Raw genomic sequence first — 137,710 nt, forward strand, 5'->3', positions numbered from 1 at the left:
GTTAGGGCCCACTTCTATTTATCTTCCTTCTAGATGGACCAGTTGTACGTCCAATCTGGTAACGATTTATTGCTGAAATATAATTTAAATATTGACACATGTATAGCTGTCGCTAATACTCAATAGAGCGGCTTGTAGTTTGTCAACGCAATATGAAATTTAATAATCAAAAATGTATTTTGTCAACAGCATATGTGATATGTATTTCGGAACAATGCTATAGCTAGACAAAAATATTGTTACCGACATATAAGTCTGTATTCAGTCACTTAAATATGTAGATTTTATGTAATCATCATCATATATATTTTAGCCTGGGCATTAAGATAAGTGATATATATTCAATTACCAAGATATCCCGCAATGTCAACAGGATAATAAGTATATTTAGTCAACCTGCCATGTGATCCATATAATTAAATGTGTGCGTATGGTAATGCAATCACCACTAAATGAGATCGGATATAATAAGCATTCTTTAATACAGGTAGTTGGTCTATAGTTTATTTTGAAGACAATACACATGATTTGCATTAGGTTACGGGATGTATTGTCGAAAACGGGGAAGAGTAAGGTTAAAATCCTGTCATGGAGAATAAATACAGTCCACTTATCATGGAGACTAAATACAGACCACATATCATGAAGATTAAATAAAGACAACATATCATTGTAACTAAATACAGACCACATATCATTAAGACTAAATACAAACCACATATCATGGAGACAAGATACAGACTACACATCATGGAGACTAAATACAGACAACACATCATGGGGATTAAATGCAAACCACATATCATTGAGACTAAATATAGAACACATATCACTGAGACTAGATACAAACTACATATCATGGAGACTAAATACAGACCATATATCTTGGAGACTGAGTACAGATCACATATCATGGAGACTAAATACAGACCACATATTATTGAGACTAAATACAAACCACATATCATTGAGACTGAATACAAACCACATATCATTGAGACTAAATACAAACCACATATCATGGAGACTAGATACAAACCACATATCATGGAGACTAAATACAGACCACATATCATTGAGACTAAATACAAACCACATATCATGGAGACTAAATACAAACCACATATCATGGAGACTAAATACAAACCACATATCATGAAGACTAAATACAAACCACATATCATGGAGACTAAATACAAACCACATATCATGGAGACTAAATACAAACCACATATCATGGAGACTAAATACAGACAACATATCATGGAGACTAAATACAAACCACATATCATGGAGACTAAATACAGACCACATATCATGGAGACAAGATACAGACCACATATCATGGAGACTAAATACAGACCACATGTCTTGGAGACTAAGTACAGACCACATATTATTGAGACTAAATACAAACCACATATCATTGAGACTGAATACAAACCACATGTCATTGAGACTAAATACAAACCACATATCATTGAGACTAGATACAAACCACATATCATGGAGACTAAATACAGACCACATATCATTGAGACTAAATACAAACCACATATCATGGAGACTAAATACAAACCACATATCATGGAGACTAAATACAGACAACATATCATTGAGACTAAATACAAACCACATATCATGGAGCCTTAATACAGACCACATATCATTGAGACTAAATACAGACCACATATCATTGAGACTAAATACAGACCACATATCATTGAGACTAAATACAAACCACATATCATTGAGACTAAATACAAACAACATATCATTGAGACTAAATACAAACCACATATTATGGAGACTAAATACAGACCACATATCATTGAGACTAAATACAGACCACATATCATTGAGACTAAATACAGACCACATATCATTGAGACTAAATACAAACCACATATCATTGAGACTAAATACAGACCACATATCATTGAGACTAAATACAAACCACATATCATTGAGACTAAATACAAACCACATATCATTGAGACTAAATACAAACCACATATCATTGAGACTAAATACAAACCACATATCATTGAGACTAAATACAAACCACATATCATGGAGACTAAATACAAACCACATATCATTGAGACTGAATACAAACCACATATCATTGAGACTAAATACAAACCACATATCATGGAGACTAGATACAAACCACATATCATGGAGACTAAATGCAGACCACATATCATTGAGACTAGATACAAACCACATATCATGGAGACTAAATACAGACCACATATCATTGAGACTAAATACATTGTACAAACCACATATCATGGAGACTAAATACAAACCACATACATTTATGTATCATGGAGACTAAATACAAACCAGATATCATGAAGACTAAATACAAACCACATATCATGGAGACTAAATACAAACCACATATCATTGAGACTAAAAACAAACCACATATCATTGAGACTAAATACAAACCACATATCATGGAGCCTTAATACAGACCACATATCATTGAGACTAAATACAGACCACATATCATTGAGACTAAATACAAACCACATATCATTGAGACTAAATACAGACCACATATCATTGAGACTAAATACAAACCACATATCATGGAGACTAAATACAGACCACATATCATTGAGACTAAATACAAACCACATATCATTGAGACTAAATACAGATTACATTTCATTGAGACTAAATACAAACCACATATCATGGAGACTAAATACAGACTACATCATGGAGACTAAATACAGACCACATATCATTGAGACTAAATACAAACCACATATTATTGAAACTAAATACAAACCACATATCATGGAGACTAAATACAGACCACACATCATGGGGATTAAATGCATACCACATGTCATTGAGACTAAATGTAGAACACATATCACTGAGACTAAATACAAACTACATATCATGGAGACTAAATACAGACCACATATCATGAAGACTAAATACAGACCACATATCATGGAGATTAAATACAAACCACATATCTTGGAGACTGAGTACAGACCACATATCATGGAGAATAAATACTGACCAAATATCATGGAGACTAAATACAAACCACATATTATGGAGACTAAATACAGACCTCATATCGTAGTGAATTCTTAAAATAAACAGAATACTACATACAGACATCATGTTGATAACGACGAAAAATGACACATCTTGTTAATTGGACTAACTTTCGTACCACGTTATACCCTATAGGTTTGTGCGAGACTAGTATCTTAAATGGCATGAAACGTAGCTCTTTTTAAGTTTTCCGCTAAAATGACGTTCGTGCGATATAATGATAACGTTATGAAACCAGACTGGTGTTATTATAAAGGGGGCAAACAGTTCAATTTATGTTAAACAGATGTGCTTGGAGCATTAATTTTCAATCGCAGTTTTCTCGTGTTGAGACATCTCTTTCCATTGACAGACTAATGAAGGATTATATCATTCTCTTGCACCAGACAGGGATATCCAAAGTTTTACAAGTGTGAGATTTTTCTATCCCTCCCTAGGCAAACTACATGATCTTTGCACGTGCCCAACAATATTTTGACGTCATGGTAACAGTATCATGACGTCGCAGTAATGGTATTGAAATGTCACGACAACCACGAAATGACGTCATAACGACGGCGACGACGACAATTCATTCTCGCTTGAATTAGTGAAAAGTTCATTAGAGACACAAATTGGTGTATGGTGTAAGAGAAAAATAATCATTCATCCTCTAAGGGTGAGACAGGATATCTCAATCATCGGGATAAGATTCTTATGCTGTCAAACATGATGCATTGTCTTTAGAATGTTACCCCTCGGACCGATATTCTCCTATCTCACTCAAGAGAGAGTGAAAGACTATCAATTCTAACATCGGGATCACGAAATGTTGAGACTCGGCTATTGGTACATTTAGTGACACTCAGTCTCTGGTAGAATATCCATATCCTATACATATGGAGGGGGCTTATTATCATGTTAAACTCTTGGCGCCACGTTTGAGCCTCCATGTACCTTTCAATTATGTCTTTGTAAGATGCAGTGGCCATCCTGTGTCTATATATACATACGATATGTGTTTTTCTTGATAATAAGTTTCGTAATAAAAAAACCTCTTTGATTCTCTATATTACTGCGCACATCTCAATGATGGATACATAAAACTATGAACTCCATGTTCAGCACATGACAACCGAACAATACACAATATATTAAATAGACGGGAATTTTTTTTTTGAAAAGAAAAGAAAAACATGTTTGTAAGTGATGACTGTCGAATGAAGACGACAAATGTCTATAAATGTTAATCGATTTTTGTTTTGAAAAATACAAATAGACGCAGCTTTTTAAAAGCACACATCATTATCTTAACCTCCAGTTAAACACAAGCAAAACAAATGTCACATCATATATGTTTTATTTAGACATTTCAAAGCTGGACAAACTTGACAAAATACGATCATTGCATATCAACAATGTGAAGAAATATGGCGTTAATGATGCGGGTCAATGCATTTGTCACATCTACGACAGGTACAGCACTGTGGGAAGGTGTCATAGCGGACAGCGTAATACCCGTTAAAGGGACTGGAGTAGTGAGCACAGTATACCCAGTAGCGGTGCCGTGCGTAACCATCTTCATAGCATATAGTTGGACTTTTACAGCATGATTCACTACAGATTAAATAAAAATAAATAAATGCAAAACATATTTCACTAGGAAACAATTGTTACATATGAGTCGGTTCAAGTTTAGTATTCGAAAAGTAGTTCATGAAAGACATTTTTTAAATATTTTAACCCTTGTTCCCTTTAATCCCATTTTCCCACATTCCCACCTATCTCTAAATCGCAAAACTTAAATCCAAAACAACCCCTAACTGTATCACTAACACTAGCCATTTGATTATCCGTTTTCTCGGCCTGCCCCGATAAGTCCACATCCAATTTTCATTCTCTGTACGTTTTTAGTTTTTTTCTGGGTATAAGCGACATGTATATGCTTTGCGGTGATATCAAATATATCAGATAAGGAAGTATAAGCTAGTTATTATATAGCCATATAATCAAGTATCAATGATGTAAAAAGTTATTTCCTTATACTGAAAGTTACTTGGGCTCGAGCTAGGAAAAATGAAGAAAAAGAATCTGAAGTATAAAAAGCCATATTTAGAAGGCTTAATTATATCTACTTTGTTATATTCACCTTAGTAGAAAAATTTTAACGTACATGTCTGTTTCATATCGATACAATAATATCAAAGAATGTCGTGAGCTGATATTTGTGTGTTTTTTCTTCTTTTTTTTTCTTTCTAATGCTCATAACAAAAGAGTGACAAAGAAAAAGTAAGTTAAATGTTAAGTGACTGACGTTCTAAATCAATCAAAATACATAAGTTAAATTCAGATTTTAGATTGTGTGTAACGGAGAACTCACTGATCACATCTTGCCCTTCGGACATTCTGAAGACCTGGCAGAATGATGTAGCAGTAGGACGCCGAAGTTTCCCAGAATCCAGTTATGAGTTCCGTATGAGTTTTGCACGTCTTTCTAAGGCTTTAAAATTATAAAAGAAACAATAGTAATTTATTTCCTAAAACAAATTAAGCCTGGCTATTAACATGACGTAACATAACAACAACAAAAGCAGTAGACAGAAGCAAAGATAGCCTTACACTATAGGATCCTCCTCTGGCGTTGGAATGAAATCGAGAGCCCACATCTGGTCACGAATAAATTTATGCTTGAACGCTCCCATTTCGGCTATCATTCTGGAAAAAAATACACGAGTGACAAAGATTTTTTGTGGAATTGCTTATTTTTTTGTGATTTTTTTTTTGTGTGTAAAAAGCGTTACAAAAGAAGAGAAAATATGTTACTTTTATATCCTAAATATCTTTTTATTTTTATATTTCTCAAACTGAAAACAATTCTATTAAACTTATGAAAATAATACAATATATATTTTAAAATCAATGCATCTTTGCTGCAAACAATTTCTTTCGATTATTCTATATTTGTGTATTATAAAGACGTACAAAAATGTATCTGCCTTTGGGAGTAAGTATAGACTGTGACGTCATATAGTTGCGAGTGTAACGTCATAGTTTTCACAAAAGAATTACGCTATTATAAATACCTAACGGCCAGGGTAAAATACAAAATAAAATTAAAAAAATGGTTAAAGTAGGAATACGTACTTGATTCTCACATAGTCGCTGTTCATGGGTTCAGTGGTTACGTAGTGATTATCTCCGACGTATCCTCTGTGGACATGAATGTACCAACCGTAGGGACACGTTTCATCCTCATCGGCTGAGACCGCCAACAGACTTGTAAGGGCAAGAATTGCTACCCACGCCACCTGAAAATAAAAGATATTACCAATATCGAGTTTTTTCTTGAACTATCACATTTTCAAAATGGCCGCTAGATAACTAAAGTTAGCTTTATGAAAATATCTACAAAGAATAGAAGTTTTTTTACTAAATTTGTAACAGGCAATTTGCTACAAATATTGATACATTTTATTTGAAAATCTGCAATGATCTAAGTTAAAACGAGACTTTAAGGAGCGAGACACTATAACCGTGGAGGTGCGGATCCTTACACATAAGTCATATTACAAAGAAATAATGTTAAATTACTCTCGATAATTTGTTGGACTATTCTGGTACATTATATCTAAAATATCTTTTAATTAAAGATTTCAACAATGGACATGAACATACTGTTTGGCCTTTATGATTCAGCAGCTTGCCAAACGATGGTAAAATCTGCTTCATATGCTACATAATTTGAGAAGTATTTAGAGGTTTGTTAATTTAATTCCATACCTCTCCTTTTAAAACTCATATACCGGATCATATTATAGCTAATAAATGCATTTTGTAATTGTTTGTATTGCAATACCTAAACTTGAAATCCCTTGTCGATTAAAATTCATCTTTAAAAATAGTGGACTTTTAGCTTTCTAAATTAAAATTTAAGGATTTTGTATGGAGGAAAGACTACTACTGAGGACATTTTAAATCATAGACTGAGGAATGCTGAAATATATTATTGATGAAAAAGCTTTAATTGCTAAGATGTTTACATATTTACAACGTTGATTCAAGATCATCGCATCGGTTTCCCGAAACAAACTTAAGTCCCAAACTGATTTACGTCAACATTTCTTCATTTTTTTCACTTTAAATAAGGAGTGAAAACTGTGATTTTGTTTCTTGAGTTCGGAGCCTGATATATTCCACAGCATTCGATGCACATTTGTAAAATTATTTTAATACAATACACAATTTGCAATCAAAATTCTATATGAAATCAAACTCTTACCTTCATGATAGGTTTCCGCACAGCTTAATCTGCTGTAAGATATAAATGAAACCTAACTGTACTGCGGACAGTCCCCGTCAAATTAGGCGACGTAAGTGTTACGGGAATAGAATATACCTCCATTTATGTCATCTATCAAATCAACCCGGCGGGCCAGAATTATTCCGTTGATGGAATTACCTCGAAATAGCGACAAAAACGAGTTTAAAATACCATTTAGTTTATAAATAGGTATATGCTTCAAAGTATATAAACGTAAAAACAATGATGAACGAAAAGCAAAATATTGATAACTCAAAGGCATGAGCATAACGCGTTAAAAAGATGCTAATGAACGAAGCGCTTGTATCTTAAGGGCGGCAGTTGAGCATTAAGTATTAACTAATGCTAATGAGAAGAAAAATGTGTAAAAGAAAAGTCTTAACAGCCTACATCATAGGGAATATCAATGATCAGAGTTAGAAGCTATGCCACGTGTACGCTGTTGTGAGGCATTGTTACATGGGCAAGTGCTGCGTCACTGTCTTAGGAACTTATTTCAATATTAAAATGTTACAAACAGAACAATACAGTGGATTAATATGGTATATGTATTTATTGCATGATTGCCGCATAAACATATGTTCTCAACAGGCGTGATTCTTCAATAACTTGGGGAGTCAACGGAAATAATTCGCTTAGACTTATCTTCATGATAGCATTACACAAATCATAGATAAATATATTTCAAATGATTTAAGGAAGTTCGATACTCCTTTTATATATTTTATTTTTATTTTCAAGCATTTAGCACAGTATACATAATGTAAAAGGACACCAATAGGCCATATGCTAACCTTTATGACCCAATGATCACAAATCAAAATGTTAACATTGCATAATTATGCACTCGGTGATGTTTTGTAAACCTAATGAGGGTATAACAATAATTCTCTTTTGTATTTTATATATTTTTTGTTTTTGTTATTGTTTTTGCTGATTGATAAGAGATCAAATAAATGATTACGATTAATAATTTGTTGTTGGGAAACAGTTTTGCTGTGTCAAGCCAATTATGAAAAAAATGCTGAAAAATTACCATTTTCCGGCGTACAAACCACTACTTATATACTATTATAATGGCGCAGGCACGAAGGGCACGAAGTGCGAAGCACTTTTAAGGTAACAGTTACATGAAAATATAAGAAAAAACACAATCTTCAAAATTTAATCCTACACACTGACAGCTTCAGTTTGCGGCAGCCATTTTTCATACATATCGGGAGGTTGTGCATTGCACCGGTACTGCTCTCCCCAGTAAATACATATCTAACTAATGTAAATGCATACCAGAGGTAACTAAACATTTTTTTAAAAATGATAATAATAACACTTTAAAAATTAGAAGCTATAGAATGCAGTCAAAATATCCACCAAGGCGAAGATGAGCACAAGGAATCATGACGTCACATAACGTCAACAAATGGCACTAAATCATAAGATTCGCATACGCGGCACTCCAGGACTTGAATGGACACAGAGAAATCCGCATTTTTTAGTTCATTTCTTTGAGTTTATGCTAGACAATTATTACATCAAATACTTCTATAGTTTAAAGTGTGTCCTTTTATTTCTAAATTATGTCTTCTACATGAAATGGAAAATAAAATAAACAAGTAGAGCTTCGCTCTTCCTATGCCGTGCATGATGCATATCGAAACATCTGGCTGCGCCCTTTAAGGCCTTGCCTTCAGTCATATCATAATAGCAACGCATATATAAAAACACGATATATGTTAAATAAAATTTATGCATCCTCCATCTTGTCACATAAACAGCAAAAAACAGTTTTGTGTGAAATGGCCACCGGATAGTGACATTTAATATTACACAAAATATAGACAAACAAATAAAAAGTCATACTGACTAAGGCATAGCATTATACATATCAAACAAAGGAGATACTTTGTAAAATAAAGAAAAGCATGAGTGGGGTTTACCAAAAATCTGCCAAACATAAGACTTAAAACAAAACAAAAATAAATAAATAACTAACTGGAGTAAAATAAAAGATCATGGCTTGGAAATATAGATTTATATAAGAGAAATTGTTTTCCAAAACGATAAATTTAGGATGAAAATAACAGAGAAATTGTGTTCCACAAACGTTAAATTTAGGGTGTAAGAGGGTGGGTCATTGCTAAAATTCAAAATTGCAGCTCGCACTTTCTCATCAAAATGGCGCCTTGAATTTATTTTCTACCACTGATCCTTTACTCCTATCAGTAAAAGGAAGTAATACTTACAATAAATTTGGGTACTAGATCAAAGGGAGAAAACTCCTACAAAATATATGTGAAAGTATTGGTATGCATAAAATAAGCTTATTACTTAACTGCCTTTTATGCATCCTCCATTTTGTCACATAAACAACAAAAATAGTTTTGTGTGAAATGACCACCGGATATTGAAACAAAGTAGTCACTTTGTAAAATAAAGAAAAACATGAGTAGGGTTCACCAAAACTCTGCCACAAAACCAAGATGTCGAAAACATCTAGATTTCCTCACTTGTACATACAAGTACTGGTACATATATAAAATGACATAGCACACTGTACTGTTAACATATGCACGTATACATAGCAAGGTTCAAAATACACACATATGCATATATACCTCCATGCACGCTTCCACGCACGCATGCATGCACACATGCATACATACCATAGCAAAGTTCGATACTCTTCATATGGTCACTTTGTCAAAGATTGGACATTTCTATATTAAAAAAGTCATTTTTAGCATTTTCTGTGAATGAAAAACCAAAATATGTCTGAAGTAAATCCAGCCCATCGGTAGACTTCTTTATCAATGTATTGTTTAACAGATGTGATATACGTCTATGCTTTTTTAAATCCTTGGTCTTATAATTATTCTGTTTTAAGGAAATGAGGTAAATGAATTATCTTAAATACCATAAAATCCTTATAAAATCAAAACAGATCAAAATTGTTTGTCATTATTTAGTCAAATTGTAAAATCACGTATCACGATAGATCAAAGATTAAACATTTCAAACCTCTTATTTACTATTCAGTTACAAATGTATCCTCTTTTTGTGAACGCAATGTTACATGTATAGGTATGTGTAAGAAAATATTAATTTATCATACTTTGTACGAATGTTATTCCATTTCTGAATGTAACCTAGCTGATTAGATTCATCGTCAGCATAATCTTCATTTTTTTCCAGAACGATTGCTTTGGGAATATTCATTCTTGACAATTTGAGTTTGAATACCAAGTAAAGAGATTCAAAGAATGGTGCCTTAGATACGGAACGAAATTCTAATGAATGAAAGAATAAAATGATGCTATGCTTTGGCCTCAACATACTATTATAATACAATTGAATAGTAAATCTAGAAATAAAACTACTTCTCTAGAACATTAATTAAAAACAGTTTAACTACAACAATCACAATTATATCTCCAATGTTTTATTCCTAAACTTAAATAATATTTCTCACATATCGATCGAAATTTCTATAATTTATAGATTGTTGTTTCAAATTTGAAACGTTTTTGATATTGAATTTGATACTGTGTAGGTTGATGTTTCCATTATTATTGACTCAACATGTCCGTGGGGAAGTCTACACTGCCATTTCTATGACAGGGAGAAAGTACAATATTTCGATGATATTTGTCATTATTCAATTAAGCATTGATGTCACTATCTTTTGATTTCATCGCGTTATGAAATATTTTTTGTTAGTAAATTGAATCAACGTAGCAGGTTCTTACAAAAGTTTGCCCACATGATTTATTTCACAACTCGATGAAATTTAAAATAGTGACATCAATGCTTATAATTAAATTTCCAGACTACTTAATAAAATTTAATACATTTACATGTACGATTTCATTGACTTTCCAAGGGATTATTTTTCCAAATCAATACGCAATGCAATGTTTTTATTGTGACCTCGCGATAACGTTTGTTTTGCGTGATATTTTCGGATTTTCTTTTTTTCGTACTGGCATGAAAAACGAGTCGGCCAATCAGAAAGTCAGATATATTAAGAAAACAAAGAAAACATCATAATATTGTTATGAACCAAAATTTGATTAAGCTTACCATGTTAATGCATATATTGGTGAAGATAAGATTTTAATGTTGCGCTAACGGAAAAAAATGAATTATGATCAGTACTAGGAAACTCCTTAACATTGTTTTAGAACTGGGAACCTCGAGACTGGGTTGGTGGTTATTTCGATACAGATTAACTACCACTCGGTTACATCGCGTTACAAGTTATTTCAATGCGTGCAATTTCGAGTAAATCTACAATAGGAACACCTATTCAAACTTGAAAATGTTGTTATTGACTAGACACGCCTGTGCATCTGTTTAAGCTTATTCGACTATTTTTTTTTCAAATACACTTGTATGTTCATCTGCTTTTTTATTTATTTGCAGTAATATTTGTATGTATAATGGTATAAAAGCATCATTTAAAGTCGCCTGTACTGTCTCTATCACAGAAATAAGAGTCCGGGTATTGGTGTCAAATGCAGTGTATTATTGTGAATATCTCTGAGACGTCAGAAATAATTAATCGTGAAAATAAAAACCCGCATACACTAGCGATTTGTCTATTACACGCCTTACTTCGCTGGTGGGATTATCCTCAAGCCTAATATAACTCGATGTGTACAATACTGTTGGCAATGAGAGAATGCTTCATGTAATTTGTTCTATTTCTAAAGGTTCAAGAAGGTTCAAGAACATTTTAATTCAAAATATTGTTTTAATACAGTTTTTTGCAACGATTGATTCCATATATGTAGGTATAATCAACGCTTTGCTTGTTATTTTATGAACCGGTATACCACTTATACTTAAAATGTGGTTTATGACACTTAAAATATAGATGATATATGTACAACTGTTTTCAATGACAGAGTTTTTTTTTAACTGCAGAGCGTCTTTAATTTGAAATTCAAAGGCGTATAAGTTTCGCTATGTTTAGCTTGTAGATACATGTATACTAGCAAGATAAAGCATACATTTCGTTTAATCTGAATATAGACTCTTCGAGATTAGATACGGAAAACAATACACAGCTGTAGTAATGGACCAATCCTTAATATGAAATTATTCTTATCTATTGAACCTTTTGTGTTACTTCACTCCTTGCGGGCTGCTATAGTTACTCATCTAACAAAGAAAAATGTATGCATAATTCATGTGCATTTAACATATGTAGCTGATGACATTTACCTATATCAGCAGAAGGTTATTTTTGACCATTTAGTGTATCTGACCTAACCACATCGCATAACATGGCATTCAAACGTGCCACTACGTGTAAAATGTCATCTTATATTACTTAAAATGTTTATCACATTGTTAGGGATAACCTTCAATCATTTTATAAAATGTATTCCATGAAATTATTGATACTAACGAAGTTGGTGTTTTAACGTTTTCGTTGCTACAACATTAAATAAAAAAAAATGTGTGTGACCTATATTTTATCATTACGAATCCCATTAGGTTACGGCAATATAGAAACAAGCTTCAGGCAAACAGATATGTAAATGTTATAATCAGAAAATAAACATCAACCGTCATTAAAAGTTTCTAAATAGAGAAAAGTCGTTATAAGGAAAACTTACATTATATTTAAGACTTCTTATTTGATAACGGCGAAGATACTCAGTTCACCCGCTTTGCGGAAGAGTGGTTTGATAGTGATGTCAAACAAAAGTTGGTTTACTACTCAAGGAAGATCTATACAGTTAATGCCCATCATTTACTGACATCGAAGGAGATTAACATGTATATTAAGGTAAGTTGTTTTCTTCATTTTATTTTTTACTTTAATTTATGTTTTTCATCTCAACTTTTATCATTACAAGTGATAAGGATTTGGTAGTACCTGAATCAAGTTGAAACAAATCATACAAGATAGTAAAACAATAACATCATGACAAAAACAAGACAATCTTAAACTCTTAATTTAGAAATTTAAATCGTCAAATTAAAATGTTGCATCTCCAAAACTCTCTCTTTATCTGTAATAATAAAGATAATTTTATATTATAATTATTTTTAGTAACAATATAAATGACAATTTTCTGGAGAACTTTTTTGTGTTATATTTATATTATTTGTCTGACGTTGGTGTGATAGACGTTGCAAACAATATTTACTAAAATTATCTTCGACCTGTGTGAACAAAATTAATTGTGATGCCATATCATCTTGTTTGTAATGTTTAATCTAGAATTTGTAATGTTTAATAGTCAGTTGCCCAAAACAAACTATTTATCAATGTCATTTTGTTTACATATCTTTATGAAAACAATCAATAGGCAAAAACATAAATAGGACACAAACACAAAGGATTAAACTCATGACGTCAAATTATAAAAACTGATTTTGATAACATAATATAGTCTTTACCGTTGAAAATCGTTCAAGTAAAAATTTTAAAATACTTATCAGAGGAAATAAAACACTGAATTTCGATAAAGAAAATTTACCTCCTTGAAATTAAACACACTATAATACCTATTTTGCAGCAATTATTAAAAAAATTCGTGCTATATACAGTATTAGTAGATTAGTTATCCGTTAGTGATGATGATAATAATAATAATAATTACTACTTTACATGTTTGTTGAGAGTCAATGTTCACAGCTTTAAGGCGATAGTTCATTAAACCTTTATGAATTTATAAACATAGGATATACTATGTCATGTGAATTACTAAACAAAAACTAACCAGATTGTTAAATATAAAGATTAATTAAGAAGACCATTTTAATAGGTACATTGTATATCGCCTTGGTCATAAAAATGCTCAGGATATCACATAAATAGTATCTGTGTGATTAATTGAATACTTCATGGTGCAAACGAGTCGAAATTATATTTTTATGATTTCGACCCTTAATAATTACAGAAACAACCATTAATGGCCTAATTAATATTTTTTAACACTTCATCAATTTCCAGTTCTACATCTACTGGCACTTGTGTTGAGCAGAGTGATTTCCTTTAGATTTTGACAAAACGCAACTTAAATGTTGACTGAAATATACATACATGTCCATTATTGCTATTGTAAAGGCATTAGTTTCAATATAAAAGAAAATAGATTGTTATCCTTTATTTTGGTTTTCCATTTGGTTATTTTTGTGGGATTTTTATTGCACGCATGCTCTCGTCTTGTAGAGCTTCGGTCGTATCTAAATGAAATCAGTAAAACTTGTTGTTTTTAACTCGAAATTTATTATGTAATAGTGATTCATATATCGAACCTTAAATACATTATATTCCATAATAAATACACTTACTTTCCAGTCTTTATATATTTTTAAAGCCAATATAGAATTTTTTCATTGTGAGGAAAGTAGCAATAGTGTCTCGCATGTTCTGCCAAAGCTGAAATTTAACTACTACTTCAACTGATTCTCGTACACATATTTCTAATTACATTTAACATCAATAATGGCGTTAAGTAAGTTTCTATTTTTACCCGAATTCTCGTATTTATGTCACTAAGTTGCTTTTGTTCTTTATATAAATGAAAGAATACTTAATAATTATTTAGGTATAATGTTTTTGATTATTGTATAAGATTCTTTTATTAAAAAACATTTGAGTAAGTTATTTCGGTGAAAAACATGACGAAAAAAATAATAATAAAAAGGTAAAAAAAGAAAAGCAATCACTTATTAGTCTTCTGGAGACAAATTTGATAATATATAATATATGGGGAAGTGTTATGTTACATTATATAATTATGATATAACAATGTGTTCCTTTGAGTATTATTTTTATCATCCAAGACTTTTAGCAGGTTAGGTCCAAAAGGATTTACTTACGCATTAGTTAATATATATTTGACATGCATTGGTGTGTACATGTAACATACACGCGCCATTGGCCATGCTAGAACTCCCAATGTATGTTACACGTACATCAATGCATGACAAAACATATGACAACTAATGCTTATATTTACATTTATATTGCCATTCCCGTATTAAAAAGAAAAAAAGGTAAAATAAATAAGCATGAAGATAAAAGTTATAAGTTTGTATAGTGCAAAACATCATTTGATGGAACAGTCAATAATTTGACGGGAAAGAGTTGATTTCTTGTAACTTTCGTTGTTGTATAATGGACAACGAACTAAATAATAACAGTAGATAAAAGTCCCATCGATAAAACGGGATATACGACGATAAGTAAAACATTTCAACCTATTTGATATATTTTCATAAGAAAATATATCTATATTGATCCATTGTCAGAATATGTTATATATTTTTGAGTGAATCATCATACGGGCGTAAATCCCAGTCATCTCTTAACCTTTTGAACTCCGATTGTGGTATTATTACGCCAGAGCCTAACTGCCAATGTTAATACTAGAAAATATCATACATTGGGCTTAGTAGCAACATATCGGTACACTGCAGCGGTAATATAAATATAACAAATCAGACTGGCATTTAAATACATTCATTTAAGCAAAAAAATAGGGATTGAAAATATAAAGGAAAATAATAAATCCACACACTCTTGGAGGAAAATATTTCATTTGTTCTAATTTATTCGATGTTGTAAAATGTTCATGCTCACAATTCAGGCTTTACATTTCAAAATAAAGACGTACAATTTCATAAGAATTATGTATTTGGTTTACACGAAACAAAATTATAATAGAGCGAAGTATAAGAAAGTAGATAAATACGCATATATATTGTAACATAGTGTGTATATTGTAATTCGCGTATAAAAATATACAAAAATGACTTCACTTAGCGATACAAGTTGATAACGTGTGAAAGACCTGAAGGTTCTGAGTGGTTTAATGATATCTTTGCAAAACATCAAATTACAAAACATACATGCGATGGTGTCCCCAACTACATCTGTACTGACACAAATATCTTAGTTCAAATTTCCATTGTATTTCCGCGCCCCATATTGAACATATTCTGAGAGGAATTGCTCTATACAAGCATGGTAAACTTGAAATTGAAATCCATTCACTATATTTACACGTAACCAACCTTTTGGCATTAAAAAAATCAGAATGGCACGAAATCCCGACGTTATCGTTACGTTACAATAGAAACATTAACGTTTCGGTTTATTTGGAAAAATAATCACTTGGAAAATCAATGGAATCGTACGTGTAAATATATTTTACTTTATAGTCTGGACAATTAAATATAGTGTCACTAGTTTTTAATTTCATCTGATAATGAAATACATTTTGTTCGCAAACTTCTCTGAGAATCCGCAACGCCACCCCGATGAAATAGTAATATATTGACATCAATGCTTAAATATCGGCATTGGGTTATAAAACTAATACCAATAGACAATAATTGGATTTTTTTTTAATTCAAAATATTACAAAAACATAATGAGACTTAAAGAACGTTGCGTTTTATTATTTATGCCGTACGTGGATACTGATATCCTAAATCAGTTGGTTAAAAGCATATTAATCGCGCCTATAACAAAATTATATGCTTGAGAATTCCAAAGTTATCAACGCCGTATCGCCGCATGTATTAATGGTGGCACGCAATTGTTGGCGCATAGGAGTTCCACCATCCTGGGTTGTGAACGCTTCATGTAGGTACATGTATACATTTCGTTCACGCATGGGATATATGATGTAATGAGTATAACATTATCAGTACATTCATCCTCGCAATAAGAATTTGGTTATATTGTGCATCACTCTCATTTGTTCTTAAATTGATTATTCCCAGATTAATGTGTTAATTCATTTTTTCATTTCAGGTTGTGATCTGGTTAACAGTTTGTTACACTTTGATTGGAAATTCTGAGGGATCTTGGTCACCAGGACCAATTGTAACAGACCCAGATCCATTTCGCTTTAACACTGATGATCCCAAAATCGACCTTGAACCAACAACACGATCTACAACTACATCAACTTCAACGTCTACAACTACAACTACTCCAACAACTACAACCACCACTCCAACAACAACTACCACTACTACTCCGACAACAACTACAACAACAACCTCAACTACAACCACCACCCCAACAACCACTACCACCACCACTCCAACCACTACTACCACTACCACTCCAACCACTACTACCACTACCACTCCAACCACTACAACTACCACGACGACGACCACTACAACACCTCCTGTTGTCAAAGACTGCGTGATTGAGTTAGACAACGAGTGCTTGGAACCAAAACAACTTTTGTCGGTGCTACCAGAAACAAGGGAATTTATGATATTTCGGCAAGTTACCTTTGATATACATGAAATTACATTTATTGAGTTTTTAATTATTCGATGTACGTTACATACCACTTAAACTTACATATTTGACAAAGTTACTATTTAACTATACGAAACACATTAAAACTAAAATAATAATATACAACTTTGTAAGAGAACGTAAAAGGAACCAAATGTAGATTACGTTCAACGTCTTTTTCAGAATACGCCTCCGCAATGCGCTCATTTTAGACAAACAAGCTAAATTATTTCTTCTACAAATACCGCATGAAGATGAAAAGGAAGAGGAAGAAACAGCGTGTGTATTGGACACGTCAAATGGCAGGTATGCTGGATACAAGTTAACGTAGGTCAGCATATGTACGTCCCTGTAATGATGACATTGTTTATACACCGTACCTTTGATATTAGAAGACTCTCTAATATATGTAGATATGAAAAACGGAATATTCTACCCGAGGGTTACAAAAAGTTGTAAAAGCAGTGATCCCAAGGGAAGAAAAATCCCTATCCTTCATATCCACACATGAAACAGTATTTTAACTCAAATTTCGACGTCTTGTAATTTTACAACTATGATATACTGCCATTTTGAAATAAATTCGAAGAAAACCGCAACTGCAAGTCAGTTTCCCATATATTGAAAATTGCGTGAAATTTTCAACGCAAGCACCATTAATTGCATCTATTATAGTCAACCCAGCCTATTTTCTGACAAAAAATGTTAAAATTGTACCGAGAAAATAGTAATTTGAACACGCTGTGACGTCACTAGGCTTTATTGCATGCTATACAGCCTCTGACGACATGAGTGTATTGTCCGAGATCAGCCAGTATTACGCATGTACATTTGTATGTATGGAGAAATAGCAGATTTTACATTAGTTGATATGTAATATGATTTTTATTAAACGAGTTCAATGATTTGATAAACGAGTTTATGGAGTCAAACCATGGATTTCTAGCTTTTCTATCAAGTGCAATTATCGCTTCCCTACTTTGATTGTTTATTTATATATGTTGCTACTTGTTAAATTCCCTTTGATTAGCGAAACAAAATTTCTTTTAACAATATAGTTGCTGATATCGCCACTTCTGCTAAACATGACGTCGCTACCACTCATGACGACATTTTCTGACGCTGCGCACAGAATCATAAGAATATGTGGCATTTAATGTCCAAATTTTTCCAAATAAAGTATTAAAGTTTCCCCTTGTAGTTTACGTAAAATGCAGGTAATATAATACTACCACATTTCTGAGTTAGTATACATCCATTATACCTCTTCCAGCGAAGGACATAACTGCCCTTTTGAGCTGAAGACACTTTTGGGATTCTGGAGGAATTGGAATGAACTCTGTGTAGTTGTTTTCCCAAAACTACAGAATGTGACATATGCAAATTGTGAAAGGAGGTACGTTTGAATTAAAATAACCACTTAAAATAGCAAAAGTAATATCAATATCTCAGAATATTTCTGAAAAGTTTAATACATTAGATGTCATAGTAGATTTTTTGGAAGGAAAAAAGGAGTAACAAACCATTGGCTTCATAATGAAGTAAAATTGCTATAAAGCTAAGATATCAATAATCCGAAATAAAAGACAAAAATATATTCAAATTAAAATCAAATATTATTTCTATGGAATATATATTCAGTCACTATAGGGCGCACTAACACAACGTGGTCGTCTACATATTTGTTTACATCCATTGTGCGCAGGTACGAAATCAAATTCTGATAAAAATCAGATATTTACTTAATGATTAATAACTATATTCTGTTTACTGTACTATGACGTAACGATACGTTTTCATAATGATATTCAGACATTTATTCTTGATACGAATGGGCTTATTTCAGAGTGTAAATAATGATAAATTTGATGTTTAGCTTTTGTTTTAAACATAATAGTTATATCTACTGTGAAAATGCAATCATGTCGAAACAAAAACAAAAACCATGCAAATACTAGTGAAAACGTAGATACTGTACTTCCGTACATTGTATGAAAGAATTTTGTGATGAAGCATAATGATACATATTTACAGAAAACCATGTCTATCATTCTATCAGAGTTTGTATTTGGAAATTTTATGATAAGACTTAATCTGTTAATAGTTATTATGTAAATACTCGAGAAAAATATCGTTACAACCACAGACACTGATACCTATTCTATATAACTTTATCTAGAGTCGACTGTTGCGGATACGGGACGAAATGCGCCGCTGCCGGATTTGTCAGAAATGCCTATCTTGTTTATTGTGATCATTATTACCCTTACGAACACTCATTCATTGACGGCAGGACCCCGGATGTAATAAAATCAGACCTATTGCTTCATGGAGACCACAGCATTACTGATATTCCAACTTTTGAACTCGATCATGTTTCCAATCATGCACTAGGAGAATTTTACATCAGGCATGACTACTTTCCCCAAGGTTGTAACTGCCTGGAGAAAAGTTGCAAGAAATACAGATATGGTGTTGAATAAATCACATTTCAATTGTGTTTTTGTTTTTTGATGCCACGGTTTCGCTTTTAATTACAATATAAAAGTTTATGTAGTAGATATTCAGTAAAATATTGACAGCTGTTTTAACCAGTCTAAAGTGAATGGCATTTTTTATCACCTCGGTCAAAAGCTTATGATGCTTTAGTCAATATTGGCGTCGATTGAACAGCCACCACAAAAAAGTATAAATTGTCCCGTTGAAGGTCCAGTATAGCAAGTAAAGTTTATCCATGGAGCATGTCAATTCAGTAAAGTACATGTCTTAAAATATACGATTTTGATTGATTTTTCTTTCCATATGAGATTGTATGTAGTGAGTCACAGAATTTATTTTTCAAACCTTGGAGAACTTAAATTAAAACTTTACAACGATTCTATTGGTTGTATTTTGAATTAACATTATTCATTGAACAAATAATGTCGGCTTGGCCTTATATCACAATAATGCGAATTTACAGTTATCTTTCGATATTTCAATTTAATTAGAAAAAAATCATTTTTTATCCCGGATAAGAATAAGTCTTCGAACGAAGATGAATTATCTTTCCACATTTGACTTTTCAGCTTTTTGCCGTTGACCTATGTGTACGTGACCTATGTGTACAACAATGGTTTAAAGCTAAACTGAATGCTTGCTTTTATCACTAAACTACCGTGCATGTGACGCAATGTAACAGGTATTTTATGGCGATCCGATTGGTCGCCATAGATAGTGGGTTGGGGACCCGAATTGGCCAGGAGTCACAAAATTGTCCTTCGTCTCTTGTGAGACAGTATTATGCATTTTTGTTGAGAGTTCAATGTCTTTTAGGGTAAAGTCCATCACAAGTCATAGACTGATGAGCTGCAACAGCTTAACGACGAAACGACGATGTATGGTTTGTGCAATTTTTAACCCCGAAATTTATCAAATTTTCAAAACTGTTATTTAGTGATTCTCAAAGACATTTCATTGCAATGCTATATATCAACTAAACATCTAAACATATACAAAATAAATATGGTGTCGCAAACATTCATTCACTTATTCACATACAAAATTGTTTTTTTTACAGATAGCATTGCCTATTTTTTGTAAAAGAGAGAAAATGCAGATTAGAGAGGAAATATAGAAGAAGATGTGCAGGGAAGAGAAGCAAATCGTGGAGGAGATTGGGGAAGAAAGAGATATAAAGTCAGGGCTGAAGAAAAAATAGGGGGGGGGGGTAGAAGGACAGAATGCACTTTTTAATTCCATACCTGATTTCATATAGTAACTCGCTTAATTGCAGGAGATAAGTTATGATCTTAAATGCCATGTATGAAAATAGGAAAAAATAACATAGTTGGACATATACACATAAAATAGCACATATGGACAGTTAAAAAGTCAAGGTTTAGACAAGATTTAACAAGTTTTATCCGTTTTTTTCCAATCAGTATTAAATTTCTCTAAGTAAAATTGACCTTTTCCATAGGCTATATATTTCTGCAAAGTATGGTAATGTTTAATGGAATTTACTAATCTCATAATATTAAGTGAATTTTGTAAGCATCTACTTTTATAAATGTATTGCTATATATATTATCAATTCTGTAATATATTCCAATATCATGGTTGAATATACCGAACATCATTGTTTCTTTATTAATAGCAAAAGGTATAAAAAAAATGTCAATTAGTTTTTCAAAATCAGTTACAAAATTCTGTACTTCAGTACACTCCCACAAGAGATGGGTAATGTTGTCTCCCTTTCTGCAAAGCAAAGCATACATTACGGATTATTAGATAGCCCTATTTTAAAAAGATAAGAATTTGTTGTTAGAATATGGTGTGAAATTCTAAATTGTAACCATTGCATTTTAATACTGTTTGTGACCCGAAGAGGTACATTATATAATTTCTTTCATATATCCTGGTTTTAATCAAACATTTCCCCCCACTTGATTTGGCCAGTAATGGTAGTTTCATTTTGAATAAAAATTTTATAAAAATCTTGAGATACACACGTCTTTTTCAGTATGATTTCAAGATTTAAAGGTATTGTTGGAAAAACAACTCCTTAAACTGGTAAAAGAGATGTATTGAGATAACTTTTAATACCTAATATTAATCCATGGTATTCGACAAAATTACAAATATTGCTATGAGTGTCACACAATTCAAAAAAAAATAATAATAATAAAAATTCCACTAGTGATATCTTTCGTTAAGTCCTGTATACATATTATTCCTTTCTTTAAAAAAAGGGGTAAAAAACAGATTTATTTCCAATTTTGATATTTTCATTATACCATTTTGGAAATTTTTACAAAGCGGTTTTATAATTAATATTTTTGAAAGATTTCAACCTTTAATTGTACCATGATTTAAACTCATCTATCCAGAAAGCATTTTTTATCCTTTTCGTTACTATATTCAAGTGGTCACTACCGCAATTGGCCAAAAAAGAAAATTTACCTTTGTTTTTAGAATCACACTCCATACACTTTCTGTACTATAAAGTCTCCTTATCCAAGTAATTTTCAAAGCATTGATATATGCTAAGTTAACCATTTTTAGGCTATCATCCAAATATCCCCTGGTAATTATATCTCTCTTAATCTTATCCTTGTTACTATTCCAGAAAAAAATTGAAAAGAATTGAGTTCAACTGTTTGATAAAACTATCACAGGATTGGGTAAAGAAATAAAAAGGTGACTCAACTGAGAAATTAAAAGAGAATTAATGTGATTCTACCAAGAGGTGTGAGATATTTCTTTTATCCCATACCTTTATTAAACTTTTAATCTTTACTAATTTTTTATCATACATGTAGTTCAATTTCGGAATTCTGTGTAGGTCAACATGAGTCAACTCAGCTGAGTTTTTCCAATATTAACTTTTAATCCCGAAATGTTTTCATAGATATTTAGTTCATCATCTGCAGCTTTCAAAGAACCTTCAGAAACATCTAGTACCAACGACGTATCATCAGCATATTGTGAATTCAAAATTTGACAATTCTCTATGTTTATTATATGAATAGCTAAACTCTCAGCACAAATAATGAATAAATAGGGTGCAGTCGGATCGCCTTAGCGTCAGCCACGCATTAACCTAAAAATGATGATAAGTTTCCCCTTGATTGACAGCAGAAATAGCATTGCCATATAAAGTTTTGATCCATTTTCTCATACCAAAGTTGAAATATAAATTGATTCATCAATAAATTTCCATGAAACAGAATCAAAAGCTTTTTCAAAGTCTAGAGTAAGTAACATTCCAGGTATGACATTTTATTCTGCATAATGCATAATATCATATACAAGCCTGGTGTTTTCTCCCAAGTATCGCCCTGATATAAAACCTGTTGAATCAGAATTAATTATTTTACTCAGAACTTCCTTTATCCTACTTGCAATTGACCCAGAAGCAATTTTATATACCGTATTTAAAAGAGAAATAGGCCGCCAGTTTTTAATGAACTATCTATTTGCTTTTGTGATACAAGTGATGATTCCCTGACTCTGAGTAACTGAAAGTTGTCTATGTCAAAAGCCATAATTGATTAACCTTACTACAAAAATACCTAACTGCTTCCAAAAACATTTTTATAAAAATTCAGGTGTGTAACCATCAGAGCCAGGGTTTTTGTCTTTTTTTCATTTTTTAAGTGTAGCAATTGCTTCATTTAAAGTTATTAATCCTTCTAGACTTGAAAATTCTATATTATTTAATTTGGGGACACTAAAATCTTTCAAAAACACATTTAAATCAACCTCTTCAATATATTTTCCCACAGCGTATAATTGTTTAAAAAATGATTCAACTTCATGCAAAATTTCAGATTGATTTGTAATAAATTCCCCATTCAAAAAATTGTTGGTTTTTTCCCTTCCTCTAATCATAAGGCTTTTGCTCTAATCATACTTCCTTTTGTTTTCTCTAATCTGATATTTTGCAGCTCATTTTTTTTTCTAATACATTCTTCACAGTCAACCATATTGTTATTTTCCAATTCTTGAATTTCAATTTTTGAATTGTTTTTCCTAAGTTAATTTGTTTTTTCTTGTAAGATGAGTAGGACATAAACCTGCCCTTAATTTCCATTAATACTGTTTTCAAAAATAGTTGGTCACTTATAATAAACTGCAAGTCTTCATTTGGAATATTTGACATATTATTTATGTTTTAAATTGGTAGACAATATTGAGATATAACAGAAAGAATAATATCATTTACTAAATTTAGATATTCCTGGTAGTGTAACAAAGAACTATACAAAGTACTCTACCTTTTTTTGAATCGTTAAATTTTAACGTAATTTTAGGTAAAGAATGGTCAGATCTATAACCAGGTTCAATTGAAGTATCTAAAACACTTGATAATAAATTCTGTGACACAAGAAAAAAATCTGATCTCGATTGTTTTAGAGGGTTGTGTTTTCGCCAAGTGTAACGCCTTCCATGAGTATGTTGTTGTCTAAACACATGAACCAAATCTAAAGTTTCTATTAAATCTAGAATCTTTTCCCTAGCTTTTGAATTGTCAATATTTTTATAACTTTAATCGTACTCTACTTCTGGGTTAAAAACGAGGTTAAAATCACCACAGATTACATACTTGTCATTTCCTAACTCAATAAAAGTTTCCTCAATTATATTAAAATAAGATGAATTATCATAATTTGAACCATAAATTGTTATCAATGTAATTTTCTCACCTTCAATCTCTTAATCTAATGCTAAAAAGTTACCTGAATTGTCTTTCGTTTCTTTGAAAACTTTGAATTCGAAATTATTATTAATCAATATGGCAGTGCCTCTCGAGTTTGATTCAAACGAATTAAAATAACACTTGGAACCCCATTTACAACGTATAAATTTTTCGATATCAGTAGTAAAGTGTGTGTCATGTAAACAATACATGTACATACAATAGGGTTTTTTTTTCTTTTAGATATGACAAAACATCTTTACGCTTAAGTTTATCTGCTAAACTCTGACAATTTGCCGATAGTACGCTAATACCTTCCATTAACATAATTGTAATAAAACCCAATCGCATTCCAAAAGTATTCCCATAGTATAAAAATGGCATCCATCGTACGTACTGTACCACATGCAGACAACACCGGATGTCAAAATACAATATCATTCTCAGTTAAACGTTTGATTATGTAAAGCTAAATGTGACCCCGGTGAAGCTTTCAGGAGACAAAGATTACGTTATGGTAATAGATTACGGCAATGAGCTAAAAAGAAATAGCACAACATTAGTTACCAAATGTTTTCAAAAAACTGCATTTTTTAAGCTGAACATATGCTGTATAGTAACGTTTGTATTTCACAAAGTGTAATACATGTACTGTGTTGTACTAACATTACTGTACTGTAACGTTATACTGCAGTGTATGGAAAACGAAAAAAAAAACAAAGGGAAAAAACATCAAGTTTTTTCACTTATAAATAATGTATGTAACCGAGTATTCAAATTAGTATTTGATATAGTATTCCATTTGTTATATCTATGATCATTCGAGCCGCTTTGAAGTGAAAATTTATGAATTGTATTTTGGTCGATCGCTAATTTTACTAGCTGGTCCTTAGGCGGTTAGAGTTATCTGCCCTTGGCACTGCTTTCTATCTAACATGGCTGGCTAGCAAGTTCTCGGCGAGGACTTTTTTAAATGTTAGAAAATCGACAAACATCGGCGAATCATGTCTACGGCAGGCGACTACAACGTGAGAGAACGATTCAAACGTGTGATAGAGACGATTCAGAAGGCGAAAAGGATGATGAAGTTACTTTGAATCGAGTGACACCAATCGTTGAAACATCCTGTGAACAGCAGTGTTCGGGGAATTCTCAAGACGACAAAGCGGAAGCAGAATTAGAAAATGAACTATCTACACTTCAAGCACAACTTCGTAAAATGACATTGCGACGAAAAATCGAGTCGTGTAGAAAAGAAACACACAGGGAATAATTACGTAATGAAACGGAAGTGGGGACAGCGTCAGTCAGACCACGTGGTGATGGCGTGTTTGTGAATGGAGCCGGGGGACCACCTACATGATGTCATTAGTCAACAACGACAGGAACCCCGTGCAGCTACGGATCTCAATAACTTTTTACTACAAACGCTCAATCCCCCCCCCCCCCAAAAAAAAAAACACCGGTTAGCAAACGAGGAGGACATTGTTACTTTCACAAATACAGGTGTCAAAGTCAGTTAGAGATCAGATTAGCGTTGAACAGTGGGGCTATGGCAACTGCAAGATACTACAGGAAATGATTGAACATAGAGATATAGACATCCAAGGTATTAATGACTTCCTCGAGTACACAAAAACTGTAAACCGTCTTTTCTCCAAATATGTGCGAGGGAGTGTACTGCTTTTTAATCGTGAGTATCGAGAGGCCCAACATAAGGAGCAGTTTCGATGGGGTACACCACAGACGGGGATCCAAGACTTCCAGCTCATACTCAAGCCTAACAACATGACGACCCAGGTCCTACAGGGAACAACGACAAAACGCGAGAACTCGTCACGTGTAACAAGAAACGTGGTCCATATACTCCAGACACTCGTCAGGTATATTGTAAATTTGATGCCGCCACATGTGACTACAAAATGTGTAAACTGGCTCATGTGTGCTCAGTTTGTTACGCTACACACAGTACCGTATAATCTCATGAGAAATCAAAAAAGTGACGTGTACCCCCACCCGGGGGTATGGTACTGTTCCTGATAGTGGTGATGACAAAAGTACCAGTGTACAAAGTGTTAATAAAGACAATTGTTTAAACATTGAGTCCTGGCAAGCCCTCCTCCCTAAAGATGATGTTGAATATAGAGACTTCATATTGGAAGGTGTGGCCAACGGTTTCCACATAATAGATTCTAATATGGTGGATCAGGTTCGACCAGCAGAAGAAGAAAATTATAATTCGTGTAAACAACACTCAAAATTAGTTCAAAAACATATCAAATGTAAAATATCAAATAATGATTTTGTAATTACTGAGAAAAAACCGGTCATTATTAGTGTTCTACGGGCTATACCAAAATCCAAGACTAAAGTTAGACTAATTCACAATGCTAGTCGCCCTATAGACAAATGTGTAAAATGTTGTTACCAGTGACTGTTCGTGCTCTTATATGGACTTGCGCGAAGCAGCCAAGCACAAAACACCTGGATGCTATCTTGCAAAAATTTATTTGAGCTCAGCTTATAGACCAGTTAAAATCCATCCGTCTAATTAAAAAGCCACTGGTTTGAAATATATTTCTGATGGCGATACATCCCCCACTTTTATGTATGATACTAAGCTCCCTTTTGGAGCATCAAAATGTCCTAATATTTTTCAAACCCTGACTAGTGCCGTTTGTAGAATGCTGAAATGTAAATATGTTTTTTAGCAAAAGCATATTAAGAAGATTTTTAAAGATGATAAATCACAGTCATGAGTAACTGTTGGGTTAAATAGCTTTCGTTGATGTCTAGACAACATGTTACGCGACACGACGACAGGTCCCGGCTAGGCCACATGTAGACATGGGCTACATGTATTTCAAGGGTACAACTAATTATTTAAATTTAACTATTCCATTATTATATCACAGTATGGGATTTGCAAATTATTCAGTCTAGATAAAATAAATGATTATTCTAATTACTGGTTTATGTAAATAATGAATGTACTTGCAATATTTCCAACATAGGACATTTTTATTTTGCTATAATTAATATCGAGGTGCTATCGTATGTACGATAAGATGAGATGAGGAGGTTTTGCCGAGTCATCTCGTCTTTCCGTGTCGATACCAAAATAAAACTGGTATTGTAAGATAGTGACCGTGTATTCTGCTTATCCTGCAACTTTTTCATTAAACATACAGAAGATGGTATTCAAAACGACAGCAAATTGCCTGTTATTTACACGATTTTGCTCAAAGCGAAACGCTTCTTTGATGGTTAATAAAAGACCCAATAAGTGTGCACTCCTTTTTACTACCGTAGGAAATATGTAAGCGACGTCATTCCGGTGATTGTGACGTCACTGTTTGGCGGGACTGACTGCCGTTTCATTCAGTCATACTAAAAGTGACGTAACTGGAATGTTCGGGATCAAGTCATCAAATTAAGAAATTGAATCAAACGAAAGACATTAAACATCTATTTACTGACATCGCAATATTTTCCTATTGCAACCATTACAGGGAATTCTTATTATCTGGTATCTGTTCTGTGCCCGACTAATGTCGATATTAAAGCTGAAAATGCATTGTTCCTTGACATTGTTCCGCTTCTTTTGTTGACTTTAAATTAGTAAAATGAACTTAACCCGCGAAGGTCGTCAGAACGCTTGTTTTCAACGGGAATAAACACCGTGGTGATAAAGACCTTCCAGGTATGGCAACAGTTGTCGTCTGATTGATGGTTGTGTCGGTCGAAAATGATGACAAGGAGTAGGGCTGGAGTTTGTTGACGGCTTATTTATTCAAGCTGAAGTGGTATACAAGAGTTCTCTCCCCCTCTCTAACATATGGCCTTAGAGGAGGCGTTGACGTAGGCAGATGTTAAGTGTGACATAGGCAGATATTAAGTGTGTGTGTGTGATGCGGAAGTACCCATTCAAGTCTCAAACCTCAGTCTCAGTCTAATTTCAGTCTCGTCTGATTTCCGTCTGACTGGGGCCTTTTGCGGCCCTATATTTATAATGATTGGGTACGTGACTGGTGCACGTGCCGTTGGGACAATGCTTGCCCCAAAGGTTACCCAGCTCATCATAAACTGTCAAAATTTATTAATTTTAATTCAGAATACAGCCTTACCGGCGCCTGATGCAGGCTTAACATAATAGACATGTTTTGATTTTCTGACTGGACTTGGTTGAGACTGGACAGAACCGTCTGTAATATGCATATTTTGCACAAACTATACTGCGCAGTTAAACAGGTGTGTGGACTACGTGATGTCCTGTCATTCCTTCCAGAACATTCCACGCAGTCCCTACCATACCCATACCTATTCGGTAACAATTAACTAATAAGTTGGTCACCTAGTTTAACAAGTGCATAGACCGTTCGATGTCCTGTCATGCTTTCCAGAACATCCAACGTAGTCGCTACTGAGTAGCTAGGTGCCGTAACAAAATACTGATATTTCGGTCACCTAGTTTGGCCATGCCTTAAAACAACAACCTAACTCTTGCTACAAGCATGGGTAAACAATTCCTTGTTACTGACCTTTAAATATACTACACATCGGTACTAGGTGTAAGCAACATTATATACACCACAATAATGCACTATGAAATTAAACACAGCCTATTAAATATATACATGGTTGTTATTAAACAACTAATACTTGTACTCTAATAAAAAAACACTTCAGTTTAACTCAGCACCGCGGTCCACAATTATACATGATTTACATGACAACTTCTGTCAAGGTTCAACAGGTACCCCACTTCCTGTTTACCTAGCGGGAATATTCAAATATCTATCATTAATTATATTCATGGGGACTTAAGCAAGACTACAAGCCTGCCTAACGCTATACTCTACCTCTATTACAATCGCCCATTTCTTCAAACCAGACAATATGTAAGGCATTTCTCAAAATGGCTTACATATTTCTTAACGCAAAGTATCAAGCATTATTAACATTTCAATTTACCACCGCCTCTTTTAAATTAATTTTCCGAAATCGCAATTAAAGGCCATTTCATTCGTTTCTCCTTTCAACCTTCTTTCATTCGCATCCGTCATGCAGTATATCTTTAACTATAGCGAAGTAATTCTATTAAACGTTACAACTCTTCACCTTAATGTACAATATGCACATACACATCTTGTAATTATCTTGGAGTTATACTTTAAACCTCTCTTTAATATATTCATGCAATATACATGTATTTCCAATCATGCACTAGGAGAATTTTACATCAGGCATGACTACTTTCTCCAAGGTAGTACTGCCTGGAGAAAAATTGCAAAAAATACAGGTGTTGAATAAAACACATTTCAATTGTTGGTTTTTTATGTCACGGTTTCGCTTTTAATTACATTTTTAAAAGTTTGCGTAATAGTATACCCAGTACAACATTCACTGCTGGTTTCACCAGCGTAAAGTGAATTACATGTCTGATCACCTCGGTCAAAAGCTTCTTATGCTTTGGTCAATATTAGCGTGGAATAATTGAACAGACACCACGAAAAGTATAAATTGTCTCGTTGAAGGTCCCATATTGCAAGCAAAAGTTTATCCATGGAGCAATCAAGCAAAGTACACGTCTTAAAATACAGGATCTTGAATAATAAGATAGTCTAGAATTTTGTAAAACCTTGGAGAGCAAAAATTAAAACTTCATGACGAGTCTATTGGTTGTATTTTGGATCAACATTGCTCCTTGCATAAACGAACTTGGCTTGATGAAGTTGAATCATCTTTCCACATTAGCCTATTCAGCTCTTTGCCTTTGCCTACGTATACGTGCCCTAAGTCTACACCAATGGTGTAATAGCTTAACTGAATTCTTGCTTCTATCATTAATTTACCGTGCATGTGGCGCAATAGTGTCAGTCACAGGCATTTTTGGCTTTCCGATTGGGCGCCATAGATTGTGGATTGGGAACCCGAATAGGTCAGGGGTCATAAAATTGTCATTCGTCTCTTGTAAGATAGTATTATGCTTTTTTTAAAAAGATTTAAATGCCATTAAGGGTAAAGTCCATCACAAGTCATAAACTGTTTAGCTGTAACAGCTAAACGACGATGTATGGTTTGTGCAATTTTCAACCCCAAAATCTGTCAAATTTTCAAAACTGTTATTTAGTGATTAAAATATTGAATTGCAAATACCGAGTTAATCCATGATACAACATAGATAATGGTTGTGTAGCATTGCTACTGCAAATCCTAAGGTTACCATCCTAAATATGCATAAGTTATGAAAATATGAAAAGGACCTCTTTCACGAACAATGGAAATTTGCCCACGAACCAATTTTAATGAAATTAAATGTTACATGTAGCAACATAAATGTAAACCCTTGAAATACGTTTAAAAATTCAAAAGGTCCCAGGGGCCTGTGCTATGGCCAAATTAATGTTGCCCAGTAGAGGTGTATGACAGGGTTCCCTTTTTGATCCAAAATGGTATCAAAATAACGTTTTATGTCATAAAACTGTATTATTTTCTGAAGAGTATAAATAATTACATATAATGATCACAAATATGTGGGCAAAATGTGACAAATAAAATTTTGGCTACATTTTAAAGACAGAAAATATGGGAATTTTGGGTGTTATTTTCGGCCATGTCAATTATTAACAAGGGTGGTTCACCCACTTCCAGTTTGAGTGCACCAAAGATATTTTCTAAAAAGTTGGCCAGTTACATGAAGTAAATATTGTGAAAATTTCAGAAAAATTGTGGACCGGTAAATTTGTCGTTTAAAAGTTATAATATAGCAAGGTCTATTTTAGTAACGTTACATAATGCTATGAATATGCTTATTTTGGATCATTAATCACGAATCTAACGGTGTCAACATTAATGTATAATCCAATACTCATCTGTAACGCTTGATATGATTTCAAATTGATTTATTTAGTGATACTTTGTAGAAAAATTAAGTTTTACATAACCAAAATTACAAAACATTTGGGTGTTTTATGACCACAATAAGCTGTTTAGCATTTGAAGTAGCTTCACTAATACGTCCTGTTCTAATGATTTATTTTGTAATTATAGAGCATATTTACAGTGAAGAGAGTGATTAAAATGGGATTCTGTAGCTGTGTTGTTTGAGAGGGAAGAGTTACCAGGTTACATGGGTCATGTTACAAACCTACAGTAGTTCAATTATTTGCAGGGCTAACACTTCTGATTAACATTTATGTTGATTCATGCTAACAAATGTAAATCTCATCACTTTTACATATTATATTGTTTTAGATTTTAAGTTTAATTTGGTCGGGAAACTCATTTATGTATCATTTCAGATTTAGATACATTAATGGCAAATACTTCTTTAATCTTGCAAAATAACTAACTGAATGTAGCAGTTTTAATAATGAAAATAGACGTTATCTATAAGTTCATCAAAACTTGATTTATCTTTATTGTCAATAATCATATTTGAATTCCATGTTAGTATTATTATATAATTAGAAAATTAAACAGCTTTACTGAGTATTAGACACAAAAGAAAGGCTTCGATCACAGTACATGTACATGGTGTATATCCCCGTGGTAAAGAGTGTGTGGCGATGAAACCGTTTTATTCCATACTATATAAACTGACTTTGAGTTTAGAATTATATGAGTTTTATAAGTAATTCTGAAGTAATCCTTATGGACAAAAAGATCTCTAAAAATGTTAGTTGGTGGATATGGTATTAATCGTACAGAGATAATGGAGAAACAGTCAAACAGGAAATGAGAGTGTCTGATCAAACTGGAAATCATTTAAATGCAGTTTATTACATTATACTGTATGTTACTTAGCTTTGTGTCACGTATAAATTTATTTATTTGGATCCCCCTGACATGTTTAATTCATGTTGTGATAACCAAATTTCTTATAAAATCAAAATTCATTACCTGAAATGATAAACCTTATGCCATTTTGATTGATAGTATGATGTGTTTATGATACACAAAGCTAATTATGAAAAATAAAACTGTGGACCTCAAAAACTTTTGACTGTTTCATTAACCATAAAAGATGCTGTTATTTTTTTAACTGAAATAAAATCTTAGTTAACCTTTATGGAATTCATGAAAATTCTGAAGAAAATTCAAAAACTCAAAATCAAACTTCAGTTGATTGATCACAAAATATTCTGACCAATCTAAATATTAAACTGATAAGAAATACTTAATATAGTAAAATTAATACAATTTTGAACGAAAAAAAATCATATCTCAATTTGTCTATGTTTTTTTTTTAAACAACAACTTGTAATGGTGTGATTTGATGCCATTGCCAACACTTTGAAAGCACAATATTTTGAAAAACAACAACATTATACATAAATGTACTAATATACTGGATGTATGAAAATTGGTAAAAACTTGATTCTCTTACATAATAATCTACTCCCAACCATTTGATTTCTAGATTTTGTTATTATTTTACTTTATATGCCTTTAAGCTGTAAATAAAAAGAAAATTTCTGAGAATGCAGTTGTAATCATCGTCTAGCTTGAAAAGTGAACGATAATGCCCTAAAAATTCCGAAATACTTTGTTATTGTGATTCAATATTTTGATTATTCTACAATATATAGGTTATAAAATCATATATTACTTTACATTTAATGTAACTAATATGTATTAAATAAGATTAAGAAATCAGTTTCTTTGTTTACTCAATTTTATGAATGAAAAGGGCCTGGTGCGACCACGGTGTAATACTGCTAAAAATAGACCTTGTCTCACTAAGACCTTTAAACGACAAATTTACCGGTCCACAAGTTTTCTGAAATTTTCAAAATATTAACTTCAGGTAATGAGCCAACTTTTTAGAAAACATTTTTGGTGCACTCAAACTGGAAGTGGGTAAATCACCATTGTTAATAATTGACATGGCCGAAAATAACACCCAAAATTTTGATATTTTCTGTCTTTAAAATGTAGCCAAAATTTTATTTGTCACATTTTGCCTACATATTTGTGATCATAATATGTAATTATTTATACTCTTCAGAAAATAATACAGTTTTATGACATAAAACATTATTTTGATACCATTTTGGATCAAAAATGGAACCCTGTCATATACCTCTACTGGGCAACATTGATTTGGCCATCGCACAGGCCCCTGGGACCTTTTGAATTTTTTACACGTATTTCAAGGGTTTGCATTTATGTTGCTACATATAACATTTAATTTCAATGAAATTGGTTCGTGGGCAAATTTCCATTGTTCGTGAAAGAGGTCCTTTCGACAGTTTTTGTTTTTATCTAAAAACCATAGAGCAAGTCATTAAACAAATTTTATATTAATCCAAAAGATGTATCGGAAGTGCATATATATCCTCAGTAAATATTACGTTTGTTCAGTATTTCTTTGACAAAACTATCAAAATAAAAACGAAATATTCCAGTTAATCAAAATTTTATTGTTATTGATAATACAATTGAATTTCGTCTCAATAGAATGCATTCTGTTTTCAATGAATGACATATTTTTGTATTTGGAAATTATGCCAAGCACTGCATTTTCCATTTCGTCCTTAAATAGGGTCAAGTTGACGAATCTAGTATGTTTGTAATGTTTTAACGTTTTAAATAAACCGTAACCAAACACTTTCGTTGATTTATTACATCATAAGGTTTTTTTATGATATAAGGTTTTTTTCTGTAGTATTTCTTTTCAGTTTGTTTTGCTGGTTTTCCGTAAGCGACCGTAAATTTTTAATGAAACCAGATTATGAACTAACATCACATCAACCCTTTTACCCCGCCAGGCAAGACTATTTGTACCATTACTTGTTTAAAGGACGCCCCGTCATATCCAAAATTTAGTCGTATAATGTTAGCACAATACCTTGTAAGGTCTGAACCATAATGTCATCATTCTTGCCTCTAACGCCATCATCAATCAACGATAGCTGTCGGGAAGAGTTGATAAGTCGCAATCTTGTTGCTGATAACATTGAGGGCAACGAACGACAACTCTAAATATTGGATATCACGTGACCTCTTTTTAATATTTTTTCTATGTTTGAGGCTAGTGTATTGAATAACTTTAAGTATATTTTGCATAAGCATAAATATTTTAAGACCAAAAACTTACGAGGTAGTGTCATTTCGATCATGATAAAAGAACTTTGAAATTTCCAACAAAAAAAAACAAACAATTATACTACCATTTTCGTTTGAGGCTGCGTGGTAATTGCAATAATACATTGACATTTATTTGTCTTAAGGACGTTAAGAACAGTGATCGAATGCGCCGTTCTTTCGGACCTCCTCGGGTCAATGAGTGCATTCGGAACTGCACATGAAAACTCTTTTGTGACTAAGATTATGAAGAATAGCGATCTATATGTTATCCGTCTAACGATATCTTACCTTTTAACGTTAAAATCAGGATAGTATAGTCGATAAACGGCGTATTTGTCGATATTGTACTTAGTTCGGTTTGCCGAAAGCTTGATACCGGGTGAAAATCAAAGTTTGTACGGTAGGTGTAGGACCTAGTTTCGACAAACTACATGTAGAAAAAATAATGTTGTCAGATCTTTGAATTTGGCTAGGCTTATATAACATGAAGCTACATGTATCTTTTGAGAAGCAAATTACATAACTCATAAAAACAGACTGATATGTGCCGATACGGTCTCGATCTTGTACTGAATAAAATGAGATTTCATAACAAATGATTAAAACATTTTCTGTTAAACTCAGTTAAACTATGAACATTTGACACTTAATATACATGTGTTTTAAGGGAGATACATAATTAAATCAAGATATTCCAATTTTGCCGAGTAATCCAGATAGTATAAAACTACAGATACAGAAATATTTTCATGTCTCCATCGCCCCACCCCTGCTTTTCGTTCAATTTGTGCAAGCTAGTATATTTCATGAATATTGCGTATGTAGATGTCTACATGTATCATGTTTAGCTAATATGATCCTCAATAAGCACTAACACGTTCGGGAAACAAGACTTTATTTACTGTATACATGTACGATAGGCATAGGCCTAACTACTCTAATTAGATGGCATGTATTTCCCGTTTTGAGAAAATGCATGGAAGTACTCCGATTCATTTGATTAAATACTACATGTATCTTACGAAAAAGCACATGTAAGCTAGTGTCAACAACAGTATTATATCTGTGATATAGAAACTAAACATGTACATGTAGTCATAGACTGATTTATTTCCCTGTCTACAGTAATCAGCTGAACGTAGATCGAGGATTCAGAATAAGAGATTTTTTTTCTTAGGCGTACACTTGCCGTACAGGTTATATTGAGGATCCAAAAATCTGTTTTAGTTTACTTCGGATAATAAATATATATCTACATGTATTAGATATGCAGATATCTCATCAAAAAACTTACAAAGACATACAGTTGTGTATAATGACATCGATCGTTGTCACGTAGACGCTTTTCATCGTTACAAATTTGGCGCCAAATTCAAATTTATGCTTGAATATCTGCCTCAAACGACTATTGAATCTAAGATAACTTGACGATGGAAAGATAGAATTTGATAAAATACTTTTCCGCTAAAACAATATAAAATCATGGATTGTCTAACGGGTAAATGAAGTGGAGTCTTTACACGGAATTTTCCATATTCATTTTTCAGATATTATGTCCAGGCAAAATAATGACTTAATTGTGCCATTTCTTAGCTTTGTATAGCATCAAATCGGTGGCATCGTGACACAAAATTAACAGGTATAACAGTTTATATTATCAGACTATTATACTTTATAATGTTGAATATTTAAGAAGTACTTTATACAAATATTCCCGCTCGATTTCGGTCTAATAATATAATTGTGAAAAAAGTCTTTTTTAGGGGGTAGGGGTATAGAAAGGCTAATTACTAAAAAAAATCCGCGGTCAATTTTTTTTATATTCTTTCATCATAATCCAAACAACTGTCTAATTATGTGGACAAAAAATAAAGAAAATTAAACGACACAATTTTTTGAAATTAGGTATTTAAGTTGAAATTCAAATGCAAAAATTGGCCCTTTTTAGGCCTCATTTACACGTATTCGCGTGAAAAATTCACAATTAATGTATTTTTAAGAGTGGAAACGACATTGAGGTCATTGATAGCTATATAAACTACATATTAAAGATAAAAAAAACGCTGTTGTTTGTAATATTTCAGTCAATTACCAAGCTTTGAAAATATGTGTGTAAAATTGTATTTTGAGAAAAACAGACAGTAAAGTAGTGTTATTGAGAGTACAATATTTCCAAAACCGCACGGTCAAATTTCAAATAAAAGCCTTAATAAACAGTTTATTAACCAATCTTTCAGTGAGCAAATTTTAAAGAAAATTAAACGAGGAGAAATTTTTAGGCCTAACTGTATCGAACCACCTTAATGTCTTTTGAACCGACTGTTAAAGCCCTATTGGTTGAAACTTGAAACAAAATCTCTCAACAACAAATCTACGTACCGGTAGATATCAGCAACCACCTATTAGCATGCCTTCTTCAGCCCTAGCTGTGGTCAGTTAGGAGCTAAAAAGCCCCAGAGATTCACTCTAAATGGTTTAGATAATTTTATCGACAAAAAGGTCCCTAGGAACTTAAATAAATTGTAGTAAATGTTCATGTTCATTGAAGTCTGTAAAATGGAAAATAGAATATTTGATATCCCATAAAACTCTTTTTGTGTGCTTTTTGTTTGTGTCAGTTTCATATTATCGAGTGTTTCTTATAACATGCTAGGAATCATAAATATCCTAATTTACACAATGACAACAATTTGGTTCTTTTAATGCACCACTCTTTGATTTTGATAAGTACTGAAATCGCTATCCGTGCTATTTTCGTTGTTAGATTGTTCGAATTTTGTGGTCTACCTTGATTTAGCATTTTATTGCAAAAAAAAAGCATAATTTATCAAATGTTCATCTATTCTTCCTTCGTTTGGCTTTCTCCTGTTCTGTGGAGGCTTCATATGAATATAGGTTAATATCCGATGGTCTAGTTTGATTCTATTTAGATAAGAGCTATTACATTGCACTGTGGTTAAACTTCTGCAAATAACGCAATCACTCACAAATTCTCACAAATAGGGATCACATACGATATCCCTTTTATGTATTTTTTACGGATTGACTGTCTACGAATTGTTGTTTCCTTTTCAGGTTCGTATGTTCCCAGATCTGGCAAGGTTTTCTTTGTGATTTCAGTGTTTTCTGACGTGGCGGTGCGCTGCAGTTTCTACTCATTAACCAATACTAAATCCTTAACACACAAATTCACAGATGCATCAAAACTACTTAATACAGTAAATTCTCCATAACTGAGAAAGCCGAAGAAAGCTATGGTACACACAGTTTCTAACATCAAGTCTTTTGATGTGGTGTGCAGATAGTGACACATACTTTCTAAAATTGAAAAGGTAATAGACAGTCTAGTAGAAGGCCGTTTAACTTGAGACCTATTTACACCGTTTAAGATCGCATGAAGTCGCGGCATCTCTGAAAACAATGGATATGTAATATTCCGCTCGAGACACATGACCCTGATACCACAGATGTACAGTTTAATGGTAGTGTAGGAAATATTGCCACTGAAACAGTAGGCTACAAATTGGATCAAATAGTCCTCTGACACTGGTAATTGTGGTAGAATTACACTTGCGATCAATCCAGAGAACAGTAAGAAGTGTATATGTACTTATCGAATCCCGTTTGATATGCCCTTCTGGTTGGCGGAGCTATAGATGCTGACCAAAGTTCCTGTATTGTTGATTCGATTCCCACAGTACGATTGTCGGTGGAGGTACTATGCAGGGAAGTAAGTCGGATTGGGGTGGAAGACGTCTGAAGCGTGCTATCTGCAACCGAGATAAAGATTGTGCAATGTCATTTAAGTAACCAGGAACATGTTTTGACAATACATGAAAGTTAAACGATGAAGCACACAGTGTAAAGCTACGGACTAAGGGCATTATGTGGGGAGATTTAGACCGGCATTTCTGTAAAATGTTCACTGCTGCTAGATTATCACACATAAATACTATTTTCTTGCCTACCCACAGGTGACCCCATATCATAGCAGCTACCACTATTGGATAAAGCTCTTTGAACGCGATAGATAGTTCACTGGTCTCTACAAATGAGTTGAGAAGGTTCATTGGCCATGGTTCCACAAACCAAAGTCCCTGATAATTGCCGCCATAACCTAAAGTACCCGAGGCATCTGTAAAGAGCCGCATATCATCTGAAGATATTTCTGTAGCATTGTAAAAAATGGAGACACCTTTCCAGTTAGCTAAGAAATATAGCCATAAGCGGATATCTTCTCTGCATTCGTTGTTCAGCTTAATAGTGGTGCAATTCCGTAGTTGTAGTGGACAATCTAATAAGATGTGAGACAAATGATCTACCCTGAAGTACCACACGACTGGCGAAATTAAGAGAAGCTGAAGTCATTCTCTCTTAGTACACGAGGGTCTTGATTGGAATGATTTTAAGAGTTCAACAATCCTGTTTAGCTTGTCCATAGGTAGTCTAGCTTCCATCATGTCGGAGTCTAATACAATACCGAGATATTCCATCACAGTATTAGGACCGCATGTTTTATGTTTAGCCATAGGAATACCTAGTCGCTGGAAGATGAGATGCAACAGGGCCAAGCTCCTGTCGCCACACTTTTCCGGATGTTCAAAGGTGATAAAATCATCCAAAAGATGTAAGATGTGTTTGATACCGTATCTATGTTGTGCTATCCAACAAACTGCCTGTGACAAGTTGTCAAATATCTTTGGACTAGGGCAGCAGACAAAAGCTAATTTATTATAAAGATAAAACTTATCCTTCCATTTAACACAAAACATGTGCCATTGCGACGGTAGTATTGGGATGATCTTAAATGCGTCTGATATGTCAGTCTTACACATAGTAGTCCCTTTCCCAAGTTCCATGATTTTTTCTAAATAGCGTCATCACTGCTAACGTATGACAACGAACAAGAATCCTAATCAATTAGTTCGTTAACACTAGGATTATCTTCGTCTTTATGTGGTGCTGAAAGGTCGACAAAATGACGGGGTTTCCCAAAGTACTTCCCGAATGACACACCGATAGGGCTGACCCTATAGCTTGCAAACCGGTAATTGTTCATGTGGTCCTTCTAAAATCCCCTTTTCCACTTCCGATTGACTAATTCTATCTAATATTTCTAGTTATGTAATAGCTGATCTTGGATTCTTACATTCTTTTGTCGGCAGTCCAATCTGCGAAATCATGGTATCGAAACCGTTGGATAAACCCTCACATAGGTACTGAACAAAATCATGATCATGGTGTGAGGCAAGTTCTTGGCGTAACCTAGAGATATTAGCTGGAGTATCCACGTTGACACTATGTTCTGTAATTTGTTGTCATTGTTGTGACCCATTGCCTGTTTTGGTCTGCCTGTTCGAATTATTTTTACACATGTCAGCACCGTGGGTCGTAGATTTACATGAATGGCACGCGTGGTAAAGCGAGCAGTTGTCTCCACGGGTACATTTCCCAGCGTAGAAATTGTTACACACTTCACGGCCATCAATCTTTGTTTTAGGTCGTCCTTACCTATCATTGTCTTTTTGGTTGTGATTCTTATTGTTTGGGTTTCGGATAGTCTTCTTATATCTTTGTTGAGGACAAAAGGAGGTGTTGTGCGACGTCAAATTGCACAATTGGCAGGTGTTGACTTTTGTATTACCAACAATCATGGCCAACAGGCCATTTTCCCTGACAGACCAGTCTACTTTGGCTAAATTATCTTTAAGAGTTGTTGCTGCCCTTGCCGAAAACTGACAGTGGTAATCGTAAAATCGGTTTCCATAAACGTTGTAAATCTCGATGATGTTGGCCTCGTATCTGTCGAGTTCAACCCTCCTTAAGGGAACTTATTGGCACATAGTTCTTTTAAATTTCCCAAACGCGGTTATGAACTCGCTAATAGTTAGGGTTTTGGATAGACGTGGGTCCTCTGTGTCATTAATATTGATGTTGATTGCGTTGTTATCCCTATCGTCGGATTCACGGCTCTCGTATTTTGGCATAAACAAGTGTGCTAGATTAATGTCGTGGCCTTCCCAAATTCGGGTTTTTTTTTCAGTTTCTCAGGAATTAATTAAAGGTGAGGTAGAGCCTCTAATGGAACCCCGAACTCAGTTCTAGGCAAAGTATACGAGGTATACGCACCTGTGTTAGATGTAGATCCGCTTGACTCTGGTACGACATTTGCGGCAGTGTATTCTGTTTCTCGACAATGTCTTTCACTGTATGTTGAAGACTTATCACAGTCTGTTGCATGTTTTGCACTACGGAAATCAGTGATTGAATGTTTGTGTTTGTACTCTCAATGGGGCGGTCATGTTTGCGGCTGACGTCATCGTTGTCTGTGGTCGCGTATTGATACTACAGGTAGTGTGAACCACAGTACCGCTCTGGGTCATATCTACAGATGGATCCGCATTGGGAAGTGCAATGTAGATCTGCTCCAGATTTGTGTGGAACAGAAGAAACGTCGGCAGAATTTTCATTTGATAAGTTTTCCTGTGATGGTTCTTCGTGTATGATCGCCGAGGTAGACGATCTAGGGGCTGACACGCGTTCGGTTCCAGATCGAGGAGTCGATCGTCGACGATCTCTGCCGATGTTTTCCATGTAAACACTCTTTAAAACATTCTTACTAAAATTGTTTGGCATTTTTATGCCTAAGTTGAACAGTTTTTCTCGTATTTGAGTCGAAGTCCAGTTCGCTGGGTTTTGAGAGTCCCATGGCACATTACGCAAAAATGAACGGCCCCTAGGGCGTCGAGACGCCATTGTCCAGCGTGGTCTTTGTTTAGCTTTAGGTCGAGGCCTCACTGACCGATATAATGTTCTTTTATCGAAAGTCTGAAATATCACAAATATAGTCAGATGTGTATTCCAAATCGTAGATGATTATTTCGTGTGGAGTATTTAGTTGTGGTAGGATAGTGTTTGAATAATTGTCCGAATGCACTGGTCAAGATACTGATGCTGCCACAGCTCCTAATTAATGGCGATACAGAATCTACTGACCAATCAGTGACCTAGAAATTTGGCCCCTACTCTGGACTTGTTACTGACTGGGTCTCCCTGTTGTGCCCCGGCTATGGCATACCATTGTAAAGCATGATATAACTAGTCATAATAGGAACAGCATTACTATTAGAAATTGAGAAAAAATTGTTTGTCATCATAAACATGGATTATCTATATAATCCTTAATATATTCATGTTATTGGATTCAAGATAGATAACTCGCGTAAGCTAAAGCAGAAGATCCTCGATCTATCAAGTCTATCTCATCTTTCGATAATTTCACAAACTATCATATGCATTAGAACAATTATATTGCTCTACATCAACCCTCGTATAAGAGTTGGTAAGTGCGTTTTGGTATACATGTAATTAGACTTTAGAGGAGCAATTAAGACACTAATTACATAAATGGTCATTTCTTATACGTGATGAAATCAGTTGCAGTTTAGGAAAACAAAATTACTGTAAAGAGATGTTTTTTTCGGACATATATACAATCTATTTTGTATTCTGTATCCAACTCAATTTTATATGAATTAGGGTTTGTTCAACACAATACAAATACTGCACATTATGGTAAAAGATAATTTATTAAATGATAATACATCAAAGTATCTCGAAAATCTCGTTTTACACTGCCATTAAAAAAATAAAAGTCGTTTCGGAAGGTATTTAGGCTATACCGTCTTTGCATACAGAGTTAGCTCCCTTACGGGTAGGTATCGATTGTTACGTCATTCTTTTGTGAGGACAATTCATGTCGTTTTCTCCGAAAAGTATTACGTTACGCTCGTAAACACATGAGGCCACAATCAGTACCTACCTGTAAGGACAGATATCTTTGCAATATGCAAATACAGAATAAACCACTTCATTTTTGTGAGGAACACAATTTTGCGTCATTTCGCTAAAGAGCTCGAAACGTTTCGCAAATAATAGTAAAAAAACGTGTGTAAACCAATGCATGACTGTAATGGAGAACCTTTAATCGCAACTTGAAAATTCGCGAATGTATCAAAATAAAGATAACGCAAAAATAATGTAGAGAAAATGAAGTGGTTTGAACCAGCTCCTTACCCGTTATAGTGGATAGTTATATATCCATAACATATTGTTAGCCAATATTCTTATTAATTTACTTATTTGATAATTGTTTGATGTATATCGACGATAGTGTATGTACGTTTGTTCCAGCTTTTCTTTGCACCTAACTTTGCTACCAAGGCGCTATCGCTGGAAAGTCCATGTAAAGACTACAATCAAAATAACGTCATGTAAGTGTTCAGTTAAAACCCTTTCATACCATCTTTCCCTACACTCAAGCCATGATAAACTTCGTCATTCTCACCGACGTTCATTGTCTGACCATTTTTCTCTGGGTCCTGTGGATATTTATAGTCCACCAGTTCAGCGACTACAACAGAAAACTTTCGGTCTTTATACAAGGATATTGCGGGGTCAGCTTGTCCGTTTGCCCGTCGTGCTGGCACTGCTAGGTAAACTCGGGGGTATAACAGCATAGTGGTCGGACAGGGCTGGAGACAGATACCGGTAAAAGTCCTTGTAGTGAACATCATGCGGGTTCCCTCTTCTTTGTTTGTCGAATTCCAGAACATGTTTTTCGCGTTCTATTACTGCAACAGAAAAAAAGGTCAGTGGATATTATAGAATGTACATTCACTAAAAAGAGTATTTCTGCTAAAAATGGAGAAAAATGAATAGACTATGTGCAGTAGTATCTGAATTTTAAGATTTCTAAACAGCATTTATTTCCACATTTAAATTTTTGCATGAAAAAACTTACAAAAGAAAAAGGAAAAATAAGACTGTATCAAGCACAAGTTACGTGTGTCATACTTTAAAAACGGTTTAGTTTAACACATATTTAACCGAGCTCATAAAATTTAAAACAAAGAATTATCAACTGTTTATAACATTTGCAATGAAATTATCACATGTATTGAACAGGAACAGCAGATGCAACAAGTATACCCGGCATAAATATATCTGAAAGCAAAGTAAAACTTACATTCCGGTGAAGGCAGTGGGTTTCTAACTTCTGTGTTGGCTTTCCTGAGATTGCCATAAAGCCCGAAGTCTCGGACTTCCTCCTGAACACTATTGGGTTGGTATATATCCAGATTCTGTACTTTCGGTTGTTCTATTCTCGCAGCTTGTTTCTTCTTCTTCATTTCCCGATCTTGTCTTCGCTGAAAATCTGGAATCAAAGACGATAAAATGTAAGTATTAGCATATTTCACATGGAAACAATTAAACAGCTTCCCCTCTTGTGGTCCTTATGCCGTATTTCAGCGCTTATAGATATCCAGGTCAGGTTGACAGCCATTTTGCCACTATCTTGAAAGTTATGTAAAACTTAATGTCATTGGTCGATTGGTTTTACATAACTTTAGCAGTAGCAGTAAGATAGCAGTAAAATGACCGTCAACCGGTTAACTATTAGCGCTGGAAAACGACATAATGACCACCAGAGGGGGATTTGAACGAAGCGTCAAACAAGTCAAAACGTTTGTTTTCACCTGGGTTTTTTTATGTCAAAGCCTGTTATTGTAGGCTGCCGTGTTTTCAGTGTAGCGAATAGACATTCTCGTTTGCAAAAATGTTCTCGATCGTGTCCGAAATTCGACAATGTTTCAAATTTCGAGGCTTTTTGTGAAAAAAAGTAGACTAGTTCAGTAGAACTTCTTGTTATCATCTTGAAGTTTAATATCTTCACTCGAAGCTGCTAAATACCTATGATTTGTGGTAATATGTCGGGACATCTCAACCTCTCAGCCACTGCGGACCCACAATGACATTGTAAGTATTATTCACTATTAATAACTATCAATCGACAATTCTGGAAAGATTTTAATACCTGATATGCCTTGTTACTTAATAATTATTAAACGGTTAATTAGTATCTTTGTAGTTAGCTCCCTTTATCCATTCGTAAATAAAATCCACCGTTAAGATAAGATGAAATCAATGTAAACTTATGTTCCGAAATAAACATCTGATTGAATACTTAATATGGAGTAAAAAGAAAGATGGCCGTTCCTGTCTTCAAATAGTTCTTTCTAGAACAAGTTAATGTCTTGTTTTATCCATCTCACTACGGCTACTTGAGAATATACCGTGTACCACAACATTGTCGTAGAACTGTATAAATCGATTTCAATCTACGACATGGACCAAAAATCTGAAATATCCAGTGAATGTGCCTTTTATTATATTAGTTTCAAATGAGAATGTCATATTTCCAGCAGTGTATTTCACAATCTGACTGCATCCACTATGTTTATCATAGCGAATCCAACAGTATAAAAGACAAAGCGAAACTATAAACTAATGCATTACAACACACTCTCAGTCTTGTAAAGTCATATAACCAGCACGTGACTTGAACCGACCAATCATCCTGCTCAACCACTTGATTATACAGTAGAAAATGTATAGTATGTTCCCTGTGCATCAAAAACGTTGTTTAAAAAGCTGAATTATTTCATCTTGGAGAAACCATTAAGTGGTCCAAGTCTATACGTTTACATATATATGTATAACAATATTTAACCTACTGAATTTTTAACAATACCATAAAAGCTATAAAAATGAATACTGATGAATATAAATTTTAAGTATTAGGTTATTTAACTAGTTAAAATAAGACATACAAGAACAATGTTTTTTGTAATATACATCTACATACCGGTAGATTCCCTGTGTAAAATCCTTAACGACGTGACATGCATGATCCCAGGCTTTTAGTGAAACACTGAACAAAATACAATGTCGTGTTTCCGGAGAAATATTATTACCACAGAATATGCCTTATTTCATAAATCCACGTGGCACCAATGACTAGCAGTTACACTATGGGTTACGTAGTGTTACGATGAGTACACGGCCAATACACAACGCTTTTGATCTGTCTAGTATAAACAACCATGAGCGGGTACCTTTCCATTTCAAAGCATTGACAGCTTGATATTAATGATGAATTTTATAACTATTATTAAAATGCAATTTTTAATCAATTCGCTAACATCGCTAGTATTTTAACAAACTTACAAGTTATTTCAAATATTCAGAAGTAAGAAGTAAAAAACGTGGTATAATTGTTAGAAAAATGACTAAAATCAATACCAAATTAACGATAACTCAGGTTAAGCATACAGTACATTTGCAAAACCGACGAGTCACTCTCGGTTATGGCGAATTGTTATTTGCTTTTCAATTCTTAAGAGCTTATACCCGTTCAAATCCCACTTAATCCGTAATCAGTAGCAATAAACACGCCGATTTAATGGTCATGTGATATCTACATCCAATATACACAAAATCCGATTTCACACTTGTTGTAAGTAATCTCTGTTTGTATGTTAGTTTTTCTGTAGATAACAATGTCGTTTTAAATCGTGCAGCTGATCAATGACGTGCATACATAAGGGAACGATATATGCGATATTAATTAGCACTCGACTTTTCAGCGTTCATAAATGTTCATGCACGTGTAAAATGTAAAAATGAAGGATATGTGAATAATGTCCAGACGGATCTATATTTAGTACATCTCAGTGGGAACTTTGAATACATACCTGTATATGTAAAAACATTTCACAAATATTATCATTATGCATAGAACGTGCATGGATCAATGGATTTGACGTAAGTGTTTTGTGTGCTCATTCAGGTGATATCCCTTGATATATAAGTGTTTAATCTTCCATTACAACCACAGAAGAATAAGTAGCAGAGCAATTAATACCGTTGTATCATAAAGGTGTCACCCAGGTCTGGTAATGCACATCGCACGCATAGTATAACATATAAGAGTTCAACAAACATGTACGCTATGTTATGACATTAAAGGGGAAAAAATCTGTCATCCGCTTTATGAAATATCTTGTTCTGTTTTTTAACATGTTCGATCGTATACCTCAATATACATGTATGAATTGTTTGATGTAACTCATCGATTTTACTGGTCATGAAGTTGAATAAACTTTAATTCAGGCAAAAGTCATGGTGTAAACACAGTTTGAATGTTTTTCTTTTGGCTTAACTGATGTTAAAACGTTTACAAATAAGAATAAGGGATAACGGTGATAAAAGATGTTGACTATTGGTCTATAAATATAAGAATAGATCTAGCATTTGACCTGTTAACAACAGACTTCGAATTCTCTAAGCAAACAACAAAAGAAGAAGAAAAAACACAAGCGTCGCACTGTCGATGGGAAGCCCAAGAGTTGAGGAAAATTATAAGTATTTGGGTATTCTGGACAGTCGTCCATGAAAACAAAATATACAATTGGATATAGCCATCACGGCTACATCTACTTTCATCTGATTGTTTCAAGCACATATCTAACTTCGAAGTATTTGATTTTGACCCCTTATTTTCGGATGTTCACTGTAGACTTGAATTTTGCGTCTCTAACAAAATGGATATAGCTAGAACAAACAGAGAAGATATAGAGAACACTTCAGCAAATAATTATATAAAATGGAATAATGAAAATTAATGGCTTATGTTAACCATATCGAAGAAGATGCGTTTGGTAGTCTTCAAGATATCATGGGAAAATTGGACAGGTTAGTAGTTAAGCCGAATGAGCTAGTCACCGCTTCTGAAATAGACAATGTTGTAAATGATTTAGGTATATTATTCAAAAATTCGGCGAAGCATATTTTTGGCGAAAAGAAAACATCCCACCATTCATTTAGATGTAAAAAAAAAAAAGAAATAAACCTTGGTTCACTAATGAATGTCATCTTAAAAGAATTTTATTTCACCAGGCTAAAAGATGTTATAATCAAGATAAAACCTCGACAAACAAGACTACCCTTAAGAATACTTGTAAAGAATACAGAAAAAACTCTGAATAAATTTTATAGAATTCACCAAGAGAAAATGGAAAGGGAATTGCGAAACGTATCCAAATCAGAGCCCAGAACATTTTGGAATATCCTCAATAAAATTGACGGAACTAGTAAACAAAATATTATTGATAAATCCATAGAAGATTTGTATGATTATTTCAAAAATTTAAACAAGGGAGATAACTCTAATAATAGCTTTGATGGCGAAATTGTTGATGGGATATTTGATGATTTATTAAATAACGAAATTACTGAGGACGAAATAACTTGTTCTATTGCCGGTTTAAGTAGTAATAAGGCTCCAGGTCATGATGGAATTCTAAATGAATACTTAAAATCCACCGCAGAAATTCTTATGCCATTATATTGTAAGATATTTAATATCATATTTGATACGGGCTTCATTCCAAGCTCATGGAAAATAGGGGTTATAAAACCTATATATAAGCGTAAAGGGGATCCTAACAATTTAGATAATTATAGAGCAATAAGTCTTGTTTCTTGTCTCGGTAAAGTTTTTACATCCATATTAAATTGTAGACTAAACAAAATGGCTGATGAAATAAACTTGATAACTTCTGCCCAGGCAGGATTCAGGAAAAAACATTCTACAACTGATAATATTTTTATTCTACATGTTCTAACTTCTATCTATTTCTCACTTGGTAAAAAACTGTTCTGTTCGTTTGTTGATTTTAGAAAAGCTTTTGATTCAGTTTGGAGACTCGGTTTATGACAAAAAGTTCAAAGAAGCAATATAACAGGGAAAATGTTTAAAGCAATTATTAACCTATATGAAAATACAAAATCCTGTGTCAAAAATGGAAATGATATCGATGTATCTGATATGTTTACTTGCAACGTCGGTGTAAAGCAAGGAGAAAATTTGTCACCCTTCTTGTTTGCTATTTTTCTTAATGATATTGAAACTTTTTTTGAAGAGCATGGTGTCAACTGTTTGAAGAATGTAAAAGATTTAGGTAATACTATTGGAATGTATATAAAACTATTTGTAATTCTTTATGCAGATGATACAGTTATAATGGCTGAATCAGCTAACGATCTACAGTCAGCCTTAAATAAATTTGAAATTTATTGTGAAAATTGGAAACTTGAAGTAAACACAAATAAGACAAAAATTGTTATTTTTTCAAAGAGGAAGTCTCGAACTCGTCCTCATTTCACATTATTTAACAAAGAGATTGAAATTGTAGATTCGTTTTCTTATCTAGGAATATTGATGAATTATAATGGGAGTTTTCATAAAACGAAATTGAAACTGTTGGAACAGTCAAGAAAAGCTATGTTTGCTGTTTACAAGAAAATAAGAAACATCCCTCTTCCTATTGATCTCCAGTTAAAAGTATATGATTCCCTTGTTTTACCAATATTGATGTACTCAGTAGAAGTATGGGGTCACGAAAATATTACAGCTATAGAAAAGCTTCATTTACAGTTTTGTAAACGTATACTCGGCGTTAGGAAAAGTACGTGTAATTACATGGTATATGGTGAATTAGGGAGATTCCCTCACTATATAGAGGTTAAAAACAGAATTATTATGTTCTGGCATAAATTGATTACTACTGATAATCTTTCAAGTAATATATATAAGTTGATGTTAAACTTGCAAACAAATAATATCATGGAATTCAAATGGATGCAAAATGTTAAAAATATTTTTGAAGAAACTGGTTTGAATATATATGGGACTTCCAGAATGTATGTACATATAATAGAGAATATTTGAAATCTATCGTAAAACAAAGATTACAAGATCAATTTGTACAAAAATGGTTTAATTATATAGAGAATTCATCAAGAGGTCGTACTTATTCTATTTTTAAAAGCAATTTTGAATTTGAAAAGTATCTTGTGAAACTAAAGCCAATAGATAGATAAATCATCATAAAATTCAGAACCTCGAACATGCACTTACCTATAGAAACTGGAAGATGGACTGGGACCCCTGAAGTAAATAGAACTTGTAATCTATGTTTTACTGATATTGGAAACGAATATCATTATTTGTTTCAATGCAGTAATGAAATGGTGAAACGTTTACGAGAAATGTATATACCAAGTTACTATTATTATTATAGAAACCATAGTGTTATCAAAATGAAAGGCCTGTTTACTATATGTAACATTACTGTTCTGACAAATATATGTAAGTTTTTGAAAAAAATTGAAAAACTATTGATTGAGCATGTACATCACTAATACATATTGTAATGCACTGTTGCGCTATGGGCCCAATATACTTGTATGTTTATATTATGTATAGTGACCTCCTGTTACATACATTGTACTTGTATGTCTGAGAGTGAAATAAAATCTGAAAAATCTGGCAATCTTTATATTTCCTTTGACGAGACTTACATACGCTTGCAGATATCATAAAGTTTCTTGAATTTTGATTTCATCGTGTTTATACATTCTTGAGAGTAAATAAGATATAGTAAATATTCATGAACGCTTATCATGCCACACGATAGAAGGAGGTGTTCAAATGGACCCTAAACATGGTAAATTTCCGGTTGACATGGCCGTATAAAATTCCAATTAAGTTGTACTCGAGTTCATTCAGGGCAAGCACATTATAATATCCCCTACAAGAAAGGCGATTCACCGGATCCTACAATGGAATCAGCCGAGAGGAAGATTTCTGTTATTAACATACCTTAAAGTCGAATAAAGTAGATTGTGAGCAGCGAAAACATGTGAATACGTAAGATTGAATATGGACGAAACTCTACGTCAACATGTAAGAATGGGTCAAAATAATTTCGTCTACACTGAATCAGTGTGGTTGTATTAAATAAGCAACACTGTTACAATAAAAGTCTAAAATGATTTTTTATATCTAAGGTGATATTCTATTTCAATATGAACTTCATTTCATTCATCTGTAAACATCAATATCGGCACCCTCATACATTACAATTGTAACAGTTTCAATAGAATTCGGACACAAGTGTTTTAATAAATCCGTCTACAGTAGTAAAATCACGTAAAGTAATTTAATTGACTGATACACGGCACTATTTAAGCAAAATAATGAATTGGTGGAATAAAGAAATATCAGAAAAATAGAAGAGGTGATGAGTAAGAGTAGGTGGGATAACTAAGGATTGGTATACTATTTTTACACATGACATCAATGGATAGTGTCATACCGTTATTATTATATCAATAATTGATTAAAGATGTATTTAACACAACATTTTAGTACAGTGATGTTATACAATGTGGTTTATTTAGACAAACTGCTCAATGTAAACAATACACATTAAAATGCAAATCAAGGTTAAATATAACATACATACAGTCCTAATATGCTATCATACGACACTAAATTACATGTTTATAGCAGCAACACAGCCCCCTATGACCTTTTGCTTGCTTTAATTTATGCAAGACTGGATGTCAGTTTAAAATTTTGCATGTAAAGTAAGTAAGAATCGAACTAACTCTCTGATAAAACTCTTCATTTCTTTATATCATTAGTATTTTTGGTATGTTTTACTGAAGTAAATATAGACTTATCAATAGCATTATGTAAATATATAGGTAATGATAGCACGTGACGATACAATAAAAATGAGGTAAGTAAACTTTGAATTGAATTATGTATGTACTGGTATTACGAAAGGTTGCGTATAAGGCACACAGGGATCTGAAAATCAGTTACAGTTTATATATACATACATAGACCCAACAGTACCTTTAGAGATCTAGATCAAAAATCGATAAAATCCTATTCTACATAACACACTGGTGTATAGTACTACATGTACGTAGAACATTATTTTACCCAGTTCTGATCAAGATCCCCAACACGCCTAAAATTGTCTATGAACTGTAACTAATTCTCAGATCCCTGTGACACGGCGGTTTCATGCAGTACTCTGGTAGTCAAAGTTTACTTGGGAGTTCCTATGTCTTTCTCTATAGCATTTGGGGGGAAAACCGAATATATTGTTCCATTTTTATATCTTCACCGTATATCAATATTATTTAGTTAACAATAGTTTAGACATAAAAATTCTTAAATAAATGATAGTGAAAAAACAATCTTCACCGTATATCAATATTATATAGTTAACAATAGTTTAGACATAAAAATTCTTAAATAAATGATAGTGAAAAAACAAACACCTGCAAGATATTTTAATCAAATATCTCTGACATATAAGTTACGGATAAACCATGAAGTATTTATAGTATACGTATGTTCAGTACAGGTACATTGTGTATATCGTATGATATACCACGGTAACACTCCATTCAGAAATCAATTAGAACTTAGGAACAACTGGCATTTGGAGAATAATAGATTAAAATATACACTGCCAGGGTCAAAATCAATACCTAAAACATTACAAATGAAATGATATTCGACGATATCTATGTGAAGCCTTACCTCTGATTGATGTAGCTTGTACCTGTATCATTTTCACCTGTAAATCCAGGTGGATTGATGTTTGGTATCAAAAACGTGTACACAGTGGTTAACACTTGACAGGAAAGTGCAGTAATTTACAAGTTTAAATTCTAAGTTATACGGTCAATATTTAAATAATTCATGTATCTATAGACTGTGTATGATCTTTTTATTGAACAAAGATAGTCAAAACAACGTAATGGTAGGTTTTGTGTATTGGGAAATTATTGAACAGTCGGTAGCGGTCTAAGGAGATTTTACATAGTAATATATCGGGAAGGCTTTGTGTTGTATTCATGACAGACGTGTATGGGATTCTATTGAATTGAATGTAAATATTACTTGTCTGATCACAATAAAACAACAATTACGATTTTCAACCTTAGGGAGTTTCCGTTCAATTTTAACAATACATCTTTTGTTTACAATATTCTATTGTGCTATACGGTATTGTGTAAATGTATACATATTTGCATACAATCTTAAGATATACTCTCGTGGTAAAATGCAAAGTGTTAGATATTGTGTTATGTATTGATACATATGTATACAAACTGTTAAAAAGTCATTAATCAGGTAAATAAATCCATTATCACCGCTAAGTGTTAATCGGTTTTTAATGGGAAATAACATTATCCCTGAAGAGGCGTGTGTCAAAAAATTCAGTAAAGGACACAATCTTATCTTGTGCAGTTTAAAAGTGCTGTTCATGATTACAGTACGTGGCTCATTTATTTACATATTTATTCATTTACTTATTTATATATTTATTTATTCATTTTTATTTATGCATTTATTTATTTATGCGTTTTTTAATATGTTTATTCATTCATCCATTTTTATTTGTTTTTTATTAGCGTTTAGCTTGATTAAGATATAACTAACATACCGCAGTCTCCTTAAAAATTCTCTTCAAATAACTTTTACATTTACTTTTGCCCCTCTCTAAAACGAAATAGTCCAAAGTATACAGCGTTGTACGGTACCTATTGATTTTGGCTTAACTTCTACACTAAAGGCTGCATAATGTGATTTGTATCTGAGAGTAATAATAAGTATATCTTATTGCAAGAGTCGATGTTTTGTAGACACATCTGTCCAAGCAGGCAAACTGTCAGATACCACGTGTGTCTATTACTCCATGTAGAATCCAGAACAGGACGCCTAACAGATATTTGCCTTGTTTTTAATATAATATCTTTCAACATAGCCATTGATTTTTGAACCTTGGTGAAACTATTTTAAAAGAATATTTTAGCCAAAAGTCTTCTATTGTAACAACAATCAAAGCTTTTTCAAAAAGAATTTTTCACTTAGTACATGAACATTGTACTTTACAATCTCGAAGAAAGCAATATACTGTGTGTAAATGCCGAAAAGAATTCAGTCTCAAGTTATGAACCGTTAATAAAGCTGAGCATATTGATTGCTCAAACATAGAAATATATATTGTACCTGTACGTCTTAGTCTTAAAGTACATGTATATAGACTGCACACGAAATTTCCATTTATCTAATCGATATCTGATTGTTATAGAAGAAATGGTTTCGAATAGCCATTTGTGGTTACTCTATAGTCGGCACATAGTTTAGAACATAATTATACTGCTACAGTTATATTTCATTTTCTTTTTGTCTTGAATCAATATAGCTAATTACACTTCTGTAGGATAAAGGAAACCCATTGAAGTTTCACTGATGTCTACACTATAGAATTTGTGGAATGTATATGTATCACAGTTACTTCCCCTGGTTCCTATACATTTGTACATGTACGGCAAAAAAGATGCACGGTACAGATTTGTCATCATGATCGATAAGCCAAAAACTATCCCCCGGAATAAATTTGTGTATTTATGAATACTGCACATGATGCATGCATTTTCATTTTGGAGTAAACCTGCATAATCCACACGAAATGTTTGAATTGGACCAATATCGATGCCATTAATTAATATATAATCATGTTATTACAACTAGGTCTCTTCCACGTGTTTTATATGCGAACCAAGAAAGGACAACCTTAGTCTTTTCTAGAAGACAATAGGGCTGGAAAGGTATTGATTATGACAAAGATTTTTTTACCGATCAACAATCGTAATAGTTCTATATGCATTATGTACATATGAATCATATCATGGGTATTAAAGTACATGCTATATAAAGATACAGGCGATATGGACAGATGTGTAGGTATATAATTTGTATATTGAATAGATTGTATGGTACATATCGCCAGGTGAACCGGTCACAATATTTACACGTGCATACACGGGTAATCTTAAATGCACTGATCATGATATTGGGGAATATCGATCTTATAAAAAAGACTAAATTGGAAATAAATTGCCTCATATCACCTTCGGGACTTAATGGGGAAATACTGGACATCTCTTGTCTCTTAATTACGTTAGCACGTTCATCTGTTTGAGATTTAGTAAATCAATCTATCTGCGATATATACATTTTATCTATAACAAATCATAGATATATATATGTAGGATGTTTTTCTTTACTTTAAATTGTGTATCTCATTGTTCTGGCGATACATGAAGGATTTCTACAGAAATATCAAGTAGCAAATAAAAAACGATATTGTATTCAAATTTTGTGAACTATAGACCCCGTTTCAGTTTTAATACACGTTCGTATAATTGATTTCATATTTTCTAACACAGGCGTTACGTGTGCGTATACATGCCGAATTCCAAGTCAGTTAGAAATCTTTTTAAATTCGTCTATTTACATGTATAAAGTCATACAAGTAAACGACACGTAATAAGATGATGAAAAGCTATGAATGGATATTATATTAGTCCATTGTATATTTGTACGGGTACAGAAAACATTGACCGGAAATACCGTCAACGAACATTTCGCACTCAGTTTTAAGTACACATTCAATCATTCAATTTAAATTACTCATAATGGATTCCCACTTAAGTCCCTTACATATACTGTACATGTGAACGTTAATGGGATCACTTAGCTGGGTTTGTCCTCTGTACATAAATTGTAACATACATTACCACGAATATTAGCCAACAGCATATCAAGACATACCTGGTTACGTTTAGTATTTTTTATCTATATTCAGTATAGTAAACCAGTATCTAAAGAAGATACACATTTATTAGATTGTTTATCCAAAAATACTGTAATTAAAATCTTCCGTATCCCTTTATTGAAATCAACTCTTATGATTGTGTCAGGTAAAACCTGGCATATAATATCACCATTAACTACACGTACCTGTCTTTTAGGTGATACGTTCTTTAAAATGTAGAGTAGTATCTAAAGTATTTATTAGTTAAAACAACTTATTACATGTACATACAGTTTTAAAATTACATACTTGCCTTCTCAAGGGTCATATAAGCATTTTATAACATAATTGCCTTCTCAAGTGTCAATTAAGCCTCCTACACGTATGTGTGAAAGAAAAGCATAATTTATTTTCGACGAAAAAAAAAAGTTTCCGTTTTTTATTTATTTATTTATTTTTTAAATGTCATTCTCTTTTGTTCAATGTATATATTTCTATCATACCAAATTGATGATGTTAGCAGTACAATTTATGATGTTGGCAGTACATTTGTTAATCAATACTTTATCTGCTATGTATCTTATATTGTTGTTCTTTTATCTTTACAGATAAACATACAATTTTACTTTCATCGTAACAAATTTACAATCCTGGAATTATGTACATAGGTTAATTCCGACGATGTTTCACAAATATTTCATGTTTCCCTGCCCCTTACAATTTTTTATTCTGAATCTTACCTCTTTAGCAGAAAATGGCTGATTCTAGCTCTTTCTGATGACTCCTTGACGAGTTGTTATTCAGTAAGCCGGACTTTCCGTCTGGTGTATCAACCACGGGTAGACTATTAACTCACTCCTCAGACTGGCCACTACTCTGAAGGAATTTCCTATTCTTTACAAACATGGTTAAGTACTGGACCAGCTCTTCTGAACTGTTGTCGATACTTCACTGTAGACGTTGGAACTGCTTGGTTACTAGATAATAATTATGTTACATGGATGTACGTAATGGACATAGTATATACATTTGTACTGCCATAGTACACGTGTATTCAAATCCACCTTAACTAATTATCAGACGTAGACAGGTGTATGGATTATAATATAGACATTCCCCTGTCCAGGTGTAATCATTTAACGGCAAGCTAGATTATTTCATCAATATATGGACATATTGCACTGCCATTTAAACAAAAGAACCCCCGCCGATCGATTGTCTCAATAATGACGGGTTTGTTACTTGATCACCTGTGCGGGTAGATTATTGACAGGTAGTAATAAGTTAGTACAATTCATACTGCCCTGGCACCTGTTCTCTGGGGAAATACACTAATCAAAGGCACTTTAACGTGATCGCTTACAAATTATAAGATTAGTAACAACGGATATTGTTTTTTATATGAACGTTTGTTTAATATTTGTATTGTACACAACATTGCTTTCGGAGATTTGAGAAAACGTAAGCGATACACTTTCGATACCTTTGGATATTTTGGAGTTCATTTTTAATCAACATATTCCGACACAGAATTGGTTTCACCATGTAAAGTCTCTGTTGATTAACAAAACCATAGGTCATTGTTTTAAAATTAATAAATCAGGATTTTGATTTATGCATTTACTTTGTTGTGTAAAGAAGTAGCCTTTGATTTTCAAATTGATATTTAGAGGAGTTTAGATAAGGAAATGTAATTTCTGTGTATCCTTTTTAAAACAGGAGATCTTTTAAATTGGTAAATCTTATTTGATTACTAATTATTGGACTTGAACTTGTACATACAAAGTATTTTATAAACATCTATTTGCTGCTTTCAAGCTAAATGACCTTAAATGTAGTCTTTGATTTAGGAGAAAATGAAGCGAATATTAGCGAGATCACGTGTCTCGCAATTTACATTTCTCGGCTAAATCACTAACTTTTTAACCATACGGAATGTAAGAGTTACCTACCTTCCTCTGTTTAGAAAGTAATGGTCCAAAATAATTCCATCCATACACTTTGTTAATGTATATAGGCATTACAAAAAGATAAAAAAAAAGATAAAAGAGAATCTCAAAACAAATGCAGAAATGTGAATTGCCTGGCAATAATTCTACAACATAGACAATATCTATACAGTTTGAAGTTTACAAAAGGGACGCAGCTCTAGCAGGATAGAACGATACAGGTTTAACCGTGTATAGAGCTCTGCATACTATGTGTATTCATCTCGATAAATACCCACTTTTTTATACTTTCTTTTGTTTATTTAAGTCTATTATATTTAGTAGATTTATTGAAATAACTTTTGATATTTCACGCATTTTATTCTATCTGTGTAATGAAATAGACTTTCAAATGACCGTCATGGACGATGTGGTTCCATCGAACTATACAATGTAATAAATGACAAAATCAGCGTTTTCCCGGTAAGGACAAAATTATTGATTGTCTTAGTTCTAAATCTTTTGTCTTAAATCTCGATAACGTTTCTTCCTCTCATGACACTCCCTATATAATGTAATACGTACGTACCCTTCTCATGACACTCTCTATCTGTCTATACCTATACACTGTGCTATGCTCCCCCTATCATGATATCCCATATACAATGTAACGTGTCCCACTTTTATGGTATTAACTATACCATTTAACACATTTATATGTACCCTTCCGTGGCATTCCCTATATAAGTTATAATGTGACCCCCTTACATGACATTCCCTATACCATGTAATGTGTCACACTCTAATGACATTCCCTATACCATGTAATGTGTCACACTCTAATGACATTCCCTATACCATGTAATGTGTCACACTCCAATGACATTCCCTATACCATGTAATGTGTCACACTCTAATGACATTCCCTATACCATGTAATGTGTCACACTCTAATGACATTCCCTATACCATGTAATGTGTCACACTCTAATGTGTCAACACTCTAATGACATTCCCTATACCATGTAATGTGTCACCTCTAATGACATTCCCTATACCATGTAATGTGTCACACTCTAATGACATTCCCTATACTGTAATGTGTACACAATGACATTCCTATAATGTAATGTGTCACCCCTTAATGACATTCCCTATACCATGTAATGTGTACACTCTAATGACATTCCCTATAATGTATGTGTCACCCTCTAATGACATTCCCTATACATGTAATGTGTCACACCTCAATGACATTCCCTATCAGTAATGTGACCCCTTACATGACATTCCCTATAGAATGTAATGTGTCACCCCTTACATGACATTCCCTATAATGTAATGTGTCACCCTCTAATGACATTCCCTATAAATGTAATGTGTCACCCTTAATGACATTCCCTAATGTATAGTAGTACCTCTAATGACATTCCCTATACATTGTAATGTGTACCTCTAATGACATTCCCTATAGAATGTAATGTGTCACACCTCTACATGACATTCCCTATACCATGTAATGTGTCACCCTCTAATGACATTCCCTATACATGTAATGTGTCACCCCTTAATGACATTCCCTATAATGTAATGTGTCACACTCTAATGACATTCCCTATACCATGTAATGTGTCACACTCTAATGACATTCCCTATACCATGTAATGTGTCACACTCTAATGACATTCCCTATACCATGTAATGTGTCACACTCTAATGACATTCCCATAAATGTAATGTGTCACACTCTAATGACATTCCCTATACCATGTAATGTGTCACACTCTAATGACATTCCCTATACCATGTAATGTGTCACACTCTAATGACATTCCCTATAGAATGTAATGTGTCACACCTCTAATGACATTCCCTATACCATGTAATGTGTCACACTCTAATGACATTCCCTATACCATGTAATGTGTACACACTCTAATGACATTCCCTATACCATGTAATGTGTCACACTCTAATGACATTCCCTTAAATGTAATGTGTCAACCCTAATGACATTCCCTATACCATGTAATGTGTCACACCTCTAATGACATTCCCTATACCATGTAATGTGTCACACTCTAATGACATTCCCTATACCATGTAATGTGTCACCCTCTAATGACATTCCCTATACCATGTAATGTGTCACACCTCTATACATACATTCCCTATCAATGTAATGTGTCACCCTTAATGACATTCCCTATACCATGTAATGTGTCACACCTCTAATGACATTCCCTATACCATGTAATGTGTCACCTCTTACATGACATTCCCTATACCATGTAATGTGTCCCACTCATGACATTCCCTATAAATGTAATGTGCACCCCTTACATGACATTCCCTATACAATGTAATTGTCCCCTAATGACTCCTATCAATGTTACACCTCTATGACATTCCCTATAAATGTATGTGTCCACACATCTAATGACATTCCCTATACCAATGTAATGTGTCACACCTTATGACATTCCCTATACATGTAATGTCACATCTAACATTCCCTATAGAATGTAATGTGTCAACCCTCTTAATGACATTCCCTATACAATGTAATGTGTCACCTCTCATGACATTCCCTATACCATGTAATGTGTCACACTCTAATGACATTCCCTATACCATGTAATGTGTACACCTCTCATGACATTCCCTATACATGTAATGTGTCCCACACTCTAATGACATTCCCTATACCATGTAATGTGTACACCTTTCATGACATTCCCTATACAATGTAATGTGTCACACTCTCATGACATTCCCTATATAATGTAATGTGTACCCACTTCATGACATTCCCTATACAATGTAATGTGTCCCCACTCTAATGACATTTCCCTATAAATGTAATGTGTACCCTTCATGACATTCCCCTATACAATGTAATGTGTTCACCCATCTCATGACATTCCCTATATAATGTAATGTGTCACCCTTTCATGACATTCCCTATACATGTAATGTTCCCATCTCATGACATTCCCCTATAATGTAATGTGCACACCTTTCATGACATTCCCTATACAATGTAATGTTTCCCCAATCTCATGACATTCCTATATAATGTAATGTGTACCGTTTCATGATATTCCCTATACAATGTAATGTTCCCCAATCTCATGACATTCCCTATATAAATGTAATGTGTACCGTTCTCATGACATTCCCTATACAATGTAATGTGTCCCAATCTCATGACATTCCTATATATAATGTAATGTGTACCCGTTTCATGATATCCCCTATACAATGTAATGTGTTCCCCAATCTCATGACATTCCTTATATAATGTAATGTGTACCGTTTCATGATATCCCCTATACATGTAATGTTTCCCCAATCTCATGACATTCCTTATATAATGTAATGTGTACCGTTTCATGATATCCCCTATACAATGTAATGTTTCCCCAATCTCATGACATTCCTTATATAATGTAATGTGTACCGTTTCATGATATCCCCTATACAATGTAATGTTTCCCCAATCTCATGACATTCCTTATATAATGTAATGTGTACCGTTTCATGATATTCCCTATACAATGTAATGTTTCCCCAATCTCATGACATTCCTTATATAATGTAATGTGTACCCGTTTCATGATATCCCCTATACAATGTAATGTTTCCCCAATCTCATGACATTCCTTATATAATGTAATGTGTACCCTTTCATGATATCCCCTATACAATGTAATGTTTCCCCAATCTCATGACATTCCTTATATAATGTAATGTGTACCGTTTCATGATATCCCTATACAATGTAATGTTTCCCCAATCTCATGACATTCCTTATATAATGTAATGTGTACCGTTTCATGATATCCCCTATACAATGTAATGTTTCCCAATCTCATGACATTCCTTATATTATGTAATGTGTACCCGTTTCATGATACCTATACATGTAATTTTCCCCAATCCTTATACATGTATTTCAATGGACCCTTACATGACATTCCCTATAGAATGTAATGTTTCACCCCTCTACATGACATTCCCTATATATGTAATGTATATGTACCCCTTACATGACATTCCCTATTAATGTAATGTGACCCCTTACATGACATTCCCTATAGAATGTAATATGACACCCCTTACATGACATTCCCTATAGAATGTAATATGCACCCCTTACATGACATTCCCTATAGAATGTAATATGACCCTTTCATGACATTCCCTATAGAATGTAATTTCCCCTCATGACACCCTATAAATGTAATGTATGACCCCATAATGACATTCCCTATAGAATGTAATGTTACCCTCTTACATGACATTCCCTATAGAATGTAATTCCCCTCATGACATTCCTATATAATGTAATGTGTACCTTTCATGACATCCCCTATACAATGTAATGTTTCCCATCTCATGACATTCCTATAGAATGTAATATGTACCCCTTACATGACATTCCCTATAGAATGTAATCATGACACCCTATAATGTAATTGTACCTTCATGAATCCCTATAGAATGTAATTGCACTCTTACATGACATTCCCTATAAATGTAATGTACCTTCATGCATCCCTTACAATGTAATTCCCCTACATGACATTCCCTATAGAATGTAATATGCACCCCTTACATGACATTCCCTATAGAATGTAATATATGCACCCATCTCATGACATGCCCTATGCAACGTAATGTTTCCCCAATCTCATGGCATTCCCTATATAATGTTATGTGTACGCGTTTCATGATATCCCCTATAACAATAGTAACATACTCCAAACAACAGAAATCACCGAACACAGGCTATCATCGTCTACTATTTGTCATCATCATAGTAATATATGATCTGATGTTATTATAACTGTGTGTGAGTGTTTTAACAAATAAGTCATCACCCGTCCTGAATAACTGCATCTTATCAGACTCCTATTATGTTCTTCCAGATGGCAACAGTCAGTGGTCATATGTCTGTGTAAGCTGTGTAATGAGAAGTCCGTCTTAGTGCTGCTGGAGAATTTCATATCACAATATCTTCAATCGAGCCTCTGTCAGGGACTTAAACACTTTAATTGGTAATAGAAACACGATGTTATATTAGTCATTAGGTAGGTGGCTGCTTGTTTTTGTTTAACATCCTAGTAACAGGTAAGGGCAGCAGTCCTTGTATACGAAGTGTTGTTATTGTGAGTGTATACTGTGGAAGACTGTTAGATGTTGGTCGACTCATGACATGGACATATTTTGCAATTAGCTAGGATATTGTTTATTTTGTATAAATAATTACAGGTATTCTGTGTAAGTAAGTGTGTTGAGACTGCCACAGTCAACAGCGTCCTGTGATAATATTAAATCTGGGGTGATAAGATGATTCATTTTCCATTGCATTGCCAATAAAACTGCAATTTATCAGTATCTAGACATACAGCTGATACCTGCTGAACGCTAACAATGTCACATAGTTGTAAAGTTTATGTTTAACGTAAACCATCTATGATCAACTTTGTTAAATTAGTAAATATTTATTCCTTGCACGTTTCTTCACTTTGGGGCTCTGGAAATCCGTTGGACGAAAATATATATCTCACAATTAGCCACAGTTCGTTCAAACATTTTGTTCATATTTGTATTACATTATTTATTCCGATGAAAATACTTTCAAGTTTCTATTTTACAAAATACCCCAGTTTTTGTATCAGCATGAAGTGTTTGACGTAGATTGTACATTTATTTTTATAATTTATAATCCAAGAAGAGTTCAAACAAAATATCGTCTGCCCATCGTTAGAAACGCAAGGGGCTGTCTCAGAAACGAATTTTGAAAAAAAAATCATTATTTTTTTTTAATCTCAGCTTCAAACCTGGTTAGGTACATATTTCCATAAAAGATGCAATTTAATGCATGTTTGTAAGTCAATAGACATTTGATGGGAAACATGACAGAAGTTTGAAAGGCTTCCTGATAAGTCTGATCTTAACAAGTTAAAATGTAAAAGAAACGGAAGTGCTTCCTGCTCCGATATTGCTATCATTATTGGTGATAATGTCTTTCGTTTGTTCTTATTTGAAGACCTGTATGATAAACCGTTATACATCAAACAATTATAATCTGTTTGAAAAGCTTGTGTAACAGTATGTTTTGCGAAATTTGTTTATAGGAATGGTCCGACATTCTTTTTATTTTTATTGTTACAAGATTTTCCAATATCTGTATGGTTTTGTCTAAATATCTTAATCCCTTTTTTGATTATTGAAGGCTTTTGACATAAACAGTATTTGTCTTTGAAAAAAACAAGCAAATGGCAGAGCTTAAGCTATTGGTGGCCATATTGGTTTTTATTAATGAGAGTGTTTGTGGATAATGTTCATCAAACTTATGCATCCATAAAACACATGTTAATAGTTTGTCATTGTATTTGGTGTAAATATCAGTGGCTTTGTTATTGCGAATATTTCTCTCAGCGCTATCATTTATGAAACCCTGGTTATATATGATTGGGTATAAAAAATAATTGTATAACTTGCTTCTTTAGAATTCTTAGCAACGGAGTTTGCGCGAGATGCTTGACGTTTCTTCTTTATCTGTACGTGTAGATACAAATTACAATATCACGGGTACACATCAAAATATTTCTTTTGAAACGTCCTCTCAGACTGTTCAGTGAATGAGATAATACCTACTCCATGTACGTTGAACATTTATGATAGTATGGACCTCTGTACCACAATGACACCCCAACAGATTATATAGAATTATAAAATATCGACAGCTCTATGAACATTCTGACCTTTCTTTACTGACGATTTCTCATTTTGATTCCGAGTCTATCAAGTAATAATAGGTACACCGCTATTCCATTTACTTACACAATTAGGATACATAATCGTATTGATATATTCTCTCGACCATCGGATACTTAAGCCAACTAACAAACAACTGTAAATACTGATATAGCGATATTTATTTGGATATATAAACACCACTAGGTATGGCAATCACTGTTGTTGTCTGATATGTATTGTATTGTTAGCAAATTACGAAGTTATATCCTCTTGCGGTGAGGAATTGATTGCTACGTCATGTGTTTGTGAGTACAACGCCGTATTTATACAGAAAACCTACTTATTTTCATGCACAAACTTTTGAAGGAAAAATCAATACCTTCCCCACAGCAGATATTAACAAACGTATTTTCAAGATGATATATTGGTCGCCTAAATTTCTCAAATACTTTAGTCCTCCATATCGCTATCGAGGCACCATAGGTTCGTGTATTTGTTTGATTAATTAACGTCCAATTAATAACCAGGGTCATATAAGGACGACCTCCCATGTATGCGATGTGTAGCGTGTGTGTAGTGCTAGGTGTGTGTTTTGGGAGACTTTGGTATGTTTGTGTTGTATCTTCTTGTATAGTGGAACTGATGAATCATAGGACGAAATACTGTTTTTAAATGTGATTTGTACCTCATAGCACGAATAGTTTGTTGAGACGAAACTTTGGATGTATCCATTTCAATGCAAAACTAGGACACAGGGTAACTTTTATTTAAAATCTGAGACATATCCCGTTAGGGGAAAAACATTGATTAAATAAATTTAAAAAAACCCACACAAAACAAAAACAAATAATACAGTAGTAGAATAATTTATTACCAAAATGAACCACGAATACTTCTATCAGCGGAAGAATATTATGTATTTAAAATTCTGGTGTCTTACATAATTTCGAGGGTCTTTTCCATAAGCATTTTCAATACACCGAGAGTGTCAATCGTTAGAGTTGACAGGTTCTTCAAGACCTGATTCTATGAACACAGGTAATACCGCAGGGATTTAAGCCAATATTTATATGAATATTACACGGTGGTAAAAGTGTCTTATCTCCACCGCCTAGTTGATTTAGCCCGTATCCTTATACAAAAGGACATAAATGGTCATTTTGTAGGATGATTATCATGAAAACAAATACGAGATGCGATAAAACACCGATAACATCTCAGACACGCCCAATCTACTGGCAGCTATTGTCTGTATAACATCAGTTCATAACAAAATGGCATTTATTTGAATGACACAAACGGATATTAAAAGGCCATGTTTAAAACAAACGTATTAAGGGCCGGAACTACTGATGTTGTTCCTGAACCTGGACAATAAGTCTCAAAAATAAAACCTTCGATTATTTAAAACGAAAAGAACGCCATATCAACAAAGTCAATACACTGATAAACATTCCGTACCTTTTAAAATTAATAAACATGAATTTGCAGTACAGAATTAAACATGTTTTTGTCGTTCAGCCTCGAAGTTGCTATTTAAATATTTTGAAAGCAAACACTAGGAAAATATGGCTATATACTCAACTGCATAATATACATAACAAATGCTCATAAGAGAACTTCGTTGTTCCTATAAACTGTATGATATTTGATCAATATTAAAGCTCAACATATTTCCTAATCTAAACAATAACCATATTTTAAATTACTTGTCTTTAGATAACAAAGGTAATTCTACTTACACTATCTAGACCAAATATATAAATGCCATCCCACATTCACTACTGAGCAATACATAACCTTCTGCCTTTCGTTAAGATTTTAAATAATGCATATACTGTATATGATAACCTACTTTCACTTTCTAATCACAGGGGGCAAACTCGATGAAACTGGATGTTGATTAACTGATGAATATATATAAGTTATTGGGTGTTTTTTTTTTAAAACGAGATTTGAAAAATTACTTTAAAAAATCGGGATGCTAACTATATCTTTGTTTATTAGTAAATATCCCGATTTTTTTATATATATTTTTCCAATCTCGTATTTTCTGGAAAGAAAACCGTATGACTGTGATATATGTATTCATTATTCCATCAACAAAATACAAAAAATGTATGACAACATCTACTTTCATTGAGTTGGCGCCCTGTGTTTCTTATGAAAACTTAACGATGAAAAAGAGCAGGACAAAGCGATGACCTGCTTGGGTTTTAATGAGAAATAGATATTATTCTATTATCAACTTCAATAAATTTTTATGTTATGGAGATATAAAACAAACATTGTAGTGTACTCTAACTATTCCGTGATCTTATTCTGAATTTTGTGTTATAGTCTCATCAATATAAAAAATCTAGTCTTAAATGATATAAATTCCATGTCGGGTTTAAAAAGTAAATGTAGGATATTTACAGGAATTCCATATTTCCTCACAGACTCTTCTATGAAATCCTTACGCCATTGTTTCAGTGAAGCTAAGGCGACGTAACAATCAGCGACCTCATTTTCTACGTTATGACATGATAATGTAATTTCTTAAGCCAATTGATATCAACCTTACAAGCAGGATTGGATTATCTTATGTTTAGGTGATTTTGAAGAGTAAATCAAGTTTTCTCACTGTTAACTTGTCCATTTGAACAAAATCTGCATCAATTGTGAGCATGTCTCATGGTCATCCAACTGTTATTCCTTACTGTTGAAAAGTAATTAGCATCATAATAAATGTAATTTCAAGAGAAAAACTGTATCTCACCAGTATCATATCAGGATTAAAAAGCGTTAAACTTGTGTTTACAGTGGTGTGAATGCAGTTTGATACAGATATATCTACGAGTACAATAGCGCGTCATTAAGCAGTTCTATTAACTAGTATTTATAACCGGTATTAATAGTCTACCTTTAGTCTGTTCCAATGTGTGATGTTTTAAAAACTTAAATATTGATGTATGTTTGGCATTTAAATATAAATGACAAATACAAAATGTACAGTACAAATGTCATACAAAGAGAGGCATTCTAGTACTAACATTCATTCACACATATTAAATGATATTAAGATACCTGGACTAAGTTTAAAAATGTATGTTTCAGACGAAACTGAACATGCATGGTTTTCTCTAAATTAAGTGAATATTGTTTGTTTAACCATTCCTAGTTTTTGTATTGGTGCGGAATAATCTACAGTAATAACATTATGTAGTCGTTCTAACCATTTTGACAAAATAATAATATTTATAAAAAAATGATCAAAAAATATATTGCGACAGTGTTCAATAACAATATCCAATCTTTAATCTTTAAAGCTAGTTTTAGTATTGTGTTTGACGTTATAAAATCTAAGTACACTTCTAGGAATTGGTTAAACGATATAACAGTTAATCACGATTTGAGGAAAAACTATGTAAACATTTAATACATATTGTAACACTATTTCTACATTGGCGCCATACATGTATATTTATTTGACATCAGAGAGATATTTAAAACAATGATACTTTCAATTCCAATGTTGATTTGAATTGCATTTTGCATTTAATCTAATTGAAAAACGGTTTTTACAGATTATATATATGACGCTTCGGGCCTGAACCTAATTCTTTTTTATCGATGTATTTCTGCGCATGTCAATAGCGGTTATATAAGACTACACGTCTTATTTCGTTGAAAAGCTGGTGAAGCGGCATAATCATGAATATACAACATTAATAGGCGAAATTAACTAATTAAGTACTATTTATCAAACACTATAACTATGGAGCTTTGCAGCAGATTTATAGAAACGACATTTTACTAGGAAACACAGTCATTATTTATCCATCGAAATAGACAATAGTTCACGATACGGTCTCCTTAGAATGTCCTGTCAAGTCCTCATGGTTGTCTCTGTGTGGATACGGTTTCGTTTCTTGGAGCAGAGAAAGAATGCAATGAAATGCTTCCTGAATCTCTGGCTGTTGTACGCATACAGGAATGGATTCAACGCTGCTTTGGTCCAAAGGAGCCAATTTAGGAACTCATACAAGTCATCATTAACACAAGTCTCACACGCCGATATGATAATGGTGGCAATCGTGTAAGGTGCCCAGGTGGCAGCAAACACAATCACCAATAGCCCCAGACTTTTCGCGGCTTTAGTTTGACTCCGGATAGAACGAATCCTTTTAGCATCCATGGCTTTATTTGAAGCCGACTCTCCAGCATATTGCTGTCGTGGTCCGTCGTTCCCAGGGTAGTTGGCACTCGAACTCGTTGCCTGGATACCTGGAGGTTGATTCTTTGGTATAACCTTAACATCGTCCTTATGTCGTATGCGTTTCCGTATTTCCAAATATATGATAAGGTTCAATACACTTAAACATATAAAAGGGATACCGAACTCGATGACAGCCGTAGACATTGTGAAACTGAAATCATATGCGAATTGTACATCACAGTCTCCTGGTGCGTTTGTATCTTCACCTGTCCAAATGTCCCAGCCAATTATCGCTGGACTGTACAACAAGAAGGATATGACCCACGATATTGCAATTTTAACACATGCAACGGTATTTGTCTCTTTATACATGTATTGGGGCCCTAACTTCAGTAGCAAAAGCCGATCCAAGCTGAGAATGATCATCACAACAACTGCCTCAAGACACAAGGTGAAATCTATAACCATATACGCCTTACAGAAGTGGTAGCCAAATGGCCATAGGTGTGTCCTCAGGGTGTACACAGCATAGAAAGGCATGCTTATGCATCCCAAAAGTAAGTCTGTCACCGCTAAATTCACGATGTAGATATTGTAAGCCGTTCGCAGCTTTCTGTCTTTGAAGAATACAGCAATTGTTAACAAGTTTCCAACAATAGCTACAATGATAACTATTGCTATTGTTATCCCTAACGGGATGATAGTTCTGAGTCCGAATAGCTCATCATCGTCTTCTTCCTCGCTTGTTACATTACTTGTAAGGTTCATCGATATGTTTGCCATCATTAACAAAAATGTTTTCAAAATAATGGAAAACCTATTAGATGCCTTTCTAGTACTAACGATCTCCAAGGGATAGTAGCGATGTTCTGAGCCTCATACTTCGTCGGCAACACTTATCCAAGTATTGCTACCCTGGTAAATGTTAATGGTTGAGTCAGGTGGAATCACGTCATAACTTGTTGACAGCTCCGGTCAGTGTTCTTTTAATAAGTAAACCACATCAGCCAAGAAACCTTCATTAGTAATCAAACAGATAAATGGCAATTAACCTAGTAAAAATTTATTAATAAGTTAATGCTTATGTAATCAAGGGTTGTTTATATACATATTTAATTAGATGCTTTTAAAATGACGATGACCATTACTTTTATCTATTTCTTTTCTAATAATCCATAAGTCTTCTGTAAACAAGAACCACTAAATACCTTATAAAATGAAGCAATGACGGATCTATCTTAATCTACCTTAAGTCTTTTGAAATACCTCGTGAAGAGTACGATCAAGAAAAGATTAAAAACAATTTTAATTGAAACCTTTATCATATCTTTTTTTAATATTATGTAAAAATGATGTTTTGTTTGATGCTTCGTCAAATGATCCTTATGATTAAGAAAGCAATTTGTGTCTAATAACGTTGAGAAAACTTCTTACCTTGAACCACGGTATTTGTCCATTAGGGAGTGGGTTATATATAGATCACAGAGATTTGCCCTTAGGAAATCTTGTTACACGCAGTAGCCATGCAGTGTCCAAACTGCTACTCATCCTAACAGAAGTGCTATTTTCGGCCTGCTTTGTCTGACTAACACAAGCACCAACAGTTGATAGTTACCTAACCAATTATTGAATGAAACGATGAGCCTGACGCTTCCATAGGGTATTGCTGTATCACGTGTTAATCTGCAGGCTAACGTACACAAACTACAAATGTATTCAAAGGGGATAATGATGGAAGGTTGATGAGAGTTAATAATCACGTCGTTATCACGTGACCTTATCTCAACCTAGCATCAAAACTCAAACTATCCATGTAGACTTCAGCAAACATTCTCTATATAAAATATTTTCTTTTATTAATAAGAAAAGATTTAAAATAACGAGGAATTATCAAACCATCATAAGACACATAAACTGACTTGAATGATGTAACCATGGAAAATAATTAATAAAGCACAACATAAGATATAAACTAAGCAGATCTATAAAGTCTACCTTGCTCGTTACTTTTAATTCGATTTGTACGCATTTTAGTTACAATCTTATTTTGTACCATATCAGTTTGTGGACAACAAAAAGGTATAACACTCAGCACAAACGTATATATTCGGAATGAAGGAAAACTGGTGAATGTAGAATTATCGGAGTACATTACGTGTTAGGCAAATCTGTGTGGAAGAAAATAGTGTACGTCTGGTTATTTTTGTTGATAGAATGTCTTCGCGATTTCACGGAACACTAATAAGATAAAGATTGCATGAATACTCCATTGAATCATATAGAGCCATCAAATTGAAGCCACTGTAATTTAATACTCTAAATTATATCTAAAGTCGCGAAAATTTGGACCCCGGGAAATAATTGGGCATACGGTATTTAAAAGTGGACAATTAACGAAACATTTCAAAAATTGTATTGCGCCAATTTAGTCTAACGTATTCGACCTTATAAGCGCACAACATGTTACAAAAAACGAAAATTGGCGACCAATAGGACTAAATTTCACAAAATTTTTAACCGAGTAAGCCGTTAATCAATTTAGAAAAAAAAGCCAAAAAGAGAAAGCTACAGAGTTCTTTTTTGTAGTTCAAGTCTGTATTAACTCAATGTACGTGAAATTTTGACATCGAAAGGCACCCTTATAGGGGCGGGGGTGATTATTCGGTCGAATCCTGTAATTACGTAATCTTGTTGGAACACATCGGTAGTCCGAACCCAGTTAAGATAGCATGCGACAAAGCATAATGGTAATTGAATTGATTAGAGAATAAACGATTTACTCAATTAATACTATTAACTTCACTTTATAGAATTATAACAATTCTTTATGTGATAAGAATAATAGTTTAAAACTAAAACCATTACTGTTTTCCGCAATTCATTTAAACTGTATTAGGAAAGATATCAATGGAAAATTGTAATAAAATATGTATGATTTATTTGATATAAGGTCACCGTAAACCATTTCCATGTTTTCATGATTTACATTTTGACGGCAAATATAAATAAAAGCAAAATATATAAATAAAGAAATACATTTAAAAAAACGATGTTTATGGTGTTTTATTTTCTAGGTCTGTAAATGCGCACGAAAAGATGTAAGAATTAACAACCTTACTTGATGTGGTTACATTGTAGCACATACCAGTTTTATCAAATATCTACAATGTATTCCCCGTATTGATTCACAAAGTCACATATTCTCTACCTATTTACAAAGACTCTACATCGACTAATAAATGCCTGTTCCGGCAGGCGGCAGCCATGTATAGTAGTACTGCGTCGATAGTTCAACGCAACCGGAAACGACGGAAAACAAACCGGATTTTGCGAAATGTATCTCTAACAAAGCAGGTGAAAAGTTGAATGCTGTATCAGTTGATATAACCCAAATTTAATCACTTTGAACAGGAATTTCACAACACGTACATTAACGGCAATAAGATGTTCGATACAGCATCAGTTAAAGTGATAATGACTAGAAAGTATCCGGTCAAGAAGTAAACGCTCTATTGTGACGAAACTGGGTCACCGGTAAATTCATTATCATCATGTTGAATAAACACATTCAATCAACAAACAATTTAAAGGAAATGACATTTGACGGATACAATACATATGACCTTGTTATGATGAAAGTACAATTGTATGTGAAAGATACATCAATGTGATCTATTGTAGATTTTTACAAAGCATATTTTCCTCAAGATACCGTAACCTAGTCACCATGACTCCTATCATGTGATCAGAAAATGACAACTGTAAGGTAACTACAAGGTCATTTCAGAGGTTTTATTAGGCACGTGAACCCGTGCTATGGAATATTTCGAAATAGCATTATACAAAATGGTTATGATAGCAATTGATATAATTTCATAAGCATTTTGTCTGGTTACTTTGATTTTTTATTTGAAACGTTGGGTGATAAAATTTCTGTTTTATTTTGTTAACCACACATCTATCTTTATCTTGGTTTATTTTTCAATTCTCCTCGGCTTAACCTGATGGATCTAAAGTCAGGTGTATTTAATAACGAAGTCAGTTTCTATTTCAAAAAAATGTCATCATTTGTTTGTGAGTATGTGAACGTGATCAAAACATCCATTGCTTCAAAAAGTCACGAAATGCAAGAAACTATGAACGGCTGTAAGAAACCCTGTAAGATTTAGAAGAATAGTTTCAAGTTTATTGTACGATAAGTTTTGAAATAAATGTACAATGTACATAAAAAACATAAAGAACCTCATAAAACCTCTTTCTGCTAAATTGCATGTTTCTATATTTCAAGTACATAAAAACAGCAAGAACCGATATATTGGTATATTTAGTCGTTAACCCCCTCCTTGCTTCAGCATTGAACATAACTGTCGTGAACAACTTTTTTGCTATTGCAAATAGGTTGCTTTAATGTATTGGAATGTAAACAATAACTCCGGAATCAACTTTGTATTACTACCTTGCGCCATACCAAGGTATTCTTAGTAATTAATTTTATTCAGATTTAACCGTCAGATTCGCACTGCACACAAGGGCCAATAACAGGTTTGTGCAAACAGATAAGCAACATTATTAAATTAGCATTGGTTTTCTTTTAGATACATTGCTTACAGAGTTATTTAAAAACCTATTTACGGATAATGTGCTAATTAAATTGATTGGAAAACCATTGATCTGTTCCTGTTTAAAATATCAAATGTACGAAATATTACAAAACACGAGCACTTTATTTTTAAATACAGCTGTTTAATTCAATTTTATTTTAGATTAACATGAAGTGATATTTGCCTCATGTAGTTTTTAGTTTTTCCGCAGGTAATAAAATCACGTTCACGTTAGTTTATTGTAGAAAACTATTATTATCTTGATTCTATATACATAATGATACCATAGATGATCAGTATCAGTACATAAAATTAAGGTGTTATAATTGTATTGCGCCATACAATATCCTGAAGGTACTTAAAACTCAATGTTTACATGTCCCTAGAATTACCATTATCAAATTGTGTTTAAAAGATCGCTGTTGGAAACTGTCTCTAGATGTTTAAGCAAAAAATTTACCTGACTAGTGTTGTACGATAACAACGTACATTAATTTCACTTCTATTATTGATATAAGTTAACGTCAATTACGGTATAGACAATACTCGAAATGTCCTAAATGTATTTAAACCGTAACCTTTGTCGGTAGATATTTTGATTAGAGTTAGTACACTGCAATACAGCCAGCTACGTCAACACGTTGTCCACCTCCGTCAAACTGACCAACACTAACATGAGACAATGCAGAACACCATCAGATAGGGCCCATCATTCTCCCCTCAAGGTATCACCAAGCAAGTCGTGTTCCATTCGAACGCACTCACCACCTCTGGCCTATATCAGCCATTGTTCCGTACCTCGTGACTCAGATTTTGGTATCTCGCGGGCGTTTGAAAATAACGTCAGTTCAATGAAGCGTTTTAGACTTTTCGAATTGTTTCAATATCTGTCCAGTATAAATCAAACTCACAGTGGAATAACTTTCGAATACACACAGGTAGACAAACGCAGAACACTTTTCTTTGACAGAAGCTATTTAGAAGTAAGAAGGATGTGATTCTTGGTTTAACTTTTCGTATGAAAGCTGAATCTACAAACTCAGGTAAGTTTGATTGCTACAAAAATATCATTTGATAAATTACACTATTACCATATTATGCTTTTTTTGGGGAAAACTATTTCCGTTCATTTTTACTGAAATCATACAAAAAGAAATATGAAAATATTATATAAATCACTGCGATAATAACGGATAACAAAAGACTTTATTTTGTTCTCATATCGTCGCAGACAGCTAGTTTTTATAACCTGTCTAGAATCCCAAGTTCCCTTGTTCTTTACTTAGGATTTACTATGGATGTTTCTGTATGCTCTGAGTAAAATTTATGGAATTTAAGAAGTGGCATATAGCTAAGCAAATTGAACATCAATTGAGGGTATTGTAATTGCGAAGTAAACATGATCGTATATTGTTTTAACAAACCAAACCCTTAAATTGGTGTTTATTTCATCGCAATATACTGTAACAATACTTATTGTTGAGTTTAATCTAATTTCGCGAATATCACAATGATTTTCAATTGATGAAAATAAATCGTCTTAAAAATGCTACAAATTCAGGTAAAACGCTTGTTTTTAAAAACTATAACTAGTGAAAATGTATTGGCGTAAGAAGCCGTTTGGCATGGGAACGTAAATCTAATTTCAATAGAAATGCCATGAAATTAAAGTAGAAACTTTTAAGACGTGCACTATAATTATTTTATTTTGTTGCATGTAGGATCGAAGTAAGACACTTGGTCTTTCAGATTCCTTGTATGACATTATCTACATATTATTGTAAGAAAGTTTCCATACAAAAATGAAAGATTTTTTTAAATTTTAAACATTGCCTTTAAACTCTGTCTAATAGTTCATTTAAATAGAAACTGTAATGAGATAGTCTTTATTTTCAGTCGACGATGCATCTATTTTTAACTACGTTAACCGTACTCCTACCAGGGCTTATTTATGCTGTTCCGATCAACCGGGAGAGTTTTGGTGCGTAAGCGACATACAATTGTATATAACTTTCAACCATTGTTTACACATGTATCAGACAAATGCCTGCATCAAAATTTTACATAATTATAAAAATACCCAGTCATGTTACTTTATGATTTGACTACTAAATTATACTTATACGCTATACATAATGTTACATATCAATAATAAACATGTTATAACCTCTTTTATAGATTATTATGTTTATGCGTGTAACTACAATTTAAGCATAAGCAGGAACAAATCTCAAAATACATGCAAGTATAAATGTAAAAAACTGACATTATAAAGCTGAACATGGTACTATTTGTAAAGTGTAGCGTTATAATAACATTTCTCACGATTATCTCCCCTTCCAAGGTCTGAGATGCGATCGGGAGGTATCGCCAAAGGGAGATAACTACTTCGTGTTGCTGGTGTTTAACACTAAGATCGATATGCCGTGTCCACCCGGTACCCTGTATAACAAAGCCGTGTGTGACTGTGACCTTCCTCCTGTCGGTGAGCTTGTTACATACCATTATGTTATGCTGTTTGTGATGATAATGATTTCACTGATTTTGGAATATATCATATATATTGATATGCCATATATATTTATTGGAAAGATGAAGATTTTTCTTCTATAATTATATAACAATATACATGTATATGAATTATGTAAAATTATAATACCAGATTATTGCCCCTTATTTGAACTTTCTAATCGGAGAGACAATTATCATCAGGCCAAATATTTGCAATGATTTTTATATATTCTACAATAATGGCGAATCGTTGAGATATGCTTTAACTACCAATTCAGCTTTGATATATCCTATGGTAAACTACTAGAAAAAAAGTTGTTTTTTATTGCCAGAAGGCATTTATACAACTATTGCATTGCGTTTGGATTGGTTATTTAGAACCATAGAAAAGTATAATCTTTTAAGCATGTTGGGTTTATACAGAGGTGGTCCCTACGGCGGTTTGTTAATTTATTAACACCATCAACAAGATGTATCATCTCAAATTTCAGGTCAGACAACAAGCAAACCTACTGTTACCCCGACCCAGTCAACGGCAAAATTAAACAACGTCATGACAGTTGCACCAGAACAAACATCAGAAGAGAAAATTATAACATCTACATCGGTGAAACCAACAACAGAAACAACAACATCAGTAACGTCCACTACAACCACACCGACAACAACAGAAATGAAAACAACAACGACACCAACAACAACAATGAAGCCAACAACGCTTCCGACAACAACAACAACAACAACAACAACAACAGCACCAACACCAACGATTACTACGACGACGACAATGAAAAGCACTAGCAAAACCACTATTACTTCTACCACTCCTAAGCCAACAACGACTTACAAAACGACAGAACCAACAAAAGCAACAACAACAGTCGCGCCCACAACGGAAAGTACGACTCCAGTGACTGTGCCCCCGTCGACCGACACCACAGGTATATAAATGTCATGTTCACTATCAAGTACAATTTAGGCTTAATGAACACGACCCGCTTTGTCAAAATTACAGATCTTGCAACGTCTTATGAGATAACTAACAATGGAACCAGTTGTTTCAGGCGTGGTAGCGTTATTCCTACTATTATGAATACACCAACTATACTTTAAAGTCACATTTTAATTCGTTAAAACCCAACTAGTTTAGGTAAAATTGATAGCGTTGAAAAAACTTTAATTCACTTTCTGATTAATACCACCCGGAAGGCAGTGTAAACGCCAAATATGTTATGCATACTCGTGTTGATTGCTTCCTGTGTCATGCCACATTTAAAGATGCCCACCGCCGACAAATGGTATTTTTTCACTATCAAAAACAGAAGAAGACGATTTAGTATTTTTTCTTCAGTTACAAAAGTTACTTACTTTACACCATTACCAACATTGAAAAGTATGAGCTTCTAATTTTACTTCAAGTTAAAATTATGAAAAATTCCTTGGCACTATATCCTATATGGAATGAAGTACTGATTGCGCATGCACCAAAGGCAAAAAAAATCATTTATATTATTTTTTGTGTTAATTAGACATATATATATATACGATAATACACCAATTATTATTCAAATAATGAATATCATTTATGCTCTGTCGGCGGTGGAGCATCTTTAAAGCATGTCGATTTTCCCTAGACGTACTTATATGTCGTTGCCAAATAAAACCTATTTAACTGATATATCAAAGGTGAGACATGGAATTTGTTTTATGCATTACACTCTTTAGATTATATCAACGTTCATTTGTATTTATATATTTTACACCATTACGCCATGACAAGGGAAATCTCCCTTATACTGTCTGCCGTGCCCGATAAGGATATTCCCCGGGGGTTACGGAAATAACCACCGTTGTTCTGTATACCTGTATAGTCTGTTCCCCGGGGTGGTTTGTTGTGGTTTACAGAGATGTGTATCTGTTAGCATTGTAATGTTTACAAAATGAACGACGGTATGTATGTAGGAATGGCTCTATGACTCATATAAACTGAGTTTAATGCGATACATTGATTCCAGATGTACAGTCATATCATGTCCTGAATATTAATGTATTTGAATATTTCATATCAAGAATCCAATGACGCCGTATATTCTGTGCAGCAAACAAATCATTTCAGTTTTCTATAATGATAAATCGGATATATGTTACAACCGCTACAGTTTTTACCTTCACGTTGGATATTACAAATACAATACTTAAGAAAGATCATTGATATTTGACTGCTTATTTTTTTTTTTTTTTTTTTTTTTTTTTTGAAGTTTGTTTAATTAATGTAATACTGTACCCTCAGCGTATTTGTCTCTTTATATTTTTTAAAACTACTTTTTCTTCTTCTTTATTTTAAAAATAGATATATTTAAACAACACGACATAGACAACGGATATTTGATCCGCAGAAATCATTTCAAATAGAAAAATATAATGTTTAAAATTATGTATTTCTTGATATGCATGTATAGTCAAGTTCACGTATTTTCACATTTCTGTGTACATTCATAATGTGCGATTTTTTTGTTTTGACATTGTTTACTCAGATGATGCCTTAAATGTTGTATACTTTGACAAAATAACAACTGATTCTATTATTGTTGTTTTTTAAAGAAATTATTTAGTATCGCGAGACCAAAATAATTTTCAGAATAAGGATAAAGAGGAAGATGGCATCCATGGTATATTAGATAACATTTAGTGTTCTCTAACAGGAGGTTCATTAAAGATAATCATGTACAATCTGATTAAAACCATGCAATACTTTTCACATTTTTAAATTTCTTTATTATTTGTCTAGTTTTTAATATAATAGGTCAAAGGTTATGTTTTTCTGCATTCATTAGTATGTCCATTCAGGGCCGACGGGAATGGGTTTATTGAAAATATCCCTGGATTTGGAGATATTTACAGCGAGTGTGGAAGTGGGTTGGAATTCATTCAGTTCAAATGTGGATGTTTCAAGAAAGGTATATGAGATGATATTTGATATGTATAATTAATGTACAGGTTATGTAGTTATCGTTTGGGTTGATACATGTATATCAATACCATTATAAGTTTAAAAAAATGTACAACAAAACAGTATCCCAGTCCTGATACATGTAAATTGACCAATCGTCAGACGTACATAACCATGCGTCGAGCTCGCACGCGCTCGTTTTTGCATCAATTGTAGGAACTAACTTTAATTCGTAACATACACAAAAATGCACGTGCAGTTTGATCGACAGTTAGTGATCAGGCTATTTGAATGCATGTCTCTCGTTTTCATTTAAAATAAAATGTTTCATGCTTCAAACTATTAATACAAAACTGCTAATCCGCATTAAGGACCAGAACAACACAGTTTTGTCAGAATATAGTCTGTACCTGTTGATATTACTCCAGAATACATGGCGATAATAGATAATGAGGTGTTGAACAACATCACTGTAACCCTTTGATGTCCCACCTATTAATGCCTAAGTAATGTCATGTGAGAATATGCGATTATACCAGTAATTGGCGACTTGCTCATAGAAATCAATATTCTTTGAAATACCATTATCTATATTTGCTATTTACTTTGAAGGTGTGTTTACTGATCCCACATCAACACCGGTTACCACGGACACAGGTAAATATACTTGGAATTTGTATCACTTAGCAAAAAATCTGCAAATGTAATGGTGCAATCATGTTTTAGTGCAAATAAGATCTGGAACATATAACCCGAAATGGTAAATTTGCGCAATTACTATACTGACTAAATTAATAACAATTCATCCATGTAACCCTGGCACGAAAAAGTCTAAAACAAGATTACCGGTAAAATATTACTTTAATGCATAATTCATATGGCTCCCTTTACTTAGATACGGAATTTACAAACAATATTTTAATAACAATGTCACAATATATCAATTACGTCAATAATGTCAATTGTCATTTTAATATATGGTAAATACTTAGAGAAAAAAACATCAATTATTATTGAGCTCAGCTACACTTGTCCAGTTCCACACTATTTAAAAGAGTAACCAGTGGACCCCAAAAGTTTTCATATACTAATGCGTTTTGATTCAAAATAAAAAAATGACAATATACAAGATAGTAGCAGCACCATGATTTAATCTGAAAATCGATAAATCACTGTCTAATAGAAACAATGCTTGGAGACCATTTATAAATGTCTAAACGGTATAGAGCTAAATGCTTCTGAAGTGAAAGTGTCATCAATATCTAAGATATGAGATTCATGAAATTATCTTAGGATTATGTTGTTTGTAAAAAGACGTATCTATGAAGATTAACAGAGAGCGACACTCAATTACGATGTCATACAATATACCGTTATTTGATTCTTTTCATGTACATCAAAGAATCAAACTACTTTCCCATCCGAAGTATCTTCAGGCATATGATTGGTCAGTTGTTATCTTCTGAACTTCTTTCAATTTTGCAATGACGATGTTCTATTAATTCTGCAAATCTGTCTATTCAGTGTGTCGTTCCCGAAGACAAGGAACAGGCTACGTGGAGGATACTCCGGGGATAGGGAAGGTTTGGCATAGCTGTGGAAAGGACCAACTTTTCCTGAACGCTGCTTGCAAGTGCGTTCCAAAAGGTAAGCTTGATTAATGATCATTGACTCATGTCGGCCGATTGTCTTCACGGTCGAGTTCCAGAAGGTGTTCCAACTTTATAACTGTAGGTTTTTTTTTAAATCATTCCCAGCCTTAATACTTACAAATAAAATGTATTTAATTTACTAGTAACCGTTTTAGATGTTCAATCTTTTTTTTACTACAGATCAAATGACAGAAACAGAGCCAACGACGAAAGGTGTGTATAGAATTTCTTGTTAACCCGCTTTATTACACACAGAAAAAAAGTTCTTTACTTATCGACATACCATTTTTTGTTGTCTATAGCGCTGATCGATTTGATGTCAATCTGCCTAGAATTCAAAGGTTCTAAAAATTGCAATGGGTAATATTGAGTTTGAATTACTTTCAACTTGATCGAAAAAAAAAGAAATTTGTACCATGTTCATAGACATTTCCAATAGTAAGCGTGAACGTACTACGCGCGCGGACTCGGACGCGTACCAGGCGATTTCTGGGGATCGTCTCTAAAGGAAAGTTGCATTATTTGTATTTGCAATGAACGTAATTTAAAACAGGGCTCTGAATTTATTAATTATAATAGAATCAATTTTGAATTATAATTCAGACATTCTTCAGTCATTACGTTGTTTTGTCAGTATAAAATTGAGACCGACTTGCAATGTATTATACTTCATACACGATATGCAGATTACATACGTTGCAGTTGATATTGTACCTCATGTTATAAATTTGCATGTGATCAATCGTATTTTCTCTGACCGCCCATCTCTCACACGAAATCCACCCACTTTCGATAATATAATGTAGACAAACTTGTTTCTGTGTAGTACAGGCAGTACATTTATGCCTACATACAATGTTCGTCTTCACTTCTGAACATTTAGTATCAACCATTAACAAGCATTTACTAATAAATGTAAAGTAATATATTTTGTGATATAAAACAATAATTAATACCCCGCAATTTACTGGATTCTCTATATACGTAATTTGATTGCGGTAAGAGATTCCGTCGGCTAATGGTGTCGTAAAACTCAACATTCCAAAATATGCGGTGTGTTTTCTTTCGTATGTCGTACGATCACACAACTGTGTATACTCCTGCCAAATAATCAACAAACTATTGTATTCAAGTTTAAGTCCATTTCAGATTCATTTCATTATTGACGACGTTGAAAAGATATCAATTGCCACTGAGGAAATAGTAGATCAGTTAAAGTTCAACGTGTTAGCCAATCAGAATGCGTACAAAGTTTATACAGTACCCGACAACCTATTCATCATGAGCAATTAGCTTTATGTCCACCAAGAGGTCAAACTGTATAGATCTATAGGCACACTTTTGTACCATCCTAGGAACACAAGTCAACAAACTGTCGACGTTTGTGAAGTTATGGCTTTCAGACAAAATAAACTGTTTTCGTAAAACATAACAATAACTATCGTCACCAATGCTATATCGTAGGTTTGAATGGCTCGCTCAGTGCACGTGATTGTTACCGTTTGAACTCGCATATTATAATAATACATTCTTACCGTGCGTGTAGCAGTGAAGTATGGGTGTCTGTTAAATGCCAATAACAGATAGAGATTTATGTGGGTAGACGTAAGATTTACTGGCAAAATTCAAACAATCATTAGTGTTAATGCAATGGTAATGAAGGCAATTAATTGTTTCTGACATCTAGCATACAAAACCATTGTTACAAATATCTATCATATATTTCTTTCAGCAGAGATTCAGTAATGTATTATGCTTTAATTACTTTAAACTGAAACCCATATCATTTTACCGATATTGCATGTATTGATAGATTTAGTCAGATGAATTTTGGTCTTCAGGTACATTGCACTGTGGTTTAATCGTAAGTCATAATCACTCTTCACATCATACCCTGACAACCGTAATGAAATATAATCAAAAAGTTATTGCAGGTTAAATACCATTAATTTATATATGGTTGTATAAATAATCTCTTTCATTTACCAAAACTTAAAATAAGTAGTATACTAGTAATGTATGCGTCATTTATAAATATTGATGTTAGGTATGTATAATGTACATTGTCTGAGATTAGGTAGTACATAATGTATGTAAATCTCAGGCGTTGTGAAAACTCAAATGTTTCTAAAGAAATCCTGATATCGGTTTTTTTTCGGGATGAATATGATCTCAATAATAACATTTTCCTATTGTTCATTTGTTTTTTACAGATTTTATTTTGAGACGACCCCAAGAAATCGCCTTGTACTTGTCCGAGTCCGCGCGCGTAGTACGTTCACGCTTACTATTGAAAATGTCTATAATACCCGCTCTTCTCTTCCATAATATACTAGAGCAACTGGCTTTTTGGACATTGCAATGCAATTAATTCAAACAGATTCTTTCCTTACTTGTGTTTATGTCATTAGTTTATCTTGTGATCTCTATAGATATTATGACACTTCAATTTTCATTCAGATATGATTACATCTACAACAGCATCACCCACTACTACTGCTGCTACCACCATTTCCGAAAGTACAACACAGGACAACACTGCCCGTAAGTATGATGTTTTAAAACCACTGTATATCGTGACATTTACGCTGGTTCATATCTTCACAAACTGAAGTAAATACGCGCAAATTAAGAATAAGTAGTTTTAAATTTTCGCGTTCTGACTTTTAGGACTTATATGAGTCAACTAATTTTCGATATTTTGCAAATACAATTTTCGTGATAATTTCGATGTTCGCGAAATCGCGGAAATATCATCCTGCGAGGTTAGCTGGTTACTCAGTAATTCAAAGACACTGAAGTTAAACATACCAGTCGGCACTATAATCAATTGATTCTTTGATATCTGGTTTACATAAAAATAATAAGATAAAAATAACAAATATATCTTAATATCTTACTTATCGTCTCTGTCTTTATTGAGATAGATTTTAAAAGAAATAATATGCTACACAATTATGATTGTTGTATATATGACATGTTTAAAACTTTTAGGTTGTAATGATCGTATCAAAGAGGCTAATGGATTCAAAGAGTACAATATCGTCATAATGGACTGGGTGTTCTATGAGTGTTCCCCTTCATGGGTGTTCAGTCTCAGTCATTGTGACTGTGTGGATCCAGGTATGTGGTATATTCTATGAAGACCATGAATATTTCAGCATTTTTTAGATGGTTTGAATGCTAATATAATATAAGATACGGTCAGTCTAATAGACAGGGTTATCTCAACCCAAATGTAAGATTTTGGCAGGTAAACACGAGGCTTGCAGAGTGTTGACCGGTCATAATGACACACTTGAAATTATAGTAGTATCCAAGCATTTTCATTGCGCTTCATCATAGAAACCTGTAATGCGGTACATGTAGCCTTAAGACGATATCATCAACTTGTCTTGTTATTTCCCTTGCAGCCACGGGATAACCCTTTATAATAAAGTAAATGCATCATCATTGATGACAATATTCAAATTAAGCAACGAATGCAAATTAATTAAGATAAAACTAGACGAATGGCAGCGTATCAGTTTTACCTCTTACAATATACAATAATTATTACACACTGGATATATATTTACTTTCAAATTGATATTTTGCTTTAATCGCTGCTTAACGACTAATTATCTCTTACATCCCCCTAATAATGTGTACAGTACTTTACTTATGTATACTGGATACTTATTAAAATTGTCATTTTCCTTTGATCTCTGATTCACGACTAATAAGGACACGATCTTCAAACCGATCGGATGTCAGTATCAATAGTAACGGAAAGTGTCGTCGCCTGTCTGTGACAACAGGAATAAAATCAATAAATCAATCATCTTTTTGTAATAGAGATTAATCGTGCAAGGAATTCAGCTTTATCTAAAACTCATTAAGATGTACATATGTGGTTATATATGTTTCCCTGTTTTTCATTGAAGGAACAAATCCCGTTCCACCACGCGGACCACCTAAAGGTTTGTATATGTATGGTACTATTTTACTTCAAAGACCATAAACTAGATCATATTTTGCATCATCCTCAATACTATAGGAGTTACTATCACTGTATGACTATGTCATAACAAAACTGGATATGTGAACGACAACAGATGAAACAGGTAGTTTGGACCTTTGAAGTATTTTGTCCATGCTATTCAAAGACAATGATATTGTATTTCATGTTATGTATATGCAATACTGTAACATTTCATATTATTCATAGACTTTTGTTTTACTATTTCATGTTATCCATGTACAATGTTGTATTATCCAATGCTGTTCAATGACAATGCTTTACTATTCCTTGTTATACATAGATAATGCAATACTAGTATATATGGTAGGTATGCGACTCAGTGTTTCAAGACATTAGATCACATTTGATATTTATAATTAATTTATTGCATTCATACTTCGATGTATACAATTTCATTTCATAATTGTTTCAAAATAATGTAGATCTGCACTCTGATACCATTTAAATATTGTTTCATCTAATGCAATCCTTTCATAATAATCGCAATAGATCGTGACAACATCTTAACAAATCAGTGTTCAAAGGGAAGTAACTCATTAACTCATCTTCAAACGAGATTCGGGTTAAAGTCTTACTATGCGCTTATTGTTATGAACAGTTTGTATGTAAACTGTAAGTCACATCAATTCGATTGAATTTAATGGATTGTTTATATGTACTTTCATAATTGTAAACTTACTTTTGCGCACTTTATAATCAAACTAAACTCGCGAAAGGTTTCAACTATTACATTTTAGTTTTCTACGTTATATTTGAAATATTTCATTGCAATCATCCGCTAATGTTAGTATTCGTAAGCTTTTTTAATTTCCTAACGTACGCTGTTTCCATTATTTTCAATTTGAAAAATGATTAATTTCATTGGGTAAATTTGTACTTGTGTGAACATGTTGTATTATATAAACCTTGTGCTTATGTTACAGAAGTTGTTTCGACTTTATCTAATCTTCCAATTTCAGTTAGTTTCTTTTATCTGTTACATGTAATACCGTTCCATTTATATCCAGATTGTAGCAATTTTGAGATAAAAGGAACAGGATATATTGAGCACATTGCTAATTTTGGAGCTGTATATCACAACTGTCCCCCAAACCAGATATTCAGCATGAGAGTATGCGATTGTACAGGTAGGTACTATATATATGTATTTTAGACACGTAAAATAAATCACGTAATATCTTTGAGTTAATGTCGGAGATTTATTTCGTCTTTTTATTTGCATTGCAAAATTACTATACAGCATCGGAATAGTTTGTTAGATATTTGAAATAATTTATTTTTAGGTGATTTTATTTGTGAAATATTGTTAGAAGATTTACAGAGAAAAAGATAGAAGTTTATATTATTCTATTAGTGATAACACTGAAGTATCATAAGTACTTTTAAAAATTTGATAACAACTATCTACCTTTTGCTAATTTAGCTGGGTATATTTATATACTTTTACTCCATTAACTAATTATTCATGTTTAGGTGGTGGCAGTGAACATACAGATGGACATACTAGAACTGATACTATTAGATTAACGGACGCAAACAAAGTCGGTAAGTAATTACTCCGAAATTCAAATAATCTTGTGTTAAATGAAAATAATAAAAACTGTACGTCTGTCTTAATTTTCGGAATACATGTTTAACATCTTTTAATTAAAATAGCGGTATCATTTTCTATTATAGCCTTACAAAAAGGTCTTCAACATAACAAATGTTTAGTTTATGTGAAAAAATATCAATGAAATCATTAATCATTATGATTTATATTACATCGGTAATTTAATTTCAGTTTTTTGATACTGCTTGAAAATGAAACAATATTTTCATTTAATATTAGTTCAACATATTATAAGTCAGCACTATGATAAGATCATACACTAATGTAACCTGTTATTTGGTTGCAGATTGCAGTTTCGAGGCGCAGGGAGACGGGTATATAGAAAACGTCCCGGGGGTAGGGGATGTATACTATACATGTGCAAATAATCACAGATTCGTCAATGGACTTTGTCGTTGTATAGATAAAGGTAAATTTGATTTCTTTGGCGATAATCATCATAACAGAATCCTCAAAGTCACAAACACAGACTTTTGAGGGTCTACACATTGCAGCACTAAATTTGTTTATTTACTTTTCATTGTCATTCCTTTTTGGTATAATTTTGTTAAAATGAAATTGAGTATCAATAACAATGTATAATTTATGTTTTGTTTAACAAAACTAGATACGATTGGTATTCATGTATTTATCAATTATCGTCATATTACCACCATATTTTATTCTAATCTTGAATTCTTTTACTGTAGGTATAACGGTTATTGATGAGACAAACAACAATCCGAAAACTACACTCAGCCCCACTGCAACTTCCAACAGAGCAGGTTGGTTAAAATTTCCAAAATACATTCCAGTGTGTACCTTTTCGATAGAGAATCATTTGGTCCTTCAAATAAGTTTGTCTTTGACATAAGTCTCCGCATATGGCATAGCAAGAGACACGCGCCTTTCATCTGTCAAATTTGTTTCGAAAATACATAATGTCACTTGCTAGTAGAGAGTGCGGCGAAAGCGCCGAAGGCCAATTCGTGTAGCGAACACTTGTGACAGAGGTGTCTCGGTATCGTTAATCTATGTCAATCATTTAAAAAGAAGCTATACTTTGAAAAAATTCGAAATGAAAACATTAGTGAAATATGAACATTCCAATTTATTCTTAAAATACCTGAATCTTTACTTAAAAGCCGTTTAACGTGACCATTCGCTTCGGAATTTTCCGCCTGGCAACGGATCGGAGAATGACGTTGAGATATGTTTTGTTGCCGCAGTTACGTATATTTGCATAAAGTGAAAGTAATAGTATCCTGTGTTCAATATTGTTTTTCGTGTTATAAGCTCAATGCCAGTAATTCAGCAAAGCAATGATTCTAATAATTGATGATTCTAATCATAGTTTCAAGCAGTACAATTAGTCAGTAATAAGCAATAAGAACAAAGCACAAGACTGGGCTGAAGTTGGTTCCGAGTTCCAAGTTCCGTTTAAGCTAAACGGAACTCGGAACTGGTTCCGAGTTCCGTTTTACTTAAACGGAACTCGGAAAAAATGGGAGTTGAAAAATTGGGAGTTGATCGAAAACTAAATTAAAGTGGATTTACCAATATTAATCCATTAAAAAAGCCAACAGGCAAGATTTCTAATATGTCCAAAGCACATTGACTTTTTCATCTGAAATGATAGAGAATTTCTTTAAACGGAATTCGGAACTGGTTCCGAGTTTCGTTTTACATAAACGGAAATAGATGTTATTTGGAAACGTATTTAAACTAGCTCTATCACAAATTATCCATAAAAAACGCACCAGAGAACATTTGTAATATGTTCAAATTACATAAACTAAAATTTTTAAATTTTGTTTTTAAAAACAAAATCCTTAAACGGAACTCGGAACTCGGAACCAACTTCAGCCTCCCCAAGACTGAATGGTCAGATGAGATATCTTTCCGCTGTTAGAAATCCTTTATTTACATGACATATTTCTATTTAGTAACAGTTAAAACAAACCAACAATCAAAATAATGGATTAACTGCTGCGTTCTCAGATAGGCTTTGCCTGAAATTATATTATGACAAATAATACTGCACAAATGCCATATCAAGTTTTCACAAGCATCCATTGTCTTATTTTCCTTGTATAGATTTGACGACAATAACATTCCTAGCCACAACCACTTCAATCAACGATGGATTCCGTGAGTACTGTTTAATATTGTATAACAAGAAATTATAGTTGTGAAGAAACGTTCGTCACCGCGAATGTTAAAGGCCCACTACCTTTCAGGAGCAAAAAATAAAGGTTCCTTAAAAACAATAGTAACATTAGAAAATACATATCGATGGCATAAGATGAGGTAACAACACAAAACATATGCAAGATTTCAAGCGTAATATATGATAAATGTAGAGATTCATTTCGCTTTTTTGCCGTCTGGCGCAGTGATAGTCAACTACCGATCGGTATGTAGGACGACGGCGAAAAATTAAAAAATTTCTTTATTTTAATTTAATTCTTTAGAAGATGATGATTGGTCATATTAACGATAAGTTAATAACTTTTGCGACTCTACAAAATTATCGATCTCGTTTAACTTTCGCATTTTAAGAATTAAAAGCCGTTTCGGAAAGGTAGTGGGCCTTTAACAATAATGACATAATTTAATACAATAATGGAATCAGTGGGACAACGATGAATCAATGTTTTAGTCCAAGAAATACTAAAAGAGTTCTAAACAACGAAAGACAAAACCTGCAAATATTTTATGATATATTGCAACAGTAAATGAATTATATGTCTGATCAATCAACTTTAAGAACAAAAGTAATGAGTATGATCAGTTTCTGACGGGAAAAATATTTATATTGTTTTAATATATGCACTTCACATATGATTTCAGAATGTAAAAACAGAAAGAAATCTGGACATGGATATTTAGAATATTTTGAATCTTTGAGTGACTGGGTGTTCTTTGGGTGTTCTACCAGACAAGAATTTAGCATCACAGAGTGCGACTGTGTTACCAAAGGTGAGTATCAAGCACAGTGAATCCTGGTTTTACCGACACTCTATGGGACCGAGAACATGTAAATGTGTCGGATAAGACAGGTGTCGGTAAAATCAGTGGCCGGTGTTATTCAGAACTCGAGATCATGAAACAGTCTTAGACTGAAGTTTTTGCTTAGCCAATAAAATGATGTCATATTTTTGTAACGTCATCTGTATTTGGCTAAGGACTAAGTCTAAAAACTTAGGACTCTTTTTTTGGAGTTAAGTCAAACGTTACATGATCTTGGGGTCAGGCTTTGTGTTTTCACTGTAACGCATATCAAAAGGACATACCGTTGTTCCCAAAACGCTGTGTAAAATGCTCCTTTAAAATCAAAGACTACTTTTTAATAATACTAGTTGAGATATATTCTCATCATTTATGTCTAACATATCAAAAATGTTAATTGGTTAATGCAAAAATGCACCTTATACCTCCAATAAGAGTTAATTCTATTCACTCCTAAACAAATTTTACCTCTCTTTAATGTTGTTTCTAGATATCTCGTAATGTGTTTATACTATTGTAGCATCTTTTTACTGTTTTAGAACATATTGTGTCAATCAAGTTTTCAAGAAAGCTGATTCTAGTAAAATACGTTTAGGTAATTATTAAATATTTATTTACGCAAGTCAGTTGGTCAGACACATTATGTATAATGATATGTTTTCTAAAATTATCGTCTTTTTCAAATTTTAATTTCAGGTGGAAATGTTGCCATACCAAAGCCAACTACAGGTAGGGTCTCTGACTGCATCACATATACTTTTAGAGTTTCCATATCGGGATAATTAATGTATACGTTGGAATAAGTGTCTTTAGAAATATACACAACTCTCAAACATGTTATCAAAATATGAAAATATTAAAACTGTTTGCAAAATATTCTAACCTATTAGCATTTTGTAGATTGTAATCTGGAAAGCAAGAGGAAATGGATTTGTAGAGTATATTCCGGGATTAATATGAAAATATTAAAAATGTTTGCAAAATATTCTAACCTATTAGCATTTTGTAGATTGTAATCTGGAAGCAAGAGGAAATGGATTTGTAGAGTATATTCCGGGATTAGGAGATGTTTACAGTGACTGTCCTCCGTCACAGCTGTTTTACTCCTCTTTGTGCGCGTGTGGAGGTTAGTGACACAGTAGCGATTGTCTGGATCTACATATATACATACATTGACAATGCAGATCGAATTTCTATTTAATATAAGATATTGCGATTTAAGTCTGACACTCTATCATGCAAAGTTAGAGGACATCAATAACGCTACTAAAATCGGCATTTGACTATCGGCCCGAGAACATTTGATTTGCATCTGCTTTTAAAAAATAGATTTAAGATTAAAATAAAAACCATAACAGACTATATATCGAAATAAATTATGTGAAATAAATAGAAATCTATTCCCAACTCACATTACGAATATGAAAGTTGGTTATATTTATGTTTCTTGGTATGTTTTAATCAGGATGTATTTTTATTTCTTTTCATATGTCATCAACAGCAATTGGATCTGGCAAAAATGATATTGTCATCACTATAACCGACCAAAACCGAGTTCAAAGTAAGAGATTGTTTTACTAATCTCTTTTCGATGAAGTCAATATTATTTCATACAAAACAATATTTAGTCAACATAAACTGTTGAATTTATCTTTATCCAATCTAATACAAATGACAAGTTTGTGTTTTTCATATTAACGTTTGTTTAATTGTTTTTTCTAAAATGTAATATTTAACAGGTTCGATTTAATTGTTTTTTTTTTTTAAGTTTTACCATAACACTATCTTGTAAAACATATTATATTCATATTGCGTTCTTGAAAGTAGATAACATCAATCGATTTATTACAAGACACTATTCACTTGTATCAATTATGCTTTGTTTCAAAGATAGGATATATATAATACTGTAATTAAATGTCCTCAGTTGTTGTGTCAATATAACATGTTAGCTAAACAACTACAGATGTCACAGCCAATTTCCAGTACTTACCACGTACAGCCTATCAAACGCCATCTGGCATTCCATAGTCAGATAGCATATTATTCTTGTGCCATCGGGTGATGACGTAGTCCTCGAAGACCTAAACTTTCAATTGACGGATCGCCAGCGGTCAATCAAACTGCCCATATATTACACGAGACGTTGTATTTTGTATTGTAAATGTTACGACGCTTGCTCAGACATTCCAGGTGAATGTGCACTTCTGATTACGAGGCGTAACTAGATACTGTACTGCCTGGCGATTGGTCAATACAGTTTTTTGCTTTATTTCATTACATTTTATAAAACAAAATCAATGAATTGTCATCATATTTCGATTTATTGCAATTACAAAATCGTCATCTTAAAAAAGCAGTAACAGCTACGAAACAACTACAATAACGCGTTAAGATATTTGGGAAAACTTATGCAAATTTATCATTTATTCATATTTGAAGAGTATCTAAGTGGGGTATACCGACAGTTTGACAGATATCTAACAAACGTGGTCTTCCAGAAGGTGAAATGTTTTAAAGTCTAAAATATTTTTGTGTACAATATCACTTCAATCAATACCCATTTCAGAGGCTTTCTGAGTCATGAAATAATCAAGGTTATTTTTTTTTTGAACTTATAATGCTCGTTGTTTGTATAGATGTTTTTCAGTATTTTTTTTTCTTTATAAAATTTTCTTTGTACATCACAGACTGTGCATTCGAAGAGCGTGGGGACGGATTCGTTGAACATGTCGTTGGACTTGGTCTAGTTTATCACGACTGTTCTGGAAGTGAACGATTTGTATCTGCGTTGTGCAAGTGTATAGACAAAGGTACGCTTTTCAGAGACATATTATACCAAAGAACATCAGTGATGTTTATCATCATTTCGATGGAAAATCAAGTATATTAATTGTTTACATTAACACAAATCAAGGATTAATAAAAATATAAACTTTTAATTTATTTTTCATCGAAAAACATTTATACTGTTATGAATCACTTTTTAGATATGAATCACGTTTCTTAAAGTGGCCGAAGAAAACTCACGTGTAACCCTTGACTTTCTTACGTCTGTGCGGGATCGACCCGGTCTGTGAAAAGTTATCTACAAACCCGACCACAGCGGGGGAACAGTTTTAACTTTACAATTACATATTATTATCATATTTTGGTGACATTGTTTACAGTTAAAGCATCATTTAATAATCAGATTTACGACCAGTCATTAAGTCAAATCCTTTACGGGTTTGTTCATGTTATATAATTATTTTGTTTGTCTATATAAGCTGTTTTCTCGACAGTATTACCAAATGGTTTATGGTGATTCATTTTGCGTATGAGTTTTGAGAAAAAATCAGTATTGAAATAAGAACAAAACGTCTGCCTTTTTTATTCGATTGTAATTGTCCAGAGAGTAAAATTGGATCGATTTTACTTGATTAATATTATTCTGTTGTCTTTGTTTCAGATACTAAAATCATTGATAACTCTTCCCCATCGAGGACTACAACTACACCAAAGAGTACTGCGGGTAAGAGTTGGTAAACGATTTTGTTAGCATGTAGTATGTTGTATGGTAATCCATTTTAGACGCATATGGTGAATATAGAATTAATAATTTTGATTCACTGAAACAGTCGTAATTATCAAGCGTAGCGATACTGAAAGGAAATATTCAACTGGAACACAATACGATTAAAACTTCTCCGTCACCCCTTAATCTATTTTCCTCATCCTTTTAACATTATTGTAAATATTTGTACTTCTGTTGTTGTTTTAACTCTGTATTGTGTCATGTTTCCATCAGCGAGTACTGCAGCTACTACAGATCAGACTACGACCAGGCCAGGTAAGATCCTCAATCTAGTTGCATTTAGTTATGTTTTATTTTACAATTGATGTTAAATCCATATAAATGCACTAATTATTTGAAGCATTTAAAGTTCTTGATGTGTTTAAACTTAAATATCTACAAACTAGATATAAATATAAGATAAATATATACTCTTATCGATACAGCCTACTGTAAACATAGAAGTTTACGCGAGCGGGATATATACGGTAATTGCGCAAGGGTCGCTTTATCTAACGCGAAAGTTTAATGCAAGTAAATCGCGAAGTTAAGCGCTCGTAAAAAAATCCACGTTTACAGAATACGACGAGGAAATATAAAACCACTACAAAATATAATGTATATTGAATCAATTATAAGTTAGTTTATTTATCCGCCATTGCTCTACAAAGCTAATAATAGTTTTTTTTTTTTTTTTTTTTTTTACTTTGTTCTTACTTAATTAACATAGAGTTCTCTACGGTTCCACCAACCTCCACAGCAAGTCCACCGTCTTCTACCGGTACTGTTATTACCAATAAAGGTAAGCTGTTTATTGTATGGTACCTGTTATTATAGGGTCAAGGCACATGTAATATACGCAGTATTGAATTAAATCAACTAAAGTTTCGTTTAGTAAATATGAAGTTGTGTTCACGTAACTCAAATTTCTTTCAAATAACTACGCTACTTAAAAGTGTCAAAATACAATGAAATCCATATTAAATCACTTTTCTTCGAATTCCAATCCATTACATTACGTTTTCAACCAAACTAATATGTCGATGCCAAATAAAATGCATCGAGTCGGTCATCTTTGATCATAGTACATGTAGTCCATTTCAACAACGAACCATTAGTATTGTTCGGTTGACACAACGTATACCGTTACAACTGATACGAACCTGCAAATGAAACGCGTGGACAGTATATTGATGGTGATTTACTATTGACCTTTTATAGATTGTATATATGAGCAAGTTCCCGGTGCTAGGCGTGAGTTCCGGACACCGATGGCGTGGATGCCAGGGCAATACATGTACTTTTCGTGTAACATAGGACAAGAATTCGACATTACGGCATGTAGCTGCGTAGACGAAAAAGGTATCCGACACTGTAAACTGATTGAACAGAAATTTCAAATAGGATAAGAAAGAATGCCATATCATAATACAATCTCTTTAATTGCAAAATAGCATATACTACACTCAAAGAGAACAATATCCTATTAACCAAAAACATCTATTATCTCATATAATGGTCTATTTCATTTCATCTTCTAGCCAACTATGTAAATGTGTATTCAAAAGTGCTTGTTCATAACTTTTGAAACTTCCTGGTTGATGGTTACTTACAAAGACGTCTACACTGTTTCCTAGAAGAAAGCTAATTGAGTAGCCGAAAAATTGAAAGTAGAGACGTTTTGAAGTTACACGTTAAAAAGGAGATACACGTGTATATTTGAAACAAAACTTGATGGTTAAAACATCTGATATTTTACCTGAGTGAAATAGTTGATACAACTACTTGTTAATGTGTCTAGTTTCCAAAATGTTCTGTGTAAATTATGTATCAGCACTGCCCTGTGTAGAGGTGATCATTATTAATATTTTGTACATTATATATGCCTAATGCATAATGTTTGATTTTATTCCAGTTACGACGACACAACCCACTATCAATCCAGGTAATTAAGGCCGTGTATTAAACAACTATAAATGCCTAAAGTATAAATATATATGTAACAAATAATCTGTATAACTCTTTGCATTTTATGCTTGCATGTAATATTCCTTACGTTTTGCAAATTAATTTTAAGTTGATACATCGAACATTTTTTGTAACGCAGATTCATGATGCTAGGATCAGGTGTTATTTGCTACTTCAAAACATTATAATTATATATCTACGCCAACAAAAAATATATCATCCCGGAAATGTTTGGAGAGCTAACACAACAGGATAACAAACAATATGTAGATACTAACTTGAACAAATATAATCTGCTCTCGCATGATTTTTTTAAAAATATTGGGTGCAATTATGTATATTTATGTAGGATTGTTAACGACAGAATAAGTATACCAAAACATTGTATTCCATCTTTTGTTTCCACATGCATCAATTGTATTGCATGATGGTTTATTGTATAGTTGTTAATTTCGAAAGTGTCGCATTTCGCGATTTGCTCATTGCAATTTATTGGCGGTGATTTCTTTGTAGCCCATAAAAGCGTCATTTGCTTATTATGACAAAATAACACATGGCTTTTCAGCTTAGGCGTTGCTTTTTGTTTACACCGATAGATTGTCCCTTTCTTCCGTCTGCTATCGGCGACAATTACTTCCGCTTTTTGCTTTTTGGAATTGGATGGGTTGAGTTCAGCTGTGCCACAGGACAACGATATGATTATAGCATGTGCTTATGTGTCAGACGTACCTAACCTGCGGCACTCAAAGGTAAATTGGGGATCGGATAGAACAGATAAAATAATTTTCACGTTCTTAAATTTATCTCAAAATTCCAGTTGAAATGCATTATATTAGATTAAATTTGTAAATGATATTATGATATCTTATGCATGTATATTATGTTTTAAAGAAGAGGAAAGCTAAATATAGATTATATCTTCGAAACAAATCCCGTTACTGCTTTGTATCTATTCGTGTTTCCTTTTACACCAAAGGAACTAGTTAAAGTCACAATGCCTTATATCATATTCAGGTCATAGGATCATTAAACATTCTTAAGTCTATAACAGTTTTAAGTTTAGACTTAGCCAATCACAGATGACTTTACAAGAAGTTACGTCATTTTATTGCCTAAGCAATAACTGAATTCTAAGACAGTTTTACAGGTACTGCGTACAGGTATAATAGATGCATAATGAAGTATAGTCTGCAAGTTGCAAGTCTTACTATGTAGATAAAGCTGTTATTACATATAGTATGGGTTGACCTAAAATTATATTTCGGGAATGACTCATGAATTGTCGGTTGCTGTTGTTACTGACACAATTGCAAACTGAGTGACATACTTGCAATATTTCTTAGTTCTTTTTTGTTAAATTTGCATTGATTTCCTTTTGTTTTGACAGCCTAAATATTCCGTCCTGCAAAACAAGAAGAGTTTTCATTCGTCGGAAATCCAAAAATCAGAGTTATATTTTGTGTTTTTCTGTAACGTTTGTGATTTATTTTCGTGTGTCCTTGTCCATTGAACCAAATTATATACAAAGTTGCCATTAAAACAGAAATAAAGACATACATAACTAACTCAGTTCTCATTTTTATGTAATTATAAAATGTTTTGGAATTGGTTTATGTTGATTTCAGTATATTCTTTGCTATTTAAATTGAATTGTCCTACTGTGGCATTCTTAAGCTGAAGTATGAAAGAAATATCAACCTACTTATAAATCCATTCTGTACGCGTTTATTTCTTTTTCTAAACGTTTTAAGCTTGTTTTTGAAGGAATAAATGTAATGTCACAATTCATTGTAAATCTACAAGGATAAAAAGACTTATTAATGTAACAGAACTACACCTCATAAACCAACGAGAACAACCATTAACGCTTATACACGTTTATTTACATATTTGACTAATGAAAACATCGTGAAATTATCATAGCAATAAACAAATTATTCACCGTGTGCAAAGGAAGCTACAACAGCAGCTGCACTATTACTGATTCGGAAAGGTAATGTTAATATAAAATCCAAACCCCCATCCGCATAAATTGTAGGTCATGTCAAACATCGTACATGAGATTTTGTGAAAAACGTAATAGCAAAACCGTTAGACAATATTGGTTTATAAACCAAGTTCCTTGAAACAATAAACAATAAAAAAATTAAATATGATAGGCAAGGCAATTGTGGGGATTGAGTGATACACTTTTTTCTCCCACTATTATCTGAAGATTTTTCACTAGTTTTAGCCGTCAGAGATTTTCTTCTCAACCCCTAGGGTTAGCGCCCGCTAACCTTTTGAACCTGATTACAATTACGTGACATTATGACTTAATGCTGCGTAACCGTGGCGTGCATTGTCGATGACGTCATCAATATTGACGTGTAGTCGACAAAACAATGTTCATGTCGCCGCGAGAATGCTTCTGTTAATTAAGCCGTTATCTCGTCTCTTTTGTTTATGGGAGGAAAATAACCATTCCCTATCTATGAACGTGTGACAACGAAATCACAATCCCAAGAGGTAATTCATGAAGCCTAGGTATGGACGTTCATGAATTACCTGTACCTGCTACCGGGTTTTGATTTCGTTGTCACACCAACTGGGTAGGGAAATATTCTATTATTCAAAATGCAGGTTTGCATTACCTACATATTTGACACTCAACATCACGATCTATATACCTAAACGGAAACCAAATTGTCCCTTTACTTGGTACACAACTCTTTATGGCCGAATAAGATGAACCGAGCTACCGTACCGAGAGTGCAGTTAAGTGTTCTGATAGACGTCAAGCTATATACCTTCTTGTAATACCGCATAAATAAATGTATAGCGTAATTGTTGGACCAATCAAAATTATTCTGAAATAAATCCTTTGTGTGACCAGCGTCCGGCCGAACAAATGTTTTGTTCTCTACGTGGATCATATCTGGATAGATTTTCGATAGCTTTGCTGGCATAATTGTTGAATGATAGCCCCATTTGTTTGGATCATATGTGTCGTAAGCTTTGATCCAGATATTCAGGAAACCAGCATCTCTTGCAGAAAGAATAAGACCATTGCTAAGGTTGAAATCGAAAGCTTTACTAAGGGTGAATTGATGTTTTCTTAGGGGATCCAGTTTCCGTAACAGTATTTCATCCGTGTCCATGTATATACCACCATACTCTGAAAGTAATAAAGGCAGGTGCAATGTATTTACGTCAACAAAAAAATCATTGCGATTGTCCTATTCTGTATTTGCGTATTATCTGCTATTTGTTTTTATAAAAAATAATTGTGAAATCATGAGCGTAATGTCATAATTTTCAGCAAAGGGAGGTAACTCTGTTACATTCAACGACGGAATACGCCTATATTAAAATTGACGTAATTTTCGAAACTTTTATACCTTAAATGAGACAAGATTAAACGTTCCCTACTGGTATTAAAAGAAAAACATAAATAATAGCAAGCACGACACAAATTATTATCTGGTTTCATCTCTATGAATTCCAGTTGTTTCCAATAACATAGTTTGCGTTTTGTTAAGAATGTTCCATTGCCGACAGAGCATATACAATGCTCATCATTTGAACAATACCTGATGTTAAACCATGTAAATATGTGTCTAATTAGCACAAAAGTACTTATACAATAATTTATTTTGCTCTTGGTGTATGCGCAATCAGTACTTCATTTCATATAGGACATAGTACCATGGATTATTTTCGGAACACAATTTATTATTTTCAATATTTTTATCCTAAAATAAAATAAGAAGCTCAAACCTTGCAATAGTGGTAATGGAATAAAGTAAGTAACTTTTGTAACTGATTCGTCAATTTATTCCTGTTTTTGGTAGCGAAAAATACCAAAACTCGTCAGCGATGTAGCATCTTAAGTTAATGTCATACTTAAAATGCATTGCATTGCACAGCTGCTAATCTACTCTGTCATAACATCAAAATGAAATAAATACAGAACAGCTACATCTTAAATACGCAATAAGGACTGAAAATATTGATTCGAAAAATAAGCTGTATCGATCTAAATTAGTACAAGAAGATGTAAATGGCGAATATACAACACGATTAACAGGAAAAAGACATCAAAGGTGAAACAATGAATAAAAAACAATATATTAGATCAGATTGTGTGTTAACCATGTGCCCAATATTAAGTTTAGACATAAACATGCATTTGATAATATCATAATGCAAATATTTTCTTTACAATGTATAACACCGACTATGTTACTATGTTGAAGCTACTGGTCATTTACTTATACTACCCACCTTTCAGTACATTCAGCCGTGTTATATCCGCTTTGTGTTCGATGTGCAATATGGTCTTGTTTGCAATTTCAACCGGAGGGATTTGTTGTAAAAATAATATATTAGGAACAATTTTCAGCAGAAAGTTCCAGTATTCTCCCGTTGGCATAAAATCTCCGTGTATAAATATCACACAAGGTTTCTGTATTTTGAACACACTGTAAACACTAAGGAAATGATAAAATCGCATAGGGCGCATGTTATACCATACATAGTGAACAATATTTGGCACGGGGAAGTTGCTGGAGCAGTTCAGTCGTAAGAACGTTCTTATACATGGATGTTGGAACTGCAGTACTGGAGTACTGTCTGTGACTTGCGTCGATTCCCTGACAAGATATCCTTTGTCTTGGTCACATACAGGGACTAGTTGGACACGGCTAGGTGAATCGAACGTCATATTGATCGCTCTGCAATTGTATTTGCATTGCAATGTCCAGTCAGAAATGTCTCCCATTTTGGGACAATTGTCATTTACAGGAATAGGCTTCTGAATGACAGTACTCTTAAACATCTCATCTTTCAGTATGCCGCCTAAAAAACGGTGTATTCAAATTAATGGATTAACATAGAGTATAAGCTGTCTATAAAGACCACTTTAAGATGCACTACCGCCGATTAAGCATAGGCGATACTAATCAATGGAACATTAATTATATATAATATTTTGTATAATCGTGTATATGTATGTCTAATTACACAAATTTAATATGAAATCATTTATTTTGCTTTTGATGCATGCGCAACCAATACTCCATTCAATATAGGTTATAGTGCCACGGAATTTCTTCATGATGCAATTAATTATTATCAATATTTTTGTCTTGAAGTATAAACATTTCAGTGGCAGTAATGGTGTAAAGTAAATAAATTTTGTAACCGAAGAAAAAATCTAATTCGTCTGCTCCTGTTTTAATAGAGCAAAATACAGTGTACCACTTGTCAGCGGTGGAGCATCTTAAATGGACAGACGGAAAAGAGCTAGAGCTAGGTAGAAGTATTGTAGCCTTGATAAACAAGTGGACTTGTGTTGAAATTGGTCATTTAAGGAATGTGGTCTTATTAAGCAGGTGGTCTTTACACAAAGTTGATCGCTAAGAGGGGATTTACTGTAATTGCAATTGACATGTCCAGGAAATTCTAATAGAAAATTAAAATAAGAAAATATCTTATTGTAAGTAATGTTGACTTGCACGTACTCGTTTTTAATCTTCATTGGGGGTACTATTGAACAAGCAAATCATTCTTAACCTTCGTATTCAATTCCATTAAATATACTTTTGATATTATCTTAATTAATATCGAAATTATTAACTATACTTTATCAATGTTTTGAAAGCCAAAAAAAATGTTATGTTAATTTCGGATTTTTTTTAAAATACGTCTGACAAATGCTACAAACAACTTACTGTCTTCATCTGCGTGCCCTCGTATATCTTCAGAACTTACTTGATACATTAAACTTTTAGTTATAATGACTGCATTTTCTCCCAGGAAGACACAAACGAAAATTAACCACAGCAAACAAATGGAAATTATACACGTGTATTTCCTCTGTAAGTCCATGTTAAGATAATGATGATACGCTGCCCATATAGAAGTTTGTCATCCAAATGTCTGTGAGGTCGTATTTGATTTTGATTTTGATGAGATTGTGTTATCAAGTTTTCAACATGCACACAAACATGCCATCCAAATTAACTGATATCCATACATTAACTAGCTAATATGTAAAATAAAATTGATTTGTTCACACATAAATTTCTTGATAGTGTTCCCTCCACATGTTACACCTAACACTGATCAATTACTAAAATAAAGGCTATTTGTGGTATGCTCAGTTTACATCCTTAGTTCGTAAGTGATCAAAGGATAGCAATGTTTGGCAAGCTATGTAAACATCAATACGTTTTACAATTCTTAATGGTATCATTTATCTTACTATTCATTTTGTCATTTTATGATAATTCGCAGGTTTTACCTTGTGTCTTTACAAGGTAGATTTGTACCTCGAGACATTTCGTATAATGCGTTCCTTTCAAAGGTAAAGATCAGCTTTTACTTGGTTCCTCGGGCTATTTTGCCGTTGATGGGAACTTCGTATATTTAATATCCACTGTGTTATGTATACGTGCGTGATATAGATGAATGTGGCGATTTGTAAATAAGCGAAATCCAGTGGTGTCACTTCTTGAATGTAAGGACTGACCAGAAGCAGACAATGTCAATTGTTTAATGTTGGTATATCTAAATCAAGGGGCAAAGCCTAACATAATGAATGTCTAACAGAAAGGTTGAAAGTAAGGTGAAAAGGAGACAATGACATTATATTCAGCGGTAAAGGAAAATACATGTTTACGATCCACCTTGGAAGCATCCAGTATTATTCTTATAATTTGATTCTTAACATTATATTTTTGTGTTGTACCTGTTCGATTTAAAGAATCAGTGGTTTATTTCAAAATTGATATTGCATTGATAATGGGTTTTTTTTCTCTTTCTACACAATTATCTATCGCTATGTTATAGATATGACACCAAACTCTTTTTTGTTAGACAACTTGAGATCGATCCCAAATGGCACATTATTTTCCATGTTCCTATAGTCAAGGTACGTTATTCCGGAACACGTTTTAGATGTCAATGGTCGCCTATACGTAGTAGGAACTATCTCTATAAATATGTCTTATCCCTATTTGGTGTTTCTTTGTATGTGTGTGCTTTCAGTGTTATCTATGAATAATTAACTTTCACAAATTGCCGTTAAGGAAAATCATATTCAAATGTCCTGACAAAAATGTGATAGTAAACAAATATAGAATTTTGATGAGGTCGATACATGGTTATATCAACATATCGACAAAAGAAAAAATATTGACCGAGGACGTATTTTTCTGGGTTTTTTTACATTTTGAAATGAGTGTGAAACCAAATAAGCATCGCATTGTAAATTCTGCTCGTGATGACAGTTACAATCTTATGATTTTGTAACAAGTTTGATTTAACTACAACATATGAAAACAGTATCAATTGATGCACTTCACCATTTTATTACATGCACCCGGTGCATGCGTGTTTGTTAACTGCCAACATGTACATGTACGCCATTACACCTGTAGCTCTATGTCTTAAGGACACATTCGATTAAATGTATAGTTTGTTCTCCGTTGAAAAATCTACTTCGACGTCAAATATATATTAACAGATTCAGATTGGCAATAAAATAAATTCACTCTCTTATGCTTAGTACTCCATTCCGTAAAACAAAAATCGTATACATACAGTAGGATTAACCTATGCCTAATGTTGTAACTAGCCCAGGTTGAATTTTTAAAATAAACACTAAACGTATTCACTATTCAATAGCTCCAGATGCTTAATAAACCTTATTCGATTATTTAAAACTATCCCACCGTGTTTATGTTGAAAATTAAAAGTTTAAATTGTAGTAATCAGCTGGAAGTCATCATCATCTTTGATAGAAACCGAAACAATACACGTCGTCTGTCGCATTTGGTGGTTAAGCTTCATACTCTGGTCATCTGTCAGTTATAAGACGAATTGCAGTTACCTGTTTCTTTACATATTGGTAAACGTAATACAATCACTAATCGACAATGTGAGCTAGCTACGATGACCGAGTTGTTTTAATAGGTATTCCGACATGTTATCACTAGCCCTTCACCTCTGGTTTTTGAATTCGCAATAGGGAAGCTACATGTACCAGGTGATTGTCATAGGTCGATGTGTTCTAAAGAGCTTTCTGGCTTTCCTCTATATCCTAAAGCTGACAAGTCCGTTTAATTACCTTGGCATGTCTATAGTTCGTTGTCATGTATTACTGTTTTGCTATTATGATGATACTTAAGATATGTAATCAGTCAAGTGCCCATATAAACGTATATGTTTAGTGATATGACAGGAAATAGAAAAAAAAACAAACAAACAAAAATGTCAGCTTTCCTGATTGATGGTAAATGTTTACCTCCCTAAACGCATTCCGATGGAGGTATAGGGATGGGCCGCATTTTTATTGCTAATGCCTTTCGTCGATGTTTTCTGGTGTATTTAGCAAATACATGATTATATACATCGAAAGATATGTTGCTAATCTCGAATTGAAAAAGATTCTGGTAGAAAAATACTAATTAGCGAGTAACTATGGAAAACCTTTAACTGTGTTACTATAAATAGACGCTATTAAGTTGAACACACACCTATTTAAGTTAGCTTTCCTCTACGATTTCAGCTTTTGTAGAACATTGGTAAACAATAAACATTGAAATATATTATACAAAACTCCAATGAAAAGATTTTGAAAGCATTAACCTTATTCATTAGCGAGTAAAGTGGGGAAGTTTAATTTGTGATTGAAGGCTATAAATAGACACTACGTATACAATTTACGTGCTCCGTGTACCGTATGCTGCACCCGATCCACATTTGATACAGTCGACTCAATGAATAAAGGTTTTTCCGTATATTCGAATTCAAAATTGAAAATCTTATTTTTATTTCCGAACTTTTTAAAACCTTCAGTAAGAACTATTTATGCATCCTCCATCTTGTCACATAAACATCAAAAAATAGTATTATATGAAATGGCCACCGTATGGTGACATTTAATATTACACAAAATATATAGACAAACAAATAAAAAGTCATACTGACTAAGGCATAGCATTATACATATCAAACAAAGGAGACACTTTGTAAAATAAAGAAAAGCATGAGTGGGGTTTACCAAAACTCTGCCAAACATAAAATTTAAAACAAAAAAGCATAACTAAATAACTTACTTGAGTAAAATAAAAGATCATGGCTGGAAATATAAATTTATATAAGTGTTCAAAACAGAAATTGTGTTCCACAAACGATAAATTTAGGGTGGAAGAGGGTGGGTAATTGCTAAAACTCGACATTGGAGCTCGCACTTTCTCATGATAATAGCGCCTTGATTTTTTTTTCTGCCCATGATCCTTTACTCCTATCATTAAGGGAAGTAATCCTTACAATAAATTTGGGTACTAGATCAAAGAGAGAAAACTCCTATAAAATATATGTGCAAGTATCGGTATGCATAAATTAAGCTAAGTACTTAGCTGCCTTTTATGCATCCTCCATCTTGTCACATAAACAACAAAAAATAGTTTTATGTGAAATGGCCACCGTATGGTGACATTTAATATTACACAAAATATATAGACAAACAAATAAAAAGTCATACTGACTAAGGCATAGCATTATACATATCAAACAAAGAAGACACTTTGTAAAATAAAGAAAAGCATGAGTGGGGTTTACCAAAACTCTGCCAAAAAACCAAGATATTGAAAACATCTAGGTAAGGCTGAAAAACTACAATCTTTTCTTGTACCGATGGGTCATTTTCAAGTCTGGCAATAGTCGCGCCGCCAACACCTAAAAAATCTATTTCACACTGAGAAAGCTTATAAGTGTGCAGGTTCTGTTCATGCAGGTAAGAAAAAAGTCTACGGACAAAACTATGTCCTAAAACAAGAACACGGGGTAAAAACGAACTCATGCCGAATCACAATGAAATTGTCAATACTTAAACTTGTACTGTAGATCACCCGCTCCGAGCTGGGGTACTGGATTGACAACCCACTAAGACTCGAGCTCCTTTCCGCTATTAAGCGATGTTTTTCCCTCCACTTTAGGCTGACAACTTCTTACATAGTTCGTATGGAATGAATGGCACACTGAAAAACCTTCTTCTTATCTCGTAGACACTTTCTATAATTGCTAAAATTCAAAATTGGAGCTAGCACTTTCTCATGATAATGGCGCCTTGAAAATTTTACCCATGAACCTTTACTCCTATCAGTAAAGGGAAGTAATCCTTACAATAAATTTGGGTACTAGATCAAAGGGAGAAAACTCCTATAAAATATATGTGCAAGTATTGGTATGCATAAATCAAGCCTTATATATGTATAATATTTTAGATACACAACATCACTTTTAAAGCTAATTTAACCACAAGTGTTAGTTTTTGATAGTATCTAAAAATGAATTTATAAAGGTTTATTTCTGAAGCTTGCAAAGATGTAGTTACATTAAGAGCCAAATATACGATTACACTAGTATAGTCTATATGTGGAATTTGATGACATTCATATACACAAATTCCTGAATTACATTGCTGCAATCTCATAAAGGCAATAATTGAAATAAAAAAAAAATCCCGGCCTCAGTGTTTTGATTGATGGCTTTACATATTAGACTGTTGTGTATCGCACTCCCTCTAATAAGGCACTAGCCAGAACACCTTTCATCTGCCATTACCCCCTTATTTTCATTAAATCAGTTGTAGGTAAATGAATTCAAAAATTCTAAAATAAGAAACATTTGGCAATGGCCAATATTTCTTGACTAACTGTTGGTGATAACAGTTGAACATATCATTTTAACATAACTATTGAAACATTGTTTAGAATCAATTATATATGATAATCGATTCCTTAAATCCTGGGGTCGTGTAGATAAATATGACAGCATTTTAACATACAATTTGACAGGATTGTTCTGTTGTTACATGTATTGGACTACAAATTGACTACCAAGTCTACCTCACAGAGTGAACTGTGTTTGTACACGAAGTATTTATAGGCTAATCGATGGTTCACAGTATATGTCTAGTTAAGATAACATGTAGCATATTTTGTACTGGGTAGGACATCCGCGATATTCCACTCTGGTCATATCCACCCAGGCTTATGCCTTGGTAAAACTGAAATATATGTGCTTGACAACATGTAAGAAAAGTAGATTTTGATGTACATCAAATGTCTAAATAACGGTATGATAAACTGTATGCCTTTGAAATTAGGATGTATCGCTTCCTCATAGGAAGTATCTGTAAGGCATACGACTGGTTAGGTTTTTACTCCATAGTTTTGCTATGTCATAGTCTAGGGTACGACAGTTTACACTGTGCACTATCGATGTATCGAAATCAATACATTCACCGTGACCATTGCATTGTGAAGATAACGTAGTGAATTTAATATTTGTAACTCGACAGGTCTGTCAGGATGGATTGTGAGCCCAATGTCAAACAGCTTATATCCATGTCTTTATTTCTAGCATGATATGATCAGTATATGAATGGTGTTAGCAGGTCCGGAATGGGCGAATGGGCGAACTCGACTAAAATCATGTATTCAGACTGAAAGACCTTCATCTAGTAAAATTATACATATTATATATATGTATATATATATAAAATAAAAACCATTACGACCGTCTAGTACGTCAAGTTGATCGATACGTACATGTAGATAATATATATAAAAAAATCTAAGTCAAGACGATCGATCTATAAATATATGAATATAATAATGATACTATTATTATGAATTAATTCTAATTGAACATATTGTTATACATTTAGTGTGAGTAATCCCCGTCATACTCCACACAAAATGTCGTCCAATTACGAGGTCGTCGTGGCTATCGACTTCGGGACAACCTATTCAGGGTATGACTTCTCCAGGACAGACGAATAAAACAAGGTACATGTACGATAAAGGAAAGACTGGCTGAATGGAACATATCTTATTGTTAAAGAACAAAACAATTAGACGTGATCGATATATCACCTCATTCAGTCATTCTTAATGATACACGTTATAATATGATATACAAGCATCACATGATAATAACAAAATACGACAAAGAGAGAGAGATAATTGGAAACCAACGTAATAGGACGTGACAGAATAATGTATAGTTTTTATTAATTTCTAGAATAACAATATAATATTTACACTCCATCTATTTTCATTTTTCATTATCAAGTTTGAATTGAGCGTGATCTTTTGCGTCGTAGTTTCTTTTGTTGCAACAGGATACAGTAAGCAATTTGGGTTTTTTAACATTACAAATATTGTATTCCCCCGACTGAAAAGTATATCGTGTATACAAATAGGCATCTGTGTCTTGTTATTCGTCTTGGTCTTATTTCTGAATGGATCCAAAGACGTTCGATGACATAATAAATATCAAGAAACTGATTTTGAAATGATAAATTACATTGTCCAGTATAATTTTGTTTGTAGGACCCAATGAAAATATCGACCAACGCATCATGGCCAGCCAGCACAGCAGCGTTGATGTCGATGAAGTGTCCTAACTGTATTCTGTTTGACAAGGACAGAAACTTTGTCAATTTTGGCTACGAGGCCGAGGACAAGTACTCAAACCTTTCCTTGGACAATCTTCATCATGAATATTACTTCTTCAAGCAGTTTTAAATGTCTTTGCACAAGAATACGGTATGTAATTCAGAACTATTCCCTAGTTTAATTGTTAATTGTGTTACTTTGTAAATATTTTCGGGGTTAATAGCTTTTTTCATGGATAAAAAATACATGTCAATTGTTTTCAAGTTGTATTTCTTGTAATTTTCACTGAAACGATATGTCGTTTTAACATTTGATATTTGAACATGGTCATGTATCTTGATGATTAAGCTCCCCAAAACCATATGTCAGCCTATAAGAGAGCCGAAATCTCGGGATCATAAATTCCTGGGATTGAATAAAACTCCTTCAATCACCACTAAAATAGTGTACATCAAATGTGTAAAAATACATGTAAATTGACCTATCATCAGACGTACATAACCATTATTGCCAATGAAGATATCGGCCAACACATCATGGCCAGCCGGCACAGCAGGACTGATGTCAATGAAGTGTCCTACCTGTATTCTGTTGGACAAGGATAGAAACTTTGTAAATTTTGATTACGAGGCCGAGGACAAGTACTCAAACCTTTCCTTGGACAATCTTCATCATGAATCTACTACTTCTTCAAGCAGTTTAAAATGCTTTTGCACAAGAATATGGGTATGCACTTCAGAACTATTCACTTTTTAATTGTTAATTGTGTTGCTTTGTAAATATTTCCGGGGTTAATAGTTTTTTCATGGTTAAAAAAATTACATGTCAATTGTTTTAAAGTATATCACTTGCTTACAGACATTAAATTTCTATTCAGGGATTTAGTAATACTGTGCAGAATTATTGTCAGTTAAATCAATTATTGCTGCGAGTGTGGAAGAAGGTTGGAATTTATTCAGTTCAAATGCGCATGTTTCAAGAAAGGTATATCAGATGATATTTGAAATATATAATTTATGTGCAGGTTATGTAGTTATCGTTTGGGTTGATGCATGCATATCAGTACCATTATATAAGTTAAAATAATGTACATCTAATGTGTAAAAATTAGAAAAAAATAGTATCCCAGTGCTAATACATGTAAATTGACCAAGACGTTCATAACCATGCCTCGTGCTCGCACGCGCTCGTTTTTGCATTCAATGCTGGAGCTAACTTTAATTAGTAGCATACACAATACAAAATGCACGTGCAGTTTGATCGACAGTTAGTGATCAGGCAATTTTTATGCATGTCTATCGATTTCATTTTAAAACTTGTTTCATACTTCAAATTTTTAACACAAAACTGCTAATCTGCATTAATTATCAGAACAATGCATTTTTGTCAGAATATATTCTGTACCTGTTGTTTAAGTTGATATTATTCCAGAATACATGACGATGATAGATAATGAGGTTTTGAACAACATTATTACCCTTTGATGTTCCATTAATTATTGCCTAAATAATATCATGTGAGAATATGCGTTGATGACAGTATCTGGCGACTCGCTAATAAAAATCAATACTCTTTGAAATACCATTATCTGTATTTGCTATTTACTTTGAAGGTGTGTTTACTGATCCCACATCAACACCGCTTACCAAGGACACAGGTAAATATACCTGAAACTTGTATCACTTAGCACAAAATCTGCAAACGTAATGGTGCAATTACGTTTTAGGGCAAATATGATCTAGAACATATAACGCGAAATGTTGAATTTGCGCAATTACTATAATGACTAAATTAATAACAGTTCATCCAAGTAACCCTGACACGAAAAAGTCTGAAACAAGATTATGGCTACAATATGTACGTTAATGCACAATTCATATGGTTCCCTTTACTTAGATACGGAATTAACCAACAATATTTAAATTACAAAGTTACAATTTATTATTTACGTCAAAGTCAATTACTAATTTAATGTATAGTAAAATAAAAAAAAAAAACATCAGTTACTATTGAGCTCAGATACACTAAACAAGTTCCAGGCTAAATAAAATAGTAACCAGCGGACCCTCAAACGTTTTCATATACTAATGCGTTTTGATTCAAGATACAAAAATGGCAAGATACAAGATAATAGCAGGCTAGCAGCAACATGATTCAATCTGAAAATCGATAAATCCCTGTCTAATAGAAACAATACAAAGATTAAAATAAAATCCATTACAGACAACATGTACAATATGTAGGGAAATAAATTATGCGTAATAAATAGAAATCTATTCCCTGCTCACATTACCAAAGTTGATTATATTTAATGTTTTTGGTATTCTTTAATTGGTTTGCATTTTTATCTCTTTTCATGTCATCAACAGCAATTGGATGTGGTAAAAATGATGTCGTCATCACTATAACTGACCAAAACCGTGTTCAAAGTAAGGTTATGTTTTTCTAATCTATTTTCGTTTTCTTACAAAATCTTAAGCCAATTTAAACCTATTGAATTTACCTTTATCCAATTTAATACGAATGACAAGTCTTTGTTTTTCATATTAACGTTTGATTTTATATGTTTGGTTCGATTTAAATTTTCGAGTTTTACCGTAACACTATAATTACCTGTAAAACATATCATATATATATTGCGTCCTTGAAAGTAGATAAAATCAATTGATATCTGACATGACACTATTCAATTCAAAGATAGGATACATTGATATGTATAATACAATATCAAATGTCCTCAATGGTGGTGTCAATATATTGATGTAACAACAATGATGTGACACAAACAACTACAGATGTTACAGCCAATATCCAATACTTACACCCTATCAAACGCCATCTGGCATTCCATAGTCAGATTGCATTTTGTCCATTGTGCTATTGGGATTGCGACGTATGATATAAACTTTCAATTGACGGATCGCCAGCTGTCAATCAAACTCCCATATATCACCTGAGACGTTGTATTTTATATTGTGTATGTTACGACGTTTGCTCCGACATTGCATAGATGCACGTGCACTTGCGACCATGTAGCTTGACTAGATATTGCCTGGCGATTTTTCAATACAGTACTTGCTTAATTTCCTTACATTTAATGAAAATAATCAATGAATTATCATTATATTTCGATTTGTTGCAATTACAAAACTGTCATCTTAAAAACGCAGTAAAAGCGAAGAAACAGCTGCAATAACAAGTTAAGAGAATTAAAAACGCTTTATCATCATTTATATTGGAATGATATCTAAGTTTCTATAGAAATGTGTTCTCCAGAAACTGTAATTTAAAATCAAACATATTTGCTTGTTTGTTTTCGTGCTTAGAAAAATAACGTTTTGTGCAGTATGTTTTAGAGGAAAAAAGATGTTGAATGTACAATGCTAATTTTTAGTGTAAATTTTTTCAAATCTACTTATTTGCTATTCAGTATTTTTTATGAATTATTTTTGTAAACCACAGACTGCGCATTCGCAGAACGTGGGGACGGACTCGTTGAACATGTCTTTGGTGTTGGTCTAGTTTATCACGATTGTTCTGGAAGTGAACGATTTGTATCTGCGTTGTGCAAGTGTATAGAAAGAGGTACGAGTTTTTCAGAGACATCATACCAGTGAACATCAGTGATGATAAATCATCATTTCGATAGAAAATCGAATGTATTGATTTTTTACAGTAATACAAAACATTGATTAATACAAAGATAAACTTTATTTAGTTTACATCGATTGCGAAAAAAGACATGTACTTTTATGCAAATCACTTTCGATGGCCCAGAAGTAATCATGTTAGAGATCTTAAAGTGGGAGGAAACCGGAGTGCCCGGGGAAAACCCACGGGATAGTTTAGGTAGCTCTTGATCCTTTCACGTTCATGCTGGAGTGTCGATCTCCAGCCGGCAAGGTGAATGGCGAGTGGACTAATCACTATAACACCCAGCAACAGCAATTAATAGGGAGGGTCAGTTATCTAACTTTATCAATTGCATATGAATATAATATATTGATGACATTGTTTACAGTCAAAGCAGCATTTAATAATTATATTTACCACTAGCCTTTATGGCAATTATCTATGTATGTTTTCTAGTTTTTATTTTGTATTTCTCAGGAAACATTTTTTCTCAATAGTATTACAAAATGGTTTAAAGAGAGTCTTGTTCCGTATGAGTGTTAAAAAAAACACATTATTGAAATTTAAAAAAATATTTTTATTCGCTTGTGATGGTCCAGAAAGTAAAATGTATCGATTTTAATTGATTGATAGCATTGTGTTATCTTTGTTTTAGATACTAAAATAATTGATAACTCTACCCCATTGAAGACCACGACTACACCAAAGAGTACAGCGAGTAAGTGTTTAGTAAACAACTTTGGCAATATGTCATGTCATCATGGCAATCCAATATACACGCATATGGTGAATAGAAAGTCAGGAAAAATAATTTATTATTTTGATTCATTGAGACAAACTTACTTACCAAGCGCAGCGATGATAAAAGGAAACACATATTCCAACGGAACACAATATGATTAAAACGTCCCTCGTCACCCTTTAATCTATTGTCCCCATCTTCTAACGTCACTGTAAAGATTCGCACTTCTGTTGTCGGTTTAATTCGGTAATGTGTCATGTTTTCTTCAGCGACCCCACCAGTTACTACAGACAAAACTGCGATCAGGCCAGGTAAGATCCTCAATCTAGTTTCATTTTCTTGTATTTTAATTTTCGGTTGTTGAACTCATATAAATGTATTTTTGGAGCAAAATTTATAAAAAAAAATTGAAAGTTAAATATCTACAAAATAACAATTATAAATGTATACTCTTATCGAAACCTTAGATATGAACCACTACAAACAGCCGTGTAATTTATTTCACATAAATATGGAAATTTAATGAATTTTTTGTTATTCTATTAATCCGCCATCGGTCTACATACCTAGTAATAGGACTATTTACAATAAGCTGTATACGTATACGCATAAGTATACGGATACGTATTTAAGGAGGAGCAATCATTATTTGTACTTTTTTTTCTAAATTTAGAATAAGACTTATGATATCGTCACAGGATAGCTACCTGCTTGAACAAAAATGCACTATCATTTCGTGGCACGTGTGTACCTTGGTGAACTTGTATGTACGCTAGTAATTAGTGTGGTTCATTATGGTGGCTGATTTCGGTCATGTCGCTTGACGAGCCCGCTATGCGACAGTGAGCCAAGTGAATGAGCAATTAGAATTACACACTGTCGCATGACGCATTATCGCTCTTCGCATGTCGCACTATCGCATGGCGCTTTGTGGCCAGTTGCGACCCCGCCTTCAACAATGCACCATGCGAAGAGCGATACTACAACAGTGTGTCAAGCTAAGAGTGTCAGTTTTGAAAGTTTGCCAATACGTCATGCGGCAAGGCATCATGTGATAAACATATTGTCATATGGTGTACTGTGGCTCTTCGTACGGCGATTTGTTGCCAGTGGCAACCATGCAATGAAACAGTGCGACGATGTGCTATGCGACATTGTGACAATTGGTCATGTAACAATGCACTAAGTGAAGATCGACAATTTGCCATGCGACAACGCATTATCGCACCAACGTCTCTTTGCTTGCAGCATCAATGGGGACAACCTACGTCACCGGAAGTGATATCGGGCACACAAAAACAATGGAAAAACGCCCGCTTCAAGATGAAAATCGGCTGAAAATATGACATAAAAGCAATGCATCTTCTAAATCTATCGTGCGTCAAAAACAGTGTATTGTTAGAGATTCTATGAAGCTATTAAATATCGTCAAAGTAGCTCAGATAATGCAAACACCTCGACATAATATTTTTCGACAGCAGGGATATCGGTCACATTTTATTCAATAAAACGTTAAAAGTTGTAAATAAATAAAATTTGCTGTCATACAACCGTCCCGTTTACTAATACGTAATATATGACTGTTGAAAGAAAATATTTCATTCATAACATCTGCTAGTGGAGAAACATAGACGGTGCTTAATTAGAAATTATGAAAGTGATATCGGTCACACTTAGAACTTTAGGGGTAACGGTCACATCCATTTTTTTCTTTGTAGATCCAGTCTGCTGATGTTAACCACGTTTTGTTTATGAAAATCGATTAAACTTAATTATTAATTATTTTTTACTTTTATAATTAAAAATATTTCAAGTGCTGCAGCTTTATAAAAAGGTGTTAAAATTAGAAACTTTAAACCTCAGACAGACGGAGAAAAATATACTTAAACAGTTTTCATTATGACAAAAAAGAGCGAAAGTGATAGACCGTACTACTTTAATTTTGGATTATTTTAAAGTACATGTGTACCCCTGACAAAATGTTACTTTCGGTATAATACACAGAGAATAATTATTTGATGCTACAAAACCTTACCGTCTTCATCTGCGTGTCCATGTATATCTTCAAAACTCATTTGATACACTAAACTTTTAGTTATAATGACTGCATTTTCTCCCAGGAAAACACGGACGAACATGAACCACAATAACAAAATGGACAATATATACATGAATGTGCATCTCCTCGTTAAGTACATGCTGATAGTGATGTTACACTGTCCGCACACATAGAAGTTTGTCATCCAAATGTCTGAAGGTCATAGAATGTATATGATATTGATTTTGTTGCGAAAGTGTTATAACGTTTTCAACATGAAAAGACATGTCGTACAAATTGATCTGATATCCATACAAAGGCTAGCTATTATGAAACCTGATTTCTTCGCTTACAAATCTCTCGATATTTCCTCCATATGTTACATCAAACACTGATCAAATAACGGCTACCTGTGGTGTACTCAATTTACATCATTAATAAGTAGATGATTAAAGGATAGCAAAGTTTGACAAGCAAAGACTTAGATGAACACATCGACATTTAATATTGTTTTATTTTATAATTATTATCATTTATCTTACGATTACGTCTTGCCATTTCATGATAATTCACAGGTTTCACATTGTATCTATACAAGATACCCCGACACATAATATATAATGCGTTCTTTTTACAGGTAAAGTTCAACTTTTACTTGTTTCTTTGGGTTATTTTGCCATTGTTGGATACTTCGTATATGTATTATCCATGATTGTGTTATGTGAACGTGTGTGATTTGGATGAATGTGGTGATTTGTAAATACGCAAAATCAAGGTGTGTCACTCTTTAAATGTAAGGAATGACCAAAACAGATACTGTCCAATGCCTTATGTTTGTAAATCTAAATCAAGGGACAAAGCCTTAATTTTCCAAGACGAATTGGGAATTACCAAAACAGATACATAAATTCATTATTCAGTTTATATTGGGTTTTTTCATGTGTGTGTTCAAATTTATCAATGAATGCTCAGCTTCTTAAAGTTAATTAATCATTCAGTTGTCCTTACAAAAATACATGTGATAACAAAAAGATTTTAAATCTCCAAATATCCATGCATAACTGATGAATTAAGTGATGAATTTACTTTTGATAGGTATTATAACCATACCTGTATTACGCACGACTAGATGCATTTCGGGGTACGGCACTTCCCCGTTTTCGTACCATCTGACTCGTAATTCCGAGAAATGTATACCGTACGCGTGTCAATATCGACAGCCTTGTACTAGAAGGTCGTCAGCCATATTGATGATATTGTCTCGACACAACAAGCGACCTGGTCGGATCAAACAGGTAACATAAACAATACAAAACACGCATATTTACTCTAATATCTACACATCTATTAAAGGCACTCATTTAAAGTATCTAATGTGTATTAGACAAATCGGTTTTGTTGTAAATGTTTGATTTATATGTCTTCCTTGTAAACATCGTAAGCTCGGCATGGCCTACTTTCGTTTTAGGTTAAAATAATACTGCGATGAAATTGAGCTGATTTTCATATCAATTATTGTGTAGTTGTCTTTTATTACTGTCGAGAACCTATTGCATTCTTAACTGCCTGTAACATATATGCTGAAAATACTAGTATGCGAAATACATATAATTATCATAGTTGAAGGGTGCGCATATGGTCGATATAGAAACCGAAAGCAGGAAAACAGGGATGACGAAATTCTGTACTAGTGAAATATTAAACTTGTTAAATTAATTGAACTGTTCTATAAGAGGCAATTTTTGTATTACTACTATTTATTCTTACCGCATGACCATGTACATGTTGTATAAAATAAAGTATCATACAATGAAAAGACTTCTTGGTTCTAGGTTGTTTTGAAAGATTTGAAAGGGCTTATTCGCTGGTCATTTTCAATGAGAAACAGTACTGTTAAGTATAAGATGAATTAAAATTACCTGTCTGTTTATACATTGGTAAACGTAATATAATAAGCGCACTAATCGACATTGTGTTTCCCTTGCCTCAGAGCAAGCTACGATGACCGAGTTGTTTTAATATGTGTTCAGACATGTTATCACTAGTCCTTCACCTCAGGTTATCGACCTAGCAATATGGCAGCTACATTTACCAGGTCATTGTCTTAGGTCGATGTGTTCCAGGGTTTTCTAGCTTTCCTACATATCCTAAAGCGGACAAGTCCTTTTAATAACCTTGACAAGTCGATAGCGAGTCTCCTTTGTTATTTGTTAGACTGGTTTGATATTATGTTGATACTAAAGCCATGTAAGCAGTCAAGTGTCCATATAAACGTATATGTTTAGTGATATGACAGGACATAAAATTAAAAAAAAACAAAGTTATATCAGCTCTCCTGATTGATGGTTTTTATCTCTCTAAACGTAGTCCAATGAAGGTACAGGGATGGGTCGGGATCCAATTTAAAAGATTTTGATAGCCTTAACCTAATTCATTAATGAGTAACGAGGGGGAACTTTAATTTGTGATTCACGGCTATAAATAGACACAGCGTATACAATGTACGTATACTCTATGTGTCGTGGATTCTCCGTAAGTTCGTGTATTGTACAGTGCATCTAGATCCCATTCAAATTTGATACAAACGACTCAATGTATAATGTTTGTCCGTATATTCGAATTAAAAATTGAAAATCTAATTCTTGTTTCCTAAATTTTTATAACTTCAATAAGAAATTGTTGATACATGACATCACTTTTAAAGCTAATTAAACTACAAATATTAGTTTTTTATAGTATCTAAAATGGAATTTATTAAGATCATTTTTCGGAAGCTTGCAAAGCTGTAGTTACATTCAGAGTCAAACATTTTGATCAGGGTCGTGTGACCATACAATGACACTAGTATAGTCTATATTTGAAATTTGATGACAGTCATACACACAATTACTGAAATACATCGCTGCAATTTCATAAAAGGCAATATTTGAAATGGAAAAAAAATTCTTTCTAAAAAGCATTTCTATAAACTGTTAAGATAACTTGAATAATAGAATAATGGATATTACTAAAGTAAACTCTTCATTACGAATAAGTTGCCAGAGACCGGAATTTCACGGTTGATTACGGCGTGCACAAGTATTCTTAAAATTGTAAAGAGGCTTTTCAACATTTAAATTTTTCAAAAATCTATATGGAAAAAAATATTCACACTAACAACGATAGTCCTAGGCCTGTTACAGGTGATATGGGTCCGAGTTCGGGTTTATTTGACGTGTCGTACAATGTACGTAAATGTCTATTATTAATTGTGACATTTCCCGTTCGATGTTTAGATTTGAGGAAACCTAGCCAGAGTGCGTTTACAGTATTTATGGCTTTACCTATAAGACTGTTGTGTATCGTACTCTCTTTGATAAGGCACTAGACAGAATACCTTCCATCTATCATTACCCCTTATTTCCATTAAACCAATTGCAGGCTAATGAATTCGAATTCACAGCATACATAAGAATAATTTGCGCTGGCCGATTCTAGTTTAATGTTCTCTACGCAGTGATAAGTACGTCATGGATTTCAAAGCAGCATTGGGGGCATAAACTTCTAGATATTAGATATACATAAACTGTTCAAACATTTCATTTATGTATTTTTTCATATCATTTCTAACAGAACAATGAGCACATTGCATAGTATCATTTATATCCGTGATAATCAATTCCTTAAACGTCAGTGTCGAGTAGATATAAATATGACAGCATTTTAACAAAAAAAAATTGACAGGAATACTCTGTTGTTATTTAACGACAAATTATCTACCAAATCTACCTCGCAGGCTGAACTGTGTTTGAACACGAATATTTAAAAGTTATAATCGATGGCTCACAATACATGTTTAGTTAAGATAACATGTAACATATTTTGTGCAGGGTAGGATATCCGCGATATTCCACTCTGGTCATATCCACCCAGGATTATGTCTTGGTAAAACTGAAGGTTCTGTGCTTGGCACCATGTAAAACAGGTAGATTTTGATATATATATCAAAGGACTAAATAACGGTATGATAGATTGTATGGCTTCCAAAATGGAAGTATATGTTAGGCATGCGTTGGTAAGTGTTTTCCTCCTGAAATGTCTACAGTTTTGCTATGTCATAGTCCAGGGGTACGACAGTTCATACTGTTACATTATCTGTGGATAGAAATCAATACATTCACCAAAACCATTTCATTGTGTAGATAACGTGGTCAATTTGTTATTTATAACTCGACAAGTATGTCAGCATTGTAAGACGACAGGTGAACTCGACCAGAATATTGTATTCAGGTTGAAATAGCTTCATTCACTAAAATTGTGTATATATATATATATGAATATAATCATGATATTATTATTAATTAATTCTAATTGAACATCTTTGTTATATATGTAGTGTGAGTGAATCCCCGTCATACCCCCGACAAAATGTCGTCCAATTACGAGGCCGTCGTGGCTATCGACTTCGGTACAACTTATTCAGGGTATGCCTTCTCCAGGACAGACGAATACAAGAAGGTAACATATCATCATATAGCGGCAACAAAATACGACAATGACAAAGATGATTGAAAACCATCATAATTGAATAGGATGTAAAAATATATAGTTGCTGTTACTTTCTAGAATAACAATTTGATATTTAACAGCATCTATTGTAATTTCTCTTAATCTAGTTTTTAAGAGTTATCTTATGCGTCGTTGTTTATCAAGATACAGTTAGTAATTTATGTTTGTCTTATTTATTGATGGCCCAAAGACGCTTGGCGGCATAATACATATCAAGAAACTGATTTTGAAATACTAAATTACAATTCCAGTATAATTTCGTTTGTAGGACCCAATGAAGATATCGGCCAACACATCATGGCCAGCCGGCACAGCAGGACTGATGTCAATGAAGTGTCCTACCTGTATTCTGTTTGACAAGGACAAAAATTTTGTCAATTTTGGCTACGAGGCTGAGGACAAGTACTCAAACCTTTCCCTGGACAATCTTCATCATGAATACTACTTCTTCAAGCAGTTTAAAATGTCGCTGCACAAGAATACGGTACGTAATTCAGAACTATTACCTGTTTTTCCGGTGTTGATAGTTTGTTTAAAACATATGGAGAAACATGTTACATGTCAAACCTTTTTAGTACATCGCTTGCTTACAGACGCTCTATTCCCATTTTATGGAATTGGTATTACTGTGCAGAATTATTTTCAGTTAAATCAATTATGGCATTATACAGGGTGTCCCCAAAAAAACATGTACCGAGTTTGACGCTTTATAAAAATGTTGTGATAGACGGAGGAACTCGATCTTTTTGCCATTAAAAAGGTAGTGATCTGCTCTGTACAACGATATATACAAGAGAAAGTCATATTTCGCTAATTTTGCGATTTTATTCAGAAAATCAACAACGTTCAGTTAAAGAATGGGTGCAAGGTATGCGAACTTCTTTTCGATGACATGATGAATTCTGCCCCTGAAATTCCTCACCACCTGACAATTTTATAAATTTGCTTCCTGCAGATGGAATGCATACCAGGATGACATTTTCAAAACATTTCATTTACTAAAGTAGGGAATTTCCGACCTCATTGTAGAGTTCAATAACAGCCTGAATCTTCATGGTGCTGGACAGTTACCAAAATGTGACATCATCGATGATGTCATCGTTTCTATTATGACGTCATCACACATGATGATGATGTAATCTGTACATTTTTATTCAATTAAGTTAGATTTGGATACTCCTGCTTTCCAAATCATTTTGAATTTTGAAAAAAAATAGAATCGCAAACGTTATAACATGTCACCCTGTATTCTGGCATCTAGTGCATTTGAGCCGCCGGCTGGGATTTAGGTCCTTAACTTCTAGCCAATGAAAAGGGAGAAAAATGGGAATTCCGTCAGACGTAATATTTTTGTACTATTTCCATTTCGCGCGAAAATGGAAACCTCACTTGCGTCATAAAAACGAAAAATACTCTTGATATGTCTATTTATGCATATACCTCAAATAGTTATTTCGAAACCTTATATATGTCAGTTAATTTCTCAAACAATAACATTGGCCGTTAATGTTAATAAAAGTATTTAATCAACAGAAAATATCGAAGCGAATGGGGTTTTCCCGTTTTCTGCAGAACACACTTCCGGTAGTTTGTTTACATTCGCTACGAACATGTGACAGAACGAAAGTGTTGATTGTAAGGCACGGGGAAGTTTACCATGTCTGTTCCACCAAATTTTAATGTTGTTGGATGCGATAGTAGAGATAGATACCGATTTTAGCCATTTTTTCCCATCTACGAGCCGGGGAAACAGTACTGATGAAGTACATGCATCGACTCAGGTTAGCGGTGATCATCAGTTCCAGGAAGATGAGTGTGATTTCGACATTGGAAGTGATGAGGAGGACAGCGAACAGTACTACGGTAAATCAGTAACACACTCACCTATTTTGAATACCAGAATGAGAATTTTCGTCAGAAATGGTAGTGAAAGGGATATTGAATCTGATCAAGAAACATGTGTTAGTGGTGACGATAATTTTGAGGATGATACGGAACAAGAGTGTGACACAACTCGTATGTGTAGCAAGGGTTGCCAAGCAAAGTTTCGAAATAGTGACATTGTGGAGAATAGACTGAACATACAGGGAATGGACAGAGATGTCAGAGACATGTTTATAATAGGCCAGCTTCAGGCGTGTGGTACAACAAGGAGTATGGATGGTGTATCTAGGCCTAACGTGAAACGACATCGGTTTGACTACCAGTTCCAGAACACAAATATTTGTAAGTCATGTTTCCTCTACATCAACAACATCAATGGACATTATCTTAAAAATATCAGAACCCATTTTATTAAGCATGGTGCGGTTCCTAGGATACATGGAAACACAGGGAAAAAGCCCAAGAATGCTGTAACATATGACCATGTACAACAAGTAGTACAGTTTATTTCAAGGTATGTATAGTGTATTTATGCACATGATGTAATTTATAGTTATAACTCAATGTCCTCCTATAAACTACAGTATTCGTAGATGAAAAGCAGAATATTCAAATACAAATGTACTCTATGTACATGCAGAATTAATGAAATGCTCTGAATTATTAATTTTAATTTTATTTGATTTAAGCAAAAGTAATATTACAAATCATAGACTATTACATTATAAATCACTTGTCATTTAACTTAAAAATTTGACATAATTTTTTTTTCATCCGTAAGGTATGCAGATAAAATTGGATTGCCTCAGCCTGCTGCCCCACGTGGACGAGATAGCTTTCCGCCAATTTATCTACCTGGCAGTGATACTTATATATCTGTTCATAAGAAGTACACTCAAGTTTGTCTGTGAGTATTAGATGAACCTCATATCTGGTATTTATTAATACTAAAACTCTAATTAATGAATAAATGTCACCATATACGTATCCTCGATACCCCAGAGGTTCCGATCACTTACAATCTCTATACCCCTGAACTATCTCATAGTAAAATTGAGAAAAAAATCTGAACCAATCACAGGCCTGCAAAATTTCCTTTGAAGACTACAGAGAGAGTGATGCCCAACTTCAAAGCCACACAGTCAACAACAGTGTATCATTGGACAGCTCTTTTGATTTACAGCAAAGGACTAAATTGTATAACCTGTTCTGTTCTGTTGCCTACAGTTTTACCATGAGATAGTCCATAGGTGTAGAGATTGTAAGTGATTTGAACCCCTGGAGTATCGAGGATGCCCTGTACCATATATAATGTATAATAAAAAATTATATTACTGTATCATCCTTAGTGTGCTTTTGTCTACTCAATGGCTAGAACACAATATCTTTTAAAAGTTTTGCTAAATTGTTTAGGCATAAGAATAATAATTCAAATTTACTACTCTATATCGTTTCGCACAATCATGAATCTTAAAGATAAAATGATGGAATCTTTTTTATCTTCAACAGTGAAATAGGAAATAGATGTCTTTCCGAGACAACATTCAGGAGAATTTGGCATCAGTGTCTCCCTCATATTCAATTTATGTCCTGTAAGACTGATGTTTGTCACAAGTGTGAATCCTTCAGGAATCGCATACAGAAGGTATGATAATTATTGCTATGCATATATGCAAAGTTATTTATAATATCATAATACATGTACTTCCTTGTGATACAGGTACCATGTTTTAACTAAAAAAATTCTTATAAAATGAAATAAGAAATGAAAATCAAAAGATGGTTTTGTGAACAAAAGAAATTATTTAATTTTTTTTTTTTGTGTCTAAATTAGTCAACTTGCTAAAAATGAAATATTGTAAAATATAAAATAGGTTTTGACAAGATTTTGGTACATTAAAGGCTACCACAGAGACGGACAAAATGGAGGCCACTACAGACTTTGCTAACCACATTTCATCAGCTCAAATGGAGAGAGATTATTATCGAGAAAGGTGTCAGGCTGCTATTGCAGGTCTCTGAGATCACCCCAAGTCACATGTTGCTATTCCTCCAGCGTCCCTAGACCTCGATGATGTCCACTACACCTTTGATTTTGCCCAGAGTGTACTTCTACCCACCCATTGTAGACAGGAAGGTGCTTTGTACTTCAGGTAATTTTGTTTTATTAAATGCAAACTGTACACCTATATTTGAGTTGAATGAGAGGAAATCATTCAGTGACTGTGTTTTTACATTTTGAAGTAGTGATAGAAACAATTTAAATTCCTTGCAGATGTTTAATATATTTTCATGGTAGATCAACCCACATAGGCAGTTATAAAGTACTGTCCGTAGGTCAGAGATTTTTTTTCTTGGTATTCTAATTTTTCTATATCTCTTAAAGCTGGCATATCCTGTAATAGTCCTGTCCATTTACAAGATGTAAAATAAACCAAAGTAAACCTATGTCATAATTTGTTTTGTAAAAACTTATTTAATTAGTATCACTTTCAATATTTCTGTCCTATAAAATTCACCATCATCAATCTGATATATTTAACACTGGATCATACTTTCTCTCCTGAATTAATTAAGTTTTTGATAATATACTATATTTCTTAATTTTCAAATCTCCATATAAAGCCAATCTGTTTGGTATTTGTAATGATGGCCGCACATTACAGACAATCTACTTGTTTGGTGAGGATCAGTGCATAGGTCTAGATGGATCACAGAGCCACTCAGCCAACTCTGTGATATCAATGCTTCACCATTATTTTGAGCATCATGGGGAAGGGGAAAAGACGGTTTATCTTAACGCAGATAATTGTGGTGGACAGAACAAGAATCAGGTATGAAACACATTCAACTGAGGTATTGTGATAAAACATGTGCAACCCTGGTCAATATAAGCCACAATATACTGCTTGGTTAGAACTTCTCTATAGAACCCAGAGGTCCCGAGTTCGAACCCTTGAAGATGCAGTGATTATGTTTATAAAAAAAATCATGTGCTCTGTTTGTAATTATTATGTAAATTAACATACTCAATTTATATTGTATTAATTTCAGAACTTATTTTGTAGTACTACATATTCTTTTTTACAATACATTGAAAAGTACTTGTGATGTGACAGCAGTGTTAGACTGTCAGTGCACACTGCATACATTGGTATATTCATGCAGATTTTTGACATAGCTTTCCAGTCATGTGATTAATACAATCATCACAATATTACCGGTTTTAAACTGTAATCTATAAGTCTCTGACTCCAAATGACTTTTTCCTGTAAGCATTGTGTGATTATGTGCAATACTATTTTAACAAATATCCATATGTGACATGTCCCACCCCATTTTATGATAACAGATATAGATCAATAAGAGTGTTGGTTCTGCTTTTTATAATGCAGTGCTATTTGTATGTTTTAATTATTCAGGTTGTCACAAGCTATCTCGCATGGAGGGTCGCAAATGGTTACCACAAAGACATCCATCTTCACTTCATGAAACCATATCATGCTCGATGTCTTGTAGATGGAATGTTTGGTATTGCCAGAAGGAAAATTCGGAGGAATGATGTTGATAGTTTGTCTGACCTCAAAATGACCATTGATGCGTCATCCACACATAACCAGGCAGATGTTTATAGCGAGCTGTCTCCAAACTCATGGATATGGAGGGACTGGAAGCAGTTCTTTAAACCTGTTTTCAGAGCTGTACCTGGGATTACCAAATATCACCACTTCCACTTTTCTTCAACCAATACAGGTACATTGTACTTCTGGTGGTTTTTTTTTTTTTTACATAAACACAAAATTACAATATAAACCTTAACTTATTGTTTACCTAGAATAGTAAGGTGTTTTTCTTGGTTGTGAATTTTAAGTCAGTTATCAGGCCGGAGTGGCCGAGTGGTTACATAATGTAAAATGTCCTGATATATATATACCACACGTCTTCAGGTACTAAATGATGGTTGGTGATTTTACTCTGGGTACTCCGGCTTTCCACCAGGAATTAATGTTAAAAGGATGTTTAAATAATCAAACAAAACCAAATAAGGTTGTTATTAGTCTACTGAAAGTATTTTACTGTGTATTTTGTTTTCATTCAGGAATGGTGAAAGTGAAGACAAGCGTTGGTGGAGATCACACAGTTGTGAGACTTCTGAAGAGAGGAAAGGAAATACCAAATGGCATGCCAGTAAGACTAGAAGCAAAAGTCTTTCTCCAGAACGAACATGGTATTTATATAAAAACATCAGAGCTTTTGTAAAGGATCCTTCAAAAGACCTTCTTTGCCCTCTTCCAACTGTCCCAGAGCCTACCAAATCTACACAACCTCATACAGAAGAATAAATCAAACATGGTTTTGAGTTTAATTTTCTCTGTATTTTTAGGGTACAGACATTTAATCTTGATACTAATGTAAAGTGAAATTTGTTTAAAAAAATTGATATGATCTAATGTGTCCTTGTGAGCTTCTTTGTGTCTAACAGATAATTTTGCAGTAGTACTGATGCATCGATGTGAGTAATGTACATTGTATTTAGCTAATGAATGATCCTTTAACTATACATACAGCTGTACATTGTACATGTAGTCACTGTAAGGGTACTCAGTAAGTCAAACATCTGGAATCTGAACACATCTTACTCTTTGATTTACTCAATAGTACTTATTCAAAAGGGAGATATCCTGCAGTTGTTGATTTCTAACAGTAATAAGCTATATGTATGTAAATTATTGTACTTTTCACTCTTTGCATTGATTTCGTAGGTATTTAATGATCGTGGAAGTGAAAATCCCCACGTGATTAAAAGCAACTATATACAGTAAAATGATCTTGTCATCAGTAAAACTGGTTCCTTTTGGTTTCTGATGATTGTTTCAAAATGTCAAATGTTTTAAGTCATTACTTTTTTAACAATATACATTTGTGCCTGCAACAAAACAAAGATTGTCTGTCCATCTCTCTTCTGCCTCTCCTTAATCTGAATGTCTTTGTGCATCATGCAATGATTATAATTATAATCCTGCTTGATTCTGTAGTCTACTGTATTATGATTAATATCACATAATACACATATAGCATACCTATATTCTTTTCTATCAAACAACATGTTTATGTTTATAATTCAGCAGTTTCTTTCGAAATAGTTCGGAAATTTATTTCTGTAATTTCTTTCAAAGTATTTTGGAAATTTATTTCTGCAATTTCTTTTGAAGTATTTTGGAAATTTATTTCTGCAATTTCTTTCAAAGTATTTTAGAAATTTATTTCTGCATACCTGTAATGTGTTTTATCTTTCAGTTGATTATATGATTCACAGTATGTTAAGTCAATTAAGAAATTAATGTGAGACATCATGTTGAGATAATATGAGAGGGCACAAAGAGGTACAAGTTGGGTGTGAGATTGTAATAATTCGTGAAAGAGATGTGGTTGAGGTAGTGTGAGAACATGAAATGTAAATGTAGAAGTTATGAGTAATTGGATCTTTATTGTTATAATTATATAAATATATATGTTGTTAATTATCATTGTACTAAATAAATGAATCTAAACAACAGATATATATTTGTTGCTTTGTTTGTTATAACTATCCATTCATTTAACAGCTACTTGCACTTTCTAGACTGGATAACCACCGGAAACGTGTACATCATGCATTACTATAGTTCTGTTGGGTATTAGTTTTTGATGGCATGCTACTTATACATAGTCTCTCATTAAAAGCAAAAAGTAAATTAAGTCCATGCAATATATATAAAGCATGTAACATACATCTGTATCATTCATCAATTAAAAAATAAAGTGTTATACAACTAACCTCAATGATGACGTCGTCAAAAATGACGTTAAACAGCGGAGGTAAAACAACGTCATGAAAAACGTCAACGTCATTTTACAAACCAAATGTTACATACATTCAATTATGTATAATATTGTCAAATGTTGATGCACTGAAAATATTTTTACACCATTTTAATCCTTAGAACCTCTAGATTGTGAATCAACAAAAAACTCAAAATCGATTTTTTATGACTTAAGGACCTAAATCCCAACATGTGTTGATTCATTTGATTACTTAACTGAGTATTCTTTGAACAGCTTGCATCAAAATACGAACCATATTGCCTACATTTCGATGTGATTAGATTAACAGATGCTAGACGATTAAAGATTTTTATTTTAAATAACGACAATAATTTGATCGACAGGATCTGAACAGAGATACAGTTATAGAAGATGAGAGTGGTAAATCTATGAAAGCCAAAATGGTGTTTGCCGCCGGCATAGAGTACCTGAAAAAACATGCCGAGGGTTTGTTGAATACCAGAGGTATGGACTTCAACGAGTGGGAGATCAGATGGGTACTTACGGTACCTGCCATTTGGTCGGATGCGGCCAAACAATTTATGCGAGAATCTGCTCAAAGGGTATGGATATTATATGTTTCATATATTATTTTTTTCTAAAACTTGTTTAGCAATAAATGTTTAGCAATAAATCTTAAAACGTCTGTTTGGAGTTTGCCTTTAATGGAAGTCCGACATTGGTTTGTAGAGTAAAAATATTCATTAACAAAAATAATTTACATAAAGATAACGCGCGTTTTAATACTACGAGACATTTTGATATAATTTTTATATTCACGTAATATCTGTATGAAGAGGCATGAGGTCAATGCACACACTGCCACAACTACGTTTAAACAAAACGTCTTTTAGCTTTATTAAAATTATGTATAATACAATATCAAATGTCCTCAATGGTGGTGTCAATATATTGATGTAACAACAATGATGTGACACAAACAACTACAGATGTTACAGCCAATATCCAATACTTACACCCTATCAAACGCCATCTGGCATTCCATAGTCAGATTGCATTTTGTCCATTGTGCTATTGGGATTGCGACGTATGATATAAACTTTCAATTGACGGATCGCCAGCTGTCAATCAAACTCCCATATATCACCTGAGACGTTGTATTTTATATTGTGTATGTTACGACGTTTGCTCCGACATTGCATAGATGCACGTGCACTTGCGACCATGTAGCTTGACTAGATACTGCCTGGCGATTTGTCAATACAGTACTTGCTTAATTTCCCTTACATTTAATGAAAATAATCAATGAATTATCATCATATTTCGATTTGTTGCAATTGCAAAACTGTCATCTTAAAAACGCAGTAAAAGCGCAGAAACAGCTGTAATAACAAGTTAAGAGAATTAAAAACGCTTTATCATCATTTATATTGGAATGATATCTAAGTTTCTATAGAAATGTGTTCTCCAGAAAGTGTAATTTAAAATCAAACATATTTGCTTGTTTGTTTTCGTGCTTAGAAAAATAACGTTTTGTGCAGTATGTTTTAGAGGAAAAAAGATGTTGAATGCACAATGTTAATTTTTAGTGTAAATATTTTCAAATCTACTTATTTATTTGCTATGCAGTATTTTTTATGAATATTTTTTGTAAACCACAGAATGCGCATTCGCAGAACGTGGGGACGGACTCGTTGAACATGTCTTTGGTGTTGGTCTAGTTTATCACGGTTGTTCTGGAAGTGAAGTGAACGATTTTTATCTGCGTTTTGCAAGCGTATAGAAAGAGGTACGGGTTTTTCAGAGACATCATACCAATGAACATCAGTGATGATAAATCATCATTTCGATAGAAAATCGAATGTATTGATTTTTTACAGTAATACAAAACATTGATAAATACAAAGATAACCTTTATTTAGTTTACATCGATTGCGAAAAAAGACATGTACTTTTATGCAAATCACTTTCGATGGCCCAGAAGTAATCGCGTTAGAGGTCTTAAAGAGGGAGGAAACCGGAGTGCCCGGGGAAAACCCACGGGATAGTTTAGGTAGCTCTTGATCCTTTCACGTTCATGGCGAGTGTCGATCTCCAGCCGGCAAGGTGAATGGCGAGTGGACTAACCACTGCACCACCCAGCAACAGCGATTAATAGGAAGGGTCAGTTATCTAACTTTATCAATTGCATATGAATATAATATATTGATGACATTGTTTACAGTCAAAGCAGCATTTAATAATTATATTTACCACTAGCCTTTATGGCAATTATCTATGTATGTTTCCTAGTTATTATTTTGTATTTCTCAGGAAACATTTTTTCTTAATAATATTACAAAATGGTTTAAAGAGAGTCTTGTTTCGTATGAGTTTTAATAAAAAAAAACACATTATTGAAATAAAAAAAATATTTTTATTCGCTTGTGATGGTCCAGAAAGTAAAATGTATCGATTTTACTTGATTGATAGCATTGCGTTATCTTTGTTTTAGATACTTAAATAATTGATAACTCTACCCCATTGAAGACCACGACTACACCAAAGAGTACAGCGAGTAAGTGTTTGGTAAACGACTTTGACAATGTGTCGTGTCATCATGGCAATCCAATATACACGCATATGGTGAATAGAAAGTCAGGAAAAATAATTTATGATTTTGATTCAATGAGACAAACTTACTTACCAAGCGCAGCGGTGATAAAAGGAAACATGTATTCCAATGGAACACAATGTAATTAAAACGTCCCTCGTCACCCTTTAATCTATTGTCCCCATCCTCTAATGTCACTGTAAAGATTCGCACTTCTGTTGTCGGTTTAATTCGGTAATGTGTCATGTTTTCTTCAGCGACCCCACCAATTAGTACAGACAAAACTGCGATAAGGCCAGGTAAAATCCTCAATCTAGTTTCATTTTCTTGCATTTTATTTTTCGGTTATTGAACTCATATAAATGTATTTTTGGAGCAAAACTTATAAAAAAATTAAAAGTTAAATATCTACAAAATAACAAATAAAAATGTATACTCTTATCGAAACCTTAGATATGAACCACTACAAACAGCCGTGTATTTTATTTCACATAAATATGTAAATAAATTGAATGAATTTTTTGTTATTTTATTAATCCGCCATCGGTCTATATACCTAGTAATAGTACCTCTTCCCTTTGTTGTTTTACAAAATACAGATCTAGAGTACTCTACGGTTCCACCAACCTCCACAGCAAGTCCACCTTCTTCTACCGGTAACGTTATTACCAATAAAGGTAGGCTGTCAATCATTATAATAACTGTTATTATAGGGTCACGGCACAGACAGTATACGCAGTTTTGAAATGAAATAGTCTTGTTTCGAAAAATATGTGAATGTGTTCACGCTATCACGGGTCTTGCAAATAAATACGCTTCTTAAAAAGTGTCAAAACACATTGAAGTCCAAATGAAATCAATTTTCAACAAATTTAAATATATTACATCTTGTTTTCAACCAAAATAATATTTCAATGACAAATGAAATGCATCGGGTCCGCCATCTTGGATTCAAGTAGTACTTTTAAAAAACGAACCACTTCTAGAGAGCAACCAACTAAATGGTTTTACATAGACCACAGTGTTAAACTTTGTTAAAGTTTTGTACTGTATTATTAAAACAAATATATATTAGTTAGGTACTGTGTCCTATAATTAAAGTCTTGGTTCTCATATAACACTAGATAGAAAAAAAGTTTGGGTCCTTCTGCTCAAACTCCAACCAGGGTAGCTTTATGAAAATCAGGCGCATTTTGCACTAAAAAAAAATCCGGAAATTCTAATGTTTTTACCTATTCATTATCAAAATTGATATTTTGAACCTAAATCTCAATATGAATTTCCAAATTGATATCATGGTTATCTAGGAATAATTACCTGTCAGAAAACATTTTTACTTTTGAAATTCATTATTAGCCAGCAAATCAGCGGCCGGGTTAAAATTCTATCCTGGGCTCAATAAGGGGCCATTTCAAAGGTCTTTTTTTATTTAGTTGGTTGATCCCTTCTACCTGTTCGACTGGCGCAAAGTATACCGTTACAACTGGTAGGAACCGCAAATGGAACGCACGCCCAGTATATTGATGGTGAATTACTATTGACCTTTTATAGATTGTATATATGAGCAAGTTCCCGGTGCTAGCCGTGAGTTCCGGACACCGATGGCGTGGATGCCAGGACAATACATGTGCTTTTCGTGTAACATAGGACAAGAATTCGACATCACGGCATGTAGCTGCGTAGACGAAAAAGGTATCCGACTCTGTAAACTGATTGTACAGAAATTTCAAATAGGATAAGAAAGTTATTTGCTACTTCAAAATATTATTATTATATAATTACGCCAACAAAAAATATTTCATCCCAGAAATGTTTGGAGAGCTAACACAACAGGATAACAGACAATATGTATATGATAACTTGAACCAATATAATCTGCTCTCGAATGGCTTTTGAAAATATTGGGTGAAATTATGTATATTTATGTAGGATTGTTCAAAATAACGACAGTATAAGTATACCAAAACATTGCATTTCATCCTTTGTTTCCACATGCATCAATTGTATTGCATGATGGTTTATTGTTTAGTTGTTAATTTCGAAAGTGACGCATTTCGCGATGTGCTCATTGCAATTTATTGGCGGTGATTTCTTTGTAGCCCTTGAAAGCGTCATTTGCTTGTTATAACAAAATAACACATGACTTTTCAGCTTAGGCGTTGCATTTTGTTTACACCAATAGATTTCCTTTCTTCCGTCTGCTATCGGCGACAATTACTTCCGCTTCTTGCTTTGGAGGGCTGAAGTTGGTTGCGAGTTCCTAGTTCCACGGGACAACGATATGACTATAGCATGTGTCAGACGTGCCCAACCTGCGTCACCCAAAGGTAAATTGGGGATCGAATAGAACCGATGATATAATTTTCACGCACTTAAATTTTTCTGGAAATTCCAATTGAAATGTATTATATTAGATTATATTTTTAAGTGATATTATGATATCTTATACATGTATAATATGTTTTGAAGAAGAGGAAAGCTAAATATAGATTATATCTTCGAAACAAATCCCATTACTGCTTTGTATCTATTCGTGCTTATTTTTACACCAAAGTAACTAGTAAAAGTCACAATGCCTTATATCATATACAGGTCATAGGATCATTAAACATTCTTAAGTCTATAACAGTTTTAAGTTTAGACTTAGCCAATCACAGATGACGTTACAAGAAGTTACGTCATTTTATTGCCTAAGCAATGACTGAATTCTCAGACAGTTTTACAGGTACTGCGTACAGGTATAATAGATGCATAATGAAATATAGTCTGCAAGTTGTAAGTCTTACTATGTAGATAAAGCTGTTATTACATATAGTATGGGTTGACCTAAAATTATATTTCGGGAATGACTCATAAATTGTCGGTTGCTGTTGTTACTGACACAATTGCAAACTAAGTGACATACTTGCAATATTTCTTATTTCATTTTCTTAAATTTGCATTGATTTCCTTTTGTTTTGACAGCCTAAATATTCCGTCCTGCAAAACAAGAAGAGTTTTCATTCGTCGGAAATCCAAAAATCAGAGTTATATTTTGTGTTTTTCTGTAACGTTTGTGATTTATTTTCGTGTGTACTTGTCCATTGAACCAAATTATATACAAAGTTGCCATTAAAACAGAAATAAAGACATACATAACTAACTCAGTTCTCATTGTTATGTAATTATAAAATGTTTTGGAATTGGTTTATGTTGATTTCAGTATATTCTTTGCTATTTAAATTGAATTGTCCTACTGTGGCATTCTTAAGCTGAAGTATGAAAGAAATATCAACCTACTTATAAATCCATTCTGTACGCGTTTGTTTCTTTTTCTAAACGTTTTAAGCTTGTTTTTGAAGGAATAAATGTAATGTCACAATTCATTGTAAATCTACAAGGATAAAAAGACTTATTAATGTAACAGAACTACACCTCATAAACCAACGAGAACAACCATTAACGCTTATACACGTTTATTTACATATTTGACTAATGAAAACATCGTGAAATTATCATAGCAATAAACAAATTATTCACCGTGAGCAAAGGAAGCTACAACAGCAGCTACACTTTTACTGATTCGGAAAGGTAATGTTAATATAAAATCCAAACCCCCATCCGCATAAATTGTAGGTCATGTCAAGCATCGTACATGAGATTTTGTGAAAAACGTAATAGCAAAACCGTAAGACAATATTGGTTTATAAACCAAGTTCCTTGAAACAATAAACAATAAAAAAAATTAAATATGATAGGCAAGGCAATTGTAGGGATTGAGTGATACACTTTTTTCTCCCACTATTATCTGAAGATTTTTCACCAGTTTTAGCCGTCAGAGATTTTCTTCTCAACCCCTAGGGTTAGCGCCCGCTAACCTTTTGAACCTGATTACAATTACGTGACATCATGACTTAATGCTGCGTAACCGTGGCGTGCATTGTCGATGACGTCATCAATATTGACGTGAAGTCGACAAAACAATGTTCATGTCGCCGCGAGAATGCTTCTGTTAAGCCGTTATCTCGTCTCTTTTGTTTCTGGGAGGAAAATAACCATTCCTTATCTATGAACGTGTGACAACGAAATCACAATCCCAAGGATAATTCATGAAGCCTAGGTATGGACGTTCATGAATTACCTGTACCTACTACCGGGTTTTGATTTCGTTGTCACACCAACTGGGTAGGGAAATATTCTATTATTCAAAATGCAGGTTTGCATTAGCTACATATTTGACACTCAACATCACGATCTATATACCTAAACGGAAACCAAATTGTCTCTTTACTTGGTACACAACTCTTTATGGCCGAATAAGATGAACCGAGCTACCGTACCGAGAGTGCAGTTAAGTGTTCTGATAGACGTCAAGCTATATACCTTCTTGTAATACCGCATAAATAAATGTATAGCGTAATTGTTGGACCAATCAAAATTATTCTGAAATAAATCCTTTGTGTGACCAGCGTCCGGCCGAACAAATGTTTTGTTCTCTACGTGGATCATATCTGGATAGATTTTCGATAGCTTTGCTGGCATAATTGTTGAATGATAGCCCCATTTGTTTGGATCATATGTGTCGTAAGCTTTGATCCAGATATTCAGGAAACCAGCATCTCTTGCAGAAAGAATAAGACCATTGCTAAGGTTGACATCGAAAGCTTTACTAAGGGTGAATTGATGTTTTCTTAGGGGATCCAGTGTCCGTAACAGTATTTCATCCGTGTCCATGTATATACCACCATACTCTGAAAGTAATAAAGGCAGGTGCAATGTATTTACGTCAACAAAAAAATCATTGCAATTGTCCTATTCTGTATTTGCATATTATCTGCTATTTGTTTTTATAAAAAATAATTGTGAAATCATGAGCGTAATGTCATAATTTTCAGCAAAGGGAGGTAACTCTGTTACATTCAACGACGGATTACGCCTATAGTAAAATTGACGTAATTTTCAAAACTTTTATACCTTAAATGAGACAAGATTAAACGTTCCCTACTGGTATTAAAAGAAAAACATAAATAATAGCAAGCACGACACAAATTATTATCTGGTTTCATCTCTATGAATTCCAGTTGTTTCCAATAACATAGTTTGCGTTTTGTTAAGAATGTTCCATTGCCGACAGAGCATATACAATGCTCATCATTTGAACAATACCTGATGTTAAACCGTGTAAATATGTGTCTAATTAGCACAAAAGTACTTATACAATAATTTATTTTGCTCTTGGTGTATGCGCAATCAGTACTTCATTTCATATAGGACATAGTACCATGGATTATTTTCGGAACACAATTTATTATTTTCAATATTTTTATCCTAAAATAAAATAAGAAGCTCAAACCTTGCAATAGTGGTAATGGAATAAAGTAAGTAACTTTTGTAACTGATTCGTCTATTATTCCTGTTTTTGGTAGCGAAAAAATACCAAAAATCGTCAGCGATGTAGCATCTTAAGTTAATGTCATACTTGAAATGCAATGCATTGTACAGCTGCTAATCTACTCTGTCATAACATCAAAATGAAATAAATACAGAACAGCTACATCTTAAATACGCAATTAGGACTGAAAATATTGATTCGAAAAATAAGCTGTATCGATCTAAATTAGCACAAGAAGATGTAAATGGCGAATATACAACACGATTAACAGGAAAAAGACATCAAAGGTGAAACAATGAATAAAAAACAATATATTAGATCAGATTGTGTGTTAACCATGTGCCCAATATTAAGTTTAGACATAAACATGCATTTGATAATATCATAATGCAAATATTTTCTTTACAATGTATAACACCGACTATGTTACTATGTTGAAGATACTGGTCATTTACTTATACTACCCACCTTTCAGTACATTCAGCCGTGTTATATCCGCTTTGTGTTCGATGTGCAATATGGTCTTGTTTGCAATTTCAACCGGAGGGATTTGTTGTAAAAAATAATATATTAGGAACAATTTTCAGCAGAAAGTTCCAGTATTCTCCCGTTGGCATAAAATCTCCGTGTATAAATATCACACAAGGTTTCTGTATTTTGAACACACTGTAAACACTAAGGAAATGATAAAATCGCATAGGGCGCATGTTATACCATACATAGTGAACAATATTTGGCACAGGGAAGTTGCTGGAGCAGTTCAGTCGTAAGAACGTTCTTATACATGGATGTTGGAACTGCAGTACTGGAGTACTGTCTGTGACTTGCGTCAATTCCCTGACAAGATATCCTTTGTCTTGGTCACATACAGGGACTAGTTGGACACGGCTAGGTGAATCGAACATCATATTGATCGCTCTGCAATTGTATTTGCATTGCAATGTCCAGTCAGAAATGTCTCCCATTTTGGGACAATTGTCATTTTCAGGAATAGGCTTCTGAATGACAGTACTCTTAAACATCTCATCTTTCAGTATGCCGCCTAAAAAACGGTGTATTTAAATTAATGGATTAACATAGAGTCAAACCTGTCTATAAGCTGTCTATAAAGACCATTTTAAGATGCACCACCGCCGATTAAGCATAGACGATACTAATCAAAGGAACATTAATTATATATAATATTTTGTATAATCGTGTATATGTATGTCTAATTACACAAATTTAATATGAAATCATTTATTTTGCTTTTGATGCCTGCGCAACCAATACTCCATTCAATATAGGTTATAGTGCCACGGAATTTCTTCATGATGCAATTAATTATTATCAATATTTTTGTCTTGAAGTATAAACATTTCAGTGGCAGTAATGGTGTAAAGTAAATAAATTTTGTAACCGAAGAAAAAATCTAATTCGTCTGCTCCTGTTTTAATAGAGCAAAATACAGTGTACCACTTGTCAGCGGTGGAGCATCTTAAATGGACAGACGGAAAAGAGCTAGAGCTAGGTAGAAGTATTGTAGCCTTGATAAACAAGTGGACTTGTGTTGAAATTGGTCATTTAAGGAATGTGGTCTTATTAAGCAGGTGGTCTTTACACAAAGTTGATCGCTAAGAGGGGATTTACTGTAATTGCAATTGACATGTCCAGGAAATTCTAATAGAAAATTAAAATAAGAAAATATCTTATTGTAAGTAATGTTGACTTGCACGTACTCGTTTTTAATCTTCATTGGGGGTACTATTGAACAAGCAAATCATTCTTAACCTTCGTATTCAATTCCATTAAATATACTTTTGATATTATCTTAATTAATATCGAAATTATTAACTATACTTTATCAATGTTTTGAAAGCCAAAAAAAATGTTATGTTAATTTCGGATTTTTTTTAAAAGTACGTCTGACAAATGCTACAAACAACTTACTGTCTTCATCTGCGTGCCCTCGTATATCTTCAGAACTTACTTGATACATTAAACTTTTAGTTATAATGACTGCATTTTCTCCCAGGAAGACACAAACGAAAATTAACCACAGCAAACAAATGGAAATTATACACGTGTATTTCCTCTGTAAGTCCATGTTAAGATAATGATGATACGCTGCCCATATAGAAGTTTGTCATCCAAATGTCTGTGAGGTCGTATTTGATTTTGATTTTGATGAGATTGTGTTATCAAGTTTTCAACATGCACACAAACATGCCATCCAAATTAACTGATATCCATACATTAACTAGCTAATATGTAAAATAAAATTGATTTGTTCACACATAAATTTCTTGATAGTGTTCCCTCCACATGTTACACCTAACACTGATCAATTACTAAAATAAAGGCTATTTGTGGTATGTTCAGTTTACATCCTTAGTTCGTAGTTGATCAAAGGATAGCAAAGTTTGGCAAGCTATGTAAACATTAATGGTATCATTTATCTTACTATTCATTTTGTCATTTTATGATAATTCGCAGGTTTTACCTTGTGTCTTTACAAGGTAGATTTGTACCTCGAGACATTTTGTATAATGCGTTCCTTTCAAAGGTAAAGATCAGCTTTTACTTGGTTCCTCGGGCTATTTTGCCGTTGATGGGAACTTCGTATATTTAATATCCACTGTGTTATGTATACGTGCGTGATATAGATGAATGTGGCGATTTGTAAATAAGCGAAATCCAGTGGTGTCACTTCTTGAATGTAAGGACTGACCAGAAGCAGACAATGTCAATTGTTTAATGTTGGTATATCTAAATCAAGGGGCAAAGCCTAACATAATGAATGTCTAACAGAAAGGTTGAAAGTAAGGTGAAAAGGAGACAATGACATTATATTCAGCGGTAAAGGAAAATACATGTTTACGATCCACCTTGGAAGCATCGAGTATTATTCTTATAATTTGATTCTTAACATTATATATTTTTTTTTGTTAGACAACTTCAGATCGATCCCGAATGGCACAATATTTTCCATGTTCCTATAGTCAAGTTACGTTATTCCGGAACAGGTTTTAGATGTCAATGGTCGCCTATACGTAGTAGGAACTATCTCTATAAATATGTCTTATCCCTATTTGGTGTTTCTTTGTATGTGTGTGCTTTCAGTGTTATCTATGAATAATTAACTTTCACAAATTGCCGTTAAGGAAAATCATATTCAAATGTCCTGACAAAAATGTGATAGTAAACAAATATAGAATTTTGATGAGGTCGATACATGGTTATATCAACATATCGACAAAAGAAAAAATATTGACCGAGGACGTATTTTTCTGGGTTTTTTTACATTTTGAAATGAGTGTGAAACCAAATAAGCATCGCATTGTAAATTCTGCTCGTGATGACAGTTACAATCTTATGATTTTGTAACAAGTTTGATTTAACTACAACATATGAAAACAGTATCAATTGATGCACTTCACCATTTTATTACATGCACCCGGTGCATGCGTGTTTGTTAACTGCCAACATGTACATGTACGCCATTACACCTGTAGCTCTATGTCTTAAGGACACATTCGATTAAATGTATAGTTTGAAAAATCTACTTCGACGTCAAATATATATTAACAGATTCAGATTGGCAATAAAATAAATTCACTCTCTTATGCTTAGTACTCCATTCCGTAAAACAAAAGTCGTATACATACAGTAGGATTAAACTATGCCTAATGTTGTAACTAGCCCAGGTGGAATTTTTAAAATAAACACTAAACGTATTCACTATTCAATAGCTCCAGATGCTTAATAAACCTTATTCGATTATTTCCAACTCTCCCACCGTGTTTATGTTGAAAATTAAAAGTTTAAATTGTAGTAATCAGCTGGAAGTCATCATCATCTTTGATAGAAACCGAAACAATATACGTCGTCTGTCGCATTTGGTGGTTAAGCTTCATACTCTGGTCATCTGTCAGTTATAAGACGAATTGCAGTTACCTGTTTCTTTACATATTGGTAAACGTAATACAATCACTAATCGACAATGTGAGCTAGCTACGATGACCGAGTTGTTTTAATAGGTATTCCGACATGTTATCACTAGCCCTTCACCTCTGGTTTTTGAATTCGCAATAGGGAAGCTACATGTACCAGGTGATTGTCATAGGTCGATGTGTTCTAAAGAGCTTTCTGGCTTTCCTCTATATCCTAAAGCTGACAAGTCCGTTTAATTACCTTGGCATGTCTATAGTTCGTTGTCATGTATTACTGTTTTGCTATTATGATGATACTTAAGATATGTAATCAGTCAAGTGCCCATATAAACGTATATGTTTAGTGATATGACAGGAAATAGAAAAAAAAACAAACAAACAAAAATGTCAGCTTTCCTGATTGATGGTAAATGTTTACCTCCCTAAACGTATTCCGATGGAGGTATAGGGATGGGCCGCATTTTTATTGCTAATGCCTTTCGTCGATGTTTTCTGGTGTATTTAGCAAATACATATGCAAGACCACACACTTGTGTTTTTCTAACGAATCAGAAAGCACGAGTTTATTGTGCGGACGAATATATTC

General features: G+C 33.4%; 6 protein-coding genes, 3 long non-coding RNA genes and 2 pseudogenes across 12 annotated transcripts; 6 read left to right on the plus strand and 5 right to left on the minus strand.

Moving 5' to 3' along the window:
• Window positions 1-4,508: 4,508 nt before the first annotated feature.
• Window positions 4,509-7,357, minus strand: LOC138327070 (uncharacterized). Its single transcript, XM_069273056.1, has 5 exons — window positions 7,352-7,357; window positions 6,217-6,380; window positions 5,692-5,787; window positions 5,454-5,572; window positions 4,509-4,693 (listed from the first exon to the last, which is right to left on the minus strand). The coding sequence occupies exons 1-5, from the start codon at window positions 7,355-7,357 to the stop codon at window positions 4,509-4,511; spliced, it is 570 nt and encodes a 189-aa protein (XP_069129157.1).
• Window positions 7,358-12,909: 5,552 nt separating this feature from the next.
• On the plus strand, window positions 12,910-17,738 carry LOC138327071 (salivary glue protein Sgs-3-like). Its single transcript, XM_069273057.1, has 2 exons — window positions 12,910-13,190; window positions 17,178-17,738. The coding sequence occupies exons 1-2, from the start codon at window positions 13,179-13,181 to the stop codon at window positions 17,736-17,738; spliced, it is 573 nt and encodes a 190-aa protein (XP_069129158.1). The 5' UTR covers window positions 12,910-13,178.
• A 130-nt stretch (window positions 17,739-17,868) lies between these two features.
• LOC138326846 (uncharacterized) lies at window positions 17,869-20,545 on the plus strand. The gene is made up of 3 exons (XR_011208962.1): window positions 17,869-17,987; window positions 18,955-19,077; window positions 19,861-20,545. It is a non-coding gene; the product is annotated as an uncharacterized lncRNA (long non-coding RNA).
• Window positions 20,546-42,529: 21,984 nt separating this feature from the next.
• LOC138327789 (uncharacterized) lies at window positions 42,530-56,471 on the minus strand. Of its 3 annotated transcripts, none has more exons than XM_069274174.1 (3): window positions 56,078-56,471; window positions 43,988-44,176; window positions 42,530-43,592 (listed from the first exon to the last, which is right to left on the minus strand). In XM_069274174.1, the coding sequence occupies exons 2-3, from the start codon at window positions 44,148-44,150 to the stop codon at window positions 43,417-43,419; spliced, it is 339 nt and encodes a 112-aa protein (XP_069130275.1). In that variant the 5' UTR covers window positions 44,151-44,176; window positions 56,078-56,471; the 3' UTR covers window positions 42,530-43,416. The 3 variants fall into 3 exon arrangements, with proteins under 3 accessions (XP_069130275.1, XP_069130274.1, XP_069130273.1); XM_069274173.1 differs by lacking the exon at window positions 56,078-56,471 and adding an exon at window positions 52,271-52,422; XM_069274172.1 differs by lacking the exon at window positions 56,078-56,471 and adding an exon at window positions 45,668-45,849.
• Window positions 56,472-67,491: 11,020 nt separating this feature from the next.
• LOC138327791 (histamine H3 receptor-like) lies at window positions 67,492-69,480 on the minus strand. The gene has a single exon (XM_069274175.1). It carries the CDS (start codon window positions 69,021-69,023, stop codon window positions 67,908-67,910), a length of 1,116 nt encoding a protein of 371 aa, XP_069130276.1. The 5' UTR covers window positions 69,024-69,480; the 3' UTR covers window positions 67,492-67,907.
• A 4,262-nt stretch (window positions 69,481-73,742) lies between these two features.
• Window positions 73,743-95,667, plus strand: LOC138327792 (uncharacterized). 2 transcript variants are annotated; one of them, XM_069274177.1, is made up of 28 exons: window positions 73,743-73,881; window positions 74,735-74,819; window positions 75,183-75,323; window positions 75,841-76,290; window positions 78,184-78,306; window positions 78,912-78,956; window positions 79,824-79,946; window positions 80,132-80,164; window positions 82,412-82,495; window positions 82,946-83,074; window positions 83,878-83,913; window positions 84,983-85,102; window positions 85,449-85,520; window positions 85,874-85,996; window positions 86,277-86,351; window positions 87,664-87,717; window positions 88,420-88,548; window positions 89,275-89,307; window positions 89,588-89,704; window positions 90,080-90,139; window positions 91,269-91,391; window positions 92,030-92,092; window positions 92,369-92,410; window positions 92,865-92,936; window positions 93,356-93,496; window positions 94,050-94,079; window positions 94,699-94,851; window positions 95,490-95,667. In XM_069274177.1, exons 2-27 carry the CDS (start codon window positions 74,741-74,743, stop codon window positions 94,833-94,835), a joined length of 2,634 nt encoding a protein of 877 aa, XP_069130278.1. In that variant the 5' UTR covers window positions 73,743-73,881; window positions 74,735-74,740; the 3' UTR covers window positions 94,836-94,851; window positions 95,490-95,667. The 2 variants fall into 2 exon arrangements, with proteins under 2 accessions (XP_069130278.1, XP_069130279.1); XM_069274178.1 differs by lacking the exon at window positions 78,184-78,306 and having other exon boundaries at window positions 73,744-73,881.
• A 277-nt stretch (window positions 95,668-95,944) lies between these two features.
• On the minus strand, window positions 95,945-100,221 carry LOC138327794 (uncharacterized). Its single transcript, XM_069274179.1, has 3 exons — window positions 99,817-100,221; window positions 98,369-98,941; window positions 95,945-97,259 (listed from the first exon to the last, which is right to left on the minus strand). Exons 1-3 carry the CDS (start codon window positions 99,971-99,973, stop codon window positions 96,796-96,798), a joined length of 1,194 nt encoding a protein of 397 aa, XP_069130280.1. The 5' UTR covers window positions 99,974-100,221; the 3' UTR covers window positions 95,945-96,795.
• Window positions 100,222-114,158: 13,937 nt separating this feature from the next.
• LOC138327798 (uncharacterized) lies at window positions 114,159-125,601 on the plus strand (annotated as a pseudogene).
• Window positions 125,602-127,659: 2,058 nt separating this feature from the next.
• LOC138326848 (uncharacterized) lies at window positions 127,660-130,066 on the plus strand. The gene is made up of 5 exons (XR_011208963.1): window positions 127,660-127,785; window positions 128,079-128,120; window positions 128,421-128,498; window positions 129,373-129,513; window positions 130,004-130,066. It is a non-coding gene; the product is annotated as an uncharacterized lncRNA (long non-coding RNA).
• Window positions 130,067-130,088: 22 nt separating this feature from the next.
• LOC138326850 (uncharacterized) lies at window positions 130,089-130,963 on the plus strand. The gene is made up of 2 exons (XR_011208964.1): window positions 130,089-130,148; window positions 130,786-130,963. It is a non-coding gene; the product is annotated as an uncharacterized lncRNA (long non-coding RNA).
• A 296-nt stretch (window positions 130,964-131,259) lies between these two features.
• LOC138327795 (uncharacterized) lies at window positions 131,260-135,578 on the minus strand (annotated as a pseudogene).
• Between the last annotated feature and the right edge of the window lie 2,132 nt (window positions 135,579-137,710).

This window comes from Argopecten irradians, chromosome 7 (assembly GCF_041381155.1).
Source record: "Argopecten irradians isolate NY chromosome 7, Ai_NY, whole genome shotgun sequence".
Taxonomy (NCBI): Eukaryota; Metazoa; Mollusca; class Bivalvia; order Pectinida; family Pectinidae; genus Argopecten; species Argopecten irradians.

Coding starts and splice junctions, on each gene's coding strand:
- LOC138327070 (XM_069273056.1), bottom strand. Junction 5,788..6,216: donor AGCGACTATGTGAGAATCAA/GTACGTATTCCT, acceptor ATTTTTTTCCAG/AATGATAGCCGAAATGGGAG. Junction 5,573..5,691: donor CCAGAGGAGGATCCTATAGT/GTAAGGCTATCT, acceptor ATAATTTTAAAG/CCTTAGAAAGACGTGCAAAA.
- LOC138327789 (XM_069274172.1), bottom strand. CDS start 45,710: ATGCATGTCACGTCGTTAAGGATTTTACACAGGGAATCTACCG. Junction 44,177..45,667: donor TTTACACAGGGAATCTACCG/GTATGTAGATGT, acceptor CTTTGATTCCAG/ATTTTCAGCGAAGACAAGAT. Junction 43,593..43,987: donor CCCACTGCCTTCACCGGAAT/GTAAGTTTTACT, acceptor TTTCTGTTGCAG/TAATAGAACGCGAAAAACAT.
- LOC138327791 (XM_069274175.1), bottom strand. CDS start 69,023: ATGATGGCAAACATATCGATGAACCTTACAAGTAATGTAACAAGCGAG.
- LOC138327792 (XM_069274177.1), top strand. CDS start 74,741: ATGCATCTATTTTTAACTACGTTAACCGTACTCCTACCAGGGCTTATT. Junction 82,496..82,945: donor AACACAGGACAACACTGCCC/GTAAGTATGATG, acceptor TAAAACTTTTAG/GTTGTAATGATCGTATCAAA. Junction 89,705..90,079: donor CTCTTTGTGCGCGTGTGGAG/GTTAGTGACACA, acceptor TGTCATCAACAG/CAATTGGATCTGGCAAAAAT.
- LOC138327794 (XM_069274179.1), bottom strand. CDS start 99,973: ATGGACTTACAGAGGAAATACACGTGTATAATTTCCATTTGTTTGCTG. Junction 98,942..99,816: donor AGGGCACGCAGATGAAGACA/GTAAGTTGTTTG, acceptor ACCGTTTTTTAG/GCGGCATACTGAAAGATGAG. Junction 97,260..98,368: donor ACGGCTGAATGTACTGAAAG/GTGGGTAGTATA, acceptor TATTACTTTCAG/AGTATGGTGGTATATACATG.